Source organism: Oxyura jamaicensis, chromosome 5 (assembly GCF_011077185.1).
Source record: "Oxyura jamaicensis isolate SHBP4307 breed ruddy duck chromosome 5, BPBGC_Ojam_1.0, whole genome shotgun sequence".
In the NCBI taxonomy this organism is placed as follows: Eukaryota; Metazoa; Chordata; class Aves; order Anseriformes; family Anatidae; genus Oxyura; species Oxyura jamaicensis.
This window is the reverse complement of record NC_048897.1, coordinates 8,661,751-8,805,929: the sequence shown is the minus strand read 5'-3', so window position 1 is coordinate 8,805,929 and position 144,179 is coordinate 8,661,751. Positions and strand designations below refer to the sequence as shown.

General features: G+C 38.3%; 4 protein-coding genes and 2 long non-coding RNA genes across 10 annotated transcripts; 3 read left to right on the top strand and 3 right to left on the bottom strand.

Moving 5' to 3' along the window:
- Window positions 1-3,054: 3,054 nt before the first annotated feature.
- Window positions 3,055-10,385, top strand: GAL (galanin and GMAP prepropeptide). Of its 2 annotated transcripts, XM_035328084.1 has the most exons (7): window positions 3,055-3,293; window positions 3,477-3,557; window positions 4,266-4,320; window positions 5,432-5,503; window positions 5,928-6,014; window positions 9,149-9,226; window positions 10,096-10,385. In XM_035328084.1, exons 2-7 carry the CDS (start codon window positions 3,477-3,479, stop codon window positions 10,146-10,148), a joined length of 426 nt encoding a protein of 141 aa, XP_035183975.1. In that variant the 5' UTR covers window positions 3,055-3,293; the 3' UTR covers window positions 10,149-10,385. The 2 variants fall into 2 exon arrangements, with proteins under 2 accessions (XP_035183975.1, XP_035183977.1); XM_035328086.1 differs by lacking the exon at window positions 5,432-5,503 and having other exon boundaries at window positions 3,059-3,293.
- Window positions 10,386-34,150: 23,765 nt separating this feature from the next.
- On the bottom strand, window positions 34,151-47,566 carry TESMIN (testis expressed metallothionein like protein). The gene is made up of 10 exons (XM_035327032.1): window positions 47,397-47,566; window positions 46,369-46,427; window positions 45,327-45,447; window positions 43,511-43,587; window positions 41,671-41,756; window positions 40,932-41,003; window positions 40,192-40,294; window positions 38,640-38,777; window positions 36,218-36,393; window positions 34,151-35,497 (listed from the first exon to the last, which is right to left on the bottom strand). Exons 1-10 carry the CDS (start codon window positions 47,428-47,430, stop codon window positions 35,341-35,343), a joined length of 1,023 nt encoding a protein of 340 aa, XP_035182923.1. The 5' UTR covers window positions 47,431-47,566; the 3' UTR covers window positions 34,151-35,340.
- Window positions 47,567-52,098: 4,532 nt separating this feature from the next.
- On the bottom strand, window positions 52,099-91,972 carry CPT1A (carnitine palmitoyltransferase 1A). 4 transcript variants are annotated; one of them, XM_035327027.1, is made up of 21 exons: window positions 91,812-91,923; window positions 90,881-91,009; window positions 88,495-88,682; window positions 79,094-79,248; window positions 77,807-77,946; window positions 77,246-77,417; window positions 73,977-74,078; window positions 72,980-73,117; window positions 72,044-72,121; window positions 71,307-71,414; window positions 69,853-69,940; window positions 67,621-67,816; window positions 66,981-67,169; window positions 66,638-66,743; window positions 64,789-64,905; window positions 63,864-64,028; window positions 62,308-62,442; window positions 59,715-59,867; window positions 58,824-58,928; window positions 56,648-56,740; window positions 52,099-55,226 (listed from the first exon to the last, which is right to left on the bottom strand). In XM_035327027.1, exons 4-21 carry the CDS (start codon window positions 79,232-79,234, stop codon window positions 55,140-55,142), a joined length of 2,313 nt encoding a protein of 770 aa, XP_035182918.1. In that variant the 5' UTR covers window positions 79,235-79,248; window positions 88,495-88,682; window positions 90,881-91,009; window positions 91,812-91,923; the 3' UTR covers window positions 52,099-55,139. The 4 variants fall into 4 exon arrangements, with proteins under 4 accessions (XP_035182918.1, XP_035182919.1, XP_035182920.1 ...); XM_035327028.1 differs by lacking the exon at window positions 90,881-91,009 and having other exon boundaries at window positions 91,812-91,972; XM_035327029.1 differs by lacking the exons at window positions 90,881-91,009; window positions 91,812-91,923 and adding an exon at window positions 90,313-90,431.
- On the top strand, window positions 91,045-93,214 carry LOC118167554. The gene is made up of 2 exons (XR_004751190.1): window positions 91,045-91,185; window positions 92,621-93,214. It is a non-coding gene; the product is annotated as an uncharacterized LOC118167554 (long non-coding RNA).
- A 15,250-nt stretch (window positions 93,215-108,464) lies between these two features.
- LOC118167552 (acyl-CoA (8-3)-desaturase-like) lies at window positions 108,465-122,784 on the bottom strand. Its single transcript, XM_035327031.1, has 12 exons — window positions 121,574-122,784; window positions 118,433-118,543; window positions 116,562-116,759; window positions 115,721-115,822; window positions 115,429-115,557; window positions 113,991-114,051; window positions 113,590-113,666; window positions 112,687-112,784; window positions 112,001-112,097; window positions 110,924-111,003; window positions 110,158-110,283; window positions 108,465-109,975 (listed from the first exon to the last, which is right to left on the bottom strand). The coding sequence occupies exons 1-12, from the start codon at window positions 121,871-121,873 to the stop codon at window positions 109,924-109,926; spliced, it is 1,431 nt and encodes a 476-aa protein (XP_035182922.1). The 5' UTR covers window positions 121,874-122,784; the 3' UTR covers window positions 108,465-109,923.
- LOC118167556 lies at window positions 113,690-129,317 on the top strand. The gene is made up of 3 exons (XR_004751191.1): window positions 113,690-113,700; window positions 116,428-116,437; window positions 129,043-129,317. It is a non-coding gene; the product is annotated as an uncharacterized LOC118167556 (long non-coding RNA).
- The last annotated feature ends 14,862 nt before the right edge of the window (window positions 129,318-144,179 follow it).

Below are 144,179 nucleotides of genomic sequence, written 5' to 3'. Positions count from 1 at the left end.
CCAGAAATTCTCATTGTGCTTGGATACTCAGAGCTGCCAGTGTCTGTAGTCTACTGGAAAGAAATTTCTGCCTTTCCCACTCAGAATTAGATTTAGCCACAGAAAGCCTTGCACTTGTGACTCCCATGCTCTGTTATGGAAAAACTCAGTTCGGGGTTAAAGTGATGATCTTAAAAATCTACAATTGTTTCCAGTAACACAAGTTGTTGTTGGCAATGCATGCTAGTGGTCCCCTGGTAAATACTGAACCAGACGCAAAGCTAGATATCTCCAAAGCTCTACAAAGAATCAATTCTAGTTACCTGGATGATAACCTCCCTCTAATAAAGCATTTTCTTTCTGTAATGTTAATGTTTCACTGGAATTACTCCAGCACAGGGGAGACAGATAGGTCATACTACCTCACCAGTTGCGTCTAAGAGAAATTCTCACCATTAAGCTCATAGTACAGTCCTTAGGATTTATCGTAAGATTTACCACTTGTTCTCACAATGAAATATTCAGTGCAGTAAATATTTATATATGTTATATATATTTATCATTTTTTTTCCCAAGCCCAATATTTCTACACTTTTTTTTTTTTTTTTTAATACATATAATCATTTCCTCAAATATTTAAAGGTTTTTACTCTGGCTGAAAACCATATTTTCCCCTGTGTTTTCAATTAATTATTATGAAATGCTTTTACAATTATAGAACAGAACACATGTTCTTGTGTGAGACAGCCAACAGTGTTCCAGTCTCTCAAGTGTCTCTCAGGTATTGATTTAGACATTTATTTTTTTTTTTAGAGAGAGTTTTATAATCAATGCTTATTGTTTAATTGACTTCAGTAAATTTTAGGTGAATTTCATTGTGATCCTGATGGTGGCCTTCTGGTAAGAACTGGGCATAGTCTAACAGCTACTGCAAACTACATTAAGTGTTTTCCAATTAAACAAAAACCAAATAAATTAATGGAATAATTACTATGTTGAAGAGCTACCTCAACAGGAAAATAAGCTATGTAGTTAAGCACAGCCATTTTTCAAGCTAAGCTGGAAAAGGCAGACTTCAGACTAAATTCTTATTCTTCTCTCTGAGCAGTGATGTTAAAATTCCTAAGGAAGAAAAAAACAAACATAATAGCATTCTTGATAAGGAAAATTGAGGGAATGAGATCATCAATTGTAGAAATGACTGATAATATTATTTAATTGACACTAACCTAAAGATAGATTTACACAAAAAGTATGATGGACAAATGACGGATTAACCATTTGAGTATACAAAGACGCTTCCTTTTTTTATATGACTCTAACGAAGATGAAGAGGTCATTTTCCCCTTTAATTTGACATGAAAATGCAAGAATTGTGGTGCAAAATTGGAATAAAATATACAGGTTAAAATACATTGTTTTAAATACTTTTTACAGGAACTTGGAAGAATAAATTTGAGTAAATGAAAACAAAATGAATACATTTTTATAATACTGCTTGAAAGCAATTTTTGACTTCACTTGATATAATTTCTGTGATTATACTCAAAGAACACACACGCACACACAAAGAACAACAACATATTCTGTCACAGTGAAGCCGCAAGTTTCAAAGAAGACTGCAGGGGATTTAACAGTTGAAAGCTAGGAAATTTCATCCAGAAATGCATCTTTGATAAGGTAAAGAAGAATCACACTTTGCAAAAATTACCTTGCTGTTTTGCAGTTCTATCTAGTCAGAATGGCAAGGGTAATGCAGTGCCTGACAGAACATTGTCAAGAATGATGCGAAATATCAAGTCAAGTTGCTTGCTTCCCATTTAAGTACACTAGCATTTAAGGATCATATAAAATAAACTTTATTCAAGCAGATTTGAATCTTAAATTCAGCTAGATTATTACAGCCCTAAGGCTCCTGACAAAAGAAGGTGGAAAACAGAACTACAAGACACAGTTTACACTTCTAGCCTGGATTACAACTTGCTACTTGAAATAAAACTACTATTTGCTTCAAAACTAGTGAAAGGGAGGAATACTGCACTGTCCAGTATGTGCCTTTACTCCACATCCAGGTTCACGCACACACTGTACAAAAGTTTGCAAAGCATCTTAAGCAGCTTCAGAAAAAGGAGCTGGAAGTATAATTTACTCTGTGCAACATCTGTTATGCTTTTCATACTAAAAGAGGGATTTGGGGGTCTAAGTAAGTTCATCTGCTGCAGAAAAAATACAGTTCAGCAGGGAATAAAGGGAACAAATATTGGATCCTGTGCTTTGTCATTCACTTTTGCACATCCCCATGCTGGCAGTAACCATGGCTAAGCAAAGCAAACTGGTGAAAATTTACTATTTGTAATTAACACGCTAGGGTTAGTCTAATCATTGGTGAGAGCTTCATTTCTACCCTTTCACACAACACCTTCAGGAAAACAACAACAACAACAAAGAAAAATATTTCAGAATCAAAACATTGCTGGCTTACAGCCTAGGCAATGAGCAAACAGACAAGGCAGGTTTCTAAAGGACTCCTGCATCTCTGAGCACTTTCAAGCAGCAGGGCAGCACAATAATGGTTTGTCTTCAGCTTATTTCGCTGTGATGCTAGAGCAAAGGGCATATGAGTCAAAAGGTTTTTAAAGGACTGCAGGGAGCTCAAGGGAGAGCAAGTGGAAGAGGTGAGGGGTAGAAATTCTCTCTCTTCCCAAATGCAATGCCCAAGCACCATGAATCTTGCTAGCGGGCATCCCATATAGACATTTGATTTTAGCTCTGAGCCTTTCTGACAAGTAAGCCGTATTTTGTTATATTTCCTTAGTTCCCACCAATACCCGAGGCCCTGAGAAGCTGCAGCAGAGGGAGGCCAGGCTGCCTGGAGCAGAGCTCCTCTCCCAGCTCCCCAGCCTACCCAAGGCTGTCGTAATCACAGGTAATTGCCGGGACCGTTATCTCCCTGCAGCCCGCGTCGTGCTTCCAAATGCCTCTAATTGAATTGCTATCATTTTTTACCCTTCCTAATGCAGTGGCTTGGCGAGGGAAAATGACCCAGGGGAGGCGGAGGGGGGCGGTGGGCGGCTCTTGCCTCCCCTCCCAGGAGAGTGGCCCTCTGCTGCGGCGGCTCCACAGCCCATAAAGAGCAGAGGGGACGCAGGGACGGGTGTGCAGAGCCTTGCCGTGCCGTGCCGTGCCCTCAGAGCCGTGCCAGCTCTCTGGGGCCATGCACTGAGGGCCCCCCCGACCACCACGTCCACGCTGTCATTGCCTGCCAGCACCCAGTGAAGCGCTGCGAGCAAGAGGCCGTCGCGCCCCAGCTCAAGGTACTGCCCTTCCCACCCCTTGCCCTTCCCCCCCCCCCCCCCCCCCAGGGGGATTTGGGGTGCCAGAGTCTTCACAACCATCCTGTCCCTCCCAAAGGATGCTCAGATCTGCTCCCACCAGCAGCTGGGGGGAAGAGGCGGTGGGTGACTCGGAGCACTCACCCTGGTACGGTTTCCTTACAGATGCAGAGGTGCGCTAGTTTCCTCTTTCTGTCTTTCATCCTCTGCGCCACCCTGTCAGAAACATTTGGACTGGTTTTATCTGTAAGTACTTATTTCCCACTCTGGGTCCTTTCCATTGGGCAGCATCCGTGCCTCAGCTGACAAATGACAGAAATCCCGGCAGTTACTTACCCTGTATTTAGGTGCAGGGGTAAGACAAGATGCAGGGCTCGGATATTTGGGCAGTAAATGGGCTTTTACTTTGGAATACCAGACTTTTGAATTATAGCTCCCATGTAACTAACACTGTGACTAAAAGAAAAAAGAAGGTCTAGTTGACACAGAAAAATTCAGTGGATATCCCTGTCTGACTCAGAAAAGGTAATGTGCATAAGGACCTTGTAAAGCCCTCATGTAAATCCAAACAATTAAATGGAAGTATTGCTGTCTGCTAAGATGATTATCTAATTTAATAATATAAACTTGGAGTATAAAGTCAAAATTGCTCCTTCTAAAGTGTGATTTGCAGTTTCATTGATATGGTGTGAAGTTTTTTGCTGTAGGTGGATGCTAACAGCAGATCTACTGACTAGATGGTAAGGGGTCAGGAGTGCAAAAACAGTATTTGCTTTGACATTATTACATGTAATTCTTTTTGTAAAAAACTTTTTTTTTTTTTTTTCAAACCTTCAGGAATAAAGGTTCTCTTAACTTCTGTTAAGAGAACATCCATTTGGGTGCTGCTTGCTTCTTGTCTTCAGAAAGTACTGTGTAGTTCATGCACTAACCTACTTGCCTTTTTTCTTCAAGGCAAAAGAAAAAAGGGGCTGGACTTTGAACAGTGCTGGTTACCTACTTGGGCCACGTAAGTCAAGCACTCTTTCTTGCATTATTTCAGAACTCATCTTTTTTTCTTGTAAAACATTTTACTGTAGTATGCTACTCACTTTTTTGATGACTACATTAAACCTGCAAAAACTGGATACTTGCTTAGTTATTTATTACATACCTGTTATAGAACTGAGTTGCCTTAGACAATAAATGTTCTTCCCTAAAGAAGAATCATGCTGTGACACTTTATATCCAGGTACACATCTGGTCACTCTTAGTGCTACTGACCTGGAATTTTCATATTGTAAATAGCTTTTATGTGGTCTTCCACCCCCCCCTTTTTTTTTGGGGGGGTGGGGTGGGGGGGGGAAATGTGTCTGTGTTTGTCTTTTTCCTTCTATTTTTGCTTTCCTTTTTGGTGTGTGTTTGTCTTTTCTTTCTTTCTTTCTTTTTTTTTTTTTTTTTTTTTTTTTTTAAATGCATGGAAAGATTATGATGTCAAAAGAAGACTGACATAATGTGAAATTCTGGCACTACTCAACTTATTTCAAATTTCACTTAAAATCTATTTGAAAATGCCTTTACTACTGGGCTTTATTGTACTACTATTTAAAATAAGGAAGGAAAAAAAATGTAAATGAAAATGACATAAAAATGTGAAGTATTGACAAACAGTTCACCATGTGAAAAATATTTAATATTCATGGTGTTTAAAATACAGGAACACATATTGGTTTACAAAGATGAAGAATCATTAAAGAAAAATGGTAATTATATATGTGTGAGTGTGTGTACATATATATAACTCAATACACATAGATTTTAAGGGAAATGGAAATAAAGTACTAAGCCATCGCAAATATCTGTCCATCATATTTTCTTTATGTAATATGTCTCATTACTGATGTTTGTATACTGTCAGTCTCAGATACATGACAAATACTACAGATATTTACTGTGACTCTCCATTTATAGACCACTAGCCTTAAGGATACATAAAAGCAGATTAATGCATCTTAAATGTATTAACTAGTTTTGTAAATTTATGCCCCAAAGCAGATCTAACCTAATCGGCTAGAATGGAAATGTGCTTTTCAAGTGTCATTTATCTAAGACTGGGTAATAGGAATCATCCTTTGTTGCAGGTCGTATTGATCAGCTTTTACTGATAAAGGAAATGCCCATGGCAAGGGGGAGAGAAGATGCACCAGGGGCATGTAAGATAGTTTACATGAATAATCTTCAAAAACTACCTGCAGTTTATGCTTAAGCAAACTCATTGACAGCACTTTCTAACAACTGGAAAAATGGTAGCAAAAACAACCTTCCAAATTACATATGAATGTACAGTCTTGCATTTTATTTACAACTTCCACTTAATTCAATAATAACTTTGACAAGTATGTAGTACAGGACTTGGTCTGGTAGTACAGGACTGGTTAAATGATATAAATCATAAGCACAAATTCAGAAGAAAGGTTATTTTATTTAGTGACACATTAATTGTTTTGTTGTTGTTTTGTGTATGTATACATCAAAAATGTTCATCGTGTCTTTTCTTTGAATCCATGAATGGCAAGCAACATGACAAAGGTTGTTTTCAAGCCAATTAACTCCTCTGATTTTTAATTTATTTGTCAGATGCAGTAGATAACCACAGATCTTTTAATGACAAACATGGTTTCACTGGTAAACGTGAAATACAGCCTGATGAGGATATAAAAGCAGGTAACGAAATTCTGAATGCCAGTATTGTTGATTTGACTTTGTTTTTTTATCTAGTAATTTCTTACTGTCATTGAGTTAACTTACTACCTAGATACAAGGTTACTCTTGCATTCTACCAAAAATCCTACTAAACACATGTAAGGAATAAAATTTAAATTTTGGCCTTTCATACTTAAACAACTTGATGCCTCAGGAAAAGTACCATATTCACATTTACTTAAAAGTAACATTATTTATGATACTTTAAACCTATTTTAATTTCTGTATATTCAAATCAGTATTTCAGACACTCAAGAGTTCCCTTTCTTCAGCAAAGAAGTGAAAGCATAAAGATTTTTTTTCAGTAGGGAAACCTATATAGATAGATAGATATAGATATAGGTTATATGTATATATATATTTTTTTATATTCTGATACTACAGAAACCAGACATCAACACTGTATGGTGCTATTTATGTTAGAAGATTCTTCACCAGTTCAAACAAACAAAAAACTCCCAAACTCTCACAATGTTTCCTATATTTTCTTTGAAAGATTGGGAATGTGGTCCAAAAACTAAGTCAAGTCAATGTATTTTTTGAGGTTTCATGTATGAGAATTTAGTAAATGGGAATCAAAAGGATGCAGGTGGATTTCTGTTAGGCTGTCCAGACACATGCTTCAACCCTCTTTCTGACCAATGAAGAGAAGCTGACAGCTATTTCAAGGCTAAGATGTAGAAATTTCTAGAAAAAACTGTTTCTTTCACCTGATGAGAAACTAAATCTGCTGCAGGCATCTAAAATGAGATGGAATGAATCTCATCTTTAGACTGTCAAAAAGCAACGTTTCTCACTCCAATGACAGAAAATGGTACTTACTTGTGTACTGTTACATTCATCGCCCCACAAACGAAGATAAAGTCCCAGCCCCAGAAATCATACAGTTTATTTTAAATCCTCCCAACACAATACTAGTGTACTTAACAGTAAATAAGTTCATATATAATGGAAATGTGCTTCATTAAAATTTCGTGGAAATAATTACTCTGTAAATAGAAGAGTAACATTAACATACACATTAGTTTTTGCATTTTCAGAATAAGTGCTGTTTTAGTTCTGGTATGTAGTTATTTAACAACAAAACTAACATTATTTCCTTAAACATTGGTATTAAAGTAGTATTTTGCTAGCCATAAACAAAGCGAGAGGAAGATAGCATTTGTAATCTAATAGTACAACTCACACGGCAACACATTGCCATTTGCAGGTAAAGTGCCAGCTCCTTCACAGAAGTGTGATCTTTAGGAATTATGGAACTCTTCTCCAGGTACTGCTGCATCTCCACGTTTAAAAGTAAAACCAACCAAACTAGTCTGAATAGGGCATATATATTAAACAACTGCTTCTGTTATGAACCTCATTTTAGATGCTCTACTCTCATCAAAAGTTTCCTTTGAAGCTGAAATTTCTGATGGAATTCCTATCCAAAGGAGATATGCATATAAAATTGGTTAAGGAACTAGAGCTCCTATTTTAAATGAAGTTGAAATGACCTTTACAAAAGTGCCTTAAAACAGCGATCTACTTCTTACAGTATTCCTGTAGAAGAATTCATTGCAAAGAACCGCTCTGTTTCCTTGAAGGAACACTGCAAAATTCACTAGCTCTCAAGATAACCTAGAACTTGTAAGCTATGTTAGTTGCATAACACAAGATCAAAATAAAATAAAAAAAATCTATGAGCATAATTAGGAAATTTTTTAAATTTCAAGAGCATAGCTCTTTCGCTACTGGAGTCCAAAAATAATTGGCTCTACAGAATTAAGGACCCATATATTTATAGGAATGTGGGTGATGTTAGGTATTCTCAAATACCTAAAAGAAATTATGCAATAACTATCATATTATAAATAAAATATGGGTCAACTACAAGTATAATGATATTAATCATAACAAAAATCCATAACAAATGAGAATCAGAGTAAAAATTAAATCAATAAACTTCAAATGAAAACACTAATACTATTAATATACAAATTAGCATGTTTGTGTCCATTCAAAGACTAGAAGACAAGACATCTAGTCACGAACTTCCACACAAATTCATGAATGCTGACTCTCTGTATACCAGAAACCTTTATATCCCTTACGATTCCTCTTAAGTATTTTTAATTTGGGCTACACAGCTCAGTCTGATCTGTGCATCACTACAGACCTGAATCTCTTCTGTCATGGAAGAACTCCCACAACAGTCATGTGCTGCAACGCCAGTCTTTCAGACTATATTCTGAGATGAAACATGTCCTCTGTGATAACATCAAGAGACGGTATTTTCACCAGTGTAATAATGGATTGTGAGTCAGATTCTGGTAGCCATCTCTTTTACATTCACAGAACTAAAATCCTCAGCAAAATTACCTGCTGTTTGTTCTCCAATATTGAGCTAGCTTCCACCTTGTTGATAAAAAGCAAGCTGTCTCCATTTTATTTTATTTATAGACACAGCAAAAGTATTACTCATTTTCCATGAGTATAATAATGAGCTTCCAGAGAGCTTGATAATTTGGGCCATTTAAGAAGTATCAAAAGGCACAAGATTAAAGGAGAGTATATTGCACTTGATATATATGCAAAAGCACACATTTCTGAGCCTTTAGTCAAGTCCCAGGCCTAGTTCTTGTGACTACACATCACTTCTATAACACATGAGCAGCCTAATGGGAACAAAGTCAGACTACATAAAGAACTTTTATCTGTTTGGTAAAGCTGGTGAATTTGCTAAATTTACCTTTCCCTTCCTTCTCAGGCTAGCAGACACAAAAGAGGGAGCTGAGAACAGAGGATATCTCTCTTCTGCAATTGGACTCGTATGGTCTTAAGGATCATGACCATTAAGGTGTCAAAGTAGCTCCAATACAGCAATGGCATAAAAAACTGGGCAGTTTTTGATTCTGAGAATTGTAGCTTTTAACCTCAAAGTTGCTTTGCTTTTCCACAAAACAAGGCTTTCCATTCAAGGTTTATAATAATAATAATTATTATTATTATTTTCCAGATAACTTTTTCAGGGTACTTACAAACTTAGCCACAACATAAAATGAACACATCTTTACACCATGTTAACATTAAGTAACAATCAACTTGTTTTCTAGGAAGCCTTGGAAGACCATTGGCTGACGAAAACATTGTGCGCACAGTAATTGAATTTTTGACTTACTTGCATCTTAAAGGTTAGTGAATACTTTTAAAATCTGACTATACCTATCAGAATCACTGAAGATCCTGCTTCTGTTAGCCTTTCATGTTTGAAATTTACCAAGATAGGACCAGTCATTAATGTACAAGCCTGTTACAGATTTGCCTTTGGGCAGCATTTCTGGGAGTAAGGGTGGAAGGAGATAACTGTCAATTCCACTTTAATGCATTTAAGCACATGCCTGACTTTAAGAGCAAAGCCTGTCCTGTCAAACTGCAGGTCAATGAATATCCAGCACAGCAGGGTTCTAATACTATCTGATTACTCTGGACACTGTGACAAAAATAACTGTTGCTACCAAAATTTTATGGACACGGCCTACAGAATAGTTGAAAACAAACTAAACACATTCTGATTACATGGGAGTTATAATAATAATAAATAATAATAATAAAATAATAAAATGATAACAAATTAAGCAAAGCCACAGTTTACAACCAAGAGCGGTTGGTTGAAATTCAGAAACATTTCTTAACAATAAAAGAAAAAAATCTCCCTTTATACATGTATTCTACAATAAAGTCATATCATTTAATTGTGTGCTAGCAAACAGCTCAAAATGCTGCTAGTAAAACTAAGTGGAGCCACAAAATTACAAAATTGTGACTCTGTAACTGTATCACTGCAGTTTCTTCAGAAAAAAAAAAAGAAAAGGTGAAATTATAGCAGGGGGAGGTTCTTAACATTTAGAAGAAAAAATGTTTATAATTTAAATCATCAAAAGTTCAAGGATTTGCATCTTATAATTTAAAGAAAAATATAAAGTTGTATACTGCTGAAATTGGATTTTATGATTTATTTTCCAAGATTAATACATATACTTTTTTTTTTTCTTTTTGGAAGAGATGGGAGCACTTGACAATCTACCTTCACCAGAGGAAACAAACCAGTCTTGAAGAAGAATACGTTTTTATTTTGTTGTAGTGTAAATTCAGATTGAATTCTAAACAAAAGATCCAAAAGACCACAAGATGAGAAGTATTGTTTGCATTAATCTGAAAAATGGTAAATGACATTTTGCCTCTTGGATTTTCTTTTCTCTCCTGTAATGTTATGGTGTAAAATTTTGCCTTGGTGAAATTTTTCTGTAGGTAAATGATAAAATAAAAATAAACAGCAACTACATTGTTTCATTTCTCTTTAAAGAGCATTTTAAAACTGAATACAAAATAGTACACCATATATCAGCTATAAGACCCAGGTTAAATTGTAAGATTATGCTACACCTATAATCATAAAAAATACTGAAAAAAAAAAAAAAAGACAACAAATATTACACATTGAGCTTTTTAGCTAACTGAGACACAGGAGAATAATTTCAACTTCAGACTGTAGCCATTATAAAGTCTCACAGACCTATTTATACTTCTGCACTTCATGGTAAACATTCTTACTCTTCATATGTTCATAGACATGAATGTTCATCTGGTATGTCATATTATTCACCTGTAATACATCAGCCCATGGACTGAGGCTTACTTTCACAAATGTAACTGTTCTGCACAGGTAATAGGTTTACACAAACTACATGTGTAGGTTTCTGATTCCTATGCCATCAAGAATACTGGATCTGTATTCTTTCATGAAGAGACTCTACTGTCTACTCCAAGGTTAAAAAATACTTTGAGTTGCTTTAGTCTGAATTCAGCAAAGAGCTTCCAGACATGCTTGACTCCTTCTGAGGTGTTGTGATGTAGCAAGACCAGGATGCTAGTCCAATAAAGGATGAATGTCATAGCAGAAATGAAGAAATGTTTTAGAGTATAAAGAATCTTATAAGGGTTCTTCATATTTAGATGACTTTGACACTCTGCTTAATGCAAGGATATACTGTCCTTTCAAAACACCATTTTCTAGAGTGCACAGACAGAAACTTTACAGAATTATTACATAATCTGTTTTTCACTTTTATCATAGCATAGTACATTCTAGATGCTGAGCCATTAGTGGCTAATTTGAAACCACAAGGCTCTTTCACCTTCTCAATCCATCTGTACTGTTCTTATGGTAGTCACTCAGCCTCTGATCTAAGGTCTGATGTACAGTTTCCAAAGCTTCCATTACAGTTTCTATTGTTTTTTTCCCATCAGATTCATCAGATTCTGGGCAAGTCTTTCAGATACTGCTTTACTGCTTTTTACTGCCTTTTTTTTTTTTTTTTTTTTTTTTTTTTTTTTTTTTTTGAAAGAGTAACAAAAAGTGTACATTGAAGTTGCTTCTAGTTCTACACTATTTCTAAAATTTACGGGTTTCCAAAACATAAAAAAAACTCAGTGAAATGTAACTTCTGTACATTAACATCATCCAAACTCATTTTCACTAGCAATGTCCACATTTCCAGTCAGAAACCTGAACCGTAACTCACTAAAATCAAGAAGTTCTTTCCATTGACTTCCATGGACTTTGGTTCTGAAATGCCAAGAACCAGTAGTTACTTGCAGCAAAAGCAACAATCCATCTGTCTGTGGAAAAGCGGCTGAACCTATAATCAATTAAAAAGAACATAATTTATGCATTAAAAATTCTTTTCTTTTGAAATATCAAAAGAAATGAGTTTAAAATTAGAAGCTATTACTTAAATTAGCATACTGCCAAGCTCATTAAAATAGGAATGGTCTTGTTGGAATGTTCATTTGAAATTCTGAAATTTGAGATTATTTGAAATACTGAAAAAATCTCATTGCATCGAGTTCCTTGGAAGATTTCCAAAAGTGTCTAGGCAGGGAGGCCCACAAGTTCTTACTCATTGCACTGAATTTTTATATACGTCTATTATCAAATAAATAAATAATCATTGAATTGCCTAAAGCAAACAACATACTTTCACTTAAATTTTACCACATTCAAACACCTATTGGTAATAATATTCCAAAATACAGAGAGAGGTGAAAATATTAGTGTTTCTTCACTCTCCATAATGCGATAACCTTTGCAAAGACAAAGGGTCAAAACAAAGGAAAAGTTTGTCATTCTTCATGGTCAGTTTCAGTAAGTCTTATTTTATTAATGTTCTTATGTTATTTAAAGCATGTCTTACATCTCCACATCTCAGATCTAAATTGTGCAAATAGTTGGAAAGGTATCTCCATAAATCTGCCGCTCAGACAAACACCTGATAAACAAAATGGCCTTTAAACATTTGAAAGCCATTAGTTTCATCAGATCAAAAGCAAAAAGATTCCACAGGCTTAAGAAGAAAATAAAAATAAAAATCCTAACCATTTTGTCTACATTTCATTTATTTGCTCATTTCCATATACCATATCTCACTTCTGTGTATGCAGGATTAGATCAACCATGTCTGCACAAAGTCAAAAGCTAAAGTCTAGAAAATGAGTAAAACTTTGCTGTAACGTTTGCCAATGCTATGAAATTATTTGGCATACAAATTTAATACTGAAAATGAAGAGAAGGCTTGCATCATTCTGAATGACTGGACAATAAAATGGAAGATGAAATTAAATGTTGATGCAAGCAAAGGAATATACACAGAGAAACAACTCTAATTTTATACGCATAATAACAGTCTAAATTATCTCCAGCAAAATAGCTTAGACTCATTGTACATGGTCCTGTAAAATGTCATTTTAAACTTCAGCAGCAGTTAGAAAGGCAAATGGAATGTTAGGAATCACGATGAAAGCAGACAAAACCACCCAGAAAACATCATTTCACCACTGTTCCAAACTTGGACACCAGTTGCATTTCTGGTCACTTCATTGCAAAAAACAAAGGGTATTGTAGAAACAGAAAAGCTCTAGAGAAATGTAATGAATATGCTCAGCAGCAGGAAGTAAGTTTTATCAAGAGAGAGAGTGAATAGGTGTGACACTTTACCTAAAGAGACTAATAGGGTGAGAGATGATAGAGTCATGGTAAAGGTACCTAGTGAATTCATTCCGTCTTGTAATCCAGGAATTAAAGATTACCGAATTAAATGATCAAGCAACATTTTAAAACCCCACCCCAGAAGAAGTCCTTTCCCATACACCTCATAGTGAAATTGTGGTACTGGCAGGCAGAGGACATTGTGGAGGCCAAAGGTTCACGAAGGAAACAGCTACATTAAGAAGAAAAATTCTAATTAAGAAGAAAAAAGTCTAACTGAATTGTTTCTTAGAATACATTATTGACGTGTGTGCATGTGTTTTACAACCCTTAGAGCCTGACCCATGATTTGGGAGTTAATTAAGCAGAGATTCTTCATCCTCACAGCATCTGATGCTAATTTACAAAAGAAACCTAGAAATTCCGCATTTTTTTGGCTAACAATTATACAGAAATGATTACTACAGTTAACCCAAAAGGTGTAGTTTTGATATAGTACTGCACCTGTTGGATAGTCTCAGTGACATTTGTTTAAATGCAAAGCACTTTGGTGTAGAAGAGGGTACTTCCGGATGGCAGAGCTGACACAGAACAGCCTATTCAGATTAGGAAGCCATTAAGCAGCTGACAGGATACATGCATTTTCCCACCTGTCTACTAATGCAAAGGTCAGACTGCAAAATTAGCATACAAAAATTAGATGGGGACTCAGAATACTGACGAAGTTGGAGGAAGCTTGACACTGGGATTGACGTAACTCTGCTTTCAAGTTTAGTGTTGTAATAGTTGAAAATAAACTACAGCCCTTTTTCATATGACCAGCGCACTAACTTCCCAAGGTAATGCAGAACCTCAGTGTGAGTTAGTTCACAAAGGATTCTAACAATTTCTTTGCTCTTCATTTGCCTTTCAAACAAGACAAGAAGATAACGATGTGAGACAGTACATGAAGTAACACATTAATAACTCACAGAAAAAGCTACAGAACTATCTTTATACGATTTCAGAGTACACAAGACAAAAAAGAAACAAGTTAGAAATGGACACCAGGAAACAGTTTGCAATTTATCCAGGACATAAATTACCTCAGGAGATTTCTAAGGCAGATATAATGTTTAAAGGAAAGCTTAGAACTAAGTTTTATTAGCAGAACAAATAAATTTTCACCCATTAATGAAGTTCATAAAAAAATTACATCTCTTTTACTGTCACTATTTTGTGTCCTATCATTTATTTTTACATAAAAGGAAATAATAATGCTGATAGTTAATTTTGCAAGGACTGAGTACGGACTGCGTATGGACAATGCATAATTGGACCAAACATAGAGAACTGCAGCTCACAGGTCAATCAAGTACTCAGACTCAGTAACTGGGTATACACATGTCAGTTGCTAAGATGTGATACTTAGGGCTCAATATTTAATATCTCAGAGCATAGGTCATTCGTCACTGTGTGCCGGACTCAGCTTGCAGACCTTACCAACTGAGCTTTAAAAAGCCAGGATTGAGTTACAGATGAGAATCATTTTATCTCCTTGCTTGTAAAGCACCACAGTATTCTAAACTACTTAATTTTCAGAGCAGTTGAGATTCAGCTCATGTATTTTTCACCACCTGTGCTATTCCCAGTTGAACTGATGTCTACAGATTTTCCACTGATTAAGTACATATAAATCATACAGCCTTTCTGAGTGCTAGGAGACGTGAGTCTCATATGGAATGTCTGTCAGAGAGGAAATTCTAAAATACATTCTATCACAAATCAGGATAAAAAGTTATCATTTATTTTTTTTCTTTTTGCCTTTGTTATAATTTCCCACATATACATTGACTATTTATCACTCATAAACACTGAAGTAACTAGTTCAGAATGGATTGCTTCAATCTTAAAGGTAGCATTTCAGATTTAAAAATGAAACTTTGGTCCTTTAAGTCAATATAAGTTCCTATGCCACATCTGTAGAACAAGTATTCTTTCCTTACTGTTTATTCTGATTTCAAAATAATATCTTGCTTTCCTAAGCTCCTTCTGCAGTTTCAGAGGCATATCTTATTCCCCTTGAATTCCTGTTCTAAAAATGTTATATTTAGGAATCATCTTTTGTTTTCAGTGGATTTCACACCAGCTGATTTCTGCAGCTACTAAAACCCTACACAATGTAGACTCCAAAACTTCACATGAGAAGCATATGCACCTCATCTGCTTATGCAAATTAGTAGTTGGGGACACTCACATTGGGCAACTTCTTTCTTTTAGGATTCTTCAGAGAAACTTCAAGCACTTTAAGTGATTGAGGGCAGCTCTGCTAAGTGAAGATCTGAATCACCTTCTGCTCTTAGCTAGCTAAAAGGGTAAGTCCTGGCTCTGAATTCAGAGTACCTTTTAAATTAGGTATTTTTGCTAGCTTCTTCAAATTAATCAGGATGAATTCAGGTCCAAACACTTAAAAAATCAGCAGAAGCAGACAAAAAAAAAATAATCATTTTTTTTCAAAGCTAAGCATTACGTTTTTGTATTACTATTCTAAGCACACTTTTGCAAATTGTGCCTGCTTGGCTTTTATGCTGGTTACCTATTTAGTTAATGTTTAAAAATGCATTTCTACAAAGTCAACGTATTAGTGCCATATCTGACCTACTGAAACTTAGTATAGCAATACTGGTGACTTTGAAGTAGGTTTATTTGTACCAGTTAAGATCTGATTTATCCAGTGGAGCAATTTTATAAATAAAATCTCATTTTGTAAACTTTGTATCTTATACTAATATAATTTCAGAAGTATAACCTATAGTAATCCTTACTCAATAAACAGTTCTCCTACATCCTGTCTGCTGCGTTGTAGATTGTGCATTAAATCTTTGCCATTTTGTGCCTTCAGAACCATCTGATTCAAACCATTAAAGAAGTGATACCACAGCTGTGTATTATATAGAAATGTCCTTATATCCATAAAATCCTAAATAATTTTATATAGTTCAAACTAGATAACTTTTTTTCCAAAATACTAACATTTTCTTTGCCTTTTTTTGTACCATTTTCATTTAAATTCCTTTTTTCAGTGCACATTAGACTACTTTCTCTCTCAAACATTTATTTCCAAAACTAAGTTTGATTAAACATAAAAACTTAGTTGTATTAACCATTAGTTTAGTATCCTTCTCACCACTCTACCTGTCTATTGGCATAATACACACCGATTACCAGTGAGTCCTATTTGTGACAGCGTTGACAAGCTAAATATTCTTTGCTTAAGGGAACCAGATTTAACATATTTTTCCTTTTATGATCAGTAGTAACTATTATCTATAGGCATTATTCTTTTCCTCAGATACATAGAAAGGCTGTTTTTCTCTGAGACAAAAAAAAAAAATATATATATATATATATATATCCTTTTTGACATCTTACCTTTTGTAAACTCAGAATGGCATCACATCTGCAGATAGACTTGAAATACTTTTTTTCAGAAAAATCTAAACCATATAGGATTCACAGAATCAAAGAATCACAGAATGCTTAAGGTTTCAACAGAAGGTTGGAAGAGACCTCTGGAGTCACCTGGTTCAATATCCTTGCTTAAGCACGGCTACCCAGAGCAGGTTGCACAGAACCACATCCAGGTGGCTTTTGGAGATTTCCAAGAAGGAGACCTCACAGCCTCTGGGTAGCCTGTGCAGTGCTGCCTGGGGTTGATGCACTGTATATGTAAATCCTTCATCTTTAGCTGGTACCATGGTACTTTCCTTCTAAACTCCCTCATGCCACCTCCCTGCAAAATCACAGAGGGAGCACACCACATTTTCCTGGGAACATTTTCTGTTCAATATTCTATCTCTGAGGTAGTATTAATAAATAGGGTTCTAAGTCAGCCATGAATTCCTCACATATCCCAACAGCATTTGCAGCTTACAGGGCTTTAAAAGCTTTGATGACTGCATCATCAGTTTGGAAACGTTATTTGAAAAAGAGCTTGGTAGCTCAGTGCTGCTGAGCTAAAAGGCCAAAGGCTGGACTGGTACAAACTGAAACAATTTACTGATTTCTGGGAAACAACATGGATTTATTCCAGAAAAGCCAGCCAAAAAAGGTAATATAAGAGCAGAGGTGAGTTAAAACAACTGTTAAACAGGATATTTCATGTTGCTACCTAAATAATTGTTTTGTTTTGTTTTGTTTTTTGAACAGAAGCAGGCCACCATAGCTGAAATTTTAAGATACACTCTTCTGCCAGTATTTTGGGAATCAACAACAGCAGATGGCCATACCTGTGGTTTCTGAATAGTTCTTTCAACAGCAAAGCCACATATAAGCTTTAGACTGCAGTGATTTTTATTTATTTATTTATTTATTTTCTGACCTTGGTGCTGACTGGTGTTGTTTTTTTTTAAGTGTGCCAAAGCAAAATCTTGAAGAGACAGGCTGGTGTTAGAAAGAGAAGATATATTGCGCCTCTACTAAGGTTGTGTCAAGAGATGATTTCTTTGGCTTTAATGAAGAAGATGGTCTCTGGTAATTCTCTCTCCTTGCTTGGGTAGCTGTAGCCTTATTTATTTATTCAAGGAAAAATAATTCTATGGAAAAATTCTAGATAAAACTTCTGTTCTTCTACAAATCAGTTCTTACATGACAAGAGATTATTTCTATCTTCATACACTTTCCCGACATAAATAAAAATAAACAAAACAAAACAAAATACCTACACCATGTTATTTGACAAAAGTCAAATAACCAACAAGAAACATCAGGAATTCCTCAGAGAATGACTTATTTTTCCTGCTTGCAAGTCCAATAATCCCTCAACTCATAAAATTGTTGGACAGGACAGCTACAATCACTACAAGAAACTAGTCAGTGCGCGAGCGCTTCACTATCCTTCACAATTAGAAAGCATTTTCTGATATAGAACTAGAATTCTCTTTCTGCCATTTCTACTTAGCACTTTTATTTTTTTTTTTGTTTGACGATGGTGCATTGGGTTTACATGGCAAGGTTTTGGTAGCAGGGGGCTGCAGGGGTAGCCTCTGTGAGGAGAATCCAGCAGCTGCCCCATGTTAGGTCAGGGCCAGCCCCAAATGGACCCGCTGCCCAGAGCTGAGCCAATAAGCCATGTTGGTTATGTTGGTTGTACCTTTGTGAGAGCAGATTTAAGAAAGGAACAAACAAACAAACAACCAAACTAACCTGTAGCTGGGAGAGAGGAGTGAGACCCAGCCCTGCAGCCCCCCAGGTCAGTGCAGCAGGAGGGCAGGAGGTGCTCCAGGCAGGCAGCAGCAGTTCCCCTGCGGGCTGTGGAGAGGCCCCTGGTGGAGCAGGCTGTCCCCCTGCAGCCCATGGGTCCCACATGGAGCAGATCTCCACGCTGCAGCCCGTGGAGGAGCCCCCGGTGCAGCAGGTGGATGTGGCCTGGAGGAGGCTGCGGCCCATGGAGAGCCCCCGCAGGAGCAGGCCCCGGGCCGGAGCTGCAGCCCGTGGAGAGGAGCCCACACAGGAGCAGGGGTCTGGGGGGAGCTGCCGCCCATGGGGGACCCGTGCTCGAGCAGTTTGCTCCTGGGGGATGGACCCCGTGGTACAGAGCCATGTGGGAGCAGTTCTTGAGGAGCTGCAGTCTGTGGGCAGCCCAAACAGGCTGAGTTTGGGAAGGATGGCATCCTCTGGGAGGGATCCCACATGGAGCAGGGGCAGAGAGGGACCATGAAGGAGTGGCGGAGACAAAGTGTCAGGGTCTGACCACGGCCCCCATTCCCTGGTGCCACTCAGGGGGACAACATAGAAGAGGGTAGTTGGGGAGAATTTATTTATTTATTTATTTTCAGTTTCTCACTGCTCTAGCTTGTTAGTAATAGGTAATAAATTTCTTTAATCTCCCTATGCTGAGTCTGTTTTGCCTGTGACGATAATTGTTGAGTGATCTCCCTGTTCTTACCTCAACTCTTGAGCCTTTTCCATCATATTTTCTCCCCCTTTTCCCTTTAAGGATGGGGAGTGAGAGAGCAGTTGCAGTGGAGCTCAGCTGCCCAGCTGAGTAAAACCACCACAGTTGGACACAGGAATTAATTTTTCCCTTTGCTATTACAGGCTTTATTGTTCAATTTACATGGCTGTTCCCCCCCCCCCCCCCCCCCCCTTGGAGAAGCAATTTGTAAAATTTATTAGGGTTGTTTTTTCTTAAAGCTTTAGCACCCTAACGTTTGTACGTTCTGATGAAAACAAAGGAGATACGGCTGCCAGTTTAGAAGACACTGCAATCAGTACAATGTCCTGTTCATCTGAGTGTGATAGCAAATAGCCACCAGGTGGTAATGTTGCTCTACTTGAGAAAACTCATGCATTAGATTTTAAACAATACAAATGTTTGATTTACTTAGAATTGTAATTACAAACACCAATAGAGTCTTTACAAACTAGGAAGTGAAAACAACCAATTTTGTAACAACCAATAGTAAACATTGCATGTTTACTATTAGAGAGAAATGCAGTGGCTAAATGTCATATCTACTGCAAATTGTCAAAATTTTGTCTCTGTATTAGAGTGACAAAAATTAAAGACATCAGTGGAATAAAGGCGGGTAATAAAAACCACAAGAATCTTGTGCAGTGGTTGTCTGGATGCTTTACTCATGTTTTAGTGAGAAATAATAAGAGAAAAACACTCACAAGTCAGGGCTTTTGAACTTGACCAAATGAAGTTGAAGAACGGCATCAATTATCTGTGATAAATAAATGATTGCATCATGTGATTAATTTTTCACTCATCTTCTAGCTATCCAATTCATGGTTAATAAGTGCTCCTCACACATTCTTTACCATAGGGATCGAACTCAAAAACCATCTGCTATTTCTGTACCTGAGTACCTGTGCCACATCTAAGCAGCCAAATCCCCAGGAGCTGCTTGGGAGGTACTTTCTGGGCCCTGGCATTCTGAGGGGACCCTGACTGCCTGTTATACTAAAATTTTGTCTGCACTGTACAATGGAATACTGTACAGAGACATCTACACCTCACAAGACACTTGTACCTGCTTCTCAGACCAAGAATTTCAGCATGGTCCTGCAGTGTGCTAAAGAGGAATAAGCAGAATTAGCTCTGTCCCCAGAAATCATTGCTGTACACAGATGAATGCAGAATACAAATGTGCAGAGCTGCCTGCTTTCTATTCCTCATTATGGCCATACATACTCATGATAGTCTACCTGGAAAAGATTAATAACTCTTCTGGGATCATTCTGAAAGAGCTTAAAAGAGCTGTGGGTGCCCCCTCAGCTCTTTCCTTACATAAGCAGCATAGGCAAATGCCACATCTTTCTTCTGTGCAGTGAATACATTTCATATTCTGTTGCATTATGAGTCTTATTAGAGTGCTTATTGTCCTGAATGGTCATCACAATGCAGATCTTCTGAAATAGCTAGTTCACAGAAACCAATTTAGAAAGTTACATCTTAATTTGTCATAATTCATCTGATACTCCTTTTGTATTTACCATGGAGAGATAATCAAAATCCAGTCAATCCAGCATTAAGAGTATCAAAAGAGGATTGAGCTGAAATAAGCAGAAAAGGATTAATGAGTGGGTACAGGAGAAAAGCCTGCCAATTCTCTTTAACAATTAGGCTAGCATTAGTGTGTGAGGTGAATGTGAATGGGATTAAATTATTAATAAAAGATCAAAGCTACAACTGATATTACATTATCAGAGCTTGTTTGAGCAAATTGTTAGAGATTGCTTCAGTTTGCTTAGGAAAAGATGGAAAAGAAAAAAAAAAGGAGATTTCGGACTGTCTGTAACAACAGTTCATCTGTCCGCTCCTGAAACTTGGCAGGTGAGTGGAAAACTTGTTTAAAGCAAGCACGGGAAGAGAAAGTGAGTTGTGATATAGTAGGACATTAAAAAGCTATTGGTCAAGGACTGTGGACTTTCTGCAGCACCTCACTGAAGCATTTGAAGGATTGAACACTATAATATTGAGGCCTATACATGATAATCATGGGAAAACCCATGACAATCCATCGGACAGCTAGAGAGCATGGGGATTGACTTCAGTTTCAAAAGGGGAAAAAATATTAGCAGGCGGATCAGGTGTTTTTGGGTTGATACAGCTGGAGAGGGACAGTTAGAAGGTAGCAAGGGTAAAAGCAATCACTCTTCTAACAAAAGGAAGCAGAAGACCAAGCAGAATAATAGTATTGTGTTCCCTTGGGATCTGGTAAGTGGAGTTGCTTGTGGATACTCTCTAAGGCATAAAGGGCAGTAGACAGCAAGCAAGTAGTAACAAACACTATTAAACTCTTAGGAGCAAATTATCGCAAGACAAGAGAAAATTATTTATACACAAAACAAAACAAACAAACAACAACAAAAAAACACACGTTTTTGCTACTTGAGTAGTTTAAGTGCCTGAAAAAAAAAAAAAAAAGAAAAAAAAAGAAAAAAAAAAGGATGGGGGCGTTCAGGAAGGAAAAGGTCTGCAGTGAGAAAGAGTTCACAGCTAGGAAAGAATGTAAGAGCTAAAAAGAGAAAATACTTCTGTGTTTACAGAGAAGGACAAACAAAATTATAGCCTGCTGCTAAATTGAAAGGAAGAGACAGTTAACACAGAGGGAATCATCACTTTCCAGGATTTGGCAGCTTAGATATCAAATAAACCAATTTATTGCCAACCCTAATCAAAAGTTATTTTTCCAACCACTACATGTATGTAGTACATATACTACATACACAAATATGAGTTTTGTTAAAAAGAAATTCAATAAAAAAAAAATAAACTTGGTGTGGTATTTTAGATCCTTCATTTAGAGAGAACACACCAAGTTACACTTTTCATCATATTCTCCACAATCATGAAAGCCAAAAGCTGTTTAAAAACACACATAAAAGATTTTACCCAATCTGATGGCTCCAGCAGACAAGACTTCAAGGAAAACCATGAGAGCTGGCACAATAGATAGAGTTTGCAAATCAGAGACCTTTATCAAGATTGATGCCAGTGAGAAACTTGCTGATTTCAGTGGAGTCTGAGTCTTGCCAGAACGAAGAGGAAAGCTGATTGTGTCTAGTTTTGATGTGATATGTAGCGAAATGGAACATGGACAGGTAAGTATTTCACTGATTTGAGAAAGATGCTTGAGTTAATAGAGAGCTCCATAATCTTCATAGCTGTAAATTGACCATAGTTTTAATGAGCTAACTCATGCTAGATGTATGCAAAATATTCTCCAGTGTTTCTTGCTATCACATCACCTTACAATACAAGTAACAGCTGCTGCCAATCTGACATTATCCCTCCCTTAAGAAGCAGCACAGTACTTGAAAACTTTTCTTTTATCACCCATAATATAAGAAAGTCAGAGGCTAGACTTCATCACTTTTGATTAGTTCATGAAATATCATCCTGGGTTCGTTCAATTAAAATAAATAAATTAATTAATTAAAGAAGAACTGATCAGCAGACACACACAATAATCTTTTACACAACAGAGTTGAGTCAGTTTGTTTATGTTTCTTGTCCATAACCCAGCTCCTGGAACTCTAGATCCTTCTAGCTAGTTACAATGAACCAAAGTTTCCCCTTAGGGATATGATTTTTCTCTTTTAAATTTCCTGAATTCATATTGCCACTAAGCATGAGCAGACCAGCTGCAGAAAAATATATATATTTTTTCTTTCATTTTTATAACTTCAGCTGGACCATTTTGGGGGAGGAAAAGTTATTTCTGTATTCCCACCATCTTTATCACCATTTCTGTGTTAGCAGATCTGCTAGCAGAAAAATGAAAATGTAGGGTATGCTGAATTTAACATGCAGCAGTCCAGACATAGAAAGCGACGCTATTTTCACTGTTTGCAAGATGTACATCACTGCACACAGTGACATTTTGTACATTAGAGTTCATCATTTCTGAAACATGTGGGAGAACAGTTAATTTCACTTCATTGTCAATACAATTCACATTAGTGCAGTACAGGTTTCTGTCTATATAGCAAGTAGATAGCTTAAGCTAACCTCCTCAGGGGGAAGTTACCCTACCCCTCTATCCTCTACAGCAAGTATAATATTTAGTAGTCAACAAAGCAGCGTGCTCACGTGTGGGACCCTGATATTTCTTGCAGTGAGTTATCTCAGCCATGACCCTGAAAGACATACAAACGGACCTTTTCACTGTTCCCCTCAAAGAATAAACTTTTAGATAGCACATTAAACACTATGTTCATGATGTGACCCTCAGTAAATTAGAAGGCTTTCCTGAAATGAAATTGTGCAAAGAACTAATAAACTTTTAAACCTCTCTGTGTTAGGGGTTTTTTGTTTATTTATTTTTTTTTCCTAACAACATGTCACACAGATCAGTGGAGTGAGACAGACAAATCATTAAAAGGAGAGCTTCTCAAAGTCTGTTGTAACAGAAGAAAACATAAGTTAATTAATAAAATCCAGACTAGAAACAGAAGAGATCTCATAGCTTGACCAGACTGGTTCATGGAAAAAATAAAAAGCTTGATTTCCAAAATGCTTACTTATTTCTCATTACAAGCTAAGGACAAAACAAATGGTGTAAAATATTAAAAAATCAGACGTTTTCTGCAGTGATGGAACCGAAAGTACAATGCTTTTTTCTGGTTCAAACTTGAAAATAAAACAATTCCCTTTTATGCTGTTAATAAAAAAGAAAGTAATAATAATAATAATGAAAAGGACTGAGAAAAGCTGACTGTCTTCTTTGTCTGTCTTTACCAGCAATACTGGCCTCCAGGAAATCCCAGGTCCTGGAGACCAGGGAGGCAGGAGCAAGGACGAGTAACCCTTGGAGGAAGAGGACCAAATCAGAGAATACTTAAGCAAACTGGACATACACAAGTGTATGGATCCTGATGGGATGCACCCATGGGAGCTGGCAGATATCATTGCCAGGCCTCTCTGATAATCTTCGAATGATCACAGCCACTGGGAGAAGTGCTCAAAGACTGCAGCAAAGCAGACATCACTCCTATCTTCAAGAGCAAGAAGGAGGGCTCAGGGAACTACAGGCCAGTGATCTTCACTTTGATCCCTGGGAAGGTGATGGAGCACCTAGTCCTGGAAAACATTTCCAGGCACACAAAGAAGAAAATCATCTGGAGTAACAAGCATGGATTCACCAGTAGGCAAGTCATGCTTGACCAACTTGATAAGCTTCTATGATGAGGAAATCATATCCTGGTAGAGGAGGAAATAATAGTGGATATTGTCTGCCTAGACTTTAGGAAGGTCTTCAATGCTGTCTTACTGGAATGAGATCCTCATATGCAAGCTGTTATTGTATGGTCTGAATGGGTAATCAGTGAAGTGGACAGAAAACTGGTTGAGTGTCTGGGCCCAGAGGGTGCTGATCAGTGGAGTCCTGGTGGACACAAAGTTGAATGAGTCAGCCATGTGCCACTGCTGCAAAGAAGGCTAATGATATCCTGTACTAAACTGGCAAATTATCACCAGTGGGACAAGAGAGGTGATCCTTCCCTTCTACTCAGTGTTGGTGAAGCCACGTTTGCAGTAATTGGTCTGGGCTCCCCAGTACAAGTACAAGCTCCCTGTGGACATACTGAAGAGAGTCCAGTGGAAAGCCATTCAGTGGATTAAAGGACGGGAGCATTCCTCCTATGAGGAGAGGCTGAGAGGTGGGACTGTTCATCCTGGAGAAGAGGAGGCTCAGGGGGATATGATCAATGTCTATAAATACCTTATGGGTGGGTGCAGAGAGGACAAGATCAGGCTCTTTTCAGTGGTGCCCAGTGCCAGGACCAGAGGCAATGGGCACCAGCTGGAACACAGGAGTTTCCCTCTAAATATCAGGCAGCATTTCTGTGCTGTGCAGGTGATGGAGCCCTGGCACAGGCTGCCCAAAGGCTGTGGAATCTCCCTCTTTGGAGATCTTCAAAAACCACCTGGATGTGGTCCTGGGCAACCTGCTCTGTGTCCCTACTTTAGCAGGGAGATTGAACCAGGTGACATCCAGAGGTCCTTTCCAATCTCAACCACTCTCCAATTTTGAGAGAATCTCCTGCTTTTCGCTCAAGTTACTAACATCGACCTATAGACTTAACTTTTAAAAAGAAGTTTGTGAAGCCCTAAGGAATGGATTGCTCAATGTGACAAGCATTAATATGATGTCCTCTGAAATTAAGATTCTTTGAAGTGTCTGTATTTACCTACTCATTTGTGCATTGCTGGGGAATAAAATGGAGGAGGAGACCAAAAAATAAAAAAATAAAAAAAATGGTGCGGCATTGCAGTCACCTCTGATGTGATTATCACTGCTTAACATTGTGCAGGTCTGGTCACCTCATCTAGCAAAGGAAATGGATGTAGAACAGGTACTGAGAAGGCCAAGTATGGAGTAGATTCCATTAGAAGAAGAAATTAAATACAATAGATAGCTTCTGTTTAGAAGGAATACAAACAGATTATTAAAATTTGACAGTTCTACAAAATCACAAATAGGGAGAAAAAGTCAAGATGGAACAATACTTGTATATTTCTCATAATGCAAAAGTTAGTGAGGTCAAGTTAAGCTAATTAAGCTAATGGAAATACTTTGTCATAGCACATTGAAGAGCTCATTACAACAAAAGACTGCAGCAAATATATGGACAGATTAAAATCTAATCCCTGATGGAGTCTGTCTGATTACTAAACCTGCTTATCTAGATGCATTCTTTAACACTGGTGACCTCTTGAGACTCAGAGGATAGAAAAGTCTAATTCCTTAAATGCCTTTTTCCTCACACAGTTTTCTATAACTATCTGCAGCTAGCCATTATAAACAACATAATGCTATGTGTGATGACTCAGAATGAATCTTGTGCTCTTACGGCAGAAAAGGTCTTACATAAAAATTAAAAGCTGCTCAGATTTAAGTTCAGGATTTTGCATATACTTAAACTAATGTTCGGAACTGCAGAGCAAAACACCAGCATACCTTTAAAGTTTTAAAGCAAGATATGAAGTTGTTAAAACAATCAGGTCTTTTCAAATGAAGTCACTGTTTCAGAGTGGTAAATAGTTGTAAAACTGCCCATTTTTCTTGGAACAGTTTCAGTAACTTATTTATCACCTACCTGGTAACTCTCTGAAATTGTAATTTAACACACATAATAAAGAAAATCATTTGGTTAAAACAAAGCCTAGAAAGCACTGTAATCACTGCTAGAGAAAAATATAACCAGATTCAATTTGTCAGAATATTACCAGTTAGAGAACTAAAGAGCATGTATACTGACACATTTAGACCTTGAACTGATACCAGATTTGAAAATAACACTCTCCTGCCTTATCACAGGAAATTATATTTAAACAAGGTTTTTGCTGCATAGGAATGCATTTGCTTGTGTTTTCTGGACCTGGATAGTAGATGAGGAAGGCTGTGGAAGAAGCAGTTGCTGTTCATCTTGCCTTTCATCATCCCAGTGAGAGAGAGGCAACTGGCATATGGCATTATGACATCTTGATTCTAGCCCAAGATTATCCTTCTTTGAAGAATAATCCTGTGACCAGTTAAATTTACCTGAGGTCTATTGTATGCGCACCTCAGAAATATTTTTATTTCAAGCTGAGCCACTTAAAGATCATTCTAATAATGTCTTAGACTACAATAAAACTCCTTAAGCAAGTCAGACTTGAGACATTGGAACTCAAACGGCAGGTAGCATTACAGCAATAACTCTTGGGCCATCAGTCACTCTGAAATGTTCTTTAAATACTGCACATAAATCCTTAAAGTCAAAAGAGTAGGTCAGATGTAATCCTCAATTTCTAGAGCAAATCCAAAGATACTGAGTAGATGATTAAGCGTCTCTTCTTCAAGTACATTATTAATTCAAATGTCTTGTTTTCAAAGATATTTTTAGAGGGGCTGCCTACTCAGTGACATATTGTTGGCAAACAGAAGAAAACTTCACATTCTTCTCAGTTATTACTTACAAGCACTTGTCTTTGCCTGATTATTTAATACAATGAGATGATTACTTACCATGAAGATTTCTCTAAGTATCACTAAAGCAAGGCTAGCACAAGCTAGCTTTAAAAATAATGAGAACTGGCATTTAAAACCCTGCAATAAAATTCTTAGTTCATCATTATTTATCTAGTGTCACAAGAGCCACATGACAAAAAAAGAAAAACAAAACAACAACAGACAAACAAGAACACATATGCATGTTCCCTTCTTCCAAAAACTTGCAGCTTAATTTTTAGTTTTTTTGAGCTTTCATAAAATCATATAATCTACAGACTTAGCTTTCATAAATGCTTCCTAGCTTTCACATCATCTTTCTAGCTGTAAACAGCTGATGGTGCCTCCTACTTCCTCACAAGAAGCTACATCGCAAATTCACAAAATTGAATCAATTCAGAGGAATAACAGTTAAAGATCCTGGCCCCTCAGAGCTAAGTACCACTCCTTTCCACCATACATCAGTCTGAAAATACCCTCAGACAAATAGTTACCTTGACCTTATCTGCAATCTATGTACAGCCTGCAAACCAAGACTCTTCTCCAAACTGCACCAAAGTAGTGATTGTGCATTGAAGATGAAAAGGAGCTGTCAGTAAGTAACTGTGGCGGATGTTGTAATTGTTACTCATTTTATGATATTGGAAGATACATTCTGGGTTATTCGTCTCTATTGTACATACACTAGTGAGAGTGGCACCTGAAGGGCAAGAATCTCTGAAACATAAAATAGACATCTTCTAGTTCTAATCACACTAAACTATGGAGCTGACTTCAAGTTCCCAGAATAGATTTTTCTGCAAGAAGTGATTTGAGTTCTCACATTCTTTCTTCTCCATATCCACACTTCCTATAGCCACCATATAGAATGTGCAGATAATACAGAGAAAAGGAGATGAGAGATTTCATGTGAAATATCATCCTTTTACCTGTACTTTTCACTCTTCACTTTTCACTCTCCAAACACTCCACATACATGTGGTGGAAATAAGTAATTCCATAATAAGGCATCACAAAGCCTGCTAAGATTGTTATTTAATTGCATTACAGACATGCATTTTGATTATGATATTGATGAGTAATTGCATTACTGAGTTGAGGTAGGGGCAGAATTCATCTTGCCTAAGTTTAACTAAATAGAAGTCAGTTATCCAGTCCAAGCCAGTTGCCCAGTTTTCCTCTCCAGGCAATGGAAAAGAAGCACCTCCAGAGGATGATGTAACCCATTCTAAGATGAGATCGAACCATCAATGAAGAAAAAGAGAAATATCCCAGAAATCAGTTAATTGTCTGTGAGGTCTCTTGCTCACTTTCTTTCTTCATTGATGATCAAAAGAGCCTATACAACTAGCTTAGCAGAAGCGCAAAAAGCTTTACAGCACTACATTATCTTCTGTCCCATACTGATGAGTAGACCCCAAGTAGCACGTTGTTCCTTTATTTAAAACACTACAAGAACAATTTGGACTGATTAATACAATTAATTGCCTGAACAACGCAAATCTCAACTCATGGTTACTGCAATAACCTTCAGGTTATCTGAGACAGGACCAGAGCCTTGCCTTTTGAGGTCAGCATCGATGTTCTGTACCAGCTGCATGATTATTCCTCTGTCTGGACCCAGTCTCTTTGATACACAGAGTAAACTTATACAAGTTGCTTTGAACTGGATGCTGTGTTGGAACAGTTTTACTGACTTGTTTCTCTAGTTTATCACTAGATGGCAGGAGATATGCCTCTGACAGTGATGATGTTTATGATGTTTACAAACTTAATCTAGAGGATTAAAGTAATTTTTAAAGAAAAACATTCATAATTTACAAGTGTATGTTAGTTATAGCTACTTGTATGTTAGTTGTAGCAAATCCTTGAAAAAGAGGAATATTGTTTGCTGGTGTTGGTAGTTCTAATTCCATGGAATTATATACTCTGCAGAAGATCTATTTCCTGGTTTGGTACACCAACTTAAATTTAGGGAAAATAGATTAAGGTCAGGATTTTTCAATTCAGGATTTTCAAACAAATTTATTAAGAGAAGGAAAAACGTTAAAACAGAAGAAGAAGAAGAAAAAAAAGATGTATGCCTATGCATTTCTACTAAAGCTAGAAAAAAGAAGTGTACATAATATATACATTAGTTATATATATATGTCCACATCTCTCTCTCTATATATATATATTTGTCTGTGTGTTTGTGTGTGTGTACATGCAATTGAAACAAACAAAAGAAATGATCAACAACATAAATTTACTCCTAGACACAGAGAAGCACTATGGCGTTCCCCTTAATATAAATAAATAAATAAATCTGATAAATACCAATGTTTTTGTTGTAACTCTAATTTTTACAAATAACGGTGACTAACAGAGCTTTATTAACAATTCAGATATTATTACCGGACTTTGACAATACATAACCTATACCCTTTCCATAATTATATCAGCACTAGCACTGACAGCTTCCAAATCATGGCAGACCTGCAGCAACCTCTGAGTATTATTATTATTATTATACTCACTGAAATCAGAATCTCTCATTAACTACCTGTTTCTGCTTTTGACAGTATGTAAATCTTAATAGGCTTCTTAACAAGACATAAAAGAAAAGATAAGCAATGAAATGAGGCTGGATTAATGATATGAAAATGAAAAACATGTAAGTAGGGACAGCTCCACATTGAAGCAGCTTTCCATTGTCCCCAGTCCTGCTGGGAGAAGTCCCATATCAGAGAGATACCATATTTTCTTCTATCACTTCTCATCATTTAAAGAAAAAAAAAAAAAAAAAAGTGTTTTTGATGTAGTTACTTTGAACCTATTTGATTTCTAGTCATTTCAAAGAAGCCACTTCTTTCACCATAAATATTGCTAATAAATGACAACTACATATGACATTTGCTAAGATGCTTGCATCAAAGGAATTTAGCTTAAATTGACACTTTTCCCACCTGTTGTGTTAACAGACAGTTGCTGGCCTTTACCTTTGTAATCAAAACAATTTGGATCACCAGGTCATTCTTAGTTTTTTACATTGTATATCCCACAACCTTTTTTTTTTTCCTTTTTCTTTTTAACCTCTCTCCTACTCCAGGGCTATCAGCTTGCACTCAGCAATTCAAATGTGATGTATTAAGGCAAGAGAAAGTAAGATTTGCAGGCAGAACTTGCAGCAGGCATCACCTACCCAAGCTGCAGGTCTCAAACATCCAAGTGGGACCCTTTGTCTATGAATGTTGACCCTGCATAATACCAGCTTTTCAGTATCCCTTCTAGCTATTTAGGATTGAATTGCTTAGCTAAGTTTACAGGGAATGGCCTGTCCATTGTTTCTCACCTGTTATATTAAACATGTAATAATGTATAAGAGAAAATGTGAAGTGTCACATTTTCCCCAAAACCACAAAGAAAGGTAAAAACTCAAACACAAATTCTGTAGCACACAGACTAATTAGAAGCTGCTAGTCAGGAGGCCTGCCATGTGAACAAATTTTTACCTCAGTGTAAAAATAAATCCATACCAACTTCTCTGGACCATCCAATTTAAAGAAAAAAGCACATTTTGCATAATAAATCTACTTCAAAGACAGAAAACCATGATTTTCAAAGTACAGAACAGAACTTCATTCAATTGTTTCAAATACATTTCCTCCACACCAGTGAACATAAACACAAAAGATCCTTTAAAGATGTTTTTTTTTTTTATTTTTATTTTTAACCTTTAGATAGCAGGAATTTGTGTCTAAAAACCATGACTTTGTTTCCATGTTCTGTCCAAACGTGAAAACTTCCCCTCCCCCACCCAAATAATGTAATTATACCTTAATGTTTCTCTTGTTACAAAGAACTGAAGCATTACATTGCCTTTTACCAGCCTCCTTGCTAGGACAGAATACAGAGGGATGTGTTTCTAGCTGCAGTAATTACCTTAATTTTGTAGGAACATAAGATTGCTGTGTAATCGGCTATTACTAATGCAATTACTCTGAAAAAATGACTCACAATGAGATGTGTCAGGGGTGCTTCTACATCAGCACAGATTGTAGTAATTTAATAATGAGTCACATTTGGTCTCTGAAGTGGGTAATACTGAATAGCAAATATCCCCACTCCAATGAAGATTTATGGAAGCATTATTTTGGGGGGAGTATGCTTATAGGATATGCTACTGTTTTTTACAAATTCACCATATACCTCTTCCTCTCCCTCACATGTTAGCATTATTGCTGTAATTTTTACTACAGCAGACACCTCAACTGGGATCTGGGCCCCCCTGTGTTAGATCCGTGCTCAGGATCTGATATACCTGCCTCTTTCTAAAGGTCTAAGATCCTGCTGAAGTAAATGGAGAGACTTTGGATGGGTTATGGACTGAGCCCTAAATAACTGACAGACTAAAGGAAAACAGTAAGTGGGGCTGTTATCCTGCTTTACAGAACAGACAAGGGCTATAACTCAAGAAGGCCCTTTTCCCTAAATCACAGCCACAGAAATTCAGTGAATCTCTCTCAAGACCAGACAGGAAGCCTAGAGCAGAGCTAAGAAGAGAACTCAGGTCCCTGAAGTCTCCATTTTGCTCCTTAGCCACAAACCATGCCCTTTCTGTAACACAGAGCTCTGTGCTGTGCAATGAATTAATAACATTTGTTAACCACTAGCACTTCTCAGAAGGCCTGTCGGACATAGCTTCATTAGTTACTGACAAGGACTGTAAAAAAGAACTCTAATGAGTAAACAACAAAGTATGCCACAGCAGGTTGCCATGCTGCAATATTTGGGATGGAGACCATCTGTGGACAGGTAGCCTATTCATTGATTACAAGCAGCTCTGCAGAATGAAGTGACTTAATTGCTTTACTCCAGAAACAGAAATACAGACATGCCCAAAATACCAAACATTTATACAACTCTCACTCCGGTGGCTATTGTAAATTTTTTTTTTCCTTTCAATTCCTGCAACTTAAAAAATAAAAAATAAAGAACAATCACCTAAAGACAGAGATCAAATGACGACACAATACTAGAATTCTATCACACAGTAAGCTACTGCTATAAGTGGAGTAAAATACAATGCAATGAATCTAACAATTTTAAGTGTGTACAAAGTTCATCACTTTCAGTAATATTCATTACTTGTTAAGTATGCATACAGATGCCAAGACCTGTCCAGGATTAACCCAACAGGGCAACAGTGTGAGAAATTGCCAGATACTGTAGACAAGGGACGGGCTAAAAGTCAGCAGACCAACCTCAACCTGGGGCTAAACTAATAGGAAAATAACAGGACAAATTTCTAGATATAAAATACTGAAAGTGCAGAGTCAGGAACTCCCTTTGGGTGAAAACTGAAAAGAGTGAAAAGACATGCTGACTTACTGGGGTCACTGGCAAGGATGAAACTACCAAACAAGGATGGAAAATAAAATCAGTAAAACTGGGAATAATGATAAAAGAATAAAATGGCAGTGGGCTGTTTATTTGAGAGGGAGTAAAATGGGTCCCTGCTGAAGAGGTCTGTGCCTAATCAAAACAACCTGGAACAGCACAATAAAACAATTGTTCTGACCGTATTATTAAGACCACAATGCTGTGAGAAGCCTTGATGCGGGCGTCCATTATCACTCAGGAGCTCCATTTAAGCTCAGGCCTTTGCTCTTTCCTGAACTACTTCACAGATATAACTGGGCCCAGCTATATACCATGTTGATGATGACTCACTGATTTAAACTCCTGGTATGACATCGTATTTATTTCATCACTATGGACTTGTTGGGCAACAAGTAGGTCTATAGGCTAATTTTGTTACAGACACAAGAGCTCGTCTGCTCTTCTTGATGAGGTACCATGCATGTTGTTGGTGCGGTTTGTAGGCACACGGGGCTGGATCTTCAAACATAGTCCCTTGCTGCTGATGAGTCATGTCTGTGTTTGGTTTAGAAGGGCCCACAGAACATCCACGTTACATTTCCCAAACTTGCCAGCAATTTCTCGTACACTTCACACATAAATCAAGAGATTCAAAACAGTACTGTGCCCCACAGAAAGAGTCAGAGAGTGAGGGCACCAGCAACATCAAATGTCTTTGAAGTGGCAGAACATTAAAAAAAAAAGAAAAAAAAAAAAAAAAGACATACATTACATAAGAAAACAAACAAAACAAATTCCCCTGAATTCCCTGTCTCATGTCGATGAAAATTCTTCCATGATCTCAAAGTGATTAATTCAGGCCTACACATTTAAACATTTTAATACCTTTGAGAAAGTGAATACAGTCTGCCTGCTTCTTGCCTCATTACCTGTTCATGTTCAGTACTGAGGAGTTCTAAGAATGAAATAGCGAGAAGAAATATTTCTCTGGGTGCCATAGTCGAATAGCAGAAGCCATAAGTATGAGATTCATGCAAGGCAAATATAATCTACTGGCTCTGCTTTCAAAAATCCCTTGAATATGCGAGTGTACAGATACCTAAACTCTTGTACAAGACATAATATACTGTTTCCAGGAAATATGTTTTAATTACACAATTCTTTCCATATATTTATGAAGTTCTATTTTTAGGTTGTTCAGACTCCTGGCCCACACTATATCCAGAAGAGTATTCTGACCCTTTCTCCTTGAATGGTTAGGAGAATTTATTTTCCATTTTAAATTTACGTGATATGCACTGACATCTAAAACAGCTTCTATTCCTCTTTGATATTTATACACTGGATTTATTTATAAAGAGGCATCATATCTCCTCTCTGCCTTCATTTGCCTAGAGTAAAGCAGAAAATCTCCTTTGTTTGTTTCTAAAGATAGATATTCCACACACACACACATTGATCCCAGTTCTCAGAACTGCACCTGTTCCAAATTAAGTTTTATCTTTCTTGAGCACAGATGACCAGAACTGTACTTGGTACTCAAAATGAAAATTTAACTGCATTTTATAAAATGACACGAATGTTTTCCTGTGTCTACTAAAATTTTCCAATATTCCCCACAAAAATAAAGGTTATTATTATTTTTTATTTTAAATAGCATGCATTCTTACCTACTATTCTGGCAAGATTTTTTTTATGAATCATGACAATGACATGGAGAATATCTTTATTCTTTTCAGCACAAAAGTCAGAAATATTCAAGCAAATATTATTAACCTAGCATAAATACACCTAAAAACAAACAGCATTATTTTTTATATAATCTGTCAAATCATTTAGATAACAATATGGCAGCAAATAGCTTACTCCTCTTGGAGAAAATAAAATTGAACAACAGTGAGAACAAGAAGCAGAAAATATATCACAGAGAGACATGAAAATTTTACACATTTTAGTTTTTATACATACTGAGTGTGTAGCATTTTAGATTTTAAACATACCAAAATAAATAAACAAACAAAAGTTATTGCAAACTTTTAGGGAAACTGGATTGCAAATCTAGGTTTCAGCAAATTTTAATTTTATATAAAAGATTCATAAAATCTTTTCATAAGATTTCATAATCTTAAAAGGTTCATAAAAGATTTTTCTGTCACATACTCTTGTACTTTAAGATAGGAGAAAAAAGGATGTCAAATTCCTCCTTTTTATTAGACAGGCTCTATGTCTACGAAAGCTACTGTTGGAAAAAAGTTAGGGGGAGGGAGTAGGAGATGAGGGGGTAGGAGGGAGGGTGGCACTGTGAAAAGGATGCCAGTATTGTTTTAGCTGTTTGTTTTTTTTTCCAACACTGAATACAAAACCAATTGAAAATGTTGCTCTCTTTTCCAAAAATAGTACATTAGCAGACAGGAAAAATAAGCTCCCAAACCAGAGAGGATCCAAAGCTAAACGCAGCAGATTTACCTACTACCACTGGAAATTACATTTCTTCACCATTCACTTAATAACCAAAATAAGACAGGAATTTTTTACTCAGTTTTTACTGATGTCTACTCACAAACATCCAAAGTCATTTTAAGTTAAACTTACTTTAAAAAGTCTAGGAAAAGACTGGGCCAGTTCTTCAGAAAATCTTAAGTACAGAGAAAATCTTTTTTAGTAGGAAATATAGTAGGCTTTCTTTTGTATTAAGTTACTTGAAAAAATGCTAGATATTACATGGATTTCACTTACACCAGCACAACCCAGAAATAATTCATCAAAAGTCAATGAAATTAGTCCTATGAAAGATCAAGGTAAGATCATTAAGCAGCAAAATTGTGGAGACAGACAATATACCCTTACTAATACTCATTGGCTTTATAATACATGGCAAATTATTGAAAACCTTAAGTCTTGCAGATTTTAATTATGCATGTAAAATCTGGGATAAACACCTCCCAAATTCCTCCATGATCATGCGTTCACCTAGACAGTCAGAGTATCCTCGTTTTTCTGCCTCTTCAGCTTGCACCAGGAGACAAGTACATGTTGCTTTCACTTCTTCCCAAGACAGACATCTCAGCCTGACAGAAAAAATAAGCTAGTATAAAATATATCCGTTTTAAATACAGAAACTAATTTAAAAGACAAACTGCAAACTTCTTAACTGAGTTACTAACAGTAAATTCAGCCTACTGCTGGCAAAAAAAACAGCACCGAGCCCCTCAAGGATTGCTGAAATGGCACTTTACCACCCCTTCCTTTGAATAAACTCTAGAAACTACCAGTTGTTAACATTGTATTCTGCTACATTATTAACATTATTCCTTCTGTTATGCAATTCAAATAAAGGCATAATTTGGCATCATCTACCCAATCTATACATTATCCACAGCAGAAATTATTCAAACATTTTCAAAATAATTATTGTCTGAACACCACAAACCTAATAACAACAATTTTCTTACTACTTCTTTGGGAAAGGTTTTGTTAGAAATGAATGGACTGGAGGGGATTATGAAGAGAATTAATTATGTGATCAACACAAGACTAACTTCTGTTTTTAAAGCAGAACTAATACATAAGTCCTTGAAGTCTCCATACTACATTCCTAAGGGATAGGAATAGCTTCCCCTTTGGATATCTATTTATTTAAGAGGGAAGAAGCTATGTGAAGGTAATTCCTTTTATATAAGCCACCTATCATTTTAGTCATTATTTCTTAGGTAAATATGATACTGGTTACATGACAAATTACTGAAGATAGACCGATGGGTTATGCATTACTATTTCCAACTATTCACCTGTCCTTTTCCAATTTTGGTAATATTTCCAATGCTGATGTTAAAACTGGGTTATTTCCTTCATTACTTCCTATGTCCATGTAGTTTAGCGCAGTCAGCTGGTTTTTTTTATCTGGACTTTCTTCATAATTTTTGCAACCAATGCATTTACAAATAGAGGAACACATAATTTTAGCCTGGCAAATACAGAATATTTGTACAAAAATTATATAAAACTTAAATTAAACGTACAACTGAAGAACCACTAGACCTATATCACCAGGGACTTATTCTAGATATACTGGTCTATATTCTCAGAGTGAGACTGTCAGTATCAATTTGAGGAAGCAAGTCAGTTCCCTCCAAGGATTCTCTGTGGAGAATAGTGATACTCCCTTGCTCTGTACACAGACAAATCACAGAGTGCTTCCCCTCAGTTTGTGGAATGAGCAATGAAATTACCTGGATTGGCAGAAAACACTGCCTGCATTCATGATATTATGAAGATTCTTCTAAGACTAGTGGGGCCTGAAGATTAACACCCATTCCTACTCTTTCATGTAGGATCAAATGAAGCTGCAACAGAGAGACTCCAAGATATCAAAAGGCACTTTATGCCCCTCAGAAAGATGTTGAAGGGATCAGGAGTGCAAGTAGTGTTCACCTCCATCTTCCCATTTGGAGGCTGGGACCCAAGAAGAAGAAGATGAACAGACCAAGTGAATGATTGGCTATATGGCTGATGCCATGTTCAAGGTTTTGGGTTCTACAAACTCAGACATACTTTTAAGAGACAGGGGAATGCTGACACCGGATGGGGTACACCTAACCAGGTGGGGCAAGAGTGTTCTGGGCAGCAAGCTGGCTGGCCTTATTAGCAGGGCTTTAAATTAGATGTGGCAGGGGAAAGGGATGTACTTCTGAGTGACGTAAGCAAACCTGGGAGCATTGTCGCTTTATAGGAAACACCAGGGAAATACTTGTGTACTGTCCCAAAGCAATTAGAAAAGGTTCATCTGAAAAGGTGATGTGACTGACAGCTCAGCTGAAGTGCCTCTACACAAATGCACAGCATGAGAAATAAGCAAGAGGAGTTGGAAAAAATGGTGTAACTGGACAAATATGACCTGCTTGCTATCATGGAAATGTGGTGGGATGGACCACATAACTGGAACACTGGAATAGAGGGCTACAAGCTCTTCAGAAGAGATAGGCAAGAAAGGAGGAACAGGGATGTTTCCCTGTATGTTAGGGAATGTATTGATTGCAAAGAGATGACTGAGAAACAGCCATGGACAGGCTGAGAGCTTGTGGATAAAAATTAAGGACCAAATCAATGAAGGACAGCTTGTGGTTGGGATCTACTACAGGCCTCTTGATCAAGGGGACCCTCTTAACAAGCCCTTCCTGCTTCAGCTACAAGAAGCATCACACTCACACGTCCTCATTCTGATGGGGAACTTCAGCCACCCAGATGTCTACTGGAAAAGCTACACAGCAGGCTGTAAAGCAGTCCAGGAGACTCCTGGAGTGCATTGAGGATAATTTCCTGGTCCAGGTATTAGACAAACCAACCAAAGGAGGGGCATTACTGGACCTGGTGCTCAACAATGCAGATGAACTCATTAAAAAGGTGAAGACTGGAGGCAGTCTGAGCTGCAGTGACCATGCCCTGGTTGAGTTCGTGATCTCAAGGAATACAGGCCTGGCAAAGAGCAAAGTCAGGACCCTGAACTTCCAAAGAGTGAACTTCCAGCTATTTAAAGACCTAGTGGATGAGATCCCCTGGAACACTGTCCTTAGGGACAAAGGAACTGAACAGAGATGGCAACTCTTTAAGGGTGTTTTCCTTAGAGCACAGGAACTCTCCATCCCCCTGTGTAAGAAAGTGAGAAAAGAAGGCAAAAAATCGGGATGGCTGAACAAAGACCTGCTGGTCAAACTGAGGCACAAGAAGGAAAAGCATAGGCAGTGGAAGTAGGGACATGTTGCCTGAGAAGAGGACAGGGATGCTGTCTGGATGTGCAGGGATGGGATCAGGAAAGCCAAAGAACAAATGGAACTGAGCTTGGCAAGAGATAGAAAAAGAAATAACAAGAAGGGATTCTATAGGTATTTCAGCCAGAAAAGAAAGGCCAAGGAGGGTGTATCCCCTCTGATAAGTTAGATCTTTAAGATCCAACCCAAGCCATTCTATGATTCTATGAAAACCATTCCTCATTTCTTCTGGAGCAAGGCATCATCTGAGAGCTCATGCTACTAAACATTTTAACTGATCAACTTCAGCTAGATTCAGTTCTTTGAAGTCAAAGACATGACAAGAATGAGACTGTGACCCTTATGTCAAAAAATTTTATGATCAACAATTCAAAGAAAGAACTAGTTACAAAATAAAATCAATGTTAAAGTAATAACCAACAATAGGAAAATTCACCTGACTCACCTCAAAGCACTCACAATAATTCTTGAGACATCCTGAACGCCTGCAATTGCATCCTTTGTTATGGTGAGGTTTAACTTCTCCCAGTTTTGTTTGCCCAATCTTTGGTAGGAAAGCTTCTGGGTTTCTATCAAGACAGACCTGAAACAAAAAGTGTTAAATTATGAGATGTTCAAAGACATGCTTTCAAATACTTGAAGATTGCCATGCAATATTTAATTACGAAATTCTTAATTTCTACTCAGCCTTTGTGGCACGAAGAACATATATAAAAGAGTCTTCCACAGCTTGTGAAAGCAGAAATTCAAAGATTCCAGAATACTAAGCTGTCTGGGCTATATCACAGAAAGTAACTCAAATTGATCAAATCATATTCTAAATGACCCATCTGTTATTCACTTGGGGCTGGTTTTGTTTCGCTGCTGACCCTACTTTCACCAGAAATAAAAAGTTGCCAGTGAAAAATAGTGCACGTATAGTCATGCACATCTCATGAGTATTAACCATATTTATCAATGTTCCGATACAAAGACCATTCACTGAAATCAGCATTGGATATTCCATTGGAAATGTAGGGTTTTTCACATTCTAAGTCCTCACAAATGCCATGGACTACTAAAGGGCCGATTAAAGGGATTCTATGCACTTTATGTCCAATATTTATGGATGACACAGAAGCTAGTATCCTTTTCTCAGGGACAGACAAGATCTCTTATGCTCTACCAGGATGCCATCTGCAACAGTGAAAGACAGTCATCAACAGACATCAACAACCCCATCAGTACAACTACTGTATAGCATTTGATTTGAAAACCAGTTGTTGCACATTGATCCCCAAAACTGCTGTAGCTTCTACTGCAGCAAAGTAATGAATCTAATTAGATCAAATTCTTGTACAATCCAGAGATGATCTGAGTGATACAAAAGAGTTCTGGAGACTTGAATGCAAGAATAACAAAGTTATTAACATATCCTTATTTTAAAGTATCAGCAGTAGAATAAGACCTTTCATTTTCACTCTAAACTTTGCAACACATAACAGACATATATACGTCTAAAATAGATTAAATTATTGCCCAGATTGTGCAGTTTGAAACACACTCAAAACTCAGCCCCCATAGCACTCTATCTTTCATTAATTAATCAACCGGAAAGACTGGCACAGACAATTGCAGATCTGTCAATGAGAATAACAATTTGGATAATGATAAATTGTTTTCCTTTAAATACCTCTAATATGGGGACACAATAAATTTCCCTTCAAGTGAATACATTTCTGAAATTAAACTTGGGGTTCCATACTTCCTTCCAAGAATGAAAATTATCATTCAGTTATCATACCACTGGTTTTAATCCAAAGTATCAGAAGTTCTATAAAAGGAAATTAAATATGTATATGTACGTATTTATTTATGTAAGAAAAATATAGAGACACCACAGTGCTATTTAATATACTAATAACATTTCAAGGACTTTTACTGGAGAAAAAAAAATACTGCTGTATTTTTATACCTATTTTTCACAAAGATGATACCAGTCTGTAATTTTTTTTTACCTTAATGGCTTTAAATCGCTCAGTTTCATGAAGCGGATTGTTGTAACAATTGTTGCAGTTGCAATTGCAGCAAAAATCACCATTGGCAAAGCAATCACAATATCTGTGATTAACATATAAGGCAAAATAAGAAATGAAAAGATTAACTGCTTTTAAATGTTATTCTACTTCAAGACAGAATTTATAGTTTCTACTCATGAAAAAATGTCCCCTTCCTCTGTCATTTAATCATAGCCAAACCTATACAAAATCCTTCTCTCTTTCATTCAATTTTACATTTTGTAAAACAAGTCCCCTCCACAAATGAATCAAATTGTAATCATTATGTACATGGCTCCATGCATCTTATTTATGTAAATAATGTTTATGCATGTAAACATAATAATACTGTGTGCATAATATTTATGCATACATTATTATGCATAGCAGCAAGATAGATACTTCACTATATAGCAATTACATTCTATAAATTATTTTCTGGATACACATTGATCAATACCTTCTAGCTTCTTTTTGTATTTTCCGTATTTTTATTATATTCACTCATCCAAAACTCTGCACTACATTCTGAGCTTGTGTGAACATTAGTTTACATAAACGGTTGATCTTTTTAACTCAGGATCAGAGGAGTAACTTTTGACACCTACGGACTGTTCAGTGGAATACATTTATTTTATGTTTGTCCTTTCATATATACACTGCTACTAGCATTTATCAAATGTTGATAAACTATTACTTACAATTTAAGACACTGAGATTTTGTGCAGTTGCACGGTTTCTTAGACTTTGTAAACCCTGAACGAAAATGTAGGCTACACAGGTTGAAAAAGGAAAAAAATTAGAAAAAAATATACAAATACAGCTACTATGAAATTTAGTCTATACATTTAAAACAATAAAAACTTTTTTTTTTTCTTTTTTTTTCCCTCAGGACTATTGGAGCTATTTAATGAGTGTAGAGTCACAGAGCAGGTGACAAAATGAGAAAACTAAATAACCTGTAATCTCCTGCTACTCGCCAGCTGTCACTACCTGGGGCAAATCATACCCCAGTCACAGAATCCAGTGATGGCTAAGCAGCTGCAAAGTGTTCTCACCTCTCACCTTGGGGTTGCATCTGCCTTGTATTTAACAATGATCTCCAATTAAATATTATTAAAAGAATTCCATTAGCGTAAGAAATATGAGCAAAGCACATTATTTACATTTGTAAACATATTCACTAATTCAGAAAATAAAATGTTTTTCAGAGACATGGACACCACAATTGCATTGATCCTAAGAAACCCTGGAACCATGCTAGACAGCCTTGACCACCGGCAACAGGCTTCATGACCACTGAGATATACACACAAAACATTTGTACAGAACTGTGTTTGTTACAAGAGAGAAGCAGCCATGTAACACAAAGATGTCTAGGAGTCATTTCCAGTATAAAATTCTGAAGTCATCATGGACTAAATGTTTCACTCATCTTACCCAGCTGAAGGCACTTCCATTTGCAGGTTTGATTCTGGCTGGAATGTGGCAGTGCTAGCTACCGATTGTAAGGATCCATGTTGAAACTGTTTAAGGTAAAATGCATATAACTAGTTGATGTTAAGTTTTTAAAAAGACTCCCATGAGTTAGAAGAGATAAAGTAACACTGAGAAAATGCTCCAAGGATGCTTTGTTTGCCATGAATAGTGATAAAACTCATAGAAGTACAAAGCCATTAAAATTGCATGCATTTCTTCTGTGAAACTGCTCAGTATGTCAGGATCCCCATTTCCCCTGGCGTGAAGTACCAAGAACAGCTTTCAGTGCTGCAGTATTAGCATACTGTTTTCAACATACTGATAATTCTAGGTTCAGTTGCTTTTATTTCCAGTAGTCAACTGAAACTGGCTAGTGACTTGATAATTTACATTATTTTCATCTACCATATGACATCTAATTGGTTGAAGACTAAGCAAATTTTTAAAAAAGAATTAGATCACAGGCCAACAAAACAGACTGCAGATCTGTTGTCTCTTCAGATATACGATTAATAACAGCCTGGTTATGGAGAGAGAAAGGAAGAACAAATAGGATTATGCTGTTAATACATGTAAAATGAGGGGCTGTGAGTAACTGTAAATCATGGTTATTTTAATTGGTGATTAATCTAGCTGACCATGAGGAAGAGGAAAATTAATATATTTAAAGCAAGAGAAGAAATTTAGGGAACAACAGACTGAGGATAAAATTAAAGAGAAAAGAATAGCTGTCCTGCCTATATCACTATGCCAGAACGTTTAGGCACAAATTTGCTGTTATACTACTTCTAGTGCTGAAAAACTCGATAGTTGATTGTTCCCTCTGGCCCTTGGGTTTTCAATTCCCTCCTTTATGGCAGTGATTGCTATTCACAACCCATCTGCTGTGCTTGTACTGACATCACATATTTATTTCACTTAAATCAGAAGTTAACTGGTAAAAATTTGCAATAATTTTTGCTAACAGCTCTGTTGTAAGTAACACACTAGTAATCAAACATCTGCAAAGATTTCTGGTCTTCTGTTCAGTTTTCATTTTAAAAAATAAATCAAAATAGTTTTCTACCACTTACTCCATCAGCAAAAAAGAAACATGAAAGAATTATGATTTAATCAAGTGTAATGACTACTAAATCCTAATCAAGAGGAGAGTGTAAAGAATTCTACTGGAAGAAAACAGTCCCCTTCTTTTGTAAAAGCCAATATGCCTTCCTACCCCCTCCCCCCCAAAAAGTTGCATAACAGTTCTGAGAAATAATATAATCTATTTAAATACAAAATTAAAGTTCTGAAAACTGGAATACATTTATTTTTTCTCAAGGAAAACTGTACTTTTTAATTTTGGTATTATTTCCAGAAAATTCTGAAACTGGGACAAGAGGCAACGGGCACAAACTGAAACACAGCGAAGTTCCATCTGAACACGAGAAAACACTTCTTTACTGTGAGGACAACAGAACACTGGAACAGATTGCCCAGAGAGGCTGTGGAGTCTCTTTCTCTGGAGATATTCAAAACCTGCCTGGATGCCATCCTGCGCAACGTGCTGTGGATCACCCTGCTTGGCATGAGGGCTGGAGTGGATGATCTCCAGAAGTTTCCAACCTCAGCCATTCTGCTATTCCATGATTCTGTGATACCTTTATATACAGAAATTGTATTGGATGCAGAACTAATCTATCCAGACTAACTAAACTGTCTTTAGAAAATTCATAGTTGTTATTCCTGACATAGACATAATGACCCATATTAAGAAAAGTAAAAAGAATGTATGTTGCTACTTAATAAAAAGCTTCTTTACCTCCTGCTCATTCAGATCCAGTTTACCTGAAACAGGCAAATACTGCCCCAGTACAGCTGTTGCAGGGTTGCCCACATCTGAAAAGAAGATATTTACCTGAATACTGCAGAACTACTCAGTGTATATAGTTTATTTTTTGCATATTTTTTAAATTAAGCATACCTGCAAATCGGTAGCTTGAACTTCTTATACTAATAAAAAAATATTACTTTCCTGACACCGTCTGTCATCTGTCTGCACCTCCCGTTACTATTTACTTTAGAAACCAAACTTACTCTACAATTGTGTCAATGAATGAATGAATGAATTGTGGCCTAGAAGTTCTCTCTCCAGAAATGTTTTTTTCATTGCATAGAACAAGAATAAAAAGCTGACACCACACACACACATGCGTGCGCGCTAGGAATATGAGTACAGGTTGTTTTCACTCTATGACATCAAGAACATTAAAATACAAATGGCATAATGGCATAGAGTTAAATATTTTGATAAGATAATAAAAATGGCTGAAATGTGCTTATGCCAAGTTCTTATTTTATGAATTTCTAGAATTTTGGCAGTGTATCTATAATGGAGATCTTTAAATTATGAAAAAAAAGAAATACTAAAAATCCATGGAGAAATCCATAGATATGAGAGTAAGTCTTTATGTAAGCCCTGATGAGGAACTGCACTGAAGTACGTGAGCATCCTGGCCTATGTAGTAAAAAGCAAAAATTAGTCATACTGAGATTACAAGATTAAGCTTAGGCCTGCATTTGCTTCTTTCCCATTTAAAGAAAGAAAGATAGAAAACAAGGAAGTCAAAAGACAGCTTAATTAAAAAGTTGAAGATATTAGTTCCTAGAAATTTTTAGATATAATTCCTGGACCTACACCTTTTCCTTGCTAGGAAGATTAGTAAAACGGAAAAAAGCTCAAGCAAATAAAAACTAAGGAAAAAAAAAAAAAAGTGTTCTCCTCAGCTTTTTCTTCTCTAATATTACTGCAAATGAGCAAGGGCTTGAATTTCTTTTATAGGAACTTTAATTTGAATGTGTCTGGTTATCGCTTTGATAAATATAAATAAAAATGCTCTATACTTAGAGCACCTGCTGAGATGCAAACACTCAGCATCTATTGATACTGAGAACAGTATCTGTGCTTGTATGGTGCCTGATACTAAAAGGCTTTATTTTCACATTGACATGAACATACACCACTGTAATAAAGTTAATAAAATAATACATAATTATTAACAATTTAAATAAATAAAATAGCAGTGATAAATAATGAAATAAGCTATGTTTATGTTTCTGAGAAAACTATATTTCAGTAAAGAAACATTCTCTCAAGTGTTGTATTGCTTCTAAGATGAAAATATATGACTCCACTAAACATTGGAATAGCTAAACTGTTAACTTTAGGGCCTCAGAAAGCACCTTCTTTAAAAATTGATGGTAATTCAAGTTCACCAAATGATGCAAAAATCAGTGGGACATTTTAAATCCCAAGGCTAAAGTATACCTGATAGCCCTCAAAGCTGCTTTTCTTTTATACAGAAACAGTGACACTTGGTGGCAAGTTAGGGTAAATGCAAATGTATGCAAATATTTATGCTTGCATTGTATTCAACATATTTGTTTCATCTTTCTTATTACATTGAAGTGCCTAGCATTTTTCAGTTATAAAATAATGTAATAACTTGTGATAGCTATACTAACTTTGGCTCATCTCCCACTGCTGCTGCATAAGAACATAAACATATGCAGTTGCACATTAACCATGATATGCTCGCTATATGACATGTTAGAGATAATTTTAACTTTCATTTTACCAGATTGAAGATAATTATGTTGGTCTTGATACTGGGGCAATAGATAAACTGGTTTTAGTTCCTGTGTGGCACAATTGTTTATGCAGAGTATTTGAGTACCTCCTTCCAACTGACAGATCACCTGGAATAAATAACTAACAATTAGCTTTCATCTAAGAAACTTTAATTTTTAACATGAATATATAACGGTTTTCATAAGGGCAATGTGTTTCATAAAGCTGCATAATCACAGACTGGAGTCTCTCAGACAAACTCATTATTATGCATTAAGTTTTTTGCTTTTTGACCCTTTCACTTTGTTTGGTTCTGGAAGCAGCTCTTGAGGTACCAGACTGTATCTCCTCAACCTAGCTGAGATGGACACCCAGTTCTCTAAATTGTTGCACGGGGAGTGTTTTGCATGTTCTGCTTTATTTTTATTTATTTTTTATTATTTTTTACTCTAGTTTTCTACTATGCTGGTCTAAGATTCCAGAAAATACCACATTCTCTTTCAAGGTTTCATTTCACTTATTTAGAAGTGATTCCTTTGTGAGGTGATTTCCATATTATCATATTTGCTTCTAGCAAGTTTAGGTAAGTAGAAAATAATGTTATATACAAAATAGCACTGTACTTAATAAAATTTAGACTGTGAGTCTGAGGAAGTCTTATTAGTCTTGACAAAGGGCTTATTAAGTCCTGACAAAGGGCTTATAAGGGACTTTTTGGTGCATGTGTGGTATAAGTAAGTTAAAAATTTTCTTTACCATGCAATTCTGCTATCAGTTACAGAATACAATCACCACAGGGTTGGAATCATTTCTGTGTAAACATCTGGGTTCCTCCACTACACCATGCAATGCTAATAATTTGCAGTCAGATTCACCAACATTTGAACTCTGAAAAATTGTTCTGTCTTGGTAATTCTCAATAACATTTCTAATCGCCTCTCTTACCTCAGCCTGAAACATCAAGTATTACATATTAATAGCCATGCTTTAAAATCTACTTTGAATTCCAAACAAATACAATACATCAAAAAAAATAAATGCATACTTACTATTTCATCACAGGCAGAAGCATTAGTCTGAGGTAAGCCACAAATACCGCTGGAAGATTCTAGTATATAAAATAAAGAATATTTTGTTTACTAAGAAATCATTGTTTTTATACCAAGAGATCATTTATAGTGTTAATAAAGGCAGATTTTCATGTCACTATGGCATTACAGTCTTATGAAAGAATAGTTAATATTCTCTTGTGACAGACTTGGGAAAAACAGACTTCAGTATGGGTTTGTTTGATGGCTCTAAAAGGTTTATTGTGCCCATCTGGTAAAATTCATTTAGCAATGACATTACGTTAGCAAGGCTGATGAATATGTCAGCTTCCATTGTATAAGACTGTATATTGCTAACATACAAAGGATGGCTGGGGGAGTAAATGCATTATAAGGGACATTATATGCCAGAAAGAACAACTTGCGAACACTTACTTTGTTAGATAGCATCTACATGGTAGCAGGCTGTCTGTTTAACCCTGGCTGACATACAAGGCTTGGTACAAAAAAGAAAACTCATTCTTTTGAGGGATGCAAAAAACAACACGGGCCACATTACATCATTCCCTTAGCATGGTTGTGAATAGGCAGAATACATCATCAACTCAAGAGCTTACTATCATCAGCAGTATCAGTGCAAACCACAGTTTTAACACCTCTGGTCAGACTTCGAAGTGAAATAAAAACATTGTTCGACAAAATCCCAAAGGGAAAATTTGTTGCAAGGAATATTTTCTTCACACTCCCCTGAATGAATGGTGAAGGGGTATAGGAGCAAGGAAAAAATCAAAAGTAAGACTACTACATGGTTGAAGCAACATGAACATACACAAAGAAATGGTGATCCATTTCAAACCTTCTGTTTCCTTCCAAGCCTTCTTAGCTCTACTAACATTTTCAGAAATGGCTCATACTGCAATTTCCCAAATCTAGAAATTATAATATTTAGCTATTTAAATGCTTTTCTAAGGTTGTTGGGGGAAAAAAAAAAAAAAAAAAAATCCCACTCAGCCACTTGAGGCACTTACCACTTAAGCAATCTGGCAAGTTTTTTGACTGCATAGGACTGGTTTGGATTCCCTTATATTGGTCATAACAAATACAGTTATTCTCACCTGCAGCTGGAGGTATTAATGGTCTAAACACCTGAAGAAAAGAGTGTTTAATTTATAACTATTTTATATATTAAATGTCTCATTTTTAAAAAGCCAAACAAATAAACAAAAATGCTTTATAGTGGCCTTCCAAATTAGAAATTATTTACATTTTCAAGATATAATCATAGAATCATAGAATATCCCGAGTTGGAAGGGACCCGTAAGAATCATCTAGTCCAACTAGTTATCACATTTTATACTAAAATGGCATTATTCATTATGAAGCAAAAATCTATAATACATTTATAATACCTGTAACCTAACTCAATTTGATGGAAAACAAAGTAAACTTTGATTAAACACATAAATGCTGCATCCAGCATTACCAGATACCACTGTAAGGTGAACATTATTTCTCCATTTTCTGTTCAACATGTAGTAATGGTTCAGATCTAATATACCTGTAACTATAATAGCATCATACCTAATACATACTTTCGTATTTTCAATAATAAAGCAAATTAAGAGAAAATGGAAAAGATAAAAACCAACTATTTCTTAGTCTCATATTAGGATTGAGATTGTTTGAATTGGACAATTTGCTCTATGTCTTTATGTTCTCTACTTCCTCCACATAATATAGACAGCAGTTTGGGAGGGTAAGCAAGCAGCATAGACATAGCCAATCAGCTTTTTTATTTCAGTAAAAGTATTCATAACCCAATCATAATTTTGTTATAATACCTTCAAGAAACAGGACAGATTAAGGAAACACAGATTTAGTGTGGTAAACTCTGAGGGTAATAGGAAGACAGCTGGTCAGAAAGATTCTTTCTAAATCTCATTTTTAGACCCTTTGTATAGAAGACCCAAGGCTAACAAATGTTTGTTACCTGCAGCTTGATTTTGAATAAAGGAACCGTTGTGCCTTGCTGATACCTCTATTTTCTGGAGAAATTTGAATCTTATCAAAAGGTCAAAAGACTTAAGATTATTATTATCTTGATTATTGAAGAACTACTGACAATATTATCTTGATTATTAAAGCACTACTGATAATACTGAGCGTGAGTGTAGAGAAACTCCCAAGCCAGAGATCCTTTTAAACCATAACCTGAAATCAGAAAGAAACCTAAAACATGTAAGGTAAGTGTCATGGTAGACTTTGAGCATCTCAAGATGAAATGCCACTGTGAAATGCAGAGGGCTGGGTAGTGTAAGCAATGAGTTCTGTGGTGGGAGGTTTCCATACAGCTGCCGCATGTCTTCAGCCTGGCACCTTGCTGGGATTTCAAGACAAGTACTTTCTCTACAACCATAAAGATAGAAGCACACAAAAGTATTCTAAATATGATTAGTCTGCATAAAGTAGATGGATTTGGTCCTGTGAGCATCACAGAAAGTTTAATGATAGATAATACTTTATAGATAGTAACTGAACCAACATAGATATTACCTTCAAAATACACAGAAAAAACTTTGCCAAATGTAGAAAGTACACCACTTAACAAAACTACTTTCTCTACAGAGATTTAACAACACAGACCACAATTTACTGTTGCAAATTGTTAGCTCATTTGGACTGTACTTTTTAAGATGTCAAGTGAGTCACCTGTAGAACAAAAAGTTAATATGTTATTTGTAATTTGTACCATTACCTAATACTTGCTAATACCAATGCTAATATATAAAACGACAGTCAGAACTGTATGTTCACTGCATGTTATTTATGGCAATACAAAACATAAATTTATTTCTGTATTTACTACTAAGTTTGTTAGAGTATAAAATTTATGATGTAAATTTAAACAATGTGGATCCCGTGTAAGTTTTAATGTGGCAATTCCCCACATTTCAAGCACAAATAAGCACATACAAAATTCCTATTTCACTTAATCTTACTGGTATAGTTCTGACATTTTGATCGACTGTTCCTTCTGAAGAGAAAATGCTTGAATTTGGAACACTGCAATTTTTATGCTGTGTCATGACGGAAGAAAGAAAATGGACACCATCTGAAGACAGATAAGGTGAACATGTATTTTCATCTTCTTCTGGAAGATTTAATTCCTTGTAATTTCCAAGATCTTCATTGCCACAGCTGTTGTTTCCATGTGGATATATTTCAACTTTTGCTATTGCATTCTGATTTTCAATGGTAGAATACTTCAAGTGATCCAACAGAGTCTCTCCCACGTTTACAGTGCATAAATGATTGCCTTGACTAGATGACAATCCTTCTTCAAATTGACTATTTATTACTGCAGTTTCCGGATTAAAATTTTCAGAAATAAAAGGATTATTTTGACTAAATATTTCAGTTGCAAGTCCACCATCTATAACCGATCTTATATCGAGCAGTATCTGATTCTCCATAGTCATAGACAGTCCATCTGCTCCTTCTCATTTATTTGAATATAATTACATTTTCTATTTCAGTATTCTTCTGAATAGCTTTTATATCTAGAATTGAATGAAATAGACTAAGTACACGCAATACTAAAGATTGATTTAATTAACATGAAACTGAAAAATATAACACTGCAAGTGGTTGTTAGCATCCTGAATATGCTTTTTAGAAAATACAGGCCACCACTCCAACACAAACAGCTGCTTTTTACCATAAGAGCATGTCCTCGTAACTTTTAAACATGTTAACAGCGTTCAGAGTTAAATCAGATTTTATTGTTATTATTTTTACTAAAGCCAATAGCAATTGAATGTGTGCGAGCACAGAGCCTGGATAGAGATGTTGCTTGCAGAGCAGTAACTATGCTGCTTCAGGTCTGTAGCCCTAAGCAGCCCAGTGAGACCAAATGCTCTCCGTGTCACTGCTGCCAGAAGCAGACAAGCTTCCTCCCAGCCCTTCATGTACCACAACGCCAGCATTAAGTTGCCATCGCTTCCTATTTCTAGATTCAGACCATACCAAGGCGGGGAGGCTTAAGCCTTAGGATACGGCAGACAGCGACGGCTGAGGTCTCTCAGCCCCACATGCACCCATCACGACCCCCTCGGGGGCACCCCCAGGGCAGGACTCGCCCCTCACTCCACCTCCAGGGCCGTGGGTGCACCCTGCCCCTTCCCCAGAGGCTTCACCTCCCCCCGGGCCGCCGCCGTCCCCTCAGCGAGCAGGGAACACACGGACTCCCCCGACCGTTACCGGAGGCCGCGCACGCGCCATAACGCCCCGCCCGCGGGCAACGGCCGCTGGCTCTCCACACAGGGAAACCTCCCGCCCCACACAGGGCGCCCAAGGAAGTTTGAAATTAAAAGCAAACAAACCAAAACTATTAAGTATTTCAAGGCCGATGCTGAAAGAGTAAACCTTAGTTCACTACTGTTCAGGGCAGCTGGTACCAAACACTGCAGACACATTAAAATTTCCTGCTGTGTCCTGAGGAAAGCAGTAGTTGCTCTCCAGCTGTGTAAATTATGACCTAGCAACTGCATTTCCTGCTACTCTACACTGCATACACATTAGCAACTGCTTTTCCTTACCCATTTTTTTTTTTTTTTTAATTTTGTTAAATATGGGGGAACAACAAAGGCTGTCACTTTACTTGATGGCAGTTCTATTTAAATTTTAGGGGTTGCCCTTCAATGTGGAGCCAGAGGCTCGCAGATGGGAGTTGCTCTCCCTCCTCTCTTGGAAGTTATCTCATATTACAAGAAGTCAAAGATTCCCAAAGCCCTGATACTAGATAGATAAGCTATTGTTTGTTATAGCCAGAGGTATAATTTGTTATGTGGAAGACTGCTACTCATCACTGGTTGAGACCACACCTGGAATACTGGGTCTAGTTCTGGGCTGCCCCATACAAGAGGCATTGAGCTACTGAGTGCCTGACAAACAGCCACAAGCGATGGAGGGACTGGAGCATCCCTCCTATGAGGGGAGACTGAGAGCTGGGCCTCTTCATTCTGGAGGGAGCTTGGAGGATTTTATCAGTGTCTATAAATAGCTAAGGGAGGGTGCAAAGAAGTCAGAACCAGGCTCTTTTCAGTGGTGCCCAGTGCCAGGATAAGAAGCAATGGGCCCAAACTGGAACATGAGAGGGTCTCTCTAAACATCAGGAAGCCCCTCCATGCTGTGCATGGAGCCCTGGCACAGGCTACTCAGAGGCTGTGTGGTCTCCACTACAGAGATCTTCAAAACTTACCTGGACGTGGCCCTGAGCAACCTGCTCTGGGTAGCCCTGCTTGAGAGGGCCACCTCAATTATCCTGCAAGGGTGATTCTGTGAAATATCTATCTTCCAGCTTCCGCTCCTGAAGCCCTTTCTACAACTCACTACTATACTGGATTACTATTAACTGTAAAGCAAAAACCAGTGCTGTTTACTGGCTCGTAGACAGTTTCACAGAAACTTTCCAGCAGCTATTTGTACCTCATAAAAAAAGCTGGACTAAATACTTATGTTGTTTCTTTCTACTGACCCTGAAAAATTGTTCATTACCTAGCAAAATACCTACATAACTACTAGATCTATGTAACTACTAAAATACGCTGAGTAGTCTCCTACTACCATTCCTAACTGAATTTAATAGCAATTATTTCACAAGTCCAGAAATGGGAAGAAGGGAGCCAGAAAAAAAAAAAAAGATACAAAAGAAACAATCATTTTACTAAGTAGTGGTAATTGTGAAACTTTATTTTTAAGTCACAGAAGAGGGTAGAACATTGACACAGTGTTGAATGTAAATAACCAACCACAGTAGAGTAAGTGAACAAGATAAAAAAAACAGCTTAATACATTTTATACAAGAAAGCAATTGGTACAAAGGCTGAATTAGAATCATGATTTTCAAGGTCAGACACACATCTCTTTCATCCTTCAGAATGCTCAAACCTTAAAAGAATATTCAGTTTGGAATGGTGTTAATTCTGGACAATGGTAGCCTCTAAATGCACCAAAGCTCTCCTACTCTGTTGCATTAAAGAGCTGAATCAAGAAATTCTGAAAATGCATATTCGAGGTATTCAATCAATTCCACACTGCTATTTACTAAACAGGTTAATTTATCATCATTCAACCTGACTTTTACTACCTAGTCAATCCTAACCTGAACTCTTATCACTATTCGAGAAGTGATTCAAGGGATTCAAGGTCTCGTTATGGATGAATCAATTTTCTAAAACGTTTTATTCCAACAATAAAGTACATTTTACTAGAAAGTTCATTCAACTCTAAGTAATTTCAATTACATTCCTATGGCTTTTGAGCAAAAAAGCAAGTAGTTTTACTGTATGTACACATATCGAACATCAAGATTTAAATTAATTATTTATTAATAGCCTACATTCACTGTGGATTGCTAAGATTTACATCCAAAAAGCATATTTTATTTACACGCTGTTGACGTTTTTAAGGAATGAAATAAAATCCTATCTGTTTAGGAATTATGATCTATCCCAAATTAAAAAAAAAGATACATTTAACACCACTCTTTTAAACATTTACAATTACAAAAACAACTTTGTGCCAATTAGACTTACTCTCTAAGAATGTAAAATTGCATTGATAACTGCACTAACTACAATTAGACTTGAAATATTTAAAACCTGAGAGTCAAATCTAAACTTTTTTTTGGAAATCCTACAAGCTAATATGCCCTATGTTAATTTAAGTATGGATTGGTCAGTGGTCAATACAAAAACAGTGCATTATTTCTGCAGCTCCAAAAAAATATATCACTAATAATGTTGTTGCAGTAGTTTGATAAATGCCAGGCCTATCAGCTGCAGTAAGTGTTATTTCAAAGTCTCCTTTCCCACACACTGTACCCAATCGAATAATGAGAGTCTTTGGCCAATTCCTATGGGGGGTCCTTTATGTAAGCATATATTTGCTTAAGTATGCATACTGGATCTTTGTTGAGGTTTCCCTACCTCAAACATGCACACAGAAGTGTTTTAATATCTAGAACATCACATACACAAAAAAAAAAAAAAAAAAAAAAAACAAACAGGAAGAGGCATATAAAGTTAGAAATACTGGCCAGAAAAAAATCCAAAAATCTAATGAGAAGTTTTGTATCATTCCCCAGAGCGCTTTCAAAATTAGCATAGCTCTGGAACAGCACTTACTGTATTACTAAACATTGTGTACTTTACATTCCCAAAAAATAAATGTGTTGCCCTACCAGGTACACTGCATTGCATGATCTAAAAAGTAATGACACCAATAAAGCCTGTGGAAGAGAAGCATCACACACCAAGTTACTTTGGTTTTGTAGTAACCATTTTACTTCTGCACATGGAAATAATATGCCCCCTTTTCAGTGAAGTTGTTCACCCTACTTCCCCACCCTAATTTATTGTTGTATCCTCCAGAAACTGCTTGATCAAGGGCATCTCCCAGGAAGTGTTTGATAAGTCTATGATTTCCTCATTCTAGATTTGATTTCTACTGCCTTCACAGCTTTTCTCATGTAGATAGCTGGCCATACATAATATTGGTCCTTCCACGCTGAAGGAAGGAAGACTGCAATTGCTCAACCTCTACAGGCAGCCTTGATTCCCAGACAATCCAACAGGCCTGTGTTTAAATAAATTTACAATTCCCTGGGACACAAACTTACCTCAGCTTAGCACTGACACTGTTCAGCAAAATAAGCTGATGAGTATTTGTAGCTCTGAAACAGTTACTTCTGCATTTCATAGAGAATGATCTTTGCTATTTAATATGAAATCATTTAATTAGAGCTTTGAACTTAGCTGCACCATACACAAAAAATATTCAAGTCTACTTACGTCATACCCATCTAATTATAATTTCAGAACTAGATATGCATTACTACTTCCCCTCACCCACCACTAAAATAATGTAAAACCGACTCCCAGCATACGATTTTTTTCCTGGGTTTAGATTTTTTTTCCTAAGGCACTGGCATGAGCAAGCACACAGGTCCATTTATATGGAAACAAAAATCAACAATGTGGCAAACGTGTTTGTAAGTAGTAAGAAAAATCTGATACCTTCTAATTTACATAATATTTTACTACTCACTGTAGCACATACTTTCCAAAAAAAATAAAAAAAATCCACTACACTAGTTGAGTGTGATGCACGGGGTTTATGTTACACTAGTGGGGTGTGATTCACTGTGTGTGCGTATATATATATAAATATATTTTTTAACATTTTGAAGGAATTACTTTTAAGGAAGTCAATGAAGGTAAATAGCCACAAGTTTTGTCATTCATTGACATAAAGCAGCAAATACTTTGAAGAACATTCTACTATCAATACATACCAAATCAAACCTTTCGTAGGATTTGAGTTTAAGACTTGATATGTTTTAACCCTTCCATTCAGGAAGGGAAGTAGACTCAAATAATTATAAGAAAGGGGAAAAAAAGAGCAGGAGTATACAAATTAAGGGAAAACTGCAGGAGTTAGAATACACATACCTTCATGCAATAATGCTATACTTCATCCCTAGAAACATATGAGATTTCAAAAGACACCCTTTGTGGAAATAACTTCTTCCAAAATATTGGAAAAAAATCATGAAACATTCAAGCCACTGCTAAGGTTTTCATAGATGATCAATAGGATTGTGACTCAGTTTTTTCACCAGCTATTGTTTGACAAGCCTTGCTTTCATTCACTGTTCAGAAGAGTCCCCATTCCGACAACAGGAGGTTGCTTTGCACTAATAAGGCAAATCACTTTGTACAGTTTATACTGTGGTTAAATAAACCCATGATGTCAACCATTGCTTTTTGGATGTTCTTTCCAAAGCGATGAGAATCCTTAAAAAAACACAAACAAAAATTGTGAGTACAGTCAGGCAACAGTTATCTTTTAAGCCAAAGAAGGAATTTTAACATTGTTAAATTTTAGAACTTCAGGATTTAAACCACAAAAATTCTAATGCTATATAAATCAATCCAGGTTTATGCTATTACTGACTGATGAGTTCTTCATTATGTATTTGTTTCTACACAGAGAAGTGAGAATCTCCTTTTGAAAACATGTGCTTAAAACTGTATTATGATTTCAAAAACAAGACAACTATTTTATACATGAAGACTTTGTAAAAGCTGATTTTTAGAAGACAGAAGAATGTTCAGAAAGTATATGACACAACCTAGTAGTTCTGAAAAAGCATAAAAACATTTTTCAGTCTAGTTTCTACCAGAATCTTGAAACTATTACCATTGAAGAATTACATAAAGTATTGAAAATGAAAATCACATTTACTTAAGTGCAAACACAATCTTTATGCTGTCAGGTGAATGGTAAAAGGAAGAAACTAAAATTACAAATATAAATCATTACCTACATTATAAAACCTACTGCAGAGACAGCTCAATATCAAGGTCAGGCACATGAAGTGCTGACTTCCCTGTATGGACTTTTGCCTTGACTGATAAGTAAAATTACAGGGAAATCTAATGTATAAACTAAAAGGAACCTGAAAAACAATTTGAACTATGTAAGAACAAAGTCGTATTTTCTAATCTTTAATGATTAACTAAAGGCATCGAGATCTCTCGGACAAGTTAAGGTCAAAAGAGGAAAACTAGTTCAGCCATGTGATCCTGCCAAAACGGAGCATGTCATGAGACAAAGAAGAAGGATGAATCAAACGCACTCAATAAAGGCTTCTGAATCAGCAGGATAGTGAACAGATGACACCTATGACATTCTAATAGATGGGTGTTACTCTGATAAATTATGATAATTATGTTTCCCAAGCACAGTTTACAATTTATGGGTCAATTTTTTTCAGAACTACTTAGACCAAGCAAATTCAAAGAATAAAGAGCATACATTTCATTATCTTTACAACTGCAGCCAGAGGCAAATCAAACAAACTATAACAACAAAAACCAGGAGACACCTATCCTACTGTTTATGGGACAGGTATGAGTCATTTCACATAAATTCCAAGAACTACACCTGCATAAAGATGGCCTTCTTTATGCCCCAAAGCATAAGTGAAGTAGCATATGGCTTCAGTGATTCATAAAGCTATTAAGTTTATAAAAGTTGAGAAAAAAATAACATACAGCATATGTCAACCACAAAAACAGGTGTAACAGTGGTCAAAACCCACAGTGTAACAACGTTGCAAGTCCTACTAAATTTTTTAGACTATGAGTAGAACAGTTTTACAAGCAGATATTAGGACAAATTCATTAAACCACAGGAAAGAATTGTCCCTTACTGTCTCGGAACAAGAGATTTTGCTGGAGACGTGGAAATGGATAGAATTTTCATCCAAGATAATGTAAGAAACACCATAACCATCATCAGCCACCTAGAGAAAGAAAGACAAAAACAAGTGCTAAATTTTTTCCTTCATTTTCTAAACAATCTTATACATAATTACACAGCTCTCACCGTGCAGTTTTTAACATCAGTGGCAGTTTTTCCCTAAGCGAAATTTAAGCTTTAACATTTAATCCAGCATTTCTGAAGACTGCTTCCACTTAAAGAAACAGCTCTGGTCTCACTTGAAGAGTTTGAAGAACATGGAATTAACAGAACTGTCATATTTCCAACATTTTGAAGTTGAAGTTCCATATTTTGAAATACAGTAGTTGTTCAAATAACTTCTATCAATATCTTGTCCTAAACAGCTATACAGCTTCAGTCCTTAGGCACAAAGGAATATATCTACACCTAAACATCCTGTTTCATGGAATCACTCTGCAGATGTGAAAAAATACAGTATATAAATATGGAGTATAAAGCCCTTGTATTAACAAGAACTTGCCCAAAGGCGGTCATCTAACATGACAGCAGTTGTACAATTCTGAACACCCACATCATGAGCAGAGCTCTGGTCAGATTTAAATATTAACAGCATCACCTGTCCCAAGTTTCAGCCTGATGTTATACTACGTGTACCTAGTAAACATGGTGCCATCCTCCTGCTGCCACCCTCCTCCCTCCGTTTCCTAAATCAAAGGGTCTTTCACCTCATCCTTCTAGCTCTTTGCTGCTGCTGAGCAGTCTGATAGCTAGCCTTCTATTAGTGGTACAAGGCCTTGTTCTACTTTAAAAAGACAAACCAAACCAAAAGAACAGGGAAAAAACAAACTAACAAAAATAATAATAAATAAATAAAACAGCCATTGAGGAAAGCCTGATAAAAGCCTGGATCACTGGGCTACGCCAGCATAGCAAAGCAGAGTTTTTGGAATAATGCAAGAAATGAAGGGAAATACATAAACAGTGATATTTGGAAAGGCTGACAACAGAAGGAGGAAAATAAAAAAAGGAATGAAGTAGTAGTAAGAAAGAAGAAATCAATGTAGCATTAGCAAAAGCAAATGGAGAAAATAACTGTTAGAAATTGCAGCAGTCAAAAACTGTTTTACTGTTGGTCAACCCTTCATTTTCGGAGATTCTCATATGGACTTAATCTACTACAGCAAGCAGCATTACAATGATTGAAGGAATGCTTACTAGGATGAACAACATTACAATTCATTTAAATTAATCCCAACTTCTCAAGAAGTACTAAAAGTATCAGAAACAAACCTAAAATTGAAAAGAAAAAAACACAACACCACCAACTAAAAAGAGACCGTAAAACTAGATTCCATCTTGACAAACCAACCAAAACAGACTAATTATCCTAATTTCTAGGAGCAGTCCTGTGATCCCTCTCACTGTTCTTTTAATACAAATGCTTTTGGAATCAGACAAATCTAATCTATCACCTGGTAAAATCTACTTAACAGACATTGTTAACACAAATATTATCAACTGTCACATTCAAATCCTGGTATAAAAAAAAAAAATACTACAGCAAAGTCAGAAGAGCTCTTTAAATTTCTAAAACCACACTAGTTTCTCTAAAGGCTATGAAAGTTGTAGATAGGTTTTTTTTTTTTAAACCTAGCCACTACTCGTGTTTCAGAAGGCTAGCATATCAATTTAATTAGCTTAATTTGGAAAAAATAGCATGAACATGTTTTTAATTAATCAGGAAATAATAAAAAAGTGAAATAATTACTTCTACAAATGCCAACCTTAAAATCTAGTTTAAGTAATACAGCATTTGTCTGTAATAATAGCCTGGCAAAATGAGTCTCTGGGCATAAGTGATGTGATAAAACCCCCAGCTTATCAGAATTATCAGAACATGGAGACCTGTAACACATTTGGCAACTATGCATTTCCTTAGGAATAATCCATTCCATAATCCCTTGGGACAAGGGAAAAAACATGTTTTTTTTTCTAAGCACATCCACATCTTGGAAGACATTAAACACATACATTTAAAAGCACGTGCTGCCCTTTTAGTGTGCAACACTAAGGTATTACACCTCTGAAATTTTTAGACTGAAATAGAACTTTTTAAAATAGATACTTGTATTTAGCAAACATACTGGTCCAAATCCTCCACCACTGGACAACATCTCAGGGTTCTTCTTCAGATCAATGTGTTGCTGTGGTGTCTGACTCGTTGACAGCCTCCAAGGCTCTGACAAAACCTTTGTTAGACATGAAAGGGATGCAGTCAAGTACAACATATTGCTTAAGAACATGCAACTTTAAGAAATAATCAAGATAAGTTCGTAAACAGTCAATAAGCCAGTATTAAAGATAACTCCAGTACACGTTAATGGAATAATCGATCGATAGGGTTAAAAGAAACAACTGAACCTATCCCGATATGCAGGCCAGATATGAGGTCTTGATGTCAATTTCTCAAAAAATAACATTTATTGCAGCAGAAATGTTATTTCAAAACAGATAAATCTGATCTATAACCTGGTAAACCCTGTATACCAGGTCTTGTTAATAAGTCCAAGAATGGCAGCATTCAAATCCCAGTGAAATACTATGGTAAGTCATTAAGTTTGGAGAATCTCTAACAATATATATTAGTGATTTAGCTCACATTAACTTATAACAAAGGTTTTTTTGCCACAATTCCAATAAAACATTCTTAAGAGAAAACATGTCTTCTGTTGTAATACCTTGAAAATATGTTCAGAGCCATAAGTAGCCAGTATTATTTGTAATACATATTACTTCTTTCTTGCAAACCTCTATAACATATATATAGCATTACTAAATGCAAATTGGTAAGTGTAGACACAAAGCAAAATGAAACCAAGTTGTAATCTACCAGTAAACATTAAGCCATGTTATCTAAACACCTTTTATTCTGTGAAAAACTGGAATTAAATAATTATGTAAGCAGATACCAGAAGACACTAAGTAAACACAATATTATTTACTGTAATCAATAGATACCAATAAAGATCACTTACCTCCTTCAGGAAAGGAGAATCTACAGAAAGGTACTTGGAAACGACATAGAGGCAGAACAGATGGCGGTCAATGCCAGCACCAGTCATGGCAAGACGATATAAGTGCTGATGTTTGCTAGCTGCAAGCCGGAAGAACTTAAGCTTATTTTCATTCTAAAAATGAAATAAAGATGAAGAAAATCAGGTAGAGTGAACTGGATTGAGGGTGGAGGTACAGTAATTAAGTTACAGCAATGTCTCTTGAGCCTAGAGCATTTAAGGACAAAGTACAAGACAATGCAGGCAACTAAGGCCAAATACTAGAATTTGCTCACTTTTCAACCTCACATATTTTATTTTAGTATTAGCTATTACCTACTGTAAGCAGTGCAAAATGAATCAATATTTTAAATGTGATGTAACCACAGAAACAAACATGATTACAGCTGTAGTTTATTCCTTTGTATATTTAGCTTCTTAGAAAGCTATAGAAAAGCAAGTCTCAACACGACTTAAGCAGGAATTTCAACAGCTATTTTAGAAGGCTAACTGACAACAACGTATGAATGTAATGCACAGGTTGAAAGAAAATATTAGTTCCAAACTCACTTTTAGATAGCTATTTTAAGATTTTTATAATATGGAATGCAATACTGAAAATATGGCAACCAGTCACTTCTTATGTCCAGCATCACTGTATTTTATGCCCCAAGACATTCAACCCTCACCCCCCAATAAAGTTCCTTAATGGGAATCAAGAGTTCAGGTTCACAGTGATGCCACAATTACCTGAAAACCATTAGCATAAACCTGTAAGACGTATGGAAAGCCTGAAAATAAGTGTTCACTTACTTCCTTGGCTCACTAAACTACAAAGAGCCCAGAGTATTTAATTTCCCTCCTAGAGAGGGTAATTTCTATGTAACTGGCCACATTCAGGTAAGGGAAGAGCAGATCCCTGATCTTAATTTGCTGTAGCAAAATAAAGATTAGCAAGTTGCTAGCAATAAACTGGAAATTATTCATAAAAAGTTAGTAACTTCAAACTCAAAATAAACAAATAGTGTTTTCTTTCCATTTTGAAGGAATAGTTACACATTAAAGATCATTCAGGATCACTACTTTTAATCCAGGTCCACAGTAGCAATAATTGGCATTTTTAAAATTAATTTTCTAATGAAATGGTATATGACTATTCAATAATTTTTAGCTATTACCGATGTTGACAACGTGTAAGTCATTTCCAAATATTCACTTCTGAATATATACACATCAGCTAATAAGGAAAAAATAAGGTTAAACTACAATATAGTGTTTTCCTGCATGAACATTAATTCATAGAATCACTGAGCTTTAAAGAACCTGAACTGTTCATCTTAGACTTCTTCTCTGCCCTTATATCAGATCAATTAAAGCTCCTTCCTAAAGGACCATTATGTATCTTACTTTAAAAGAAAAAATCCGTTTCAGGCTTCTGACTATTTACTTCCCTACTCATTATCCTTAGTTGCAGAAGATGTTTCCCTAATGTGTTTCATGCTGAAATTTAAGTCCATTACTTCTTGGGAAGGAGAACAGATTGTTCTCATCTTTGCATTAGCTTTTTTATCCACTTGAGGACAACCTGGCTCCCTACCTCTTCCCACTAAGTCCACTTCTTTAGACTAGGCAAGAATAAAGAAGTTCAAGTTCTCACAGATCCTCTTTGGATCTTTGTTACTTTTGTTTGGACTCTCTCCAGTCCATCCATACCTCAAGCGTGGTGTCCAAAGCTGGGCATACCACGTGAGCTAAGGCCATTACTAGGGCGAAGAAAAAATACAGGGGAAAAAAGGACTAATGAAAATAAGAGGGCAAGACAAACTAAACTGAGGGCTGACGTTTTCACAATGACATAACACTGAGTGTGCTACGTCAGTGCTGAGTTACTGATTATTATAGCCCTAGACCTTTTTCATTAGAACTTCTACCCATGCAGATGGAAACCCCTTTTAGCTTAGAAAAACCTGCAAATGCAGTGATTTAGTCTACTCTATCAGTGAAAACCATGACTATCAGTAGACTAAAGAACAGACTGCCACCAAGATGACCATCCTCTACACAGACTGTCCTGCATTCTTCCATTTTGAGAGCAAACATCTTTAACAGCATTGCCCAAATTTTCAAAACCAAGCAGCTTTCCTCTAGACCATGCTTCCTTTGTTTGCTCATCAGATCACAAGGAAGACTAAAAAGCCCACTGAAATCAAGATATGACAGCAGCTACTTATTTCCTATGAATAAGGTTTGCCTCCCTATCAGGGAGGAAAGCCTAACTGGTATGGCATTACTTGTACAAGTAACAAAAAGTCACAAATAATCTCAGTTTTCTGGAATTTGGGATCAGTAAAGATTAGTATTCCAGTGGTTACTGCCATTCACCTTTGGTATAGCCTTCAATTCCTGTCATACTAATGGAGGATGCAGACAATTACCTGATGCTACACTTCATTCCTCAAAACAAAGGCGTAGCTCTTTCTTTAAGTCTTTTAAAACCATTCAGGAACTTATATGAATAAGTAGCGACAGCTATTTGACTTATGAATTGTATTAGGAAACAACACAGTAAACTTACACTTTCAGTTGGGTCTTCCATGGTTCGAACAAAATTGCATGATTCAACAGTACATGAACGGACGGTTTCAGTCCTGCCTTCTCTAAACAAGCGTGTCATAGAGGCTTCATATGTTAAAGAAAATTTTCCCATGTCCTTTAAATTTGAAAAAATAAGGACTTAAAGGTTTAGTCAAACATAGCCCCTCTTTCTTAATCAACAATCAACAAAGGTTCAAGGTAAGAACACGGTACAAATCACTCCACAAATCAATGTTAAGTTTTTACTAGCCCACCATTAGCAGTCTTACCTACAGCTAATAAAAAAGATTAATAATGGGATTTGATAAACACTAGTTGAACAACCAAACCAGCAAGGATTAACAAGGACTACACCACACATTTTATATCCAGTCTTTTTCAGTCTGTTATAAACAGAAACCAATTAAAAAACTACAACAAACCTATTTGAAAATTCAGTGACTTCCTAATTAACATAACTATGGTACATAATCTAGAAGACTGTGACATCCTTAAGAATATTTTCAATCCAAAGTTTAATAGGATGTAGATGCACGGCAGCATGGGGATGAAAAGTATGTGAAAGAATGTGATTTAGGAAAAGTGAAAGTGATCTGCAAAATCCAAAGAGGGGCTTCCATATTTTCTACAAATCTGCCCAACATACAGATTAGAAGCTAACAAATTGTAAAAGCTTATCTAACGTGTTAGCAACATTTCCTGATCAAAATATACATCAGAACAGATCACAAGTCTGTTCAGCTTAAAATAAAGAGGATGGGTGGTTAAAAAAAGGAAGAGGGGGGAAGAAGAGAGAAGAAATGAAACTATTTGCCATATAGTCACACTATGCAATGGTAACAAAAACCATAAATGGTGATCGCAGCAAGGGAATCTGGATGCTTAGACATGCCATTTGGAATGCCATTAAGAAAGTTAAAAGAGCTAATGATAATAAACAACAAACATTGACAGCTAGAATGCAAAAAAAAAAAAAAGAGGCCCCACATTTTGCTACATTAGTGTTTTCTGAAAACAGGCTGTAGAAAAAGTGAGCTAACAGGAAAAAAAAAACCAGGCAGGCACTTTATTAATCTTCTTCAGGAATGTCGATGACTACCCAGTTAAGAGGAACTTCCAACTAAAAGACACGTTTAATACCATTTAGATAACAACACTACTGGAAAACATACCTGCTAGAATTTTCATATCTACAAAGTATCTAGAGATAGAACAACTAACGGGAAGAGAAAAAACTGCATTAGCATCAATAAGACAACCTTTGGACACTGAATTTCCAGCAAGTAATCTGTTTTGTGTTTCTATTAACTTCCGTTGAATGACCTTGCACAAGCAGTGCAAAGTTAAAGTACAGCGTACTTTACACAGCCACGTGTTTTAACCACAACAAACAGTTTCTTACTAGTAGTACGCAAACATACTATTCCCAATTTAATGAGATTCTATAATCTAGACGGCCGGACTCGATCTTGGAGGTCTTCTCCAACCTGAATGGTTGTATGATTCTATAAGCCAGAAGCAGTCTGTTCTTCTTACCCGATAGTGAGCAAGCTGCAGGGCAAGTTGAACAAAGGCATCAGGGCTGGTTTTTGCTTTCTTTATTAGTCCTTTCCCAAAGGCATCAAAATAAAATGAATGGAAGTCCACATCATCTGCCAGAGCTGTGGCAGTGCTCAGAGACCTCTCAATCACTTCTTGGCACTACAATAAAAAAAAGAAGTTGTTTACCTATATGAAAATATGTACATATGCATACATTATATGGCATCTAAGAGTAATGTTGAAGAAGAACACACATTTTTAACTGACACATAAGAAATGTTGCCTTTCTGTGTGCCATGAACATCATTGTCTAAATACTCTTCCTTTGGAGAAGCTTTGTCCGAAAGTTAAGATTCAAAGAGCTTTAAAAGAGTTTTAAGTCAATACTCATTTAGAGCCCAAAATTGGGTTTAAAACAAAACAAAAACAAAACGTGCTTAATTAAATGTATCACCAGCCACTACCTTTTAAATTAACATGAAATAGGGTTATGGCAGTTTGTCCTGAACTTATGAAAAAATTAAAGAAAAAGCCTTCTATACAGAACTTTCAATACATAAAAAACAGCTAATCAAAAGGAAATGTTACACAAGCACAATAATGAAACCACAGCAAAAAAACTATATGGTAGTACAGTTACTGCTTACAGTGGATGGCCACTTGTTTTTTGGTATGTTGCCAAGAAAGAACATTTCTAATAACAAGTTGAAATTTCCAGGCCAGAATTTTAAAAAGGGGGTGTTAAAAACCCTGACATCATTTTAAGTAAACTGGGTAATGTGAAATAATATCTTACAGACCTCAAGGAAATTCAAGCTATTTATAAAGTTATCAGTAATTACTGAACTGATTTGACTGCTCAGGAAAAAAAAAAAAAAAAAGAGCTCCTTCCCCAAAGCATTATCTGCTCCGTACTTACTTCTTCTGGAATTTCCCACTGTAGTTTGGTAGGAATAGGAATATTTTGATTGGTATCTCCTTTGCAGTGTCCATCCTCTGAATAGCCCAGTTCAAGATACTCAGTTGCCATTACATTCTGCAAAGATACATTTTCAAAATCGTAATCATAACATATTACTATGGAATTAGGATTTAATTTTGAAGTCAGTATAATACAATTTCAATACATAGTGAAGTATAGCATACAATCTGTTTTCAAAGAGTGAAGATAGATGCTTTCCTATTACTTTAAGGGATTCTTGCCTGTCTTCTTAGCAGGCAAATGTGAGATATGTACAAAGTACCTGACTGCTGCTGTACATTTTGTTAGATGGTACAAAAATAATCAGTGTTTTAATTAAAACCCCACCTCCAACTTAGTAGTAAAAAAATAAACTCCTAGAGTCTTATGTTTCACAAAATTCATTCAATTTCAATTCTAGAGAGTTTCTGCAAGGTTATCTGTCAAAGATTGTTTGTATAAAAAAAAGTTTTTCAGATTAAGTGCATATCCTTGCAAAAATTTTATCAGAAATATTTAATTCTGTTTAAGATTTGCATCTTACTCAGTGTTTATATATGTGCACTAAACCTCTTGGGTGAGGATATGGGATGTTTTCAAGATGGACAATACAACCTGAATGACAGGATAAAAAAACTACCTCACATGATTTCAAATGACATCCTCATTGTAAAAACACAAAGCCGATTTCAATCTGGAAAGAAAAAAGCTTGCCAAGCCTGTTACATGTACATACATATTTCCAGTCTCTTAATTTAAATTTCTCACTTAGCTGACAGAACATGCCAACTATGAAAAAAATTGTTAGGTGTTCATACATGGTATGTTTTGTAGAATATAACAATAGATAATTTCATAGGAAACTGAGTTCTTCTCAGTTTATTTTGGGTTTTGTAATTCTTAGCAGAAAAGGGAACAGCTAAGAATAAGTACAAAAAATGAACTACATATATCTAACGATTCACTAAAAAGTAACTTTTCCATTGCCCAGAACAGCTGGTCTGAACTAGACAGTCCAGTCAACTTCAGACGAGTTTTGACATTCTCCCCTGGTTAGCGAATGCAATTAGGACTTTTTGTTCTTACAAATTGATACTCTCAGATAATAAAATCAGGACATGGCTTGGGGGCATCATTCAGGCCTGAGTCCCATTTGCAAAAATACATAATGAAATCAGAATTAGCTAATATTTATGAGTTATTGAGTCATAACTGTTTATAGGCTTAAGCTTCAAGAGAAAAAAAAATCAAATAGGATTTCAGGCAATAAACTATGCTCATGATGGAGAAATCTGTCAAAAAGTGCTTTCATCCCATTCATTGCAGTGAAACGAGCTAATTAAAACATATCAATCTACACCTCATAAAAGAATGGCTTAGAGGAAGAGTTATACTCCAGCCTATATCTAAGTTTTTAAAATAAGCACGGCGTTTGGATAGCACAAGAAAGCTTAAATGCTTCAGGAGCATGCATATATGCACCATAAAATGCTGTGTCAAACACGCAACAGGTTATTTATACTGAATATTATAAACAAGTGGGATGGAATGCCATATGACTTTTCTGTGAATGCATCTGTTGTCATTAAATTCCAATTAAGACTTAAATTTAAGCAATTTTCTAAGCATGTTTTTAAAAAATTCTGTGGTTGCTGTGTAAAGCCGAAAATAAAACTGAAACAGGTCCATAAGTACTCATCAGCTCAAAAAATGCAAGGGACTGAATACAAACCTGATGATCTTCAGAGTTATTGCAAGGACCACATGAATTCTACATACTTTTTTTTTTTTTAAATAAAACACTTACCTCCCACAGGTGTCCAACAATAGGAGCATCTGCCCAAGAATGCTCTGCATTCAGACCCATTCTGCCATTTTTGAATACTACAAGAGTAAATGTTTTATCAAACCACCTACAAAAGAAATTGAGATTATGTTATGGATTTTTATACTTAAACGTTTTTAGACTGTATCATCATCTCTGTCAAAAAGACATTCAAATGCACATTTTTTTTTGTTTGGGTTTGATTATTTTTTTTTAATAAACAGACAAACTTACTGGCTTAGAAGTCACTAACTCACATATTAGCCACATGAATTAGCAAAATTCTAAAAATAAGAACAGGTTTTCCACAGAATCGATACTGTACCTGTCATAACATCTGCCATGTATTAGGGACTTTGCATATGCATCCAGTGACCTCACTGGATCTTCCTTCCTGTACCCTTGCTCTATGTCGTCCAATGTCACAAAAAATGCTGCTTTTTCAACAGCATCTAGAGACTGTTTGTTCTTTCCACGGCTAAAATAAGTCTGTCGAGCTTTAGCCCATGGTATTCTGCAGAAAGAATTTGGTTTACAGCCAAGTTACAAAAATCAGTCAATGTTTTATCACCCTTAAAATCACTATGCATCATTTCTCCTACTTTTATCACATTCAAAGCTACTACTTTCACTACATTTAAACTACATCAGAAGGAGAAGTTCTAAGAACACAGATATAATGCAAACCTAGGAAGCAATTCAATATCAATTCCAAAGTGATCTTATAGCACCCTTCCAGTACTTAAAGGGGGCCTCAAATTAATATGAGGCCCCCTTTATTACTATTCTTACAGCAAACAGAGCAGAGTTTGCCAGCTCTCTAGCTAAGTAAAAGGAGCCTGTATACAGCACTGACACTGCAAAATTACTTTTAACTCCCTGTCATTACAAAGGACTGTACAGCTGTTACATGTCAGCAATATAATTCTTAATATATTAATTTTTTAAAACGACAATAGCCATACCTATCTCCTGCAGTAAGAGCTGCTAGTTTTGCTTCACCAGCCTGAGGCTCTGAATCATCATCAAGAATTCTTTGCATCTGCTGTTCAATTTCTCGAGGTTTCAACAGTCTACCATCATGGTACAGCCACACTTTGAAGTAACGCCCCTTATGGTACACAACAATGTGCTTGCTGTCTTTCACATGCTGGAGAGTATCTAGAATTGTAATCGCTTACGTGAAATGAAAGCTGAAATCTCAAAATACCAATAATATACTATATAACAAATGCCTACTGTATGTATTACCAGGTAGCCACAGCTTGCTTATTTTAACAAAGTAATAAATAAAATGTGGAATAAGCAATGCCAATCCCACATGTTAATTCAGGATTTTAGTACACAAAGATTGCTGCACGAAACAGTCAAATACCCAGATTTGGTAATCATGTAACAGTTCCACGGTGGAGACAATTAAAGCAACTACATCTGCATTTCTGTATCCAAAAAGCAAGCAGTACCAGTGTAGCCTGATGAAGCAGTCAGCAGGAGAACATGCTGGATAAGTCCGTCAGAAGGTACTTCCATGTTCATAAGCTTTTTTCATGCTTACCCTGGCACATGCAGAGAGAATACCACCTCTATAGTCATGAAGTGCCATGTTACAGTAGTCAGTGAAGCAGAAATCTAGGCCACAAGTTTGTCCTCACGTTATTTACAAATATAAATCCATTTGGGATAAGCCTAAACTTATGTCTTGACGGCATTGTGTCAGACCTCAGGTGAAGGTTCGTAAGCAGCCAGGAAAAGTCCTCATTTGATGAAAACTGTTCATTCAGTTCTTTCACTACTCCAAAGAACTGTTTACATTCTTATACATCTCAGGAGACCAGTTAATGAGATTGTAAAGAAAGCCTAAGTCATGATTCGGAGAAATTTGAGAAATGTTGCACCAGGAAAGAGTTCCATACTTTGAGTGCTCTGAGCTATCAATAAAGTTTAGACAGGTATGCTCCATCCATTGATCAGAAGCATTTTCGTGCTTTTGTGAGCCTATGATACTATTAAAGAGCACCACTGTTACTTGGAAAGAGCAATCAAAGTCTAACATGCCGATTCGTCACGTTATGGAAGGCATTTTAAAATAAAAATAAAAAGTGAGGAGCTGGAGTTACCCCGGAGTTACATGACTAACTTCAACAGGCAGAGAACCTAAACTGAAAATGAGAGGACCTAAAATGAGAGAGGACCGAAAGTGAAATGTGACAAACCCTGCTCTTCTATCTATAGGCAGTATTAATGAATGCACACATCTGCGTTCCCTCAAGATGTATTCAACTTCTGTTGTCTGTAATGATAGCATGTGTACACCTGCAAAGAGAATGTACACATGAACTATCACTTGCAGTTACAAATGTTTTTGAAGCTGAGCTAACATGATTGCTTCTGGTGATCATATAAGGATCTTTGTAGTGTCCCACAGTAAGTAGAAGTTGCAGAAGCAGACTGAGGTGAAAATGACCCTGCCGTAATTCAAAAGGTGCCTCCCTCTATTCAACACTAAGATGTAAAAATTTACTCATCACTTAAAATACTTAGACCATTACTAGAGTTAGGGTAGGGCAGGAGCTCACCACCACCACTACTGTATACATTTTCTTAATGAATTACATAGAAAGTTTTGGACAATCTCCTTATTACAGGTGATTTCACTTATCTGGTATCTTACAGTGCATGCGAAGTGTCAAGATAATACTGGCATTGAAAAAAAACTGACAGGACTAAGACTGCTTGTAAACCACGTAAACAATACTGTTGCTCATATTGAAAAGAACACATTAGGATGTTATTGTGAATAATAAACAGAAAGGAAAAAAAGAAAAAACAAGAGATGGGAGATTTTAAAATAACTTAGATAAAAGAACACAACTTCCACAAAGAAAAACAGATATATCAAAAGGAACCTGAAAGAGCAGAATGGAGAAAGGTAAAGGTTACATACAAATTAAAAACATGGGGCAAACAATTTCTTGAAGTCAGCTTTTAAGAGACAAAAGACCACTAAAGTTTCAAAATTACTCTGAAAGAAAAAAACATCTATACACTTTATGGCAATTTATTACTTCTTGAGAAACAACATTATTGGTGTCCTGTCTTTCAGATTCTTACATGGGAAAATATGATTTTAGCAGAAAATTCTCCCCAAACTGTAAATTCCATGGTGATGTTTTTTCTCCTTGGATGGTCCTGCTTACCTGATTCCACTCCTGGAATACGGGACGTGTTAAACATCCGCTCCCACTGAGCTGAGCAGAGTGGAACAGTTGATCCCATCAGAAGAATCTGCATCACAAATACACATTAAATTGTAATTTTTATACAGTTAGCATATTAAAAAGGAAAGAAAAACACAGTCTGGTTAAAGAAAGGCTGTAGAACAAGAAGATTTATTTATCTGTTTTTCATATTCCTCATCTTGACTTCAACTACATGTGGAAAGTTTCACTGACATTCCAGTAGCTGCATTTCCACATCCCCCCTTCACCTTATCAAAGCTCTCCCTTCAGGAGGCATAACTAAAGCTAGTTAGCATCAGAAATCCAAGGATCTCTCTATGGTCAGTCTGGATACAAAAGATACACGTGCAGCAAGCATTACCTCTTCACTTCTTTTGTTCCTATACAGCCAGAAAGAGGTTTAAAAAGTTCCAATTTCTCAGACATGCAGTTGCATACAACTGATTACACCCCTGCCATGCTCTTCAACAGAACTCCTTAATTGCCTTAACAATATTTGTTCACTACAACACAAAGTCACAGAGTGGAACAGAAGTTCAGAATGGGATTCATCTTGCCTATCTCTGCTGCCTAGAAGTCAGAACAATTCTCCACAGGATTTTCGTGTCATCTACACTTAGGCTACCACTGGCCAATCTTAGCCTCGGGGTCCCCCCTTGCTCCAGCCACCCCTTGCACTGACAGCGTGTGCAGAGTCAGAACAATATCAGGTACATATCTAGTGGAAATCAAGTGTTTCTACATTTCTTTTCAGAGATTTTTTTTTTTAAAGTAGTCTAGCATCATTGTTGCATCAGATTAAGAAACGAATAAATTCAGCTACACACTGCAGATTTTTATTTCCCATCCTGATAAATCAAGAAAATACATTCATCATATTTGGCAGATTTACCGAGCTAGATAATTATGAGCAGAAATCCAAAAGAACAACATGAAAATATAGCAAGCAGTATAGCATTCAATGTAGCATACAACTTATTTCATATGCTACTCCACTTAACACTCATCCTTAAAGCCAGTATTAGCAGGAAATATGGAAATGTTTTCCTATGAGATTTTCAGACTTCAGAGGCTTGGAAGTACCATTACATGCTTGGTACATACCAATAATTTGTGAGATTGTATACTTAACATACACAAGTGGAAGATCCTATTTTCTTTCGGGCAAATAGGTACATCAGTTTCAAATACTGAAGTTAGTTGGCATGACAGAAACCTGTATTTTTGATAGCTGGTACTTTCTGCCCACATGCAATTCAAGTGATAACCTGTTTTGAGATCACAGATGTAGCTGCATCTTACTTATTGTTCTGGCATAAGACATTCCTTTCCTTTCCTGTTCCAAAAAACTGATCAACTTCTTACAGGCTGTGCTGGAAGAGATTAAAAGCCATTTAAACTTATATACATACTGGCTTGATTTCTTGTCTGTCCAGTTTTTTCCGGTAGAGCAAGATGGCATGGATAACATTACCAGCTCTAGCTGCCTGTAGGGTTGTGGGTGATAAATAAAGGAAGTCCTGTAGAACACATAAGAATCTTAAGTTAATTATCACCATACTACACTGGAAAAAAAAAAATAGTACTTCTCATTCATTTTTTTCTTACAGTTTATTCTGGTCAGTAAAGAAAAGGCTTTAAAATATAATGAAGTATGCTAGTGCAGTGAATTTATGACTTCAAACTTAAATTTCTTCAGTAGTCAAAATCTCCTTAAACAGCAGTCTGAAAACCTACATGATAGCTATTAGTCATCCCAAACACTATTACTAAAAATTTTAATTCAAAACCGCAGTATTTCCTAATATTGTTTCTAATATTAGGGTCTTTTGCAAATGTCTGTACAGGAAGTAAAATTGTAAATAAAAATATGCTGTTGTGTTACCAATGAAGTTTTACATTGAGATTTTAAAGATTGATTGTTGAAATAAGTACAGAATTGAATAACAACTCATTACTGCATGAGTCTGCTTAAATGACAGATGTGCTGTTTATTATGAAAATAGCACTGTACTTAAGATATTCGTTTCATGTTATACTCAAGAAAGAAAATCACCATATACTGGAGTTCTAAAACAGATGAAAAAAATGCTGGCAGAAATTTTACAGTGCTTCTGTCACTGGTAAGATGTTCACAGCATTTACCTACCATTGCAAAATAGTTACTATTAACCATAATTGGTCCACGTCCTCTAAGGTAGATATATTCTTCCCACCAATCACTAACCTGCAGCATGAAGAACAAGAAAATGAGTAAGACCTCATCATTTCCATAGTTTGTGTTTATGTTAATGACTCCACAACACTCCACACAGAAGCAGCATGGAAACTGTTAGCTTGCCCTTCCACTTAGGAAACATACAAAACAGACCAAAATCCTCCACTAAATTCTGTTAATATTTAGGGAAAAACAACAACAAAGGTTGAAAAAATTAAATTCAGCTTTAGCTCTCTGATCATAAACTTCTGAAGAAGTTATCATCTTCATGTAACATTTAAAATGCATCAGATCTACTGAACGTGAAAGTATGCCAGGGTAACTCTAGAAGATCATAGTTTACCTCAGGCTAACTTGTACAGCTAGATTTTAGATAATACCTCAGGAAGGAATTATATTACACAGTTCTCACTATGGTATTGGAGTCTGGATTTTCTTTTTGGTAAAGAAAACAGACATTTATTATGATTCTTTACTTCACTTTCATATGCTTTACCTGCTCTCTATAAAAAAAAAAAAACTGTCCTAAATCCCTCTTCTACCTGGTCAGCCACACCCAGCGTTGAATTATAAACCTTAACAAGGTAATGAACAGCTTAAAAGCAATCATTACAGCTAAATTACCAGCTCCAGAAGAATAAACATAGAAACGAAGATCCACTCTTTCAAGTTTCATTTGCAACACTGTTTACTAAATCCCAGATCACTTCATTTCTGTGCAAATCAAGTGGTCTCCACTTTTCACAAATATTAGTCAATTTCAGTTGCTTTCTTCAACATTCATTGCCTTTTAAATGTTAAGCCAAAAATGCAACAAAGAAAAAATAAAGTCAGTTGAATAGTTCAGTCTCCTGTTTATCTACTTACATAGTTTGTGGCCCACCAGGATTTTAGCTTCAAATACCACTGAAGCCTTGGTCCCAAATTAAATGCAAAATCTTTGGCAAGACCTTCCATTCTTTTGAACTCTTCATCATTCATAAGTGGCCGGACTGATTCCAGATACTAGAACACAGGAAAAGAATCAGCATCAATGTAGCCACATGTAGCTTCTTATCATTTCTACACAAAGCATTTGAACAGTAGACAGGGTATTCAGACTGAATACATAAGGCTTCAAATGTTATGTTGTTACAGTAAGAGTATACTCTCTTCTAAACATTTGCCTGTGAAGTATAAAACTGAAATATTTTCCACACATTTATCAGCAAATCTCAAGTGACAAAGGTCACTTTTCTAAAATATACATTCTCCCCTCAAGAGCAGAACATATTTTAAAGAAAGTATTTATTGTATTGAAGAACTCAGCACACAAGCTTTAACTCATTTCTTTTTTCCTTTTTCAAAGCAAGTTGGAAACTTTTGGAATTGTTTTTGTTCCTTAGAAATTAAATGATACTGCTTCTCTAGCATGATGCTGAGAGGTTTTTTTTGTCTCAAAAACAAGAAAATCAAATCTTCAGTTTCTATGACATACTGCCCTACTTACACACTTTGCTGCAAGATTTTTCTTTCACGAAACACATTTGTGTGTGTGTTAGGGAATGTAACAATCCCAAGATGTATCAGAAGCCCTGGAAGTCTCACTTCATTGGACAGTGTTACATCAATAGGTATCATATCATTCAACATGAAGCAAGCCAGCTTCAAACTGTCATTGGTTTTAGTGGTTTGTCATAGGCCTTGTTTTTACTTTCTATGGAGAAGTTTTAATCCGTTAGACAACATTAATACTACCATGCAATGATTTTATAAGACATGGCAAAAAAAGAAACAAACAAAAAAAGAACAGACAACCAAAATCACAATGGCATCTAAATACAGATTAAATCTTACTACGGAAAGTGAATTAAGTTCAACATACCCTATTGACTGTGTCTTTAACAGCTGGAACTGGCAATCGCGGTAAAGATGTCTGGAAACTGTATAGCATGGGCTTACGTCCCGAGAAGAGCTTTACAAGTGTCTGAAGAAAAAACAAAACCAAAATACACACCAAATTATTAGGTTCCACAAAGGAAAGTGACAAGTAATAAGAAATAACATAGCTCTGAGTTCCTTTCATCAGTAAGTGATACATTTAGCAAACTACCATCTTTATCACTGTTTCACAGAGTTAAAAAGGCACTGACAGAAACTAACTTCCTAAAGGTTAAAACACCATGTCAGTTGAAGAAAGTATGTCATGGAGTCTTCCTGTCTTCCCACACAATCTTTTAGTTGTTAAGCAATATTGTTGTTCTTGGGTGGCACGCTTTGATCTCAAAAGAAAAACAGACAGTTACTTAGTGCTTTGTTTCCTCATATATTTCCACTGTGAAGGCTAAAGAAGTGAGTCTACCTATTGATATTTCACTTTTATGATAGGCAGTGCAAAAAAACAACCTACGTTGTACTTTGAAACAGAATTCATTATCAAGCCTCTCATTCAGCTAAGGATCTTAGATAACTACAGCCATCAATAATAATAATGCTTTGGAATCATGATTTGATATTTTCCACAACTAGAGCTCAGTATCGATATTATAGATTTACAGGGAGTTTCTTTAAGCATGAGACGGTCCCAGGTAGTCCACGGCAGAATTTGAACACATCAAGTTGTGTGAGCATGCCCGTGTTATACTCAGTCCTTCTGTTATCAAGAAAACCACCAAACAAAACAGCCAAAAGCCAACAGTTACCATTTCAGCTTCAGATTTTAGAGCAGTCCCTATTTTTCCGTGAGACTGAAGACAGAAGCAGCATTTCTATCTGTGTCTGCCTCTGAGCTGTGACATGCACTAGGCTGAAAGTCTAGACCATGCAGCTTCTAGACTATACACAAAAAGATAATGAAACCATCACCCCATTTCAGCATGAAAGTAAAAATCAAGCATTAAACCAACGATCCAGTGGAAAATATTGTGAAATCCAATCTGGGCCCAACAGACTACAAAGCACATTGCACACAGTTCAATATACTAAATGGTCCAATAGTCTGAAGACAGAAGAAAACTGAGGATTTCCTTTCACTGTTTATTTGCAAGAATGTGCCTTCTCTACCCAAATTACAAACAACTGACAAAGCTACTTATTAAAATATTCACCTTCCTCTCAATTTCCTTGGTCAGCACAGCTACAGGAGGTTGTTTCAGGCAGCACAGCCATTAAGAGTTTCAGTGTTAGCAACAAACAAACAGATCTGTTAGATGTGCCACAGTGATCAGCCCAATGAAATCTGAATGTGCTTCACGATGAGACAAATTTAAAGCTGGGTGACAAAAAAACTCAGCTTTTCATAGGAAAAATCTACTTTCCTTACATAAAGACAATTTTATTCTAGAACTCAGGCAAGGCTGACACTTTCTTCAGACAGAAATAAAGTACCTGCTCAACTGACAGACAGAAAACATTTCACAGTATTTCTCTTAAACTCATTGAGAATTTAACAGTTTGAAACCATTAAAGTGAACTGACAGACACACATCCTTAATTACATCTCCACTTTCATATCCAGAAACAGCAAGTCATCTCATACTTGCACATGTTGCATCTGTTCTACGAATATTTATCTTTTTTTTTTATTTTTAAACTGCAACTAATACTTGGAATTTCCCCTCACGGTGATCAGAAAATTTGATTTATTTAGAAGCTGGAATTTTCATCCAGCCTGCAAATCAATTTATACAGTAACTGAATCACAGCTCAAGTTTTCTATCTGCATGACTATTTGATCAGAGAACAATATACTCACGCTAATATTTCCATGATGTTAATGATCATGAAAAGCAGCTGAAAAAACAAACACACAACCCCCCCCCCTCACACACATAGAATCCTCTCCTGGATGGTAAAGATCTAGAAAGCTAAAGTACTTGGTACTTTTACTAGGGAAACCAGTCTTCTCTCTTCTCTAGCTAAAGAAAAGGTAAGGAATTAAAATAAAGATTCGTATTAAGGAGAAATGAGACGCTGTTGAGCATATATTTACATAGTGACCTGTTTCTAAAGCATATATAATGCACAGGAAAATAGAAAAAAATATATGCAACCTATAATATACAGAAGTACATAAATATAATACACAATAGAGCATGGTAAGTAGCATTACAGTTCACTATTGAAGGCTGGTGTTATCAGCTAAGATTAACAGCTTTAACACATCTATTTGGTAAAACATGCTGAAAACCCAAACAGCAGGAGCTTCAAGCAACTGACAGAAAGCCTTACCATTGAGAGCCTGTACTGTACAAATTCGAGTCATGAGGCTCTTGACAGTGCTTCCAGAAGAAACTAGTAATTAGAAATTTAATATTCATCTGTTACAAATGAATTTTTATTTTAATGTATATTCTGGGTACCTGTTGATTACCTTCCATAATAAATCATTACATGTTGTTACACATAACTGTTAATTTTTGAGGCTAGAGAGACTGATTTTATCTTAGTAGAGAACTTAAATTATTTCTACATTAATATTGGAAAGAGTTAAAATGACTAAATCTGAGTAAAAGTCACTTCATTTTTGGAGCACCTATATGTACATTCCCTCACTTGACACCTAACGCTGCCTTTCAGGGAGATGACAGCCTCTTAGGTCCTTTTCCAAAGCACCTCAATTATCAAGAGGAGCCAATTATCAATTATCAAGAGGAGCCAAATCACTCAAACCTCATGTGTAAATAGCGTTATGAGCTACCTACCTCATGTTTTTCCTCCTACTCTTTTTGGAGTCATACCACTAAAATTGACTGAAGGGACATTCAATGTTATTTTCTTCAAATGTGGGATTAAGTTTGGAATGGATGACTAAAAATGCCAACATTTCAACTTCAACAAAGAATTGGGTAGCACTTTGTGGGGAAGATTTTTTGGTGCCACGTGCCAAGACAAGTAGGTATTTAAGTCACAGAGTCCCAGGACTTTGGCAAATTTGGAAGAAGTTATTCTTAGCATTTATTCTTCCTTCTACAATGCCATACTGAACAGTTTAATTATAGCATCAAAAAGATGATAGTAATTAAAAACATTTAACAGCCTCATGTCTTAGGATACAGAAAATATAAGCAGAAACGAAAAAAACTACAAAGTTATACATTTTAGGGTCTTGAAAACAATTCAGATGCACACTAAGATAAAATAGAAAGACCTTACCATCCAAAACTTGGTGCCTGCAGAAAGTTTGCCGTGTTCAGCAAACATCCAGCCATGGTAGGAAAGCAGCATTTTGAGAGAGTACCGCATTGTGACAATAAGGGCAACCCAAAGCCCTGTGCCAAAAAGTATTCCACTGACGATGTTTTGTGTTTGGTTTGACATATAGCCACTATTTAAAGAAAAAAGGTAGTATCTGTCAGTTACTAGCAGTTTAAGTTTTAAAGAGAACTTAATATTGCAAACCTAAATCCTGTGTAAAGGCAGGCATTACAGAAGCCTGTTTGCCCCTTTTCATTAAACGCCTTTACTAACGTCCTCTCATATACGAAGAACAAAGGCAACAGAAGTTACCAAGTGTGCTTCCCAAACACTCATAAAACAATGCAGTAATACTGGTACAACAACCTACATGTTTCATACCCTTATGCTTTAAGATTTATGCTTACTCTATCACAAACATACTGTTCAAAAACTTGCACAATTATGTATAACTGCTCTTAAACTAAATCCTGTCAAACTGATTTGGTTTAGAGAACAGTAAGTTTTCAGATTACTTACGTTGTATCAAGTGTTCGGTTGATTTTAGCTATTATTCCTAAAGAAGGATCAATTTTGGCATACATTGTTGACATCACACCCACAACTACAATAAGCCAGCTAGATGGGCTAGCAGGATAAACACCAGTGATAATTCCATTCTGGAAAGAAAAGCCTTCACATAATTTTTTCATACCAAAGTGGTTGACTTCATATTACCATGGAAAGAAACAAAGATCAACACATTTAAGTCATTCAGTTTTAAACAAGAAGTTAAGATTATCCAGCATTTTCTTACATGTGCTTAACTCATGAGTAAGGTCTGGATTTTAGTTAAGTTTGAACGCTATTGGAAATTGTCACAATAACACCAATAACTAAAGGAACTTAAAAACTTTGCAGATGATATGGACAGTGCTCCAAGTCTTACTAAACAGACTGAAATCAGCAAACTTCCTTGGAACAAATGCCACTTCAATAACTCCCACTTAGCTATGGACCAGGCCCCTCTAAATGAATAAATGGCAAAAAATATTATACTAAACAATACACTCAAAGCTGGAAAATTTCTGTCATTGAAGCAGCCCTTCTCAAAGCTTTAAGAAATCTTTAAGACTACTTTAAAATATATAAGTTTCTGAATGTTAAAAAGATGCTGAAATTAACCTGCAGTTTACCTAGCTTTTTACTAATAAAATATATATCATTTAGGATCCCATGAACAAGTAAATTCATAGAAGTCTGTATCAAGTATCAGCTTCCTTTATATCAATAATACAGATCAGAAACATTACTACTTTGTATAACTCATTCAAGATAGATGTTCAGGTAATTTTTGAAAATACCAAACATTTTCTGTAATTTGAAAAATTTAAATTTTGGTAAAGAATACATAAATGAAGATTATAGTTTTTTTGTTGCTGTTTTTTTTTTTTTTACCTTTTTAAGTGACATGACTTTTAAAGTCGCAATTATATTTTTGACCTCTGCTACAAGATTACATAATTATATCATCTATTATGAAGTAAAGTTATTATTAATTTCTACATCTGCTTCATCTTGTTTTCCATAGAATAGATCAAAAAGATGTATCTTTTCAGTCTTGACACTGTCATTTTAGCACAGCATCAGCCAGTGCTACCTTCCTTACTATCCCTTGTTAACTAAAATCCACACAAGTCATTCACAATAAGGAACTTTATTTGCCACAGAGGCATAAAAATTAAGTGGTGCTTAAACAAAACCTCAATAAATCTATGAAACACTGAATAACCTTCACATTTAGTAGGCTTGACTAATTTGAAGTACCTTGAATCTGATGAACTTTTTCTTCCATGAATGGACACCAGATAGATAAATTTGTTTGAGTGCCTCATGGCTCATCCGCAGGTCGATCCCATCTGGAGTTACTGTAAATTGAAATGCTACTGCTTGATGGGCTTCCGCCATGTTTGAAGAGAGTTCTGTCAAAAAAAAAAAAAAAAAAAAGCTTTAAAAAAAAATAGACTTTGTTCAAAGGTACTAGGAACTATCCCATTTCTGTTAAGAACGCTTCTCCACAGTCGTTTTGGAAAACATTTCAAAGCATGACAAATTTACACACGGCACTTCCCTCTTCTTCACAGGCTATGCTTGCACTTCAGTCTGAGCCTCCGGTATGTTAATTAAGGTACTACTTCTAACCACAGCTGCTGAAAATGGAGACAAAACACTCATGTAATTTCAGCCTTTTGGCAGGACTGCAGTAAGCTGAATATTGTGCTTACACACAATATACTAATCCCCAGCACTGAGCAGAAAGTTAAAGATATAATATTCAGAAGAAGTAGCACCTCATTCTGCTATGATAAAGGATTTTTTTTCTCCATAATTTTAGAAACAAAAGGTATTTAAAGTCTTCAACTCAGCTAGCAAAACCAAGTGGCTTTGGGCCATTCCTTCTTCTGAAATAGCCTCTTTCCCTTACTTTCAAGCTGAGTGGTCAAAACAATAAGACACAGTCCCAGTGACTCAGAGTTCTCACCAGCAAATAAATGCAAAAATTAAAGCCAAGCAGGGAAAAAAAAAAATCACAACTATCAGAAAAGTAACCTTCACGCAAACAAATCTGACATTAAGTAAAGAAGAAGCTTAATTGAACTAATTATGCAAACATAACAAATCAACAATAACACAAGTACGGAAAAAAAGACCATCATAATGAGCAGGCATACCAGGCTAAAATAAAAATCACCATCATTTAGAATTAAAATGCAACTGAGATCCAGTTCACATATGCATGTCTCAACTCTCTCTGAGGATACAGTCAATTTGAATTGAACTTTAAGTTCTTCTTTATCAACTTATCTTCACAGCTTCTTTCTTTCCCTAACTAGCATTTCCACACAGATACCCTGGAAGTGCCCTACTCATCATTACTTCAGAGTAATGTTGTTTGAGCATCTACAATCACAGATGGTCTACAAAATACAGATTTTTCTAGACAGGCTCTATAATAACGTTGAAGTTGTTTAGTACACATATTCCTGAGGAGACCATTGTGGTTCCAAAGTCTGTTGTACACATGTATTTGTTAGCTTACCAGAAATTCTGTGCATAAATTTAAAACCAATATCCTCTTAGAAGTACAGCAAGGAGGTAAAGGAATCCATATTCCCATTTGTAGGTCAGGATTCAAGGGCAAGTTTTAACTTCACATTTTACTGATATAAAATACAACATAATCAACACCAAGCGCTCTAAAGTAGCACTGGCATTTGTCTTTAAGCAGAAAAGTACAACTGCTTCATACCTTCTGAATCCTAAATGCTGAAATTTACATTTCTTCCACAAATCTGAAGCTCAGACTTCTTAGTAAAACTTAAGTTCTGCTTGACCTTCGTCCCTTGTAAAACAGCATGTCAGAGCTAACCAGTGCAGTTTAGCTGGGCACTTCAAAAGCAATCTATTATGCTATAATGCTCCTCCTCTTTGCTGGAAATATCCTATAATGTGAAAATCTGGAGGACAGAAGGTGTAAAAAGGTCTATGTATGGTAAGGATTGTAAGAGAATGCTACTTTAATAGCAGGCCTAGGAAATAAATACACAATATAGGAAAAGAAGGAGAACTAGGCAGAGAAGAACAAGATAAGTGCTGTTGCCCAATATCTAATAAGACAGTTGGCCAACAAGTAGTGACTGCAATATATGTAAAGTACTTGTTCCTTAGCCAGCCTCTAATGATCTGCCACTGCAATACAACCGCTCCTACAGCGGCTAATAGTAAATCAGAAACCTCCCCAAACCGTCAGTCACTGCTCACGTGTTAGAGGCTCAAAATCCCAGTGAATCAGACTTTTGGCTTCAAGAAGAGTAGCTCACAATGCCGTACAAATAGAATGCAGTTTGATATATGCTTGTACAGTGTTTCATTAGGACAACAAAGAAACCAAATCAGCTTTTAACATGAGTCTCAGGACCTTTAAGTCTTAGTTCCTATATGCTGTTGCAATCTGTAGCCCTTCATGACTCAGTCACTAACAACTGCTCATTTACAGGGGCTGTGCTGTTGGCAAGCATCAGGAAGTCAGTCAGCTGGGTATTCATTCATGTAAACTGTGTATCAGCTCTACATTGAGACCAAAATTGTGTGAGCGATGAAACAGACAGGCAACAGTAATACATGGCACACCCTCAACACAACAGGGCTGGAAAAAGGAGAGAGCAATCAAAGAATTCATGGTAAGTTTAGTGCTACTATTAAGACCAGGGTTACAAACAAACAAAGACACACACACACACTATATCCCTATGTGGGGAATCAGGCTCCCAGACTCATCTCGAAAGAGCCACCTGGCTCTCCAGACCACACATAGAATAAGACACTGGCATCCCAGAATGTAAAAGTAACAGATGAACTAGTTTCTGTTACCCTTCAAGTCCCCTATGGTTTCTCAGCCTGGGAATCCTCCCCCCCCCGTTTCTGAAGAGAAAGTATTTCAGGAAACCCTCTCTCCAAAGTGCATGCATTTCTATTGTCCAATGTAGAAAAAGTCTATAAATAGCATTCATCAGAAACAGTCAACCTGATATATTAACGACATTAAGTTTAGCATGATTATTAAATAAGCTTCAATAGCGAAAATATTCCTTATTACCAAACGAAGCACAAGTAAAAGAACATTAATCCAGCAAGAACTAATCCTGAATCAATTAAACAAGCCCTGAAATCAAAGACAGGTTTAGTTATAGGACTGTATTACTTGACCCTGAAAGATATGAAACCATCAAACAGCTTGTTTCTTTTCATATCCTTTTCCTTTACCAAAGGAAAGTAAGTCTTCAAGACTACTTTGTTTGTTCTGAATTATGATGGCGAAGTACCAAAGAGACTTCCTGGAGTGCCTTTCTTTGAACACTTCTTTTAGCTCTTAAAGGCCAATTCAGTCATAAGCTGCTGTACACTTCCCCTCCTTTGCATTCCTCTGCCATCACGTGCTTGCTCACAAAGTAGGTGAAAGAGCACAGGCTGGAGGAGCATGCGCGAGATTTTAGACTTCACTTACCACTGTTGGTAAGGCAGAGCCCACATCAATCGGCTAGCTAAGACTGAAACAATAACTTCTTTTAACTTCAGGCGTTTTGGTCAGCAAAATATTTCTGTACAGCATATGCTAATTAACCTCATTCCCAGCAGTGAGCCATAACGAAGAGCTCACGGCCTTAGAAGCTTGGCCAAGTCTTACTTAAAGGCAAAAAAGAGAAAGATGAACACAATTTCTACAAGTAAACTTACACAGTTATTTTCATACTTTTGAGCATTCTTTCATAGAATTAACATATCTTAAAGACACGTTTGCCCCTTAACTTGGTTCTATTTTATTTTAATGAAGGAGAAAGCTGTCTGTTCTCTGCTCTCTTCTGGTTTTAGTTCAATTCGAACATGCTGTAACAGCTGCAAATGCTTGTCCTCCTCCCTTCTCATATCTCAGCTTGAGCCAATCAAAACTTACCACTTTTTTTTTCCATTGTTATAAACAAAATACTGCTAGGTTGGAAGTCAGATTTTTACTCAAGAAAACACATAGCATGCTGAGAGGCTCAAACCCTGATAGACGTAATGGTCTGAAAATGGTAAAATGGAAAAACTATGTTGGTTTGTCTACTACACATAAAGCCTCCTCATTGTCCTGTTTCTGCCAGTTCAGGACATTGTCACTACAAAGATCAAGGTTTAACTTCTTAGCTTCTCATGCCCACAGTCCTCATGATTTCAGGGTGCAAACACCCAACAGCCAGCTTTATATTAGGGCCTACACGTTCCTACTTCCAAGGAGATGTTGGTCTCAGCTCTGGGAACACCAAAGCTACAAGAGATCCCATATCCAGGAAACTTGCATTTAGTCAGACATGGAAGAAGTCCCTTCTGGTTGGTAACATCTCTCTGAGAGATACAATACAGAACACAATGTTTAAAAAGACAGTGAAAGAATTTTCATGGGTGTCTTAAAAAGCACCAGGCCATCATACAAAAGAGTTGAATGTATTAGTGAGCATTGAGCAAAACAAGGTATTAATTCCTGAAACAGTTACTTTTGAAAATGCTATTGAGTATGAACCTTTATATGTTTCTTCAGATTTCATAAGCTTTCATAGGCTTTACATGGATAAAATGAGTGTTAAAAAAAAAAGTTAAGGAAAGCCAGCACCTCCCCAACACAAAAAGCAACTCCTCTCCATATCCATATTGCATCTTCTCTCAGAGCTCATCCTAGCCCCTTGCTTCCCATACACTGCTCAGCTCATACAATACATTTTCTCTAATTCCTACTCCTCTTGGAAGATGGAAAATCCAGCCATTTCTCCTTGGATATAGTCCGAACAGTCACCAGGAATACATTATTTAAATGCAGTTTTCACATCCACAGATCCTACTCCTGCAAAGGAAGCAAATTAACAAGTGCAGGGTAAAAACTGAGAGAAATCTTATTCATACAGCCCTGAACAGCTAAAATCTGGGTGAAAGAATGCTTGAAGTGGGAGTCACAGAAATCTTAGCAATTTAGTTTGAAGCTCTCTTCATAGTATTTTGACATCTGCTCGTACATTAGCTTTTATAGATGGTGCATACATCTGTCAGGAATCAAACTCAGTTCATCCAACAAATCTCTCCAATGATTCTACTTTGGCAATCAATGGTTGACTCTTTACTTGAAGAACAGTGACTGCTGAGAATGCCACCACATACCACCATGTGCTAGGTTTAATACTGCCACAGTTCTCAAATAGACATCTCTCAAACTGGTGCTCACTGGTGGTGGGCAGACTTGCAGCATTATACATCCCTGTGCTAAGAGTTAAAATATGCTGCTGGATTCAGAAGAACCTGTAAGCCCTTATAACCTCACACAGATGCACACATCTCTTCTAAGGAAGAAAAACAATTTCAACTTCCTTCAGGAGATGGGCTTGCCACAGCTTTTAGAAGAAATGGTCATCCAAAAAAATTCCATTTGCATCTTAATTTGTTAACATTATTTTGGTGGTTTAGGATAGATCACTGAATGCCAAGTCTAAGGACAGACTTAATGAATCAGAGCCCTGGGTTAAAATGCTAAAACACCTGCACTGTGTTTGTTTTAAGACATTTATCAAGTATTTTGTCTCTCCCATTTAAGCTCTTATTAATATATAGATACGCATTTTCTACTTCCTTGGAAAGTAGAAACTATGAGTGCATTTTGTTTATATAATTCAATAATTATTCATGACCAAAACTGATCACTTCCTACCAGATATTAAAAGCAAGATAATCATAAACACTGAGGTACTTAATTCTCTTCCTGGATTATTCCTTATTTCTCTTCAGATTTCTGCCAGTAACATTCCTCTGTCAGTTACACTTATATTAAGCAGCAGGATTTCTTCTTACACAAACGAAGACATTTTTTGCAAGACTTTAACCACTTAAGTGTAGCTGGGCAACATTCATCAAGGGTGTCTTTGCTTATTTGAAATCTGCAGAAGTTCTATGGTCTTATCAAACTGGCACTCTCCCAGATGTTTGACAGAAAAAGTAGTATCTTTCCAATTTTTTAAATAAGATTGAAATAAAAAAAAGAGAAAGCATAAACCACCATTCAGCAGATGGATGTACAAGTGGGAGTGGCTGACAGACCGCAGGGTTGTATTGCCATTCAGATGGGCTGAAGAAATTGGCAGGTTAAAAACCTCATTAAGGTCAACAAATAGAAGTGCAAAGCCCTGCATCACCACCCCGTGGGTTACCACATGCTGGAGACCAGCTGGAAATCAACCCTGCAAGTTGCACAAGGAGTCAGCAAGGGGTCCCTTGAAGCAGAGGAGGTTCACAGAGCCCTGAGACACATCGGGAAGAGCCTTGCCAACAGGTCAAGGGAGGTAATCCTGCCCTTGGGGCTGCTGAGGTCCCATCTGGAGTCCTGTTTTAGGCTCCCCCGTACCAGAGATGAACTTACTGGAGAGAGTAGTCATTAAGCGAAAAGCCATTAAGAGGATTTGGAACACCTCCCCTGTGAAGACAGGCTGAAAGAGCTATGGCTGTTAAGCCTGGAGAAGAGGCTTGCTCAGGAGGGATCTTATCAAAGGGTATAAATATCGGAAAGGTAGGGTGCAAAGAGGACAGAGCAAGGCTCTTTTCAGTGGTGCCCCATGCCAGAACAAGAGGCACTGGACACACACTGAAACACAAGAGGGTCCATCTGAATGCGAGGATTTTTATTTATTTTATACTGTGATGGGGCCCAGCACAACTTGTCCAGAGAGACTGTGGAGTCTCTGTCCCTACGGATATTCAAGAGCTATCTGGACATGGTCCTGGACAACCAGTTCTAGGTGATCTTGCTTCAGTGGTGGGGCAGCTGGATATGATGACCTCCAGAGGTCCAGCCTCAATCATTCTGGGAATGTTGGCATAAGAGCAAAATAAAACAAAAATCCTGTATTCTTTTAGCAAGGGGACATTTGGCATTCAAGGATCTCAAGTCCTGCTATCAGGGAGAAGAAAGCTAGCACTACACACAGAGCAGAATATAAAAGAGAAGCAATTGCACAAAGTGCCTTACAAATAGCATGCTTCTCTTCTTTAATCTTCCTTTTACATATTTATGTACCAGGCATAACATTTCAGGAAAGAATACGTGGAGAGCTGGAAGAACGCCTTCAAAGGCATGAAAAGAATGACAAAGTTTAGAATTTCAATGCTGGGTTCAGAAGAAATTTAAAAAAAACATCAATATAGAAGAACAAAGTTCTCAATCAAGTCATGCAAAGTTCATTATCCCCTTAATGATGTTTAGAAAGTCCCTTGGGATGGCCTGAGTGCAACACAGAGCATCCAAACTCCAGCAGTCAGCATCTGTAGCATCCCATTTACAGCAGAGCCTATATGTAGAGCAAAACTCCCAGTTCACCATTAGTGCTGCTCATGTTGAGCAAAAATACAAAACCTTTCTCAAAAACAGAGTTTTAACTGTATAGCAACCAGAGATCATTCCTAAAATTTCTTTTTTTTTTTTTTTTTGTTAGTAGATCTACTTCAAAAAAATAAGGCCTGAACAAGAAATCTTATGCATAAACAATTCAATTGCTTTAAAAAAACAGCACACCTTGGAAGTCAAATTGGGAACAGATGTTTAAGTGGAACAAGTTTTCTGCAACTGACAAAAGAATACCATTAGTTAGGAGAATAAAAGCAGCTGGATTTTGCAGTAGGATTTGTACATAGATTTTACACGAACTTTTCAGACAACTCTTCACCTGATTTTTTTAAACGTTATTCCAGTAACTTTGTCCTCACTAAAAGCAATGTGTTAGTATGCACAGTTATGTAGTCATTTTGAACACCACTACATTGTTGAATGAAAGTTAACTAGTCTAGAGCATGTAGATTGCTGATACAAGTGGTGGGAAACAATACAAACTCCTACTAAAAATTGAGCCCTTGGAACTTACTGTTGCATGTATGTATCTAGAGGAAAGGAAAACAGCGACTGGCCCTATCAAATCAAGGGCCTGTGTTCAATAACAAAGCTGATGTGACTTCAGTAAGGCGTTTTCAGTTTGCTACAAGTACAGCAGATTTAGTCACTGAAGTATATGCTGTACAGCAGTATCCAGCACCGATGCAGTAACTCAGTCACATCTGCTCTTATTTGAGTGCCTCTGTACCACTACCTGACACAACCTATCCTCTAGCATTAGGGCAGCATTTTGGTAGGGCAGGCAGCTAACCAGAGGATGCCAAAGACACTGCACACAAGCATCTGGTGTTTCTTTGATGCACAGCTGAACAAAGTTCAAAACTACACGTAAAGCATCCAGTTCAACAGAAATACAAACAAAGATCAAAGTTGTCTAAATGTACGTGCATTAAAATTTCCAAAAAGGTCACTACGCCTCCCAAAGGAAATTAAGTATTTGATCTATAATTATCATCAGTAAACAGCATCAAATGTACAGCTGAAACATTTAATCATGACCAAAAAGACGTTTGTTTGTTGAATATTCTACTAGCTAAGGCCACTTTCTTGCAGTGCAGATTAGAGTTCTGCAAAAATGTAACAAGATAGCTTAGAAAGAGTAGAGGGCTTATTCATAAGCCACGTGATATTTTGCAAGTAGCTGACTTCTGAACTTACTGTAAAGATTAACCAACACTGTTATTCACTTAAGAATCTCTATTTCTAACTAGCTTCCTTGCATACCAACTTTCAGTAGTAACTAGTCATGCTTGAGACTGCTGCCCAAGTCTTACCGACAATTCACTTACCTTACAGTGATTAAGCATACTCTAACAGGTCTACAGTCACAAAATCGTTAAGAGAAACCTCAGAGGAGTAAAGCCAAGCCATGCCTTTGCAATAAACAGTCATGAGGATTAAAGTAACTCAATGGGGCATCTCAGGTGAACCTAATGACTACAGTATAGAAATAAAACTAACCAAATCACTCCCCTTTAAAATTTGCATTAAGTGATAATCGATTGAATGCTATGTTAATCTGTAAATTAAACTGACAGGCTCTCTCATGCCTTGTTAGTTGTGACTGAAACAAGCTAAAATCAGTTTAAGTCTCCTAGAAGCTGAAGGTGATATTTATTTATGCATGAGTTCTCTTAAAGTTCTCAAAATAAGACTACTAGGCCAATGTGTGAAGTGGCTTAACCAAACCATCAAAGAGAAAGGAGCTTTTCCCTCACCACCCATTATGAAAGTTTTACAGGGTGGTTTTCAGTTTTTTTTTTTCTTTGTTTGTTTTGTTATTGCTAATCATTGGCTCTAATCTCTCTCATCCTCACTATGGCTGAGGTCCCCCCCGTACATTACAATGTTTTACAGGATTGCTTACGTCTGTAAATGAACAAACGTTGTGTTTCAAGCCTAGCAGAAGACCTGAGTATACGTGCTTCTACAGGTACACCAACACTGCAAACCTCACCCACAGCAGATGGAAATCAGAACACCTCAGCAGTACTGCCCTACTGACCAAGCTGTCAGCTTGTGACCTGTCCAGCATTTTCCAAGACCACTTCTGCTACCCTCTGCAGGCAACCTCTTTGGAATCTTGGCCCAATTTCTTTATCCCCTTCCCAAGTGCTAAATTGGAATGACAGGCATATGTGGAAGGATGAGATAACAACAAAACACCCACAGACAAACAAACAGACCAACAAATGAAATGTGAACATACCTGAGCAGCTCTGTCTGCCTCAAAAAAGGACTTAAAACCTGCTTATCACACAGAAGTCTTCCGTCCCACAGGCTCACTGCAGCTGGACTCTTGGGAGGTCAGGACACGCTCAGAGCCAGATTCATTCCAATGCTGTCAGCTGCTAATATCCATTAAGCTACAGCAATGGCAAACAGTTAACTGTAGCTCTGAAACAGAAAGTCAAGAAAAACAGTTTGAACTTTGAATCACACACAGCTTTCAATGGCTCAGGACTGGATCAGACTGGAACCATTCAGGAAGAACTGACGCCAGAGGAGAAAATTGTCAAACAGCAGCTCTGAAACAGTGTTTTTTTTACTACACTGGATGAATAAACTGGACTGATCTGTCTGCATGTAACAGGTCTGAGATGGCAAAGAACCGTGGGATGAACAAAGTTCATCCACTACTCTGCTACCCTCTGGGATATTTCTGGGGAATTAAATTAGTGGTTGCTGGCTAGTTGCAGTAAGAGAGGTGATCTCAGGTGCCTGACTCCAAGGCTAGTTTCATCTTGCAGTTTAAGACAAGTAAATGCAAGTGTTTGCTTATAGGCTTTAAACTCCTATTACAGTCAAACCAGATACTACCAAGATTTCTTGAAGACATGTTCACAGAACAGACTGCTTTCACTGACACCTCCAGAAGGACCATGGATAGTAAGCTGGCTTCTCACCTAGCAAAGAGCCACACAAAGAAGAAGAGAAATTATAGCAAACAACATGCTAATTACCAGGCTAATCCTTACAGTTTATGGATCATACGGCCTGTCTCCTCCTCCTGAATACCATGCTGCTATACAACATGGTTCTGTAATGTATACTCCATCGAAGCCAACCACAACAAAAACCCCACTGTCACACTCCATAACTGTAATCAAAACTGAAACTCTTACAATTGCCATTATTTACAACATTTTCATTATATGTTTGGACATACTGTACTGTTCCTAGATATTTTAGATAATTCTAGTCTCCACTGCAATGTTATACAGTACACATTCCAGCAAGCCACCTCTTCTGACCTTCTCAAAATTCACAGTAATTTTGTTGAGTAAGAGATAAGCACACACATACACACCAAAAAAAAAAACACACCACTGAACAGCTACTGTACTATGCAGAAACCTCCCTCCCCCCTCAAAAACCTAAGCACTAGGATCTGGTTACTTTAAATACTGCTATAAAAGACATCACTTAGGCATTTAATTACAGTAGTTTTCTCTCTTCTTTCTCCCTTCGCGCTAATTAGCTTCTAAGCTCACGCAGTAAAGAATTATGTTTATCCTCTCTGTGGTAACAAACATTTCTATAACTGCAGGACTTTCAGCAGCCCTACAAAATGTCCATCTTCCAGCATCTCCAAAGTCCAAAAACGTGACCACAATGTCAGGTGACCAAGGACAAAATGAAGGAATTACTATCACAGTAGTTCAATGATCGTTTACTGTGTAAGTATGTAATTCTGGAATACGACAGTGCCACGTCTAAACATTTTCCTAATATTTAAGCCAACCATTCAAAATAAAGTTAACCCAGACACAGAAAAGAAGGATGCTTTTCAGCCATGTATCTTGTCTTTCTGGAGTTTGGGACTATGATACAGCACAGTGCAGGGCAAAGTCAGTATCTTCAGAATATAAAAAAAGAAAAGTGTATTTTCTTTAAATAAAAGCTTCCACTTAGGTCACTCTTTACGCAAGACTTTCCAAAACCTGTCACGCACCACGCTGGGGATGCAGCGTTCCAGCCACCCCTGCGTGCAGCCAACACAAACACCCCTCTGCCACGCACGCACCAGACCTCCAGCCGCTCCACGAGCGGGAACGCGCTGCTGACTTGATCCGATTCCGCTTGATCCGATCCCACTTAATCCGATTTGTCCCGACCCGATCGGCTCCGACCCGCTCCCCGCCGCAAGGCGCCCGGAGCGCGCACCCTGACCACGCCCCCCAGAGGGCGGAGCCACCCCGTGACCACACCCCCACCCACAGGCCACGCCTCTCAGGCCACGTGACCGCTGCCGGGAAGTGGGTGAAAGGTCGCGGCGCCGAGCCCGAGCTGGCAGCCAAGGGCTGCCCCGAAGGCAGCGCAGCGCCCTCGGCTCGGGGCACGTTCGGGTTCGCTCACAGCTCTCACGCCTCTGCTGCTGGGTGTCACAGTTTTTTGTTGTTGTTGTTGTTGTTTTGTTTTTTTTAAACGTAGGAGTAGCGTTTTCTTGCAGGAGGATGCTCTGAAGGAGGCTGTAACACCCCAAAACTTCCCCAAGCCCCCAGAGAGGCTCTGTCAGACCTTATTTCTGTGTGAGCAGGTAAAGTTACGCTTCTGCGTCAATGGAGAGCCACGTCACTCACCTACAACATCACCTGCAATATTACAACTCGGTAGTTATTAGCTGTATCAACGAAACAAGAACACATTCCCGGTGCTTACTGTACAATTCACGTTGGACAGAGGACACACGGCCACGTTAGAAGAGTGCACAGATCCAGAAACTGAAGAGGGCTGACAGGAAAATGTAATTGAGAAACCCAGCACAAAACATCTTCCCCAGCCTCACTGCTGCACTCCTACACACGTGATAAGGAAATGAGTAGTCCTCTGTACAGTAATTTCCTCTACGCCGCAGAGTTTCAACACAATTGTCCTTCAAGTGCCGATAAATTGCCAGGTGAGAGGAGCAATGGGCCGCTTCTCTCCATCCTACTTTGCGCTTTTTCCTTCCCCAAAAAACAGACCTGACGCTGCAGCTCCGCCACCAGTACCACAGCTATTATAAATAACCGAAGTCATACTAATGCTGATTTTTCCATTGAAAATCGAAGACACGACACTAAACATTCACGGTGTGTAAAAACGCGGCGAGCAAACGGAGACCAAAAGCTGCTGCTAGACCCGACCTCTCCCTTCCGCAACCAGCCTATTCAGCACGCCCACCCAGCAAACCTGGGCCCCGTGAGCAAAACGCACAGGGCATTGGCGCTTTTTACGGTGACTACGGCATTTCTGCCTAAGTTTCACAGCTTTTAGCCGCGTTAGCACGCGGCCCGGCGGTGCACAGAACTTGGCAGCGCGCAACCTCACCGGGGATAAAAGCCTGGAGGGAGCTTCTGGAGCCCCAAACAGGGAGAAGCAGCCCTGGCTCCGCGCGGGGCCGCGGTGCCCCCCTCACCACAACCCCGTCCCCACCGCCCCTCAGCCGCCTCCCGCTACCCACACCGGGAACACCTCACAGGGCACGCCGGCGGCTCAGCCCCGCTTCGAGAAGCGCCCCCGGCCCAGCCGGCCCCCACCCACCTGCTGAGGGCCGCCGCCGCTCAGCGGCTCCACAAGGGGCGGCCGGGAGCCGGCCGAGCGCAGGAGACCGGCGGCGGAGATGGGACGCAGAAAGGGAGGGAGGGAGGGAGGGAGCGAGGACGGCGGCCGCTCCCCTCACACGCCCCGCCGGAGCCGCGCTTGCCGCCCGCCCCGCCATTGGCTGCCTGTGGAGAAGGGGGCGGGGATTCGCCGGCGGGGCGGAGGGGCGGGAAGGGCGGTGGGGGCTGATAGGCCGGCGGTGGGGGGTGCTGGGGTGTGATTGGCGGGCAGCGCCCAGGGGCGGGACGTGAGGGGGGTGTTATGGCGGCCTGAGGGGAGATGAGGAGGGGGAAAGTGTTGGAGCTGAGGTGGGATGGGGGCTGTGGGGGCGTAGGGCAGCGGTGTCGGGGGCTCACAGGGCTCCTGGGGTATGGAGGCGGCCGTTCGCAGGCGATAAAACCTCAGGGATTACGAGGAGAGGCAGTGGGGGTGTGGAGTTGTTGGCATGCGGGTGTAAACTGGGGGTAACGTAGCACATGGGGGACCTGTCTGTGGTGCCAAGATGGGCTCCCTGTGAGGGCGCGCCAAATGCAGGGGGTTGAAGGAAGGACGCTCGGTGCTTCCCAAAAGTAATTGCAGTCTTCCAAAAATGCAAAATCATGGAAGTAAACTAAAAGAAAGTGTCAGTCACAGAGCAGAATGGCATGCAAAAGTTGAAATGATTAAATTTTATGCTTGCAATGGGCTAGCCGCTTTTGGGTTGAAAGAGCTTAGAGCTCGAATGTCTCTGATGCTCCGTCTGATTTCAGTATGACAGGTGCAGGAAGTCTGCTCTGACCTTCCTGAAATGATGTCAGACTACAGTGGTGGCAACATGAAGGTTCTGAACTAGGTTAACTTGGGATTCATAATCTTTCACTTGTGGGCAGATCCACCCAACCCCACAGTCCTGCCAGCTGGAATTTCCAGGATGTGCCTGAATGCTCCAAAGCACACAAACATATGATGAAATCCAGAAGTACGGGCACTACAGACTGAGCCTCTCCCATATCCTTAAGATCATGCAACATCAATAAAATGAAACACTACTGGTCAGAATTTTCACCTCCAGTGTTCCATGCCTAATTATGTGATTTTAAGATGTTACTACCCCTGGAAGAAGCATAAAGCCCAGAAGAAAGCGAGGAGAGGAAATTTAGATCTATCAGTATTAGCAAGAGGAGGGGGGGGGGGGGGGGAAGTAAATCACCACAAACCCAATTATGCCCCCAAGTTTAGCAGCATCCATGATTACATGTATTTAGCCATAACAGGTACGGCTAAATAATATATAATGTAACTTAGAAGAAGGTAATTAATAACTTTTGTCTCTTTGGTGTACGTGTTCTACAAGGAGATTAAAATCATCTGCATATTTTTCATTATGCACAAAGACAACCTAAAATGCCTTGATGTTTGTTGTTGATGATTGTTTTTTCTTCCAGGTGCTTTTTACCTTTGAAATATTAAACAAGCAAAAAACACACATTTACACACATGCAAATCTGCTTTCTCTCATTCTACGAGGAGTTTCCTCGTATCTTTGTCCCCATCCAACATGTTCATCTACATGGTAATCATGAAGGAATCAGTAAGCTGGGAACAGGTGTTGGTGTTGTTTATTTCCTTCTCATGAATTAGGGAACACCCAGATAAACTTGTGATTCTAAGCCCCCTGCAACTAACCTCCATAAGGACATGAAAAGCATTGCATTACATGAGGTTGTGTGATTGTGCTTTAGCCAAACCTGACTTGGCTCTATTTTGCTGGCAGATGTAAACATAACATTACAGATAGCCCTGTGACTAGTTGCCAGTGGTCCCACCACTATCACCTAGGTCATGGTCTAATAGGTCATGGTCTAATGGGTCTATTCACCCATTAACCCAGATGAAACAAGTCAAATACTTCCTGGAGTAAGTGCCTCCTAATCAGAGCATGGTCCATCTTTTACTGTGGCTACTGCTCCATCCTGTCTGCTAACTATGCTTTCTCTTCATCTAGGGACATAAGGTGATTCTGCTTCTCATGACTGCAACTGTAGTCAGCTGCAAGCCTGCAATGTGGCCTGGAATTCAAACCTTTCACTGCCCAGCAAAAATAAGTCTTTTTTTTTTTTTTTGCCAGAATTTACATATTGAATTCCTAAAAAAAAAGAGAAAAAAACAGAAAAAAAAGATGAGTACTATCAGCACAGACCACGTGCTTGGTGCCATAAGACCTCCTAGTAATTAATTCTGATTCCTGCAATCCAAAGAAATCAAAATAATCAATGGCAGGTCACATTTATCTGCACCTAGGCAGACTGAAATAGTTTAAGTGTACCATTATAGATATGTACCTCTTGAATTAAATCCTTCTGGTCAGCTTACCCCAGTTCTTCAAGATTTCTTCGCTTCTGTACATGCAACATGGCTTATTTGCAGCAGCTTTTCTTCTCCAGTACTGTTCACTATTTTTGCTTTTGTCTATTTTTAAACAGATTTTAATGATGTCAAATCACTAAACCTTAAGCCTGGATCACGTTTGGAAGTTGGTTGTCCTCAATGGAAACTCATTATCCTCAACATGATTTTGTATTGTTCTCTTTTGGTGTTTTTATTACTATTATTATATTGATTCAGTTTCTCAAATAGCTCAAGTCAATCAATTCTAATATAGACAGCCAACTGTCTTGAATTGTGTTGAAACGGATTTATTCTGCTTATTGGAATTGAATTATTCAAGATTTTCAGCACACGATTGTTGGATGTATTCTTAGTTGCTTCACCAGATATTGTCCCAGTTTGCTTGCTAGTCAGAAAGTTTCATTTTAAACAGCACCAAGATGTTTTATTTTATTTTCCTTTGAGTTATCTCCTGTGATACCTGAGCATGAAGGATTCCATTTCATAATTAGGACACATAGCCACTGGTAACCCAGCAACCCACAGCAATTTACCACTGATAATTTGAGTGGCAAAACACCTCAGTAGTAAGTGAACTGAAGAACAGCTCCAAAATACAACTTCTGTAGACAGGTGAGTGCATGCATGTTTGTATGCCAGGAGTCAAGGGTGAGAGCAAGGCAGGCAAGGCAGTGCCCTCCCTGACAAGGGTACCGTCCCATGGCACCTGAGCAAGGCGAGCAGAACAGGTCCAGTGACAGTAAACAGGGTCAGCCAGATCATTTGACACGTCTGCAGCCATGAGGAAGTCCAAGGTTGTCAAGCTGGAAAACTGAGTCAGGGTCAGGGTCCAGATCAACAGGGAGCGTGGCCAGGTAGGGGACTGGCTGCAAGGCCAGGGCATCAAGGACAAAAGCCTCAGCTGAAAAGCTCCTTCCAAGTGAAGCAGGGAGCCCCACTGAGGCCCTTAGATCCTCCCCTAACAGCTCTTATCAAGGCCAGAAACCTGCACCCTGTATCTGAGGCCTTGCTCCCAAAAGCCACAGAGGCGTTGAGGAGCCTGCTCAGGGTCCTGACAGTATACACATGTACACATGTACACACTCACAGAATAGATGTAGGAAAAGCAGAGGTCTTTACAAAATACAATAGCTAAAAGGTGCAGGTTTTTATGTCAAGAATCAAATGTGATACCATTGCAAAACTGCATACAGCACACATACTGACTAGTGAAAATCCCTGGATGATTTTACCTACCAGAAATAATGCCCATGCATTGCCACATCCTTCTTTTTTAAATGTTTCAGACCACTCCTGACTGCCAGGCCCTTACTGCTGTGAGTCAACCATCTTAGCCACTGTTGTTAATGCTGACCAACACTAAACTCTAACAGCAGAGTAATGGAAAGAAAGACTTTGATCTGGCTTGGTTTTTCTTCGTTCTTAAATACTTTCTCATGAGGATATAGTAGCAGTACAATTGATATTTAAACAGAAGAGAGTGAGTTGTCATGTCTTACCCTGACTTTAAAACAAAACAAAACAAAACAAACATAAAATGGACACTACTGACATGGCCTGAGTGTATTGTCAACAGGGATATCAGCCTATCCTGTGACATTCAGACCTAGCAGAAGGCATACGATGTGTATCTGTGACTTCAACAGCAGAAAGAAGTTCTAAGAAAATAAATATGTTCTTCTCTTAAACAATATCACTGTTTGAACTGAACTTCTAGTATATTAATTCTTCTGGAGTGGGAAGAGCATTTTGATTTTACAATCCATTCAAACTCTGAAATGGTTGCTCAGAACATGTGACAGGTTTTGTTTAGAGTACCTTTCCACTACTCTAACCCCATGGTTTAGGCTGTCAAACTAGGCTTTAGGGCATCTTTGGAAAGTCAACACTCGCAGATGCCACTCAACTAGTAAGCAATACAGTGTTGCTTTAGAAATTTCATGATAGCTTCAGGTGGTGAAAACCCACCTAATTTCCCCAGATTTAACCCAAGAATTCTCCATGGCCAGGGTTATGCTCCCAGTGCCTGGCCTTACTATTTTGTACATATGAGATATTCCTACCTTTTGCAACATGACCTCCAAAGATACGACCTGGACCAAGTGAACAGAGAAACTAATCAATACCCACTGAGAAGTGTATAAATATAAGCCTAACATGTTGCTGACTGAATTGTCCTTAAACTTAGCAGGTCAGTTACACAAGTTTTACAGAAAGGGTTAAATTTATGATCAAATAATGACGAGAGAACCCACTGAGATTTTTTTTAAAAGTGCCTGAGCATATTTGAGAAAAAGTCCAAAAGAAATCATGACATCTGCCTGCTTAAAACACCACATTCCAAGCAGTGCACTGCTTCTCTAATATATTTTTAATACGTATTGAACAGGAAGAGCAAAATGAACAGCACTGCCGTGCCATACAGATGAGACTGTCCTTTTGGACAATCTCATAGGAGTTCCTCTGCTCAGAAAAATATGTAAAGAGCCTATTGACAGCACATGTTAAATCTGCCACACACAGAGGTTTTAAAGTTATCTGTTTTTCATCACTCTCCTTCCGATGTTTCAATTTTTTTCCCTGAATTTGTGTATTTGTCCTTCACGGTCACATTGGGTGAGGAATATGGATCACCTGATACCATCATTGATGTGAGAAAATGGATGGCATCCCAGGTATAAAGGGCATTACTTACAGCCTTACAGCATGTGCCTAAGGTTATATTGACAGTAGCAAAACGGAGCCTGGCCAAGTTTTGAAAGGCAAGCATGTAGTCAGGCATTTTCTAAAGTAAGGGAAAAGTCAAAAATACAATACCAAAGGTCCATGTATATTAATTAGAAAAATCTTTAGTGAATGTTGCAACCTAATAGTGGTTGTGTTTGGGACACCCCCTAAATTCTGCAAAACTTTGAGAAAGAAAATCATCTGGCCTGAAAATACATGCCATTATTTCTAGCAAAATTAGGGGTTTATTTAGGGGTTATTTGGAATGTTATTTAGAAGTGTATTTGTTCAAATTGAAGAATCGGGCAGGTACTTTGGGGAAGACATCACATCCATTTGTAAAACATTTCAAGTAATCCACTGTCAATAGAAAATCTGTCTCTCAGACTAACATTCACCCACAAATTAATAGCATAATTTCCTTTAACAGTTTCAAATACTAGTCATAACTTGAGGGGTTTGTACTGCAGATTTTTTTGGGCTCATAGGGTAAGAGATACGGTATGTACTATTTTCTACTTGTTTGCTACCCACATAGGTCTGGGAGGACAATGGCATTGTCAAGTATTTGTGTATATTTGCTTCATTTCTAGTATACTATTATATGCCTTACAGTAATTCCCAGGCTGTGTCCAGAGACTGAAGGAGATTGATCTCCTGTTTAGAGTCCAAGCCAAAATCAAAGGAAGTGAGTTCAATTCCTTGCTGCACTATGGACTTTAGGGACAAAGCACATCATCTGAGTTATTCATATGTTATTCATAGTTCAAGCTAAGCAGAGCCCATGGGAACGCCACAAAATAAATAAATAAATAAATAAATAAATAATAATAATAATAATCTGTGCAGCTGGGGAGCAGGGAAGAGAGACTCCTTTATTTCCCATGATCTTACCATTTTAGACAGAATAAAAAAATGCAGACTACTTGCCTCCAGTTGAATGGATTAGATTATTCTTTCACTTTGTTCATAGCTTTTGAACACCAAAAAGAAAATGAAAAAAGCATTGCAACACTCACTAAACCACTACTGCTTATGTAGCATGGCTATGTCAGTCTGTCTTTTCCCTTTAAATGCTTGCAGTTCATTCATAGGCAACTGAAGCATGTCCACAATTCCTCATGTCATTTTCCTTATGAATTATCATGCCTGTTCAGGTATGCCTTCTTTAATGATCAGTAGAGCTTTGTGAGGACACATTTTATTATTCTGCCCATTGCTTTGTGATTGTATTGCTCTTCATTTCAGAATGCCTCCCAGAAAATAAAGGAAATGTGGACCAGGACATCCCCACCTCCTGTTGAGCCTCTTTTGGCATCTATTACCAGTGCCAGTGCTATTTGCACACTGAGCCAGAGAAAATATCCTGTACTGAACATCACAGTCACAGTCAGCAAACTAAAATTCACAGTGCTGCCCTTTACAAGGATTGTTCACCAACAACTCCTTCAGGAAAGAAAAGGATATTCTTACTATGCAAAGTCCCCAAAGAGATCTCCTTTTCATTATAGTGTTCATGCCAGCATAAAAACTATCTGTGCTTCAGTTGCTCTCTTGTTGCACCAGTAGGTTTCCATAAACAGGCTGCAATATGAACTCAATTCTACAGACCTTATTTCAGATGTATAATGCATAACCAAGAGATTTTCAGGCCCTATAGATTTGCAACGTATGCAAGTCTCATCTTCAGTCAAGGCTGAGTGCACACATACAATTAAAATCTACCTTTGTACCTTTTCTATTGAATTTCCTTATCTTTCTATACCTGCAGCCATAATAAAACATAATGTATTCGCCACATGTTTCCTTTACCTTCCGTAGTACCACCAACTCAAATGAAGCAGAGTACTGAGTGGTAAGAAGGGAGGAAAAACCTTCAATAGTTAGAGGAAGATGAGAAAAAGCAAGTGCCAGACAGCTTACAGAAGAGGCAACAGGTGAAGCCAATGACAGCAGTGTTGCAACAGCACAGCTCCAAGCTTTGAGTTTTCAAAGGAAGTTCCACTGGGAGCCCCAGAAGGGAGAAGCCTGAAATTATTTGAAATAGACAGAAACTCTGGCTAAGCTACGTATTGGCAATGTTTGTGCTGGAAGAAAAGCAGCTGAAAGTCTCCCTGCTTAGTTAACCTGGATGTGCAGCATCCAGGTTACAGACACAGCTCCTCACCTGCAACAGCGTACCGTAATACTCTGCGTGTTGGCTGCGCCACAGCTGTTGGGACACAGCCTCAGCTTCCCTGGTCATCCCGTATGCTTGTTGTGTAAGCAAATATCACTACTGATTTGTGGATTCGTGGTGCTAATCAAGACCAGAGTGAAACGCTGGAGCAAGGAAAATGTGCCAAAGAGAATCAGTTCAGGGAACGCTGAGCAAACCGAACAAATACATGTGCATGGGCCTTGGTGGGTTTGTACCCACAGGTGCTGAGGGAGCTGGCAGACATGACTGTGAGGCCAATCTCTATAATCTTTGGTGAAAGATTGGCTTTGTGGGTAAATAGCTAAGAAAAGCACCTTAATATTTTTCAGTTTCTGGAGGAATTAAAGTATTTAGTCATGTTTAACAGTCTTGTTGTGTTCATCAAACCATTCTAATAAGTAATAAAAACTGCTACAGAAAGCAAAGTGTTTGACCTATTTACAAACATTAACTACAGCTCCTATCAAGATGGGCAACAGAAAGTAAACCAAGCAGTGCAGACGTACTCCTGTGCTGTTTGGCTAACTTTCTGAAGTGATGTAAGCATCCAGTGGACTTTGTCCGTATTTGTGACTGAATAGTTCAATTCAGTGTAGATCTGCTGAGTTTTGTGATCATGCACCAAGCACAAATTCTACCTATACATATCTAAAATACACATCCAAATCACTGGAAGAGATGAGGAAAATAAAGAAAGGTGAATGAAAGCAAAGATCATTGACATGTTTTGCAAACTAGCTTTTCAGCACCTGAAGAAAAATAATACACATGACTTTGTAGGCTATTTACTGACCTGTAGGCAGGTCAGCTTCCCAGGTAAGCTGTATCTGCCAGGCTGCTTTTCAAAATACTGTCAGCCAGGGAATTACTATTGCAAAGCCCCTTGTTCTGCATGCTGGAGCCTTTGCACTCTCATCATTTGTGAGAATTAGTTTTGCTTGCATTTGTGCCTGGGAAGCTAATGAATTTAGGAAGTGCAGAGATGACATGCTGGATAAGTAGAATACCACCACACATAAATATGTTCCTGTACCTTAATGAAGGAACAGAAGTATCAAGGGAAAAATCACTAAGATTAGAAAGCCATTAGAGTGGGGAATTATTAAAAGCACAGAGTGCAAAGAAGTCTTAGTGTTCTCCTATATGACAATATACAAGTAATTGAATTGGTCAGAGAAGGGACTGAAACTAAACTTCTCCCCCAAAAAGTATATTTTTTGGAATGATTTTAAATGACAAATAGTGGAGAAAAGTAGTATTTCTGAACATCACAGAATACAAGAACTGACTGCTTTCTACCAAATTGCATGAAAATAGCAGAACAGTGTTTCTCAGGATTTCTTAATGCAATCCTAATATTTGTAGCTAACTGTTAATGACTCTGCTAGTGACTGATCTTAGGCGGCTTTTCTAGGAAGTTAATGTGATTTGAATCATGAGTTTTATGCAGGAAGATTTTGGTTTTAGAAACAAATATATGAAAATGACTTTGTAGAAAGAACACATATGGGAAAATTAAATGTACGTCTAAAAGAGTACAGTTTTTTTAAAAGGCCATAGTATTAGGTCTTTCATAAATGTTTTCATTTTCATGAATGCTGAATTTGATGTCAGAAAATTTCAAGGCATTGAAATTATCGCTTTGAAAACTTAGTGAGTTATTTCACTGTTTCACAGTAGGTCCTTAGTGCACAGATATCAGTTACTTATTTTATTGAACAAGCATTTTGTGCAACATGTTCAGTACCGGAGCAGGGAAGAATCTTTCTTCAACAGAAAATAGGGCTTACTGCCCTCGTGTGGCTATTGATAATTGTAATAATAATAAAGCCTTGGAAAATTTATTTTCCAGGATTTAATCCAACATAACTACTAGAAACAGGCATTCACAAAGCACAGATTTCACGTTTTTCTCATTGTGAAACTTCCTGAGCTTGCCTTTGAAGCAGCTGTGACTTGTCATACCCTAGCTCTTGACTAGATGACCCAGCAATTTTATATTGTCTATTTCTATGCTCTTCTAAATCTGAGGTGGTACTTTAGCTCCTCTTTAGAGAGGAAGCAAATTGTGGAATCATTTTTTTTTTCATCCAATGTTTTCTCTGACTAATCTTTTGTTATTTCTTAATTTGCTCAGAACTACTTGTAGGAAGGTCAGTGTTCCTAAAAAGACCAGCTTTAAATTTATTTAAATAGTTTTTGATTATTGTATTTGAGAAACTAGCTAAATGCAGAGATCTTCTCTCATCCTTATTCACAAGGTACTTCTCTTAGGCCCTTTGAAAGTTTAAGGCTTTTGTTTGTTTGTATTTATTTTTGTACAAACTCCTACAGATTGCAGGTTCCCCACAGATATCTGCAGTTATCACTGCCCATTCTCCCCAGCCCCACCCCAGGATTTGGGCTGGACATGCCTTCCAAAGTGAAAAATTTGTGGTTCTGCTGAACTTCCTGTGAAAGTATCTGAAATACATGAATATATATGCAGATGTGATTGGAATATTTGGAGATTTGGTAACATCTCTCACCTCTTTCATTTCTAGGCTTTGTAGAGGGGCTCCTGGCCACATCCATCACTACTTTTCAACGGCTATGCCAATAATGAAACACAGATGAGCTTGCACAATCTCTGTTTTTTAGGGTGCATACTTTCACGATCCTCCTCTGATGGAGTGGTTATACTGAGAACACTGTCAGCCCTGTGAATTTATGATTGGCTTTCCCACATTGTACCTACAGCCTCCGAGTGAAAATATCAACCTGTAGTGTAATGAGATGCCAGTATTGCATCTCATTGCAATGAGCAAGGCTGTTCTTGCCTGGAATTATGCATGTAGGGTGCTGTCAGTTGTCCACCCTCCTTAGCTGAAGGAGGGATGTTAATTAATGCATGTGGCCTGTGCAGGTGTGGTACGCATAAGGCAGTATAAGAATAGGGTAAATAGTAAGTATAGGGCTGCACGACCTGATTTTACTGAGTAAAATTAGGTATGTTTCCCATTCCTGCTCCTCCCTACCAGACTTGGTTGCTGCAGTCAAGAGTTGGTGGATACCTTTGAGTCTGACCTTGAAAGCAAATGGCAGGAACAAATAGAGGGAGGAAGTCTTTTTCAAATACCCTGTCCTTTTGAAAAAGGACACAGGCACAAAAACACTTCATATCCTTGCCCAGAATGGACTCCTGAACTGGACAAGACATATGGTTCAAGGTTTAGCAATGTATTTATCTCTCCCTCTGTAAATACTGGTGCTAGGACACTATCACCTTTTCTGGTGTTTACACTCCAGACTTCTGACAGAGGGGGTGGGCAAGTGTGGCTCAATCACATCTTGTTCAGCAGAATCCCACCAAATACCATCCATTGACATGGCAGAAGTGGTTTTGATACCTGCTGAAGTGGACCCAAGGGAATGGCTTGAAGCTGCGACAAGGGAGGTTCAGGCTGGATATCAGGAAAAGGTTCTTCACCAAGAGGTTGGTCGAGCACTGGAACAGGCTCCCCAGGGAAGCTGTGGAAGCCCCATCCCTGGAAGTGTTTAAGGCCAGGTTGGATGAGGCCCTGGGCAACCTGATCTAGTGGGTGGCAATCCTGCCCACGGCAGGGGGTTGGAACCAGATGATCTTGGAGGTCCCTTCCAACCAAAGCCATTCTGTGGTTCTATGTACACCCACACTGGAAGACTTCTAATTTAGCCTACTGGGCTCCTGACTCCTATAGCTGATTGCCTTGCGTATCAGAAGTAGCTCATTCAAACCCATCCATGTTCCTCTAAATTACAACTGTAGTGCATGCACAGCGGCATTTCATTAAAATTACTAGTTGTCCTTATTACACCTGCACCCTTATTACACCTGTCCTTATTACACCTGCACCCTGGTTACATTTAAATGTCCTGTCTGACTTCTGGGGCAGGACCCTGCCATTTGTAATGATGGATTCTTATCAAGAACAAAGGCAAAGTCAGTAGAAGATCCTTACTCTTCTCAATCCAAAGAGAGGTCGGTTCTGTGAGATGTTGAATCCCTGGCTCCTATCTAACAAGGCACTTAAACCACTTACATGTGCATTAAGTGACAGTGTTCATGTGCTTAAAGATGAACATACATTTTGATGGCGGCTGGAGAGGATGCCAAGAATAATCTGTAACACCCAGAGAAGCATTAATACAACATACTGTATCTAAACTCCTAACTTTTAAGATTTTCAGACCTTCCATCCAAATGACGGTTTCCAAATTTATCAATGTGAAAACAGATCACTTAACCAGTAGTAGTAGTTTTTATATTAAAATTTGCTTCTAGGTTTTGCAGCCTACTGTGCTCCACAGCCACAAAGAATGTGATCTAGGGTTCAATCTCCAAGACCACCTAAGCAGGAGCGGCAAATAAGATAGAAAGGTCCAAGAATGTGTATTTTTGGTGCATGTTTAGTATTTGAAATACCCTTCTCTCATAGATGCTGCCACCAGATACTTCTCAAAATTCACTGTTGTAGTTTAACACTGGCAAGCAGCTAAGTATCCCAAAGCCACTCGCTCACTCTCCCCAGGTGGGATGAGTGAGAGAATCAGAAAGGTGTAAGTGTGTTAACTCGTTAGCTCTAGCCTGGTCAAGCCCATGACAATCCTCTCCACAAATATATGTATTATTAAGGTATGGGGATAAGAAGTAACACTGTGTAAGTTACAGAACAGATTGCTGAACAACCCATAGTCAGCACCAAAGGCACAAAATTGTGCAAGAATCTCTTGTAAACTAAGGTGTGCTTATGGACTACAGGTGGTAGTTAGTAGCACATCTACTTATTGGAAGTACTTAAGTGTTCCCAGAAATATTTAGTTTACTTTAACTAAACTCAGTTGACTGTAAAAGAAAAATACAACAGTTTAAAGACAAAACAAGCTTTAGAAAAGAGAAGAGCAAGACTGGCATGTGAATCAAATTGCTAGAGCCAACTTGTGCAGCAGTCTCAAGCTGCATGCCCAGCTTGTCCTCACAAGAAGCCCAAACACCCAGTGCTTTCTATTCAAAAGTCTTGTCCTAGAAAATGCTGAGCAAGGATCATGGGCCAAACAAACATAGACTTGGAGGCCTTTGGGCCACTCAGAAACACACTCAGAGGCCCCTGGGACACAAAGGACCATAGAGGTCCCAGAGGCTACCCAGGAAGACACTTGGAGGTCCCCAAGCCACACATGAAGGAACTCAGGCTGCTGGCAAGCAAAGAATAGCACTTGGAGGTTCTTGACAGGCACCAGGAGACGTGTGGAGGCCACAGGACCTCACTGAGATGTACAAAACAACCGCTGGGCCACACAGAAAAGGCCAAGGAGGCTCATGGGTCTCACTGAAAGGTATTTGAACGCTCCAGGACCACAAATAATGTAGCATCAAGGACTAAACGATTAAGAGAAATTTCCTTGAACAACCCTTAGACTGCAAAGTAAGGCACTTGGAGTCCTCACAGATGCACCAAAACACACTTGGAGGCCCTAAGGCAGCACAGAAAGGCACAAGGAGCCCTGGAGGCCTCACTGGAAGGCCTATGAAGTCTCTGGACTGCACAGAAAAGCACTTGAAGGCACACAGCAACATGCCCAGCCCTGTGTGAGAGGCACGTCCGTGGAAACATCATCCTCTGCAGTGTGCTCAGAGCAGCTGCAGGGCCTGGGCATATTGATACTCTACACACCAGCCTCCTCAGCACTGCTGTGTGGGCAAGGAGACAGGAGCTTGGACACCTCACCCACAGCAGCGTACACATGCCCTTCCATTCAGCAGCGTAACCTGACAGATCCCAACTCCAGCTTTCTTTCAGTGCCTTCTGATGAGTGCAATGGCCCTCTGAGTGCCTTTTGGTGTGCTTTTGTTTGGATGAAAAAGACCTGGAAGTGCATTTGGTATTTATTCCTTAGGTGCCAAACCCCATTCTTGACAATTATCCTAACTTTCCCTGACCCTAAAATTTACCCTAACCCAAAACACTAACCTTAACACTAAACACTAACCCTAAACCAAAATCAGGTGCCTTAGCATGCTAAACCCTAGCCCTGTCATTAATCATAACCCTAACTCCAGCCCTAATCCTAAATGAGGCTCAAATAGCCAACTACTTCTAAACCCCTAACCTAGTTCTAATCCAGACATGTACCCACTTCTGGGAATCTTCAAGTGCCATTTGATGAGCACAGTGGCCCTCTGAGTACTGTCTGGTGTGCTTCATACGAAGCTGAGAGAGCACTGAAGTGCAACAGGAGAATCTGTGTTCATTTTGGCTCTCTGTTTTTGTCAAAGTGAGCCCTCTGGTGGACACCAGAAGCCTTGGAGAGATTTTGACGTGCAGCAGAAGTGACTTTAAGGGCATACCAGAACTTTGAATGCAGTTTGGATACCAGCAGGGGCCTCTCTTTTTCTTTTGTTGGAAGAAGTGCCTTTGGTAAACCCCAGGTGCCTCAGAGTACTAATCCCTACTCCTACTATTTATCCTAACCCTAAAAATAGCTGAATTACTAAATGAAACCCTTAATATCTAAACCCCTAACCTAAACCTTACTGTGTCCAAGAAGCTGACCTACTTCCAATAATTTTCAAGCGTCCTCTGATGAGCTCTGTGGACATCCAAGTGCTTTTCTATGTGCTTTACCTGAATCTGAGAGGGCTGTAAAGAGCAGCAGGGGTATCTATATCTGTTTTGATTCTTTGCTACAGACAAGTTTCTTGTGATGTGCACCTGCAGACTTGGAAGGACATTTTGTGCTCCAGAGAGGCCTATGAGTACTTGTTGATGCTCACTAGGATCTAAAGTAATGTTCTGGGCATGCCAGGAATCTAAAATTAGGTATGGGAACAGAGCCCTCTGTGTGTCTTTCATTGGAATTAAAGAGCCCAGAAATGCCTTTGGTGTTGCCCAGGTGCCTCGGACTGCAAAACCTAATCCTGACAATTATCTTAAGACCTGTGCTCCAGACAGGCCTGTTGGTGCTTTCAGGATCTCAGGTGACTTTCTGGGCATGCCAGGAATCTCCAAATACATTTAGGTATGCCAACAGGGGGTCTCTGTGTAACTTTTATTGGAAGTAAGGAATCTGGAAGTGCCTTTGATACACCCCAGGTGCCTCAGAGTACCAATATGTAGTCGTATAATTTATCCTAACTATATCCCTAACACTAATCCAAATACTATGTAAAATCTTAAACATAATTACTTCTAAACCCCTAACCTAATCCTAAAGCAGGCCACTGATCCACTTCCAGTGGATTAAGTGCCATCTGTGGCCTTCTGAGTACTTTCTGGTATGCTTCACATGAATATGAGAGGGCACTGAAGTGCAGGAGGGGCATCTGTGTACATTTCTGCCCTCCATGATGGTTTATGAGTATCTGCTCAAGTGCAGCATGGTTTTACACCTGTCTTTGGTGGGTGCCAGGCCCCTCTGAGTGCCAATGCCTCTCTCTTAACTCCAACTGTAAACACCCTATCCTAACGTGAAGCCTTCTCACTATACCCAGCGCTTACCCTGACTCACAGACTAAAAATAGTCAAGACCCAGTGTTCTGTGAGGGCCTTCTGTGCAGTACTATGGCCCTCTGAATACCTTTGGTGCACTCCAGTCCCATCTTAATGTGTACTTGTAACTCTAACCCAAATTCAAAACTCAGTCATAACCCATACCCTAACCTTAATCCTAAACCAAACACTATCCCCAATCCTATTCCCTACCCTAAATCTTAACCCCTTATCCTAACCTTAACCACCGTTCTAATCCTACCAACAGCCCTAACACTAACCCACTTGCAGTTGTTCACAAGTTCCTTCAGACATTCTCCATGACCTTGTGAGTAATTTGTTCTGCAGAAGGTTCAAGATTTGTTTGAAGTGCAAGAAAATTATAGAATCACAGAATGTCTAAAGCTGGAAGGGACTCACAAGTATCATCAAGTCTAACATCTGGCTCCACACAGGCCAACCCAAAAATCAAACCATATATTTGATAAAGTTGTCTGAATGCTTTTTGATCTCTGTCAGGCTTGCTGCCATGACCACTTCCCTGAGGAGCCTGTTCCAGTGCCTCTGTTCACCCTCTGTGAAGAACGTTTTCCTTATATCCAATCTGACCCTCCCCTGTCCCAGCTCCATGCCATTCCCTCGGGTCCTGTCGCTGTCCCCAGTGAGCAGAGCTCAGCGCCTGCCCCTCCGCTCCCCTCGTGAGGGAGCTGCAGGCCACCATGAGGCCTCCCCTCAGCCCACTCTGGGCTGAACAATCTAAGCAGGACGTCTCTGGCCCTGCTGCTGCCTACTAGGAGCCCTCACCCCTCTGCTACTTGGGGCCCTAAGACAAACAGCTTTATCTATACAGGGAGCCCAAGTAGCTGCTTCCCTCCAGCCAGCGACACCTGTATTCTTTCCATCCCTCAGCAATGTCACTGCTGCCTCTTCATCCTTTGGCCACTTCCACTCCTCAGGCATTTTCTACTGCTTTTTTTGCAGCTCTTCTGGCCCTGCCTGACCAGTACCACCAGCCCGTGCTGGTAGCCTGTCCCTGAGGGTGCAGGTAAAGCAGAGACCCAGAGTCCTCTGTGAAGTTTTCAGTTTACCCCAGATATATTTTTGCCTTTTGTTATCCTCTACAGCTCTTTGAGACTCTGGAGCCATCTGCAGGTTGCCAAAGTACAGGATAAACTGCAAAATCTTTCACCCCAGCTAGCTCTTTTCTACTGCTGGACAAAGCTCAGCCAAGGGTTGGGGTTAGAGCACCCACTGCCGTGTAGTTGCAAAGAAGCTGCCAAAAGAAGGGCAAGGCTGCAAGAAAGTTTCTTCCCACCATTTTTTTCCCTATGCTATCAGGGTAGGGGGTGGACCTTAGCCAAGGCTCTGGTAAGTCTTGGGTTAGGATCCCAGAATCTCTCTTTCATTGGCTCCCCCGGAGTCCTTGTTTTGCCTGGTGGTCTAAGCCAGAGCAGTTGATTTGCTTTTTGGTGCACCTAAGAGCCACACACGTGCCTTTTCACATACTCTATAGCCTTCAGTGTGCCCCCCTTGTTAGCCTCCGTACATCCTCAGAGTTGCAGTAAGATTAGCGAACAGATCATCTTTTCTATAAAGTCCTTTGTCTGTAATACAAACCTCTTATCTTCATTCCAACATGGAAAGCTGAGTAGAAGGCCATCTATTCAAAAGGTGCAGTTGATCTGTAGACTTGTTTTTCGTCTAAGCTAATCAAGCTTTGTTTCCAAAAACAAAAAAAAAATCCCAAAAAAAAAAAATTTATTCTCGGTGTTTTCAATTAGCCCATACCTTTGTTATATTTGTACCATCATTACCACCCTCAAATGAAGGCTCACTTAGATTTCTCAAACCAGTACCATTTTGAGGACTTACAGGGCATGTTTCCAATTCTTACCTCTTACAAGAAATTCTCAGCTGACTTCTCAGGAGCAGAACTGAAGATGGTATTTTTCCAGAAGCATACATGTAGATGCATGTAACATATCCACCCCCCACACACACTTCCAAGATGATTAATGTTGAAATGCATAGTTCATTTTGTACTAGTGTGAAAATATATTTGAAGTGTACTGGGCGCTAACAATGCCAATATCACAGCATTTCCATCAAGAGGGAAGCTGGTATGGCTGCATACCAGCGTCTAGAATCTGTTCTGGTTCTGCCTTCATTAAACAGAAGAGAATGCAAACTTTTTTCCCTTAATGAAACTAGGATTATTTCTTACTAGAAAATTATTAGCACTAATACACATTTACTTGCAAGTTCTAGTTCCAGGAATTCAGTTGCATTACTTCTTACTTTATTACTCATACACACTACTGGATAATAATACTGTTATTTTTATCTTTCTGGCTAATAACCATAAATATAGCTCATGGACAGAGAACACTAAACCAATCTGAATATTTTATATTAGCAGCTGACTTTCACTGTGCTTACTACTTACTAATGCCCCCTTTGCTATAATTCCCCCAAAATCCTTCAAAAAGAAATACAAAATAAAGTTAGCCATTTTACTGATCGAAGAGCTTGGATCAGATTCGTAAAATATAACGGATCAAAGAAACACACATGTGAGGAATGCTCCAAAGAGTACCTAAGCAGGAGGCTAAAAAAGGAAATAAAAAAATTTTGAAAAAAGAAATGAGCTTGAACTGTATTTTTTCCTGGCAACTGGGAACACCTGTTGTGGCAAAGAGAATACTCTACAGAGCAATAATAGGAGCAACACTGATGTTGTTGCTCAACTCCATATTACAACTGCTATACTCCAAGTGTAATTTGTAGTTTATTATTATGTAAGTGCATTGTTGGGACACCGTGCTAATTCAAAATCCTGTGCAATTTCAAATGACTTCAAGTAAGGAAACATTGTATCAGGAGACTGGCATGAATTTGTGTGTGCAGCTACACCAGTCCATAGATCTGACCTGAACACAAGCTCAGAACTGCTTCTTGGCCTTGTTTACTCAGACACTGTTAACAAAAACTTTATCCCTGACCTAACCATTCAGCTCCTGCTGGCCTTATTCACTTTTAACATATCTGAACCAAAATATCAGGAAAGAACAAAAGAAATATTCAGATAACTTCACATCGACTGGAATAATTTCCTTCAGTTCTTATCCATTTTATTCTTCCTTAGAGTCCCTCGTTGTCCCTGCTCCTAAGCTTACTGGGGATACAAAGACACAGTAGTCTATATGTGGCACCATCAAACTTTGTCTTCCTATTTGTGTAGGTAGGCATCAAGCCAGAGCTCTCCTGAATTCTTCAAAGAGCTGAGAGAGAGAGAACAGGCACATTACATGTAGGTACTTAAAGGAGCGTTGGTGAGGACAAGGGAAACAAGCATTTTCATGTGCAATTTTGTAAGAAAGAACAAGCCAACCCCTGTTCTTAAAATCCCAGTCTCTCCTATATCCTTCTGCAGTTTTCTTCCAATGTGTTAACTGTTACTTACTGCACAATGTCTGCAAAGGCGGTGAGCAACGGCTTACACTGGTACTCAATGCCATGCTTGGCACACAAAGACTTCACAAGAGGAGCCACCTTCCAGTAGTTGTGCCTTGGCATTGTGGGGAATAGGCTGTGAACAGAAGACAAGTTCTCTTTCAGTGCCCCACAAGAAATATTACCTTTCATATGTTCCTGTTCATTATTACTTCCTAGGACTCTTATAGCCCACACTAAACAGAGCTTTTTGCTGCTCCTGTCTCCTCTTTTCCTATGGTATGCTCATAGCCCAAGGAACTCATAATATTTTCCTTCTTTACCTGCATCTCTGTTTTTTCCAGATTAAGTGATACCACAAACTAGGAGAATCCACTTTTGCCCCTTTTCTCCAGCAGTAATCATCTCCATACCTAGTCAGCACAGGAATAGAGATGAGTCCATCCTTCAGTTGCATATCTCACTACTCTATCAGGGTATAAACAGGGTGCCGTGGCACACACATTTTCACAGATACGTATGAGCTACCACTTCGAATAAAACTTGTTGCTACCTGTATGTTTTCACAGATCTTGCTCATATTCCATTTTCAATCATAATTCCAATCTTCCTGTGGGTCCACAGTGAAGGTTTTGAATTAACACTATCATGCTCTTTAGGGTTTTCAGATTTAGACAGTCACTGGTGCCAACAACAGTTTGTAGGATTCAGAGCAGAGAATAGGGTAAAAAACAAACAAACAAAACAAACAAAAACTTCTCAGGGTTTATACTTACTGATGTTCAATCTGAAAGTTCAGATGCCCAGTAAACCAGTCGTTGAACAGGGACTGCTCAACATTACATGTTGCCTGGAGCTGTAGAAGGGGAGAAGAAAGGCAAAATTAGTACAGGCTTGTGACTGCAGCCTTTTCCATTTGTCTCAAGAGCACACTATACTGTGCTACTCTGTTCTGTTGTTTTCTTTCAGCCCAAGCTAAGCTACCTCAAGGCAGGAATCATAATCCTCCTTCCCTTGTGCACCAGCAGAGTTATACAGACCAGCTAGCATGGACCATGGTAAAACTAGGGGTTGGCTCTCTGCTCCCATGAATGCATGTGAATAACACAGTCAGAAGTGCAGTTTGGGTCTTCTCAAACCTACATCTGCAGAAAAAAACAGAGAAGGACAGGTGCTTCTGTGAAGGTTTTACTGCTAGCCTCCAGTAAGTCACTGTGCAGAGAGGGGATACTAGTTGACGTCCTGTTGGTGCAAAGGAACTCAGTCAGAGCAGGACATAAAATTTCATCTCTGCAGAAGGGGAGAGGTCCACCACTAAACCATGTCCCTAAGTGCCACATCCATATTTCTGTTAAATATGTCCAGAGATGGGGACTCTACCACTTCCTTGGGCAGCCCATACCAAGGCCTAACCACCGTTTCCATAAGGAAATTCTTCTTTAATCTAAACCTATCCCAGCTTGAAGCTGTTTCCTTGTGTCCTATCATTTGTCATCTGAGAAAAAAGACCAACGCCCACACTGCTCCAACCTCCTGTCAGGTAGTTGTAGAGACTGATAAGGTCTCCCCTCAGACTCTTTTTCTCCAGACTAAGGAAGCCCAGTTCTCTCGGCCACTCCTCACATATTGCTTTTTAGTCCCTTCACCAGCTTCATTGCTATTCTCTAAATGTTCCAACAACTCCTTTTTTTTTTTTTTTTTTTTTTTTTTTTTTTTTTTCTGCAGTCATCCTATTAACCTTCACTTCCCAGTTACCAGCAGGATTCACCCTTAGTGCAATACAGTAGCTACTTGTCTTGTGGTTAGAATTTGTACCTGTATGGCCACAATTCTTAAGGGGGAAAATATTTTACCTGGGTAGACACCCAGTCCAAATTCTTGTCGTAGTAAATATCCATTGGGATATGGTTCATCTGTGAAACCCAGACAAACCAGCTGCTCTCCAGCATCCTGCACAACCAGACAAGAGGCCAGAATTCAGTAACAATTGTATGAGTCAATGATGAGCCATTGAAATGACAGCATAGCCAGACTTACAAATGTATGGGAGAACACCAGCCTGGCTAATCCAGCACCTGGAAGTTTAATATTTCCTTATAAAACTCATCATTACTTAATATGTTTTGGTATGAAACTGAAGTAGCCTGGCATTCATCCTGTTTTGATTTTTAACTAAGGACCAAACTAGATAGAAACAGTAAAATGATCTAAGCAGAGTATGTCCACTGAAGGCTATGCTGCTGGTTAAAACATTTGCAAGCCCAAGGTAACCCTTTTTCCTGTTAAACGTTCTCTAAGTAGTAGCAGAACCAATACCCAAAGCACTGAACATTATGTAAGGTGAGCATTTCTCGATTTGGTAAACATTCAGTTAAGTCTCTTTGCTTTCACAGAAAATGATTAAGCAGAGTTTAACTTTAAAAAATAAAAACAGCCAAAAAAAGAGTTGGTAAAAGAGGACATGGAAAAATAAGGAAGAGGCAGGCAGATGGAAAGAATACACAAAGGAAGGCTGAAGAATCTTTTAAAAAGATGTTACCTGAATATAAAGTAATATGCCAGGAGGCTCTTTATTTCTAATAACGATCCATAGGTAAAAAAGAATCTGATATAGAAAGTCAGCATCCAGGCCAAGTCCTACCAAATCCAAAAACAATAAAAAAGAAAATCATTAGAAATTGCATTTCTTAACTCTTTATTCTAAGCATCATGTTCTATGTACAAGAGAGCTTTCTACATTCAATTTCTGTAGGTTTTTGCTATATTTTTTTGCTAAGTTGAATGATCTAGAGAAAATCAAATTGCAATAAGGTATCAATACTTTATTTTCATTCTATAATTGAAATAAATTTCAGCATTCACTTCTATTTAGTGGATTCGTATGTTAGCAAATAGCTATGCATTCAGAAACACGAGTTTAAGACTTGTATCAAATCATTGTCGACTCCACAGTGAACAAAGTGCTAAACCAGCTATTTAATTTTGCCTGGAAGTTGCTGTATCTTTCTGTATTCATAACACATGCAAGAGAAGGAAGAATGAAGCATAAGCACTGTCTGCCTGGCATAGGAAGCAATGTGAATTATATGCATACTGCTGACAAATAGAGGACAGCAGTTCTTGCAAATCCACATTCTCCTGTTTCTGAACACCGTGGACATGCATTTCATGATTTTGCAAGCGAGGCAAGGCAGTGCAGGTCAAATAGCCCACTGCTTGTTTCCAGGCCTTTATCAGCAAGCTGGGGAACGGAACGTGTTTAGCAGAAAGGATACATAGCCACAGAAAAACGCTGCACCAACCTGACTGTCTTAGGCCTAACTGATAAGCATGCTGGGTCACGCAACAGGGCCTGAACTCTTGACAGAAGCAGGCTCCATGTTCTGGAGAAAGACTGGAAGCCCACAGCTAACCCCGTGGTTGCACAAACAGCAATACTTACCGCCCAATACCTCTTTGTGTATGCAATATAAAATGTGTGGCAGTGGAAGTAGGTGGGAAACAGGAGCGGAGGAAGAGCTGTAATAGAGAAATCATTATCACTGCTAATATCGTTTACTGAATGACAGATACCGAAAAGCAAACTGGAAGCAAAGGATCCCTGAACAACTACTCGATATAGAGAGTAGTCTGAAGCGTTTTAGGGCAGCTATCGTTCAGAAACTTCTGGATGATCTCAGCATGCATCAAAGAAGACTAACATTTAGTGATCCTTGAGCCTGCTGGTCTCAGGAGGTAAAACAGAGATAATATGAGAAGCTCCCTGAAGTCTGACTGCAGCTCGAAAGGAAGATCTATAAGCCCCATTACTAATTAGTGTCGCAGGAGAAAGAAGATACTCACTAATGAAGAAGTATTTGTGCTGGTGATTATATGGCATGTATTTTTTCTTTTTGATTCCAAGCTGTGAAAATAAACAATAGAACAATGATTGGAAACTAAATAATCTGTACAGGTATCTTGCCATTTTCCATCTTTCTTCCCCAAAATGCACCCTTCTTGCACACTTTCCACAACCATCATTACTGTCTCCCTCTCATGTACCTGTCCTGTTACTTCACATACATATGCTTTTGCTATAAATTCTCGCTCCGGTGACTGCTTTAATGCTTTACTCTGTGAAGTCCTTCAGAAATAAGCAGTTAAGCAAGCCTGAGACATTTCTCCAGTATGAGAAAAGTGAAACGTGATTGCTGAAAAGTAGTTCTACAAATACTTATAATGTACCTTGGGACATAGTAGGAAATAAACTACTGACAGTTACCCCCATTATCTGTGTTGGAAAGGAATAATGTAGTAAAAGCTATACTTGAATGTGTTATCCATTAAAAGATGGTGTGACCCATAAGCATGAGTTATGATAAAAAATTGAGAGAAAAGTGAGGTGAATTTTAACTGTTGAATCTCTCGTTTTTGTGTTCCTTGTTCATTCATAAGTCACCTGGCACAAGCTTACATACCACAGTACTAAGTTATACTACCAGTCAAAAACAGTCATTTTCTTTGTTTTCATTTTCTACTTTTTTCTTTGATTCTGTAAACTTAAGTGACAATTTAATGGAAGAGAAAATAAAATCACTGCTGTAGTTCTTCTGACAAGGCCTCAAAAACTGATTAACTTGTGCAGTAAAAGGGCTGCAGCATTGTCCTCGGCTTTTGTTACTGGCAGGGGCCTAGCAGTACAAGCTGAGAGCATCTTATGTAGTCAAATGACTTCTGCACATGAGAGGCACTTGACAATAACCAGTCCCATAAAACTGCAGAAAGAGCCAGCCATTGGTTCTTCAGCACTGTTGTGCCAGCTGCCTTTCACATGGAGGCATAAACAAACCAGAGCAGCCTGCATCTATGAGCCTTAGACATTAATATTAAGAAATAATCCCAGGCTAACTGCATACATGCTTTATATTAATGTTCACAAGTTACCTAATAATCACTAATTACTGAGTTGTTACAAAACCCAGTAGGTCATTAAGTTCCGATAACCATTAGTAGTCTTCTTCCTACTGGATTTTCCCTCCCATATATGATGCACATTTGTCTCTTATTTGTTTACAGCGACTCTTCAACTGTTTGAGCAATTTTTAAATAGAATAACAAACTATGACCTGCTCACAATGTCTGAAGGAAATAGACAGATGAAATATATATATATATATATATATATTTTTCAGAAACTATGATCACAGTTTTAGATATTTTTGTGTGCTTTTTGTTGAGTAGGGTGTTCTTCTCAGTTGCTAGTACATGACCATGTGCACATTCCAACACAGACACTGACCTCCACAGAGAATTTCTTCCCCAAAGTAAACAAGAACGGGTGCATATCAATATCAGGATCTTTCTGGAAGCAGTTGGGTTTGGCATGGTGTCGAGAATGCAAAAGAGTCCACCATTTGGCTGATGCTCCCTGTTTAAGTGAAGAACAGAGCATGAGAACCACAATGCTCTCAGAGCCAGATTCTCTCCCTTCTTTGCCCAGTGCTGAGCACACTTCTACAGAATCTTCAGAACACACACTTTTGCAGGAAGGCCATCAAATCAAGCAAGTTGTTCCAGGATCAATCACTTACAATCAAGTGGCACATGACAAACTTATGCAGCAAGTGGTTCCACTTTGTCTTCTTGAAGACTGAGAGATGTCCTAAATCATGTTGTAGCCATGAAGCCTGGACCTGAAAGAGGAAAAGGAAGTTTTGGGAGTAGCACAAACGAGGAATCAAGACCATCATTGCCTCTAAATTGGAGGGACATGGATTTGATGGATGAACCGCTTGGTGGATAAGGAAATAACTAGATAGCCACACTCATAGTTATGGCCATAGAATCATATCACAGAATCATGGAATTTCTTGGGTTAGAAGGGACCTTAAAGACCACTTAGTTCCAGCCCCACTTCCTTGGGGGAGAATGCCCCCCACTCGATCAGGTTGCCCAGGGACCCATCCAACCATCAACATTTCCAGAGATGGAGCATTCACAGCTTCTCTGGGCAACCTATTCCAGTGCCTCACCACTCTCTGAGTAAAGAATTCTCTCTTAACATCTAATGTAAGTCTCCCCTCTTTCAGTGCTAGGACAAGGGAGAATGGTTCTAAGTTATCTGCCTGTGTAAAAAGTCACAGATGGCCTTGAACGTCCCTTCCAACCCAAATCACTCTATGATTCTGTGAATACATCTTGGGGAAGAAAAAAAAAAAAAAAAAAAAGCTACAGATAGGCACACTGGGAGCTCTCCACAATTAAGAATTTCTTCTTTGCACCTTCTGTCAAACACAAGTCATATGGAAGTTGTCAACTTAAGCAAAGGAGAACTGTACCAAATAAAGTAATAGAGAGCAACAAAACTGCAATAGCATGTGTATGAAAGTTGACATAAGTCCATGCATACATGTCGTGGACTCTGTTGCTTACCTGAGAAATGGTCAGCATCACCAGAGAGACAATAAAGGGCATTAAGGATGTTCCAAAGTAGAAGAGAACGAGCCAAGCAGCAGTATCCAACAGGAGGATGTGAGCAAGGTGCAAGAAGAAGAAGAGTTTATTTGGCTTCAGAAGTCCCATTTTCTCAACACTGGCACGCAATTCACGGAAGTCTTTTACGAGCATTTTCTGTGGAAGGCACAAGTGTTACACATTCCCTGCTCCTGGAGTGTAGCGCTGCAGCCTTAAAAGCCAATAAACATTTCAAGCAAGGAAAGAAAGACTGTTCAAATGGACAAGAGCTGGACTCGCACACCAGTGAACTTCATCACTGCTCTCCTACAGCTACTCTACGCCTTTGCCTGATAAAGTACATAGAGCAGAGGAGCAAGCAGAAGCAATTACAGAGCAAAATGTCTGAACCCCCAGCCCCTAAGACTATGTCTAGCACCTGTGCTTCTTCCATCAATAACATAGGGCTCATGCAACAGATGTTTAGGGCTGTAATATCTTCTGAATGCTACTGGTCCATAGTCACCAGAGCCCAGAACTACTCAGACATTGCCAGGCAATAGTGAAGGCATATAGATTAAAATGGCATCCAGAACCTTTCCTCAAATAATCAAAATAAGGGAAAAAGTTTGTGTGTGTGTGTGTGTAAAGCACCTATTGGAAGGCATACCGTATGCATATGATGACATTAATCCACCTCTGCATCACTTTCACCAGATCAATGCATGCCTTCACTTTACCCTTCCCACAGTTAACAGGGGAGGGTCAAACATCTGTACAAAAAATGGAACCCATAGCCCAGCTGACCTCACGCTGGGCCCTGAGGAAGTAATATGGAAGAAGAAGTGACCACAGTACAGGTGCTAGACCAACTTTCCTTTGTCTTTACCAGCTCAGCAGATACCTCACAAGCCTGGTTCCTGTCTCCATGAAGCCCAGCCCAAAGGAGGCTGCCAGCCTAGTCTGCCAGTCACTTCTGGGAAATGGAATTTGCAAGAAGCAAGGCACGTGCAGGCTCTAGTGCAGGGCAGCTGTGGGTAATAGGCAAGGCCCAGCCTCACATGGATACATGGTTCATGAGGTTCCCATATGCATAGGAATCATGAACATGCTGTTCTGGTAATTGTTGCTAATGCCTGAGTTACATGATGCCACGTTACCTTGCTTCCCTTCAGACTGAAATTATGCAAAGGAAAAGTCAGGGTAGACAAGGAGGATCAGGAGAAAACAGATAGTCTTGGATATAGGGAAGCAATTAGGTACATACAACCCTGTGGACACTCCAAGACTACTTCTGGTCTATTGTCTGCACCCCTCTCCTTTCTTTGGCATGAAAGATTGGCTATTCACACATTGACATCAGCAGTGCCTCTGTGGATGATTACACAGCTTGACCTTGAGCCTGCTACTGTAGGCTGTCCAAAAGGGCAATGAATTAAGTTTCAGAGTGTATTGTCAAGGCTAATGCACTCTACCTGCATTCTGTCCCTACAGACACCTACAACAGAAGGGAATACAGTCTGAAACGTTACTATCTGCTGAGGAGAACTATTGAGTGATTGGTTAGCTCTTTCTCAAAGCAGGGGAAAGAAAAGATGGTAACTAACATTCATGAGAGCCAAACAAGCCTCTATAATTTATGTAGTTGCTGTGATAAAAATTTCTTGGGAATCTCATTCTCTGACAAATAATGTGGATTTAAACTAATACTCATTTAGGATTTCTAAGTAGTAACAAAAAATTGTGAGAAACCTGGGTCCCCTTGTTCTAGAAACTACACTGATCTAGAAAATCAAATTCTAATCTCAGAATATTTGCCTTTAATCTTTGATTTATGAGGATAAACTTACGTTTTTAGTGGGCTCAATACTGGGTTGATCTGGTGCCAGCTCCCCGATCAGCAGTGGCTTCAAGTACTTGTTCACCAGCAGCTTGTCAACATGGAATGCTACAAATGCATCCTGCAAATGCAGGAGAGTAAAGAAAGAGATAAGAAAAAACACTGTGTTACTAACCTTGATCTCCTCAATATGCTGTGCATGCTAAAACATTCACAGTGGAGGAACCACAGTGACAAAGACCTTTCTATCTCCTCATTTTTTCACCTTCCCCTCCATCACCTTCACCCTAATCTCTTTTTAAATGAGATTTTATTATTTAACTGGCAAACAGAGGAGGTCTGGCTTCAAAGACTGAAATTACTATGGGTATGCAAGCTGCATAGTACAAAATTGAATTGAACTCAATTACATACCTAAAATGGAGTTTAGTTTCCTTGCCTTTCTTCCCCTTCTAACTTCAATTTTAGTGATCTTTCACTCAGCCTTGACAGTCAGATGTCAAAAATACCTTTCATCAGCAAACTAAACAAATTTATTGTAAATTTATTGGAAGACTTTTTGCCTTTTAAATCCAACTTCTTAAAGGAAAAACATCTAGTGGTTCTTATTTACAGACATGAGGGATTTTGACCTTTCAGAAATATATCATTCTCAATGAGTAAATTCTTACTTTTCCCCAACTAGTCAAATAATAGCATCAAAACTTCTGTTATATTAAGCTAAGTAATGATGGAAAACTAAACTACAAGTAATACAAGCTTTGGAGGAGGAGATGGACAGGTGATAGCAATGAGAAGCCTGCTTTAGGAAACGTGTCACAGCAACATTCCAACCAGCCCTGGGTAGAGAAATCCACTCCCAAATTAACTAATACAGGATGAATTTCATTGAGGGCTAAGTGATGTAGGGAGCTTTTTTCTAGCACTTGGAGATATTCATAAAGAAATGAGTGCAAGGATGCAATTTATATGAACAGGCCTGGTTAGGTGTTACTGATCTCTCACAAAGATATAAGCATGAAAAAGACAACAGTGTGATAGCTTCCAGGCAGGGCTGGGGGCAGAAATGCAGAGGAGGAAACAACTTCACTGACAGAGAGAGCATGCAGGGAGTAGCTGGAGCCCTGAAAGAAACAGGAGTATGCGCTGATATGCCACAGCTGAGGCTGAGCTGAGCTGTGAATTCACTCTGTGGGAATGAAACTCCTCCCAGAGATTCTCCAGCTGTGGAAACTTGCTTTTATACATCCAAGCAAACACCTTCAACTTACTGCTCTGCTGGCATGCCCGCCTTTGCACCGTCTTTCATCTGCATCAATTTTTGTCAGTCTAACCAGAACAGAGTGTTTTACTGCATTCCAAACCTGCAGGGCTACCCTGTGCAAGTGTGTATTAAGAATGGTTGTGTGACCAAAAAAAAAAAAAAAAAAGTAAAAAATTGCTTTAGCTAATCTCTTTGAGTGAACTCTTACAGAATCTGTCCTATATTCTGAAATAACACAGGCCTGGGCAACTGCATGACTAACTATGCTGCATATATGCCTCAGACTAAGTATTGAGCACACAGTCACTATCACAGGTGAATATCTGCCAGCAGTTCCAGCAGTGAAAGTTGGCAATAAATCCCAGTTTTAACAACGAGCAAGAAGTGTCTCTGCAAAACAATCAACAGCAAGTAACTGTATTTCATGATGTTGCAACACTTCACATCATTAGTCTTCAACCAAATTTGCTTGAGTTTTGAACTGCAACCCAGCCTCAAGACAGTTGTTCCTGTTTCCTAAGTCACTTCATTCCTTAACTCTGCTTTTCTACACTTCGTGAGAAAACACCTCAACAAAGTCAGCAGTAAGAGGACTCTTCTTTACAGTTCTGTGCAGTGCGACCCTTGCTGATATTGTGACATTAATCATACTCAGTATTTCCACTCCTCAATTTTGTTAATTAATGCTCCTTCCACTTTTTGTCTCTGCATCCACTACTAACTAAAAGGCCTGTGAGATTCATACCATCTCATGAAACTCCACTGAGTACTGAAGCGGAATTTCTTACTTCATTTGCAATGTTCAGTTTGTAACTCAGTGTGGAAATAAAGTTTGCTCTAAACAAGATAGTTCAGGTTCACATATAATCAGGATACACAGAGTACAAAATTCCACAAACCCTAATTTATCTTGCTTCTGTTGGAGATTGACCAGTGCCAACTTGGCTTTTTCTGCTACATGATCCTGCAGTCTAGGCACGCCTATAGCAAATATTCCATCTTTTACTTGCTTTCACATTTTTTTCTGAGATGCACAGCTTGCAAACACACAGAGTTCAAGCAGGATAAGATACTCTAGTATCACATGTATCAACGAGCTTTGGAATTAAAAAATCTGAGGATTCTGCCTTGTCAGAAATAATGATGCTACAGTTATTTGTTCTTCAGCCTCTCAGAAGCAAAATGAAAACTCTTCCTATTAATTTCATTCAGAACCCTTGAGCTACAGTTCATCTCCTACATGTGAGAGATTCAGAAACTATCTGCCTTGGGTTGCTTTTCAAAATACAGAGCAAGGATGCAATCACGTTTGTCACATCTTTGTATAGATGCTGATTTATCACTATTTTCAACATAACCAGTATATACCAGAAGTCCGGAGAATTTGCTGAACAATTTTCTGTGTTCCCACAGGTTTCCATAGCTTTAAAGATAGCAGTCAGACAGGAAAGGTGATGAGCAGATGCCTTTTTGCCCACAGACTAACTGACCAGCAGCTTGACATCAGTTAGCCATCTGATTCTTCCAATTTTGTTTATTTCAAGGATCAGAGGGACTATGGGCAATAACTGCAGCAACTTTCCTGGAAAACTGCTTGGGAGAGCACGCCACCTTCACTTCCCCTCCAAATTATGTTGGGGAAGCACTTTGGAAGGGATTCCTTTACTAAGATAGGGAGAGAAACTACTGCAGTTGCCACAAGGCTGCTGCGGTACTACTTGCAGATTCCTCACCGTATGCAACCACTGCAGTATGCTTCCAGTAGCTCCAAAGTGAGCTCAAGAGATAAGAGCCATCCTGAAGTCTTCATCTGGATTACAACCACAACCCTGGTGCCCCTGCCTTCACTGCCCTCTCCATCCATCCCCAGGCTGTGACATCCCTCACCGTGACATCCTGCCCGGCATGGCTGCTGAGGAGCCGGGCACCCCCGGGATGCCTCCTGTAGAAGTGGCTGATGTCGTACACCTTCCTGTCGATCACCAACCACCGGTCCTGGGGTGGCGGACCCCGACCTGAACGCTGTGCGATCTCCTCCCAGGTGAAGCAGCGGCGGGGCCACAGGGCTGAAGCAGCCACCACTGGGTCTGGGTTTGGGTCCCGGTCCTGTTTCTCATCCTGGTCCTGTTTCTCATCCTGTTCCCGGTCCCCAGCCACCCAGTCCCCATCGCCCTGCAGCAGCACCATCCTCCTGTTGCTTCTCCTCAAAGGCAACCACCCTGCCCTGTGTCTCCCCAGGTGTATAAGGGATGAGTCAAGCCCCGACCCGCCCCCCCAGCCCACGCCTCTCTCAGTTTTTTCAGCCCTGAGAGAAATGACAGAAGTGTTGAAGAGTGTGCCTGGATGCAGGCAGAGCCCCTCTGGGCTTTGCCTGTTTTCCAAACAAGCAGACAGACAGACTCAGCCTCCTCTTCCCTGCCCTGGCCACTGCACTGCAATCCAGACATAAAAAAATGCACTACTATTGAGTGTCAGACCAGTTTGTTTCTCCTCACCTAGCTCATTCTGTTCCCAAGACGTGCTTACTGGGCTCTCCGACAATCAGGGAAAATCTCGCTTAAAATATACCTCTTGTTACCTCCTCTGAGAAGAATCAATGTCCAGAGTGCAGAGAAAAATGGGAAGGATTCCCCCAAATCAACATTCTTCTCAGGAATGGAGAAGTTAGGATGTTCTCAGGAATAATTGAAACACTATTTTCTGATGCAATCGAACAAATAAAAGAAGATATTCAGCAAAACAGTGATGTAGCATGCAGCACTGCAACCTTCCAAAAATATAGGAATGATCAGGTTTCTACAGTTCTAAACATGATGAATTAATCCTCAAGGAGGAGGGTTTTTCTCAGGCATTCTGGCAGCTTTAACTTGTAGGAGTACAAGCTGGGCATCACTGGAGTAGCAAAGAATTTGAAGATGATCTTTTTGTCCACAGCCCAGTTGCTAAATGGACAGCTTAAGAAGTGATACTTTGGTTAGAGCAGCTGGGCCCATGGGCTTCACATTATAAAGAAATATTTAGGAGGTAACTTTTTATATCTCCCCAAAATATCCCTCTGCATCTCTGTTGAGTTCTTACAGCCTATAAACTCCTTTGTAAAAAAGATTATTTATATACCAAGAACAGGACAGGGAGGAGGAAGCTTCTGCAGTGCCTTTTGCACTAAAATTGCTCCTCAGGCCTCCATATTTTATGCTTTTGTTACCTCGGGTTAGATGGCAAACACAAAATGTTATGTGAGGTGATGTTAGGCTATGAAACTGTTTTTTTCTCCCTCTGTCCTTCCCTCCCACTTGTAAAATTACTAAGTAAACTATTGGGAGAAAAATAGTATTATTAACTTCTGGAAATTAGCATTAATTACAAAATAGCACTTGGTTCAGCTTTTCCTATCTTTCTTTAAAAGTCATAGCCTTCACATCATTTTCTCTTCTAATTTAACAACAGGCCATAAAGTCATTAAAATATTGTAAAAACACACCTGAAACAATGATTTCATTATTCCTTTAAAAGAGAACTCATGTTAAAGCCCATATCAACATCAGTCAGGATGGAGAAGAACACAAGACAATTTTCAAAGGACGTTATAAAATCTGAAAAAATATTTTGTCAGAGTTACCACCATTTCATAATTTCCAATATTTTACTTGATTTAATTCCTAAACATTTGTAACATTTCTCACACACTTGCATTTTTTTTTTTCCTTTACTTTTGAGTCTGCTTGGTTATAATTCTGCAGTCCATGGTTCTGGTTAGAAAATTAGATCCAAATAAGCATCCGAAATCTTACAGCTAACACAGTTAAATCATGTTTATGGCTTTTGTCCTTTATAAGAACGGGTGGAAAGACTCAAGTTGATTTTTCAGCTCAGCTGCCAATGACAGCCAATAAAATAAGATGCCTTAGAAAAAGTTTAGCAGTCATTATCATTAATATGTTTTGTTTCTTCTCCCCTTTTGCAGTAGGCAGTCAGAAAATGTCTTCTTCATGTTCCTGGGCTTTGCTGTCCCTCAGTCTTACTTTTGGTACTTTTTTACAGACTATGTTTGAGATAAGCCATCTCCAGTGCACCAGTACACACCTTTGAGACTACAGCACGACTTGTTCCTTTCAACATCCCTCCTACATTGAATACTCAGTGTTGAATATTCAGCAAAAAAGAATTCATCTCCCCTTGCCCTATGCTGATACCTCCTTATCTGCTTTTTCTGACCATAAATTCCACAGGAATTTAAATAGCTTCAACAATATGACTGACACATTTCCTATTTTTCCTGTTTCATCTTTATCTCTGAGGATACCAAGATGGCCAGGGAAATCTAGCAGTACACAACAGAATTAAAGTCACATCCCTTTAATATTTTAACTTTTTAGTGATTCACAGGTTACTAAGTAAAATACCTGAGAAAGTACCTTTTTTTTTTTTTTTCCTTTTTTTTTTTTTCTTTTTTTTCCTTCCCCAATAATCTTTTACATAAAGCTGCAGGTATCACTGGATCACTAAGATAGGTGTGGAAAAGGCCCTCCCTGCCCCTTATACACTATGGCTTTTAGTACACTAAATACCCAGTATTACTGAGTGCTTAGCTGCACTTAAGAAGCTTCTTGAATGGGGCCAGAGTGGAAGATGTGTATGCCTTTAGACTCCTACAGGTGTGAGGTATAAATAAATAAATAAAAATAAAATAATACAAAATAAAGCATGATTCATTCAGAAACTGCTGGTTGGAAGTTTTAGTGAGAGGTATGAAGCAGCATTGAGAACCTGCCTCTTTCAGGAGATAGTTAGCCAATCTATTAAGTACTTTCACAGATGTATGTATGTTGAACCCTTGGATAACTGAACCTTTAATTACTCCAGAATGCACCACATAATCCAGTCAGAGAAGAGACTGTCATGTAGTTTGTATGGAACTCATGACTTTACCATTCCTCTCGGTCTACAGACATTACTCTGAAAAAGATGCTGATAATAATTGTTAATGTATCAGCCAACTGATACAATTGAACAATACATTTGGTAACAAACAGGTCATTAATCTGAACCACAGCTATCTATTACATGCAGCTACTCAATTTTTTTATTGGAACATCCTCCCACCCACCATTAAGCTAAACTTAGGTATTTCCAGTATTGCTGCTCTCTGTTTTCACATTTTGCAATGTAATTTCACAATAACAGATCAAGTTGCTAAAAAGATAAACATCAAATAATGACTGGAGAATCTACTTACCTGCTATCCAGTTCTCTCACGTATCCCACATCTTGTTCTGTAATCCATTCTTCCTCTCCTTTCATCAGGGTGAAGTGGAACAAACCTGCATCATGGTCCTCTCTTAAACTCTTGTGTTTTGTCAATGCGTAAATCATCAAGCCTAAAAGTAAAAATAGTTTCTGAGGTGGAGCTAAATGAATCTTGAATACACGCTAGAGTTTGAACATTGATTTTCCAAACTGAGCTGTTGTACCTCATAATTGATTAAGATACTTGCTGACGCCCAGAGGAACTCTGTTAGTTCCCTTTCTGCAGGCCATGGACCACATTGCAGATTCTTGAACACCAGAGAAACATTAGCTAGATGAATGACACCAAAGTCATGTCTTTAGCCTTCTTTAGCATGCACAAATGCTGAAAAATTAGTCTTGTATTCCCACATAGAGTACGACTTGAATACTAATGGACTCCATAATCAATTTCTACATTTGGAAAATGTCCTAATAAGTAATCCAAGATGATTAGAGCTGCAATAGTGCTTGCATTTCTGCTATGCTTTAGACTAAATATGTCCCTACCTACTAACACACTATCTGGGGGGATGTTCTTTTACTGTGGCAGGAGGGGTAACTGACAAGACATTTGCAACAGTTTTCCTACGACAAATATTTAGAATTGTTATGAATGACAAGAGAGAAGATAAGGTATTGATTTGCTTGATAATCAGCATGTCAGACTCCATGTGCTTTCCTCCATTTGCTATCCTGGACTGGTAGAAAGTCAATTCAATGTATTGCATAGGCTGCTTCCTTTGTTATTGTAACTGAGTAAAATCTTTTTGATGGGTTACTCTTTCATTACAGTTGTGTGTGCAATGGTAACAATTTCAGTAGCACTATGTCACTATGAAGTCCAACAACACAAATATGTGTATAGCCAGAACAGCCAGCCACAGTGCAGACACCAAAATCTCCATAACCAGGGATCTCTGAACACAGCAAAATGATGCACAAACTGGGAAAAAAAAAAAAAAAAAAAAAAAAAAAAAAAAAAAAAGGTGTTTATTAAGCTCTGCAAGCCAGAACAAAATATAAATTAACTCAAAAAAAAAATATATCTTTAAGTATAACAACAGAAACAAACAAACAAAAGTGCTGCAGCATATTCTCACCTTGCAGGAAGGTGTTGAAGTTGCTCTTTTTGATTAGTGACAGTTGGTGGGACAGATATCCTTGAACTGTAGAGGTCAGGCAGATAATCAACTTGTTCACTACCCATAGCATGGGGAAGTCTGCCATGTTCACTCCACCTGCATCAGATGGTGGCTGGAGCTAGCACGGAGCTGTGTGATGCCCACGCTCCAGTTCCTGTTAGCCAGCAGGAAACACTGCTCAAAGCCCTTAAAACTGCTGCGTCCACTGTGGTCTGCACTTGGAGGGCTGTCCTCCTAGACCTGCCTTTTCTGCCTGGGCAGCAATGCCAGGTGACAATATTTTCTGGTAGAGTTCCAGGTAGAGCATGGAAGCCAGGTTGCTTCACTCCTGGTCCTGGGAGCCAGCAACAGTGTCCTTTGCCATCTGCAGTATGTCCAATGAAGCCTATACTGTCATGTCTGGCTGCCGTGGGCTGCCCATAACAGTGTGGTTTTTACTGGAACTGATGGGTCTGTAGACTAAGATACAGACCTTCTGTCCTCCAAGATACTTTGTCTGCACAGACAGCATCAAAGTGTTTGTTGGTAGCCTGATTTCTCTGGCGTGGGAGCTCCAGGGAGTATAATTCAAGGAGGCAGACTCAGGGTTCTTTCCCCAGGAGTACCCTTGGGAAAAGCCAGGGGCTTCTGTGAAATGGACAGAGCAGATTTTTTACAGGGTGGAGAGAAGGTAGAGAAAGAGACATGGAAGGCGTAAGAGTCTTAATGCCTTCTGCTAGACAAGACACTGTGTCTAGGCTGCAGGCAAAGTAGTACACAACAATGTAAATATTGTGAAATATTTCTAAGTGGGAAGGAGACAGTAACCTCACCAGGAGCTTCTAAAAAGTCTAGTAGTTGTACAGCACACAAATGAACACAATCTTTTTTGTTATCAAGTGATTCAGCAAGATCTGCTCATTAGCTAAGCTACTCAAGTATCAAGGACTTGAGCTGCATAAACATTATTTTCAAAGTATTTCTAAGTCTTAGAAGAATGCTGATGAACTCTGTAAATAACCAGTGTGAGTGATGCTATGAACAAATCTCTACAAAGAAAGAACCACTCTGCTTTTCCTGTTGAGTGCTGCACAAATTGACATCTACTGAATATGACTTGTCATTGACAACTCACCAAAAAATTATGTCCTTCACCTTCAAGACAGCTTGTCCTTATCCTGTGCTTTTTAGCTTTCATTTTGATTGGCAATAGCTGTCAGTAGCGATGGACTCATATAAAAGTGTAACAGAACATCTCTTAAACTCTTCATAGCTTTCATGAAGTGCTCATCTAGAGTCACACAGCAGAAGCACATTATGGAGCACTAAGCCACTTCTGCGGTGGCCTGCAGTACATCTTTAGAAATTGTTCACTGAGTATTTTTCATGGTCCTGATCACTGGTTTAGAAAAGACTCAAGTGAGCAAGCTTCTCATAGTGTTTAGAGAAGCTGATGTGGCACAGAGCTGATGCTGACATATTCCTTCCAGATGTTTGACACAATTTGGGTGTGCTCAACTGGTTAACTAGCACTGTGTTGAGAGGTCCTCTTGCTAATGACACAGCAACATTGGTTTCTATTTGTGCTTCTTTGCAGAAATTTCTGAAAGACTAAATAAAGTAAGCCAGTGGAGGTCAGTAAAGAGGCAAAGCATATGGAAAATATTCTGACTGACAGATTTATTATGCTTACCCCTATTAACTTGCTGCTGCACAGCAGTCAAGATGGTCATGTACACAGTTGTGCTATGGCTCTCCTGTTTGAAGGGGATATCTATAGGAAAGGTGTCTAAGGAAATATTAGACTGATACTTGATGAAATTGGTCACCTAACAAGTATGAGGAAAAAGCAGAGGCATTTAATGCCTTTTTTTGCCTCAGTCTTTCATAGTAATGGCAGAACTTGGGCTGCCCACTCCTCTGAGATGTCAAACACTGGAATAAACTTCCTATCAAGGTTTTTGATGCTCCATGCCTGTCCATGTTCCAGAGATGTTTAGATAATGCCCTTAATAATATTCTTTAACTTTTGGTTAACCCTGAAGTAGTAAGGCAGTTGGACTTGATGTCTGTAGGTATCTTCAACTCTTAAACTAATCTATGCTACGCTATTTTATGCTACGCTATTTTATGCTATTATATTGACAACATTGTAACCTTGCATCTTCATGTGATGCAATGTGTTCTTTCATAATAACAGATCTTATCTACTGCCCCCCCAAAAGCATCAGCGTATGACTCAAGATTTGCAGTGCAAACATGCTGAATAGAAAGAGTGATATCATCTCTTTTCTGTCACACCATGCTACACCCTTTTTGGCTAGTACAGCTGATTATGCTCTGTTTTGGTGATAGCTGCACCCACAGTCACTGGGAGGATGCTTTAACCTCTTGAAGAAATTATGGAATCATATGGATCATTCTCACACTTTGTCGTCTCTTTTAGCTTCTTAAACTCTTAAGAAAACCCTGCATTGCTCTCATTTACTTCATTCCAGACTGCTTGTCAAAGCACCAGATGACCAGCTAAAATGTTCTTGTCATATTTCTATCTAAATCAGACCAGAAATTCCCTATCACAAATTCAGTACTGAAGAGTTACTAAATATGTCTCTCTACGTGTCTGAACAAACACTTAAGAATGTCAAGATGGCATTTCGAGGTGATGGAAACTCAGAAACAAATTTAAAAGTCATTTGAGCCAAGCTCTGAATACTGTGTCATAAGAATAGAAGAGATGAACTTGAATAAGACATACAAAGAATGTATATTCCTTGTGGCATGGTGGTTTGGGGAACTATCACTACACGTTGCAAGTGGGGAAGGATAGCTCAGTGAGTACCCAAACAGTCTGAATATTTTTCAAGTTTCTGTCCAACTCATGCAACATGGCAAAGGAAATGGACATTCCTCTAACACTCTGGTTCCTGGGGTATGTTAACATAGAATAAGATAAAAAGAAGACAAGTACCAAAACTTATGGAGATTATTGTAGTAACATGCTTAAAGATGCACAAGATAACAGACGTTATAACATTAATGGGGATATGATTTTTCTTATCAGCTTTCTTTTTCACATCTCACACTTTACAATGCGTGACAACAATTATCTTCGTAATACAAAAGAAGGTAGAAAAGGAAGACATAATAAAGAATCACATACCAGTTCTACTCAAACCTATACACAAAATAAGGTGCATGATCACTTACTTACTCCAGGATGCATGGCAACGGCACAATGCTGTGCCAGGGGAGGTTCAGACTGTACGTTTAAAAAAAAAAAAAAAAAAAAAAGTATTTACTCTGAGAGTGGTCAAACACTGGAAGAGGCTTCCTAGTGAGGTGATTGGTGCCCCATTCCCATTAGTGTCAAGAGGCATTTGGATAATGCCCTCAAAAATATGCTTTAACTTTTGGTTATCTCTGAGGTGGTCAGGTAGTTGGACCAGATGATCTTTGAAGGTCCCTTCCAACTGAACTATTCTATTCTATTCCTACAGGAAGCATTCCTCTCTTATTAGAACTACAAATAGGAAATTCAGCAACTGAATTATTTATCAGTCTAGATAACTTGGTTTTGTACTATCTTTCTCCATTTTAACAACAGCTGTTTTACAGACTCAAGCACCTGAAAATCAGGAAGATGTTGAAGTATTTCTAACGCAAATCTGAAAAGGTTGAAAATATAATAATAAAAGAGTTAAAGTTAACCCAGATCTTTATATTATTTGAATGATGTCCTATCGTGCCAGCTCTTCTCTCTCTCTCCCTCTCTACTCCTACATATACACATACTCTTTATTTAATTTAGTATTACAATGAACAGAACTTTTCTATAATTTCCATAGCAGGACAAATATTTAGGTCTAGAGTCATACCTAACTTTAAGTACCTAACTTCAATTAACTTCCTGCATTAAGAGGCCAGTTAGACTCTCCCTGGCTACTGCAATGAGAATACACACCTTGAGTGGGTGACTCAGTTTCTGTCAGGCTGTAGCTTACCCTATACACTGACTCAAAATTTGGACCCTCTTAGCCTCTTGGCCATGATCCTGGCACCACAGTTTCACCTCTCTAGAATCAAAAATGCAGACCAAACAACTGGTAATCTCTACAGCACGAGAATCCCTATTTCATGCTACTTGATATAATCTATGCAAAGCAGCATAAATATGAGTTATGACTGAGGGTTTCAAAGGAGGCACGTAACACTGTCATCTGTTCAGCAAAGTGTCAGAGAGAGGGGTTGAAATCCCATAGAAAACCTTGGTCTTTCCACATAATCCTGTGGAAACAGCACCACTAAAATGCCTTCTCATTATCCAGTTCATTAACTGGATTATTGACTAATTATTGATTAATTATTGCATTACTATTATAATAACATTAACTTGGAAGGTGTAGCTGGAAAACTTCCAGTTGATTTGCATTTCATACTGCCAGTCTGAGGAGAGAGTGATTACTATTGCATAGTTCATATTTTCTTAGTCCTTGGTTTTCAGAAATGCGTCTTATAACCATAGTACTTCTTTTCCTAATCGGAAAGGAACAAAAACAGCCTCAATGATATGGTGTAGAAAGTGAGACGTTTCTCACTGGTAGTGGAGAGTCAGCATAGAAGTTTCTGAAGGATAATAGTTTTGTTGCCATCACACCAGTGGCAGGGATGGGAAAGTGCTAAGAAGCCTGGAATTATCCATGCCTTTAGAGGAACTCTTGAGAGAAAGTTGTGACAGTGTCCACAATTACTGTGCATATTCTTCTGGAAAGAAAGACAAAAAGAGGAGTATTCTTTACATACATGCCACTGCACCTTCTTGTTTTCCTACAAGGGACAGGAATTGTGCATTTCAAGAGGTGAAACAGCTCAATGCTAGTAATCCAGTAAAGATTTCCTGCACATGGATTTTATAGCCTGTGTCCAGATTCTGCATAGACTCAGAGATATCATTTGGAGAAAGCTTGTTCTGTGTTAGTAGTTGGAGAAAACTGATTACTACAGCTTGACCCACAAGGTGAAGATCCACCCTGCCTTCCCATCTCAGGTATGTCAACAGGTACAGACAAGTTACATCAAATAGTAGGTGAAAACACATTGCATAACGCTATAATTTATCTTCATGAGAAGTCACTTCTGCAACAATAAAGACATAAGACGTGCTTCTTTCATTATACCTCGTGAAAGGTTTAAGCACTTTCAGCACTGCATCAGTGAGAGTAAATGTAGTTATTTCTTTGCACCTACAAAGAACAGCTGAAAATCGTATTGTTTTTAGACAGAATTTAAATACATATCTACTGAAGAAAAATTACCTGAAAACATGCTTGGCTCTTTTTGTTTCCTCTCATATGATCAACACTGCATTTCTATGATTTACCTAATAGAGGCCTTTCAAAAACTTTTCAGTTTTGAATTAACCTTTCTGGGGTCTTGGCAACCAACAGTGTGCACAGTCATCTAGAAGAGATTTTCCTAGTCTTGTACAAGAGCCCTAGCATTTATGTTTCACTGCTGATAATTTCTTGTCTGATAGTTTCTAAGTTTGTATTTTTGTTTTTCAGAGATGCAATACAGTATTGGATCACAGAAGTCACTGGTCTCCCAAGGCTTCCCCCCCCCTTTTTGCTTCCAGGTGATTATCAGACAGTAGCCCTCTCCATCTTAAGATATCATTAACAAAGACAGCACTTAGGATTTTATTCCCCAGTTTGGAAATCTATTATGTTCTTCCTCAGACTTTGAATTCCTCTGTGATCCCAGACAGATCATGTTGACAAAGGAAAAACTCAGTGTACACGTATGCGTTGCGTACTCTAAACAAACAAAAATGTGTTGAGTGAGGCTGAGCTCATATGGCTCTGGAGTTGACTCTTTTAGATAATTGAGGCATTGGAAAAAGTATAGCTACATGACATTTTCCTGGGCTAATTTATCCAGTATGGCAACACTGAAAATAATAACTCTAACACTAATATTAACACTACTACTACTAACTTTCTACCCCTAGAGGGCACTCAGGCATGGAGTTATGAATGATAATGAATGTGCAGACTGCATAAATACACTGGATAAGTACTTTGAGCAGCTCTCTTTGCTCTTTTTATGACTGACTAATATTGAAACAGAATGACTTGAAAATGAAATAATGAAAAAATGTGACCACAAAATCATAGCAAAAAAAAGGAAGACTTAAGCATACCAGTAGGACTAGTTTTCAAGCAGGACTTGATTTAAGGGCTTTATAAGGCAAACTGACCTTATTTAATTATAATATTAATATTACAGTTTTACTTTCAGTTTTAATTTTGAACTAATTAATTAATTTTTGATTTATTATTATTATTATTTTAAAATTTACTTTCAGTTTTAATTTTGAATTAATTTTACCCCATTATCCAGTGAACAGATCTGTTTGGTTTTTGTGTCTGTGTGTTGTGGTGGTTTTTTATTTATTTATTTATTTATTTAAATCCTTTAGTGATTTAGTGAATATAGCTCTTCAGTATCAGAAAGTTTTTCTCTATAGTGGTGCAGAGAGAGAACGTGATCCATGGCATTGCTCTGTCTAAAAAAGGATAAGGTGAGCATCAGAGTAATTCAGATACAAAGAATGAACTCTTTCACTTAGCTTTAGTTGCCTAAAACCACATAGTCTAAATGCTTTATTTGTTCTTTCTCTGTAATCATTTGAGAAAAATGGAGAGCATAAATTAGATCTAGAGATGATGTTACCTCTTCACCCTTGCTTTCATAAATTGAATTACAGAGGTCTTTAAGGAACTGTACTTTCAGCTCTTACAACACTTGTTGATTTTTCTCTGAATGACCAAAACAAATTTCAGGAAAAGTCTTAAGAAATAAATAAATAAATAAATAAACAAATCAAACTTTTGCAGAATTGCCCTCTTACAATTACCATGTGCACTCATCGTACCTCAGCTGTAGTAATGAGTCTGATTCTTTTTATTTTCCCGAAGGAAAATAAAATATTAAAATCATGGTCAATCATTCAGCCAATCTCAACTGAGAACTGGTGCACTGAACACTTAAGAGTTGTCTTACAAAATCCTAAACACCTACTCACTTTGTGAGAACAATTTATTTGAGGGAAACGAGGGGGAGCAAAGCAGGGCAAAGCAATTCATTCTGTCAGTTCGGAACCACTATCAAGATTAAAAGGGAGGATCTATATTTTGTAGCTGGACTGGTTTCTTGCACAACCTTTGCCTAGCACCTACTAGGTTACCTCATTGCCAGGTGTAACCCGAAGTCATTGGATCCACATTTCATCACAATTCATCCTTTCTTTTCAGATCTTCTGCTTCCCCGCTAAGTGAGGATGTAGGAGAACAGAGCGAATTGAATTTACTATTAGCATCAATAATACAAGACCTATAACTCCAATTTTATTGTATTTATAATGCATTTCATAACTAGTATGGTAAAAATTTTAATTTCATGTCTGTGCTATCAGGCCCCTTATCATAAAGTTTAACTGTACACTGTTCTATGCAGAGTTTAAGCTCATCTCTCTGGTCCTAGTGGTCATTTATGGAAAGTTTGATGGGTCTCAAGCAGGCATAAGAAAAAACATTCATAATTATAGCATTATTATTATTATTATTATTATTATTTTTTAGGAACTAACCCAATGATACATTAAATACAACTGAGAATTGTGAGTAATGATCTGAGGGGAAATGAGGCATTAAAGAAAGGTTTGTTTGTGTATAGAATGAGTGTTATTAAATTCATTTTTCTAGCTCAGTTCTGTTCTTATTATGCAAATATATTGGAATATTTAAGGCTAACAAAGTAGAGCTAGGAGCTGTATTCTGAAAGGAGTTTATGCATTGCTGTGAGACACTCTGGGCTTAGGTTTGCACATGACAACCAGATCAATAGAACTGATGATATAATAGAAGAATCATGTTACTAAGCATGTGTAGATCTTATCTTGGGCAAATCTATATTAAAAACTGGTAACTATAAGCAAAACAGATTCTTCACTCCCTGCATATCTGGGGAACGCCTTTCACTTCTGCAGTGAATAAAAATGTATCACGTTACCCATATTCTTTTCAAAGTTAGGTACCTAGCCACAACTCTCTATTACTTCTCATATTCCAAACTTGGGAGTAACCACTTCAGATGCTTGCTCTATATCATAAGGCCTTCAAGAACTCACATGGTTCCACCATCACCTTTCCAAAGAAATCCACAGTACTTCTGCTGTCTTGCTTCAATTTACATTTTGATTCTGTGTATCAGAGGTGACAACAAACGCTGAAGCACAGCTAAAATCTTGATATGTATTCCACCACTATTTCTAAAGAATAAGTTTCTAAACCAAAATTGCTTCTCCCTAAGGCAATGTGCATTGCCTTATCAAGTTTTATGACATGTTTAGCAGACTCCTGCTCAATCTGTTTCTCTCTTTTTTAAAGCTAACTAGGAACAACACAAAGGTGTGTAGATAAGATTGTTGGGAGAGAAGTTCAAAAAGACTTTGTCCTAATGCAGTGACTCAGAGGCTCAGCAGATAGCAACAATTAAATATTCTCTGAGGTACATGCTATTCCCCATATTATGCCTAGTTTCCACAATAATCCTAATTCTCAGAAGTAGTGTAAACAGTATTGCATAATCTGAAAATATCTAAGCAAAAAAAAGGTTAACACATTTTGGTAAAAAGGTAAAAAAGCAACCTTAAAAAATAATATAAATAAATAAATAAATAAAAGTTACACCTGAGGTTGACAAAGCTGTTACTGAGGTAAGCAAAGGTAATCTTACTGAGGTAAACCAGACTCAGAAAAGGATCTGGGAAAATATCTCTTGTGTAATGAGCATTGGTTAGTGATAGGTTGTTGGAACTTGTTGTGTCTCAGAAGAATGCTCCTCACATTTTGTCAGCCAGGATACTGTGAAGATAAGAAGCAATTATACCAGAGTGCAGTATGGATAGTACTTTAAGATGCTCATCAGATATCTTAGAAACAAACAGTCTCACAAGACCCTCTCCATACTCTAATGGTGTCAGGTAAAAGGAAGCTCCAAGCAATGAAGGTGAAAGGCTCACACCTGAGCATCTACAGGCAATATAGAACTTGCTCAAAGACATTGCAAAAGAAACAGCACAGAGGTGTTAAAATGACTGAGATCAGTGAACTCACAGAATGGTTTAAAAAATAATAATAAAAAAGGTATAAAACTAGATATAGAGGATATCTGGATTGGATACATAGTCTTATGTCCAAAACTGTTTTAAACTTGGCATTTTTACAATGCCACATTGCCACATTTATATATGCATCAGTTCCATGAGGTCAGATTTCAGTGTATTTGTCATTTTTCAGTTGCTGTAAGTGAGATCTTAAAACAGAGGCTTAAACATACAGCCAAATTCTATGGAACTGGGCAAGATCCACTGGCTTTTGGTAAGGCTGATCCATTTAGTCCAGCAGACACCTGGGCCATAGGAAACACAGAGATGAACTATCCTTCTGGTTTGTCAATATTACAGATAAGTGATATTATATGTTAGGAAAACGAACACCTAAAACCATTACAGCAACAGACCATCATCTAGTGTGCTGGAAGTCCTCTGTGGATGGACCACTGATCTCTGAAATGATATTTGGATCAATTAAAATGGGAAATGTAATTCAGAAAAAAAACCCTGAGACCTCCATATCTGAAAAGGCCCAAGGCCACTCATGCTCTTCTTGTTGGTGTTCTCTGTTTTTTTAATCACTGCAATTAGGTGCTACCATTCTCAAATGTTCTATAAAGTTAATATGATACAGACCAGCCTTATTACTGAACATGGGAAGCTGCATGCTCTTCTGCTCAGGTATGATTCAAAAAGGGTAAATCTATACACGGCCATAGACAGAGAAAGGACACTGTGATCTTCCTTATAAATATCTGGGAGAAACAACATAACTATGAAAGAATATAGTTTGTCCTCAACAATACCCTTGTTATGTGCTTCTTTTTCATTTTCTGCAAAGACTCACAAAATAGCTGATGTTACTTCATACATAACATGAAGCAGAGTTTGCATGTAGTCCTTCACTGAATTTCAGGCACAGGACTGCAGTCCATTTCTTTTGGATCTACATCCTTGAAACCAATGAATCAAGAGCTATCCTATCTGAATCTGGCTCACTGAGGCACAAACCCTAGATCTTTGCTTGGATTTGTGGATTACTGTCACATAGGTTAATGAGATGGAATGGTTTTCTTTCTCTTTTATGTCTGTAGACACCATGTTCTAAGGTTTTTTCCTCAGATGTACTGTGATCCACCTGGAGGGTTAACTGGGATCCACCTGGAGGAAATTGATAGCATTTTAAAAATGCCTAGTCTTCATAAGTGTAGCCCAGCATGATGGATATTATTGGCTATCATACAGGTATTTCATTTTAATTCTCTTAATTGCTGCTAATCCTGCCTGATCAGACAGAGGCCTTGGACTACACCTGGGGGATACCTCTAAAAACCCAAGCAGAGTACTAATTGTTTAATCTTAGCCCTGGGCAGCTACTAGTTGCTTATATACTGATTGCTCACAGACTATAAACCTAAGGAAGAGGTGATGCCAGACAAGCAAAGCACTCCACAACACATTGGTTGGCCCAATGCTGCAAGTGCTGTCTTTTGGACATTAAGCGTAGAGCTTGACAGCAGCTGGGATTACACCTGGGTAATTTGAATCCTGAAGTATGACCTATATAACAAGATCTCCCAGTGTCCTTAGACAGAAGGCTACAGGCAACATAATTAAATTATTTTGAATATAACAGAGACATAAATTACATTTTCCTTTGTAGGAGGCATACAACGGTTTTGTGAGCTGCAGACTGAGGCAAAGAAATGAACTTTATTAGCCTAGGCTGTTGGAGTCAGTCCCAACCACCACTACCAGAATGTCACAGGTGTGTGTGTCCATTATACAGAGGGAGCAAAGGAGATGCAAACTACTCCGAGGCTACTACACCATATCCTTTCTCTCCATAGTCTGCCACTAGACATTAACCTAATCAGGTGAGAGCTGAAAAACTTCTGCTGCTTCTAATGTCTTGGCATTTAGCCCAAGGCACTGACCTGATTTGTTTTATTTTTTATTTTTTCTTGTGGATGCATTTTCAGTTGTGGTTTCAGCATTTGTTATTCTATTGTGAGCTCTGCAGTTCTGAGTTCTTAATAGTTCATCCCTCAGTTGTCAAAAAATGAGTAGAATCCTGTATTTATGAATAGAATTGAGAGAAGGGAAAGAGATGTAATAATTTTCCATCTTCTGCATGGTCAGATGAGGTTGAAACTTTGATCTCTGTGCCTAAGAGGAACCCAGAAATCAGTGAGAGCTCAAAGATGACTTTTTTTTTTTTTTTTTTTTGGGGGGGGGGTGGGGTGGGGGGGTAGAGTGGGAGTACTTCAGTACTTAAAATATTCACTTAACTTTTATAATATTTAAAGCTTTAAAAAGCCCTATGCTACTAGCTGAATTCTGTCACTTGAATCTTGGGGCTTGACAAACTGATTTCAGAGATTCCAGAAAAGATCCTGCATGAGGAAGTGGGAATCCACTTTTGACAACATCCCTGTGTTTCCACATCATTCATGAGACAGACTGAAACAGGTTAAGATATTACAATTTTACCTCAAAGAAAACACCTTCTGCAGTCACTGTGATTTTGCCATTTTCCTGCCATTTCAGCATGATTTTGTGTTTTCCACAGAGAACCAGATTTTGATGTCCTGCTAGCATCACAGCATGGGGAATCTATGAACCCAAATGTGACCCAGCCATTTGTCACCTCACTTTACTTGCTATTCTTCCTTATGCAACCAGAGCCTTCATCCACCCTGGAAGCAGAAGGCCAAGCACCGAATAGGCACAGTAAGCACAAGCCACTTCCTTGCTTCAGTACTTTCTGCTAAGCACCCATATGCAGAATTACTACACACAGCTTTTAAAATACTCACTTCTTTTTCCACTGCTGATGCAGCAGTTACGCATAGCAATTGGCTGGGGAAAATGGGTCACAGATTTTCCATGCAATATGATGGGATTCACCCCGGGGTAGCGAGGGAGGGTGGATGTCATAGCTGGACCCCTCTCAACAATTTACCAAAGGTCTTAGATGTCTGAAGTCCAGTCCCTGCTGACTAGAAGGTAGCCAATGTTATACCCATCTATAAAAGGGGCATGAGAGAAGACCCAGGAAACTACAGACCTGTTAGTCTAACCTCAGTCCTTGGAAATGTTAGGGAGAAGATTATCCTGGGCACTAATGAAAACAATTTAAAGAACAAAGCTATTATGAGGCATAGTCAACATGGGTTCATGAAAGGAAGGTCCTGCCTTAGTAATTTGGTTTCCTTCTATGATGAAGTCACCCACTCCGTGAATGAAGAGAAGGCAGTTGACACCATTTTGGGGGGACTTTAATAAGGCCTTTGCTACCTGCCTCACAGCATCCTTCTGGACAAATTATCCTCCTGTGAGATAAACAGGCTCATGCTATGTGTCAGTTCAATAGCAGGGATCAAAGAATTGTAGTAAATAGGGCTACATCTGGCTGGCAGTTGGTCACTAGTGATATTCATCAGGGATCAGTTCTAGGGCCAGTCATGGTCAACATTTTTATCAATGATCTGGATGCAAAAGTTTAATGAATCACTTGCAAGTTTGCTGATGTTACTAGACTGGGAGGTGCTGTTGACTCCCAGGAAGGATGAGAGACCTTGCAGAGGGATCTAAATGCCTTGGAGAACTGGACAATCAACAATGGCATGAAGTTCAGAAAAGGTAAATGGCAGGTTCTGCACCTGGATGGATTAATGCCAGACACAGTCACAGAGTGGGAAATTAGTGGCTAGAGAGTAGCTCTGCAGAAAGAGCAGTGGGGATACTGGTTGACAGCAGGCTCAACATGAGCTAGCATTGTACCCTGGCAGCCAAGAGGGCAGACTGCATTTTGGGGTTCACTAAATACAGCAAATCAAGCTGGTCAGCAGAAGTGATTTTCCAACTATACTTAGCACTGATGTTGCCTCACCACAGGAGATTCATTCTGAAAATTAGGAAAAATGTCCGTACTGTGAGGGTGGAAAAACACTGGAACAGGCTTCCTGGAGAGGTGGTTGATGCCCCATGCCTGTCAGTGTTCAAGAGGCACTTACACCCTCATTAATATGCTTTAACTGACCACTAATATGGTAAAGAATTGGATCTCTGTAGGTCCCTTCCAACTGAACTGTATTCTGTTCTCACTTATTTTGATGGTCAGTGAATTTTTTTGATAACATTTCCATGTTAAGCAACACAAGACTACTAGTATTGTGTATTATCAGTGTCTCAAAGGCAGGCAAAACTGCATTCCATCTTTGTCCTGGCTGAATAACACTGGCTGGCATTGAGAGGCCAAGGATGCACTAAGCTATCTGTTATGAACACAGATGTTCCAGCCTAAGCAGTAAACAGAGAGGTGTTCACACAAAGAAGAAATGAAAAAAAGGTCAATCCACTTCTAGGACTAACAGCACGACAGTACCACAAGGGGGCAAACTAACAATATTTTTCCTGAATCTTTTCGATACGGGATGGACCTATGTATAGTGTTCTATTTAGTCTGGAAAAATAATAATAATAATAATAATAATAATAAATCTTTCCTGTGGAATTCATGCCAGGATCACCCACCACCTGTTCTGACACTTCAGCAAGTAAAAAGGTTAAATGACCTGTCAACAACAGGACACAAGTCAGCTCAGAAGCCTGCAAATACTCAGTGAAGCTGCTAAGGCTAATCACAGAAACACCTAGGTGGCACTCAAGGTGCAAGCTATAGCTGCAGATCAAGAACTAGAAGAAAAGTCTATCGGAATGCAGCAAAGTCCAGCAGCTCCCCATGTGATGGGGAGCCAGGAGGGCCACAGCCAAGCCAGGGCCATGTCAGCCAGGGTCTATCTCAAGGCCAAGAGCAGGGCAGACCTGGGAGGACAGCCAAGTTCAGCTGAGGCCAGATCACCAGAAAAATAGTTTGTGGTTATAAGGTAGGTCCTCAGGTCAGGGATAGGGGATGCATGGCTAGGGCCAGCTGAGCTGAAGCCCAGCACTCCTAATATGCAGCTCAGGGAGAGAGAGAAGACCAGACACTAAGCTTATATGGGACAAACCATGCAGGGACAAATATATGAGACCCTGGGAAGGGTGAAGGTCAAAAGTGAAGCTGGCCAGGGTCATTAAGGCCTGTTAGTGTACTCAGGGCCCTCACACATTCCATCTTTATTAGAAAAAGCATAGAGAAAGAGATGCCATTTATGATGTCTGTAATAGCCTCATTACTAAATAACTCACTGAAAGCTGTCTTCTCACTTTTCAGTGCTCTTCCTCACAAGTTGAAGATGTAAGAAGTCTCTTTCACTCTAACAAAGCTGGCATTGTGCAGCAAAAGGTGCAAAATGCACAGAAAAAGACCAAACAAGTACAGAGTACTGCAGGTCATCAATTAAAGGTCTGATCCAATGCAAAGAACGTAATTGTTCCTGATGAATGTATCACACAATACATTTTATCACTTAGGAGGCAAGGACGATTCATAGCACAGAACTGTGTCTGTCTTTGTATGTTAGGCTATGCTAAGGCTATGCTACTAAAAATATATTCAAGTAAAATGGTGTGAATAAAAGTCAAGAGGAAAGCATAGAATTGCTACAGATACAGCACCTTAATAAACCAAACAAACAAATCACAGAATGAAAAACAGTTGAAACTGAAGCCCTTGTTCTATGTGCTATTAGTACTTAAGTGAAACTTGTCATAGGTAGGAGAATCTTGAACACCACCACCAAGCAAAACCTGGGAGGATCATTTCTGGGGACCACCAGCAAACCATAAATGACCTCCATTTCCTCCTGGTTATGAATCAACAGCAAGATGGCAATAAGAATGCTGAAACTCAGTGAGCTACTGATTAGTGTTAGAGGAGATAGTGAGCACAATGTATAGCTCAGTTGACCATTTATTGCAGCAATCTTTCAGTGCATTAGTTTTGCTTTTTTCCTTTCTGACTGAGAAGATAATCACAGGACAAGAACATGTTGTCAAATGTTCAATATGAGAACAGATAAGTATTGCAACTAAAATGTGCAAAGCTTACCCTGAAGGTAAGGAGATGTCTATAATTATTTAGATTATAACACCTGTTTAGTAAGGAGAACTTACTATTAACACTTTAGCATTTTGAAGGGCTAAGTCTATAAAATATAGAGTTCTAAGAAACAACCTGTCCTCTAGAGCAAATGAAATAATAGTAGAGATTCTTATTCACATAGTTACAAATACTTCATCTAATTATATCATAGACCATTGGTCACACTCCCGAGGATAGAAGAAGACTTTTCAGATAAACTGGAATAAGGAATGAAAGAACAATGTTGGCAAGTTATGCAACAGGATAGGCAGATTGTATTAGGAGATGTGACAGTTCCATCAGTTGCTGATCTCAATTCCACTATACTGAACATTACCTAGATTTGTTGGCAGATAATTTGAGATATACAGAAGAAATGGGAAAGATTATTTCTCCCTTCTATTGGATGACTAGAAAATAGTACCAATGGGACAGATTAATTAATAGCAGCATGTTCACATAGAAATCAGAGAAAACAGTCAAAGCAACAGCAGTAAAGTCCAGTCACCTAGGAGCAATGAGCTTAAGGTTAGTGAATGCCAAGAAGATTAACTAGTAATGGACATGGAGTAAGATATTTTTATAAGAAGTATATCACTTGTAATAGAGAACTTATAAAACTGAACAAAATGCAAAAAGCTATCTCATAAGGTAACTTCATCATATATAAGAAATAGGTCACATCAAATGTTGCTGTTTTCTTGTGTGGTAATATCTCAGTTACATCAGCTTGTAACAAAGTGCAGTGGCATGTGATGATGGTGGCATATGAGCTTATATATGGATAAATGTTAATCTTTAAAAATGTTGCTAAAAAAACATAAAACAATTAAACCAGTTGACAAATTAAATGCAACAGACTTTCCAGTCTTGGAAAAAAAAACACATCAAAGTCATACCCCCTGCAAAATTTGAGCTGATAATAAGGCTCAGCCTTTCATTAACCCTATGCAAAACATATATATATATATTTTTTTTAAAAAAAAAGTTTATTAGTTTCAGATCTCAGTTGCAATAGGTGTATCAATCCAAACCTAATCACTATTGAACAACAGATATTTCTATGCACTGAAACCTTGGCAGTAAGTTCCTGTGCTAATGCCATCACAAACCACTGATGCTTGAAGACTAACACATAACAATATGCTCTCCAATATACTATAACTTTTAATTATTGGTGTGACAAAAATGTATATTAGAATGTTGTACAGAAATGTTGCAAGTTAAGGAAGAGCAAACGTTCAGTGCTAATGAAATCACCTTCTGTATTTTAAGGTTATTAATACAGTATGATACTAGTAAAGCGAAGCTTCACAATGAGACCTAAGAAAATGCAAAGCCAGACTTGCTATAACCTTAAGGTACAGATCTTGGTTTTCATTGTGCCGTGTAGCAGCATGTTTAATATCTTAAGCTGCCATAGTTGCAGAATAAGAAAGGGAAACTTCAGTCATTATACAGCATTCCCAAAATAAGTTAAAGCCATACTTGAAGTTATTCTACAGCTAGTCATCACTGAAAATAATTCTTTTTGATAACACCACCCAAGAACATTGTTCGTATGTGTAGTTTATGCTCTAGTAGTTCTTCTACCATTACATGTTCTACTAGTTCTATTGTTGGTGTAACTTGCTTACTAAGTAGACGCAACAGTCCTTTTATGCAGTTAGAACATAGCAGTGTTGCATCCTGAGTGAACAAGGAGAGGAAAGAGAGGATTTGGGCATAACTACTGCTACCAGAACACCAGAACTTGCTGGTGACCACCATCCACCTACTCTGCAGACTTACAGCAGATACTGGAGTCCAGGACTGAGCATGCTGTTAAGGATCAAAAAAAAAAAAAAAAAAAAAAAAAAAAATTGAGACCAAGGAAGGAAATTGCTGCCCATGGCTCAGTTTTGTGAGACTGAGCAGTCTGTGATGTAGGCCCCAGTTTGCTGAACCTTACTTTTTTCTTCTTTGTTCAATTTTGCTTAATAAATAAATAAATAAAATGCTGATGATGCAAGCAAGTATGTAAGTAGACTCACAGAAACTAAGAAAACTAAAAATCAAGCAAAAGTGAAGAATTCATTGAATCAGTAGCAGCAAGTACCTCAAGGACTCAAGAGGAAATTACTGACATGAAAGACAATAAAGACCTGTGGAATAAAAGCAGGGAGAAAGAAGACAATAGCTCAGCAGGATTGGGGATCTGCCCATTCCAAGGAGTTGCAGCAGTTGACATTTCCCCACCCAGATAATGACTGCATGGCCATGACATTCACTGTCATTGGTGAGCGTATGGTGCTTTGCCTAGCAGTATGCTGATCCTGGCCATTTACTGTGCGCATTAGGCAGACTATAAATAAGATAATTGCTGTGCAATCAACGTGCATACAACCCTGCTTGCAAGTGTAACTGCACACTAAATAAAATTAATATACATGGCTTAGGCTTGCAAACAATGGGTATTGATAGAAAACATAAAATTCTCCAAACTCATGCAACACCTGCAAGGCTGAGATGTCAACACGGAACTCGCATGCTTTCAATACACTGACCTCCTTTCATCTGTCACGCAGCGTGCCCTAGAAGCAACAAATGGCAAGTGAAGTCTTCTGTGTAATTCAAAGGGTTAAGAAACAGGGACTGAAACACAATTTTAATTGGATGATTTTCATCTTTTATTTTATAAATCTAAAATAAGGGTCAAACATACTTAATTCATCATAATGCAAGTTTTAACCTGCCAGGAGGCAAATAGTAGGAACAACCCATGTTGTTAAAAAAAAACATCAAGCTGAAGAAAGCTATAAATGAAGCTACACATACAAATCTATAATTTTCACTGTGATACAGCCTACCATTTTCAAATATTTTGTCTTGCTA

Bases quoted from the DNA above. Each gene is read 5' to 3' on its own strand.
- LOC118167552 (XM_035327031.1), bottom strand. From the start codon at position 121,873: ATGGTGCTGCTGCAGGGCGATGGGGACTGGGTGGCTGGGGACCGGGAA. The intron at 115,823-116,561 runs GTAAGCAACAGA...TTCCTCTTTCAG, and splicing joins TGATGCTGACCATTTCTCAG to GTCCAGGCTTCATGGCTACA. The intron at 113,667-113,990 runs GTGAGTATCTTC...TCTCTATTACAG, and splicing joins GCACAAATACTTCTTCATTA to CTCTTCCTCCGCTCCTGTTT.
- TESMIN (XM_035327032.1), bottom strand. From the start codon at position 47,430: ATGCAGTCAAAAAACTTGCCAGATTGCTTAAGTG. The intron at 38,778-40,191 runs GTAAAAAAAAAT...TTTTTGTTTCAG, and splicing joins AGCGATTTAAAGCCATTAAG to GTCTGTCTTGATAGAAACCC. The intron at 35,498-36,217 runs GTGAATAGTTGG...TTTTTCTGTCAG, and splicing joins CCAAAATTGGAAAAGGACAG to GCTGAGATGTCTGTCTTGGG.
- GAL (XM_035328084.1), top strand. From the start codon at position 3,477: ATGCAGAGGTGCGCTAGTTTCCTCTTTCTGTCTTTCATCCTCTGCGCC. The intron at 3,558-4,265 runs GTAAGTACTTAT...TTTTTCTTCAAG, and splicing joins CATTTGGACTGGTTTTATCT to GCAAAAGAAAAAAGGGGCTG. The intron at 5,504-5,927 runs GTAAGATAGTTT...TTTATTTGTCAG, and splicing joins AGAAGATGCACCAGGGGCAT to ATGCAGTAGATAACCACAGA.
- CPT1A (XM_035327028.1), bottom strand. From the start codon at position 79,234: ATGGCGGAAGCCCATCAAGCAGTAGCATTTCAATTTACAGTAACTCCA. The intron at 66,744-66,980 runs GTACAGTATCGA...TTTCTTTTGTAG, and splicing joins CATGGCAGATGTTATGACAG to GTGGTTTGATAAAACATTTA. The intron at 62,443-63,863 runs GTAAGAAGAACA...TCAAATTTAAAG, and splicing joins TGCAGCTTGCTCACTATCGG to GACATGGGAAAATTTTCTTT.